Source organism: Canis lupus, chromosome 14 (assembly GCF_003254725.2).
Source record: "Canis lupus dingo isolate Sandy chromosome 14, ASM325472v2, whole genome shotgun sequence".
NCBI classification, from domain to species: domain Eukaryota; kingdom Metazoa; phylum Chordata; class Mammalia; order Carnivora; family Canidae; genus Canis; species Canis lupus.
This window is the reverse complement of record NC_064256.1, coordinates 47,270,935-47,415,113: the sequence shown is the minus strand read 5'-3', so window position 1 is coordinate 47,415,113 and position 144,179 is coordinate 47,270,935. Positions and strand designations below refer to the sequence as shown.

The 144,179-nt window shown below is 37.7% G+C and overlaps 1 protein-coding gene across 3 annotated transcripts; it reads right to left on the bottom strand.

Annotated features, from left to right (window-relative positions):
• Positions 1-27,317: 27,317 nt before the first annotated feature.
• Positions 27,318-118,089, bottom strand: SEPTIN7 (septin 7). Of its 3 annotated transcripts, none has more exons than XM_025464621.3 (13): positions 118,065-118,089; positions 116,692-116,794; positions 72,182-72,288; positions 60,330-60,430; positions 59,085-59,219; positions 54,194-54,311; positions 51,334-51,426; positions 50,041-50,137; positions 48,321-48,372; positions 43,483-43,608; positions 33,836-33,971; positions 29,862-30,001; positions 27,318-28,398 (listed from the first exon to the last, which is right to left on the bottom strand). In XM_025464621.3, exons 2-13 carry the CDS (start codon positions 116,699-116,701, stop codon positions 28,359-28,361), a joined length of 1,155 nt encoding a protein of 384 aa, XP_025320406.1. In that variant the 5' UTR covers positions 116,702-116,794; positions 118,065-118,089; the 3' UTR covers positions 27,318-28,358. The 3 variants fall into 3 exon arrangements, with proteins under 3 accessions (XP_025320406.1, XP_048949760.1, XP_048949761.1); XM_049093803.1 differs by lacking the exon at positions 118,065-118,089 and adding an exon at positions 117,508-117,552; XM_049093804.1 differs by lacking the exons at positions 116,692-116,794; positions 118,065-118,089 and adding an exon at positions 71,444-71,505 and having other exon boundaries at positions 72,182-72,294.
• Positions 118,090-144,179: the final 26,090 nt, after the last annotated feature.

The window sequence follows — 144,179 nt, the reverse complement described above, 5'->3', positions numbered from 1 at the left end:
AAAAAAAGAACATTAATGGGTAAAATCCAAATAAGATCTGTGGTTTAGTCAATAGTATGGCAACTAATGTGAATTTCTTAGTTTTGATCAATGTACCATGGTTAGGTAAGACATTAACATATGGGAAGTTGGGTGAAGTGTGTAGGTGGGAACTCTGTAATATTTTTGCAATTTTTCTAGAAATCTAAAATTACTACAAAATTAAAAACTTTTTGATGGTGGGAATGCAAAAAAAATGAATCAACAGTTAATAGATTATTATAATGTTATTGGGAGTATTTTTTCCTAATAATCAATAAAGCAGTCAGTTTGAGAAAAAAAAAAAGAGTAGATACATCTATAGCAAAGTGCCAATGGTTATTAGTATAAGGTGGTGGTAGGTTTTTTGTTTCCGGTATTTCTAAAATTCCTTCCATGAATCTGTGTGTGTGTGTGTGTGTGTGTGTGTGTGTGTGTGTGTGTGTATTGTTGTTGTTGTACTAATTGTTTTAAAAAGTAAACATTATTTTAAAAATCATATGGGAGGGGGTCCCTGACTGGCTTAGTCGGTAGAACATGTGACTCTTGATCTCAGGGTCATGAGATCTGTGTAAATGTCTCAGTCTTTCCTTGTATTTCATGACCTTGGCACTTTTGATAAGTATTGAGTTCAAGTGGGCATAGGGCTTACTCAAAATCATACGGGGTTGGGTTGAGTGGGGGAGTGACCTAGGCTCTGGTTTTAGATGGGGGAAAGCCTAGAGGCCAGAAGATACCGTTGTAATCCTGCCTGGAGCTGAAAGGAAATGAGACCAGAGCTGGAGAGAAAGCCTGGAGCTTTCCAGGAAAAGTGCAGCATTGGAATGCAAAGTGCGTTCCGGCTCAGGCTCCAACGCCACAGGGGGATACAAAGGCCTTCAGAACCTTTGGCAGTAAGTGCACTCCCTGTGTGAGCAAGAAAAGCATCTCAGCTGGGTCAGCCACCTCTCTGTGTCCTCCCTGCAGACAGCCAGGAGGCAGGACAAGTCTTCCAGGCTCAGGTGGCCTATTGCCAATCAGGGAAACAAGAACAGCAGAGCATGCTCAGTGTGAGCAGGACAAATGGGAAGGTGGGCAGTGAGTGGGGCAAGCCGGCACCCTGCCTACTGGGGACGAGGACAGGCCAGGTCCCGGAATGAAGCTTAGCATGGGGGGCACAGCAGCAAGTGTAAGAAGCAGTGAAAGGCTCAGCGGGGAGTTAAAAGCAACCCGGATGTGAAAGGCAAACTCAGTAGGCAAGATGCAGCTGGTAAGTTTCCCTCTTCCACTGTCCAATGGTCTTGATGAGGTCATAGGACCAAGGCGAAGCTCTATATGACCAGGGGATCTCCTACCTGTCATCAGCCAGAGAACACAGACATTCAATTTCCTGGCAGTCACCCAGAAACTCCCAGCAAGGGGATTTGGCGAAACACAACATTTCAGTCTTGGGGAAAGTGATGTTGAGTCATTGCTTCCGTCACTTAACACATTCATGCTTTAAAACCAGTGTTTGCTGAGCACCTTTTATGTACCTGATTACAAGTATCCCAAAGCACCCTCTCAGACAAGCTAAAAAAGGGAGGAAGCAGACTGAAGTGAGGGTCTGGAGGAAACAAAACTCTGTAGGGCAGGACGGGACCAAGTGCACCAAGCCCTCTGCTTGGAGAGGTCCCCAGGCTGATGAGCAGCTTCCTTAATATGAGATGGCCTCAGTTTTTCCGGATTGATTAACCTCATCCCTTAAAAGAAAAAAAACTATAGCGAAACAAGAGGTTGTTTCAGAGTCAAGAGGAAAATTCAGATGCTATCACTAAAGCTTTAGGAGTCTTTTCTAATTGCTATGGAACATGGCCTAAGGGCAAAGGTCAAACAACAGAAATTTTTTTTTTTTTTTTTTTTTTTTTTTTACCACACTGACTAGGACATTTCAAGGAGGATTTCAAAAGGAGTTTAGGTGTCAGAGCACCTGGAAGTTATAAGACCTGAAGTAAGCTTTCTTTCTTCCCAAAGCCCCAGTTTTCTCTTCCGTGGAACGGGGTGGCCATGGCGCCGACAGCATGGGGTTGAGGATGAAAGAGGTTATGAACAGGACTCATTCAGCATGTGCCTGCCACTTACTGGGACTCAACAGATGTTGGACATAAATTTCATACTGAAGCACTAGGACATGTTATGTTAAATTCCATCGTATAAGCTACAACTAATTTTATCAAATGAAAATAGGACCATATCCCAGGTAGGCAGCAATTCTCACCTCATTAAAAATATGGAAGTTATCACACACTTTTTTAAATTTTTAAAAATTCATCTTCACTTCGTATTTGTGTATTTATCCACCAGTTGGCAAGGAGGAGCAGTTCCCGAAGGCCTACAAAAACTTGGAGAAGGAACTGAATTTGAGCCCATTCTATCTACTGACTCATTATTTCCTTGTGACATGGGACACAGCCATCATTATTTGACAGACTTTCAGGACTCCTTCATCAGTGTCCTCTGGAAACACAGCCTGAGAGCCACTGGATTGGCCAGAGTATTTATAACCATTTTCTTGGATTTTAAGAGGATTCCTAATGAGGCCATGAAAATCTCCCCTACTTCCTGCCAACCGTTCTGAGAATACAGTAAATCTAAGAATTCCCAGAACTCAAGTAAAGCAGTGCAAATGTTCAGGCTGATGAGCTTGGCAGAGTGACACAGATTCTGCTGCTTAGAGGTCCCTTAATTTATCTTATCAAGTGATGGGACACTTCTGAGAGTGAAAGGAGCCCTATTAATAATCATTCCAGAACAGCAGATAGACACACAGCTTGTCCTGGGCAAACGGGGACACGTGGTCAGCTCCTCCACAGGCAGCTGAGCAACCCGGATTGGCAGCAGGGACGCACCTGCTCGTCCAGCTTCCTCCACGGAGTTGGTGGCCGGTGGAGGAGTGGGGGAGGCTCCGCACGCAGGGGGCAGCTCAGAGGTTGGAAACGCCGGTGCAGATGGGCACCACACCACCCGGCCCTTCGACAGAGGCCCCCGAGCCTTCAGGGGCTGTCATTTCCAAAAAAAAAAACAGAGTTTGAGGTAAAAATCGGAGGAGGCCTCCGGAGCCTTCCTCCCACAATTACCCAAATGACTGAATCCAGTTCATGAGCCCCGTCCTTAAATAGTGTTCCCACGCCAGGTGCGGTGGCCAGGGGCTGGGACCCAAAGGAAAAGAAGGTGCAACGTATCGGAGAGCTGAAGCTCTCTGCCCCTATGAGCAGGTTAGAGCGACTGTTCAGGGGCAGCAGACAAGCAACAGCACTGGGAGCACTGGGAGCACTGGGCTGGGGTGGGGGTGCCACCTGGGGAGACATGTGGCTGAGGAGGCCATCCCTGGGCTGGGCCTAGGAGGCTGGGCAGGAGGGCTGGAGGCAAAGCGGGAGCACCACTGGCAGAGGCAGGCTCTTCGCGGGGTGGACACAGGGGTGATCTGGAGAACAGCTACTGTGTTCAAGGGAGAAGCTGAGTTGACCCCAAATCAAGGGCACACCCCAGCCCTGCCCTGGCCCCGGCCCTGGCCCATCTCAACCACCCACTTACCACAAATGGCCTCAAGAGTCGTGGGTGTGTGGACGGCTGCGCCCAGGGTCTCCGCACCAGCTTGCTGGCAGCCGCACTTCGGCTGCCCCTCGGGAGCTCAGGGCACTTGGGGTGGGCGTTCCAGAATCCCAGGCGACCAGGGCATGGCTTCAAGGAGTGCACAGACTCTGGGCAAGTGGGTCCTCCCTGCTCCGGAGGACTCCTGGGCGGGGGGGTGGCCTGGAGAGGGCCAGAGCAGGGCTCCCTAAAGCACAGAGCCCAGAGCCAGGGCTGAGGCTGCCCGAGCCCCGTCCCCCCTGTTCTTCCCGGAGCCTCACCCACCCCCAAGTCCTAAGTCCCCTCCCCTCTCACTTGCAGGGACTGCGGCCCACAGGCCTTCTCAACGCCAGAAGCACAGTCCTTCCAGGCTTGCGGCCAGAGCCTCCTCGCTGGCCTTTCGAGAAGACTCCCAATTCTGGGAGCGTCCCCTCACGCATGTGATAATCCTCAGAGCCCCACCTGGAGGTTGCATCAGGCCTCTTGACTGTCACCTGGCAAGGACTCCCACCCAGGCCGCCGCCCTCAAGATTCTCATTCAATCGGCCCCGAGGAGCCCGAGAGCCTTGAGGAGGAATCGCTTGTCTCCCAGTTTCCTTAGAAGCAAGAGGCTCGGGGATCCCTGGGTGGCTCAGGGGTTTAGCGCCTGCCCCTTTGGCCCAGGGTGTGATCCTGGAGTCCAAGGATCGAGTCCCACGTCGGGCTCCCTGCATGGAGCCTGCTTCTCCCTCTGCCGTGTCTCTGCCTCTCTCTCTGTCTCTCATGAATAAATAAACAAAATCTTAAAAAAAAAAAAAAAAAAAAGCAAGAGGCTCAGGACGCCCGGGTGGCTCAGCGGTTGAGCGTCTGTCTTCGGCCCAGAGCGTGACCCTGGGGTCCCCAGATAGAGTCCCAAGTGGGGCTCCCTGCATGGGGCCTGCTTCTCCCTCGGCCTGTGTCTCTGCCTCTCTCTGTGTGTCTCTCATGAATAAATAAAATCTTTAAAAAAGCAGAAGCAAGAGGCTCTCCAGAGGCACCTACGTTTAGCTCCACCCTGAAGACAACCTTCCGAAAGAGGGTTCCTGTGGGTGCCCCCGGGATCTGTCCTGCCACTAGCAAGCCACCCCGTCCCGGATCCCCCCCGGAAGCCTGCGTGCTCTGACCCAGCGCGGGCCCTGCAGCTGTCACCTGGAGCCTCTCCTTCTCTGGGGAGCTCTCTGTCCCTGAGCCGGCTGAGGTCACGGAAAGGTGCGCCTGTGGGTGCCCAGGGGACAAGTCTCCAGAGGACGGCGGGCCCGCGGTCCAGAGGCAGGGAGCCCTGGCCACCCAATCCTGAGAGTCACAGCCGGCCGGGCCCCCTCCGGCCTGGTGACACGGGCGGCAAGGGAACGTGTTCAGAGGCTGAAGCTGCCTGATGACCACGGGGCTGAGCCGTGCCCCCCGCACGGAGCACCTTGCTTGGTTAGCCCGGGCAAGTGGGGGGCTGCGGCCCAAGGAGAGGCCCCCGCCCGCCCGGGGAAGGCCTGGGTGAGCTTGTGCTGACTCAAGGCCTCCGCGGGGCCTCCGCAGCCCTTAACCATCCCTGGGGGGGCGGGTGGGCAGCGTGGATTCAGAGCTGGATCCTTGTAAGGACCCCCGAAAGCCAGGGAGGCCTGGCCCTGTGTCACAGGCTAAGGCGCCCGCTGTGGGCCAGAGCGGGGAGCAGAACGCAGCTCTCCAGGCCTGACCACCACTCTCCCAGCCTTGACTTCCTGCCTCTGCAAAGCGGGTGAAACAGAAGGTCCGGCCTTTCTGGAGTGGGGACAGAGGGTGGCCGGGGTGCCCCATGGGGCGGGAAGACGCCCTGGCCAGGACGGGCCCGCCTGAGGGGCCCCGAGGAGGCACTGCCCCCAGGACACCGATGGGTGACCCCAGGGGCCGGAGCGCATGGTGGCACCTCACAGCTGTGGGAAGAGGGTGGCTCCCTCCAGCAGTGATGCTAGAAGGAAGGCTAGCTCTGAAGAAAGACAAGAAAAATAGCCAACCCCACCGAGGGGTTACGTCCCCCCCCACCCCACACACACACACACAGTGCGTTCTTTGCTCCACACACATCATCTTGCCGACTTCTCACCACACGCTTACATTCTGCAGTTTCTCCCATGTCAAGGAAGAGGGAACAGGGTCACTGAGAGTGTGACCTGCCGGAAATCATGGGATCGTGTCCACAATTGTCCTTAGGTTCCCAAAGCAAGGCTCTTAGTAGCTGCTGCACAGTATGGCTGGGATCTTATCTCCCCCCATCCTCCCTCCTCACAACAGCATAAATACTCATAGCAGAGGAAGGCTTAGTGGAGGAAGTCAAACCATTTACATTCCAGAGGGAAACACAGGTGAATATTTTTATAATCTTTGAGTGGGAAAGGCCTCGCAAGTATGCCACGAAAGCTAGAAACCCAAAAGAAAAGACTGATACATTGGGCTACACAGAGGTTGGAAATTTCTTGGCCAACAATAGAACACCCAAAACAAAGGCAAGGAACGAACCACAACCTGAGAAAACTTAACATCACCTATTACAAGACCTAATATCCTAAATAAGCAGAAAGTTCTTACAAATCAATGAGAAAGAAAATGAAAAACCTGAGAGTGGAAAGGACGTGTACAAGCATCTCATGGGTCAGGAAATACAGTCTACATTGTGAACACTCCGCTAAGAAGTCCCAATTAAAGCAAAGACATTAGTTGCATCTGTAAGAATTGTAAATATTTTTTAAATGATCAATACCTGATGCTGTTCAAGGTGGGGGCAAACAGGTCCACTCATGTACCACTGTTAGGCAACTTGGCAATATCCTAAAATACGCCTATTCTTGGATCTAGAAGTCTTGCTTTTTCAGACAAGTTCATTGAGATATGTGTGCAAGGATCATTTATTGAAGTGGTTTATAATAGTGAGAGTGAGGCAGTGGAAGAGCACAGGCTGGAAAGGAGGCTGATAGTGAGCACGTTGGGAATTCAGACATTCTACTGTGGGGTGAGGTGCTTGTGAGGTATTGTAAGTGAGGTAGGTAAAGGAGGAAGAGAACATGATCAGATTTGCGTTTCAGAAAGATCAGACCAGGTGAAGTTGGAAGAAAACCCAAAAGAACATACTAGGAAGTACACAGTACACCAGAAAGGTTAGCCATGAGACTACTGCAACCATCCAAGCAGAAGACAATGACTTTGTGAGTATATGAAATACCTGAATTGGACACTTTAAAAAGGTCAATCTATGGCATGTGAATTATATCTGAGGGAAAAAAAGACAATGAGAGAGGCTACACTAAGAGAATAATGATGAGGATGGAAAGAAGGGTGTAGCTGCCAGAGACATTTAAATAATGGAATTGTTTTCCAACTTTCAATTCCCAGAGCCATATTAATGAAACTAGGACTCTCCAGGAGCTACCAATTCTATTTCATAACCCAGTCTCCCCTTTGTTTTCCTTGAAGCAAAATGAAAATGTTATTATCTTCGCAGTTGTATAATGGACAGGCCTCAGGAAAAACCTCTCTGTGGGGCCTGGGACTCCCTCACGCTGCCTGCTATTTCATGCCTTCTTTCCTTGTTTGAAAAACAGCTGAGATTAATAGTCTATGTTGGCTGGAGGGGGTGACAAGTACTAATAATATTTTAATTGTTTACTACATGTTAGGAGCTATAAAATGCTTTTTTTTTTTTTTTAAGGAGAAATTCACATAGCAGACAATTAAGCATTTACAAATGTACAGTTCGGGCACCTGGGTGGCTTGGCGGTTGAGCGTCTGACTTTGACTCAGGTTGTGATCCCGGAGCCCTGGGATCAGGTCCCACATGAGGCTCCCCGTGGGGAGCCTGCTTCTCCCTCTGCCCCTGTCTCTGCCTCTCTCTCTCTGTGTCTCTCATGAATAAATACATAAAATCTTTAAAAATAAAATAAAATAGAAATACAGTTCAGTGGCATTTAGTGCATCCACAATGTTGTACAACCACCACTTTTCTCTCTAGTTTCAAAACTTTTCAATCACCCCAGAAGAACAGCTTCTTCCATTAAGCAGTTACTGCCCATTGCCCATCTCTCTGTCCCCTGGTAACCATTGATCTGTCTTGTCTCTATGTCTCTTTGTCTAGTCTCCATATGTCTTATCAAAGGTATCACATAATTTGTGGCCTTTGGGATCTGGCTTTTTTCACTTAGTGTAATGTTTTCGAGGTTATTCAAATTGTAGCAGGTATCCTTTTTTTGAGATGTGACTGATACATAACATTATAATAGTTTCAGATGTGCACATACTCATCCAACATATGTATGCATATATTGCAAAACGATCCCCACGATGTCTGGGTAACATCCATCATCACACATAGTTACCAAGTCCTTTTCTTGTGATTAGAACTTTTTAAGATCTACTTCCTTAGCAACTTCCAAACATACGATATATATATATATGTATGTATCAAGTGTTATTATCTACAGTTACCATGCCTATGTTCCTTTTTTATGCCCGAATAATATTCCAGCATATGGATGTACCACATTTGCTTATCCATTCGTCCACTGATGGCACATACATTATTAAGTCATTTACTCTTCTTTACAATCCTTTGAGGACTTTTTTACCTGTTGTTTTTTAATTGAAGTGTAGTTGGCACAATGTTACATTAGTTTTGGGCGTACAACAGAGTGATTTCCTAAGTCTATGCTTTATGCTCTATAAGGACTTTTTTGTTTTTTACAGAACAGGAAATTGAGGCACAGAGAACTAAAGTGACTTGCCCAGAACCATGTGTGTAAGGCAAGGTGGTTTAAAGGGATTCGAAAAAATAAATAAATAAAATAAAGGGATTCGAACCCAAACAATTCAGCTCCCTTGAGCTTGGTGCTTCCCCACAGAAAAACCGACCCTGTTTGGGGTTAGAAAGTGAGACTCTAAAGACACATGTAGAAAGCCTAAAGAAAAAAAGAAAAGAATGAACCTGCTGTAAATGTTGGTTATTTGTCCACAAGGCTGTGCGCTGGGGAATTACTGACATTAGCGATAAAGTAAAAACTAGCTTCATATCTAATAATAAAGGGCTGATTAAATTATACATATAGTTTATACACATATTCATATTGTAATAATTGCTAAGGTATATTGGGTTCTTACCATGTGTCATTCATCATTTTAAGGGCTTTATTTGTATTAACTTGTGTAATCCATGTGATGGATTACAGTGTGATCCTTAAAACAAGATTGCACAGGAATATTTATGACTTGAGAAAACATTCATGATCTATTGTTGAATGAAAGAACATATTACAAAATTATGTTTAAAAGCTCCATATTTATAGTAGCTTTATTCATAGTTGCTCAAACTTGGAAGCAACCAAGATTCAGTAGGATGAACGGATACATAAACAGATACAGCCAGATAATGGACTATATTCAGTGTCAAAAAGTCATGAGCTATCAAGTAATGAAAAGACAAGGAAGAAATTAATCGCATATTACTAAGTGAAAGAAGCCTGTCTGAAAAGACTTCATACTGTGTGAATCCAACTCTATGACCTTCTGGAAAAGGCAAGACTATGAAAACAGTAAAAAGAGCAGGGTCACGGGGAGGCAGAAATAGGCAGAGCCCAGAGGATTTTTAGGGCAGTGAAAATACTCTAAATGATCTCATAATGATGGCTACATGTCACGATACATTTGTCCAAACTCACAGAAGGAATGACACCAACAGGGAACTGTAATGTGAGCTATGGACTTGATAATGATGTGTCAGCTGGAACGAATGTCCGGCTCTGGGGAGGCTTGGCATGTGTGAGGCCAGGGGGCATAGGGGAAATCTGTACCTTCCCCTCAATTTTGCTGTGAACCTCCAACTGTTCTAAAAATGTAGTCTTAATAATAATAATGAATAAAATCATTTCTCACCATGAAAAAAAAATAGAAGAAACCTGGTGGGGGGATAGGGTAACTGAGTGACGGGCATTAAGGAGGGCACATGATAGGATGAGCACTGGGTATTATACTGTATGTTGGCAACTTGAATTTAAATTTTAAAAATAAAATAAAAAATAAAAATCTTTAGGGGCACCTGAGTGGAACAGTCAGTTGAGCAGCCGACTCTTGATTTCAGCTCAGGTCATGATCTTGGGGTGTGGGATCAAGCCCCCATTGTAGGCTCTGCACTCAGCAAAGAGTCTGCTTGGGATTCTCTCTCTCCCTCTCCCTCTCCCTCTGCCCGGCTGCCCCCCTCCACATGCTCTATCTCTCCCTAAAATAAATAAATAAATATTTGTAAAAAATAATAAAATAAAAGTCTTTTAAAAATAGAAAAAAAACCTATATAGATGTATAAGACAGTGATTGGGTCTAGAAAATGGAATTAGTTTTTATTTTCTTCTTTGTAATTTGAGAAATATTCCACAATCATCATCAATTAAAAAGAAAAAAACTGTTTCAAAAATAAATACACAGTCAAGGCGTCAGGCCACGTGTGAGGCTGCCCAGAGCAGCACCAGCCGTCCACAAGAGGCGGGGACACTGAGTAAACAAATAGGAGAGAGAGCCCAGCTGGCACCATGGCCAGGGAGCCAATGACCCCTGGGGCTGACCACAGGAGCCTTAATCTGAATTCAGATCCATCTGGAATTCAGAAGTTCTTTTATTCTCTAGAGTACAGTTCTGAATTCATCAGTACCCAGGAGAGGCACTGATGGAAAAGTCACCCTGCGGAGGGAATATCAGTTACCTGTGCTACGTGTGAATACATAAAACAGTTTGGTGAAAAAGCATCAGCCAATGAGCCAGGATTCAAGACAAGATTTCAAGTTAAATTGAAGGAGATAGGGATCCCCGGGTGGCTCAGTGCATTAGCGCCTGCCTTTGGCCCAGGGCATGATCCTGGAGACCTGGGATCGAGTCCCACGTCGGGCTCCCTGCATGGAGCCTGCTTCTCCCTCTGCCTGTGTCTCTGCCCCTCTCTCTCTCTCTCTCTCTGTGTCTATCATGAATGAATAAATAAATAAAAATCTTTTTAAAAAATTGAAGGAGATAGGAACAATTTGTGCTCCTTTTCCTAAAATACAAACCAACAAGCAAAACCCACTCAGGTCCTATGGGGGTACCTAGAAGTCTCCCCATGGTAATGATATGCCCTTTGACCCTTGTTATTTGGAAGCAAAGCGACATCGAGGAGGAGCCCTGTGTTCCAGAGCGGATATGCTGATAAACCAGGGAAGGGGTTTGAATGGCTTTTCCCCCCACCCTGCCGCTCGGGACCATCATACAAAGTATCTGATCCTCACTTCCTTACAAAACACTCTGGGGTCATGAATTTGTTGCGTTGGACTCCCAAGGCAGGCCTGGCCCTGTGCTTCACCTCTTCCCTACATTTCTGTACAAATATATTCGGTTCATTGTTTACTTAGACTTGGCAACTTCCAGTTAATGTCCCAGGGGAGGCATCAGGTGGCCAGTGAGTAGAACAAATGTTCAGGAAACCCTCAGGCCCGGTCCTTTGTCTGATGTCACCTGTCCCCAGGACTGGGGTCCCAGTGCACTCTCAGTGGCCCTGGGCTTAGCCCCGGTGGCTCCTCGGGGTTGGCAGAGAGGAGGTGTGCTCCCAGGGTATGGAGTCCCCTGGAGGAGCCACACTCAAGAGGTCACTAGAAATAGGTTTCTTTACACGTGTACTAACCCCTGAAATCCTTTTCCTAGAGGGCGTGGCACTCTCCTCGGAGATGGCATTTATGAAAGAATATATGACTGTGCCTTTTTTGGCCTTATTTTGTTTCCATACAGGGGAGTTGACTATTTTCAAGAATAGATACCTTTTCACAGGTGCTGTGCATACAGATGAGTGACTTGACACATGTATCCCTTGCTTCTTAGAGCAATGAAGGCCTTAAATTTGTGGGAATTAAACCATATTTTAAAATGCACCTATTAGAAATTCCGTGGTGAACTATTTTTTTAAAGACTCTTTAAAAAAGAGTCCTAAGATTTTTTGGTAACTACCTTAACGAGCTATAATTCATATTCCTTACCATTCACCCATTTAAAATGGTTTCTGTTATCTTCAGAGTTGGGCTACCATCACTACCATTAATCGTGGAACATTTCCATCACTTCACCTGTACACTCGAATTATCACCCGCCCCCATGTGTCACCGCCTGCCCCCCATTCACCTCCCAGTCCTAGGCAACCACTAACCCATCACTTTCTATCTCTATAGATTTGCCTCTTCTGGGCATTTTGTATCAACAGAACCATACAGCACGTGGTCTTTTGTGACTGGCTTCATTTAGCAAAATGTTTTCAAGGTTCATCCATGAGGTAGCACGTTGTTATCGGTACTCCGCTCCTTTTTTATAACAAATAATAATTCATTGTATGGACACAGCACATTTTGTTATCCATCAGTTGGTGGACATTTGGGTTCTTTCCACCTTTGGCTATTATGAATAATGCTGCTTTGCACATTCACGGTCAAGGTTTTGTGGGGACACATGTTTTCAGTTCTCTTTGGGGATATACCTAGGAGGGGATTTGCTGGGTCAAATGGTAATTCTATGTTGAGCTTTCGGAGGGACTGTCAGACTGTTCTTTAGCAAATGCACCATTTTACATTCCCCTTAGCAGTGTGTAGGGTTTTTACTTTTTCCATCTCCCCACCAACACTTGTTATCTGATTTTTAATAACAGTCATCCTAGTGGGTGTGAATTGGTATCTGGTTGTGGTTTTGATTTGCGTTCCCCTGATGGCCTGTGATGTTGAGCATCTCTTCCTGTGCCCTTGTATATCTTCTTTGGACACGTGTCTATTAAGATACTTTGCCCATTTTTAAAAATTGGGTTGTCTTTTTATTAATTAGTTGTAAGAGTTCTTTCCATAATCTAAGTACAAGTCCGTTACCAGATACATGATTTGCAAATAGTTTCTCCCATTCTATGGGTTGTCTTTTTCCTTTCCATATAGTGTCCTTTGAAGCAGAAAAGTTTTAAATTTTGACCAAGTCTAATTTATTCAGTCCTTCCCCTCTGAATTGTTTAATCACTCTTGAAATTCAGTGGACTGTAAAAGTGAAGGTTTATTTCTGGATTCTCAGCTCTACCTCATTGATCTATAAGGCCACCCGCATGCTGGTACCACACTGCCCACACGCACACCGCCACTTCTCTCTCTCCTTTTGACACCGCGTTCCTTTATTATTTACACAGGACACTTAGTCATGCCGGAGAATCCCCCTGGCTGAACCTCAAGGCGTTTAGAAAGCTGCTTTCTTGCACTTGGTCCATAATGGCACCAGCAACACCTCTTTCCGACTCATCTGTTTTTTGTTGTTATTTTTTTGTTGCTCATGCTTTGGCGTCAAACCAACCAGCCTCAAGCCTTCGGTGGAGAGAAGTGCAGGGGACCCCTCTGCCTGGGGAAGCCTGCAATGTCCTGGGGCCCCACGCTTCCCCATGTGCTTCTTCCCAGGTTAGCAATGGGGGTCGTAGGGGTCACCTGGATTTCTTGGGCTTTTTCAAATGTCCGAATATCCCCAAATGTCTAGTTTCCTGGAACTCATTAAGCCTTAGGCAAGGTCCTGACACCGTGCTTCGGGCATGACTTTAGGACCTGGTGTGAGGAGGTGGGAAGGCACGGCCCTTGCACACAGCATGTCCGGGACCCACCGGGTCCCCAGCCCTGAGGCCCTGACTCTGAGCCCTGACTGCAAACTCCCCGCCCCCTCAGTAGGAGTGAGCCAGGGCCTGTGGAGCCAAGCCTTTCCTGCCCTACCAGGATTCGCTGTGCTCCGGTAATTGCAAAATGTGTGATCCCAGGGCCATCGCTTCTGGCTCCCAAGGTCTGAAAAGCAGACCAATTAGCTATGGGGTGGAAACCAGCCAAAGAGTAATTTCCAGTAGATTCGGGTGTGGCCTGATTGTGCTTCTGCTCCTCTCTCATCAGCTGGTGCGTGCTGCAGAGGCACTGGTAAGGATCATTGGAATGGATATGACATTAACCTTACCACTGTCCATAAGAATGCTTCAAAAGGAGGGTTTATCATGGGTGTAAAATATCACATTGCCTGCTTCTATCATAATTGACTTAACCATTTCCTCCAGAAAGACTGGGATCCCTTCAGAGGACCCAGCACTAAGCTTCTAATGTATCTCTTTGGGTGAAGATCTGTGTCCCCAGCATCAGTGACCAGCACTATACTCACACCGGATCTGCCCAAACGACGACAGTCCACAGACAGCTCCCATCACCGAAGGGTCACGGCCAGGACACGGCCAGGATGACCCGGGGTGCGGCCTGGCCCTCAGTTCTGGTTCTTCTGTAAAATCCACAAAGCCTAATAGAAAAGGAGAGTTCTGGAGCCACAGAAAAAGGGTTTTTCCAGTGGGATGTGTTAGGATTCAACACTTCAAGTAGAACAACTTACTTGCAATGTCATTCCTGAAAGAAGCCAAAGAGGAAATCCCCCTCAGACACAAGCTGTTTGTGCTTATTTGGAAACTGAGAAATTGCCAGGTGAGATCACACGAATCCACCCAGGTGCCAGGGTCTGGACGAGTCAACACTGGATGCTCAGAATGAACGGAAGAGCAGAGTCAGCCTGGAAGGTTCTCTGTGCGGCCAGAAGACTCCCTGGAGCCTCATGCGCGGGCTGAAGGTTCGATGGCAGAAACTTCACGGTTACTGCCCATTTTTTCCCTGTCTCTCAGCTCTCTGGGCGGCCTCTGCAGGGAGCCGCTCTACTCATCCTCCCAGGCTCAGGACCCCCGCATCACTGCCAGGGCAGGTGGCCCTCTCCTGACGCGCCCTACACCTACAGATGCCCTCCTCCCCGCCCATCCCCTTCACTGGTATGAGACCGTATCCCCGTGAAAGTGTGAGTGTCCCTGTACATGGGCAGCGTGTGTTCACACGTATTTTAGTTAATATGAGTGGCATTGGGTTCTCTTCTTCCTTGCCACCACGCAGCCCGTGTTGTTCCCGGGCGGGTATGGCGCGTCGATCCTCAGGCCTCTGTCGGGTGGGAGCCGAGACAACCAAAACCACCAGACGAAGCAGACACCTGGGCAGGTTTGCCTGGCGCTGGCCTGTCGAGAGTCCGAGCAAACGTTACCCACGTTATCGTTGTTTCATTCACAAGGAGTTATTTGCCTTGAGACACAGACGATGTTAGATGTCCCCGCTCTGGTTTATTATGAACCCCGCATTAAGGCCGGGAGGTATTTAAACCCAGACATTTTAGGACTCCTCTTTGGACCCCACAACGTCTCTGGACGGGGGGGCGGGTCACACAGCCCTGGAAAGTCCATCCAAAGATCCTGGAAAGATCCAGGTGTCCAGGCCACACAGGCTCCTGCCGTCTCACCCCACAGCACACGTTCACCGGCCTCCTCCCTCTGTCTGGCAGGGCCCTGCCGAGGCCGGGGCCGTCACCCTCCCCACCGGGCCACCCAGGGCTCCCCACGCAGGCCCCATGGGTCCCGGCGGCCCTCCTCCCTCCTGCAGGTGAGCCCCTGGCTCATTCTTCCCTGGCCCTCGGGGCTAAATGGCAGGTCAGGCCGCTGTGCCCTTTCCAAGCCTCCAAAATGCGACACGCTCCTTGTGCCAGGACAGGTCATCAGCCTTAAAACTACAGAGGTTTTCCAGATGTAAAAGAGGTCAAGCTCTTAAGAACAGTAACGTCTGGTTCTGCTCCCAGAAGGAGAAAAATACCTCTCACCGTCTCCTCTCCAGCCATGAGCCCACTCTGCCCCTACCCCTCAAGGGTGAACAGAATTACTTAAATAAAACACCCACAAAACCAAAATCTTCCATCTTTCAGCCGGCATCCCACGACACTGAGAGTTAACTGAGCGCTTACCGCGTCCTAGGTGCTTTGCCAGGCACCTGATTGAAACAATCTCATTTTATCTTCACAAGGACGCTGCGAGGGACGGTAAGAGTCTCTCCGTCCTCCACGTGAGGGATGTGAGACTTCAGAAGAAGGGAATTTGCTCCGAGTCTGAGACTGCTGTCAGTCCTCTGGGCTGAATGGACTTTTATGACCCGGTGCCTTCTAGAAGACTGCATCCCGTCTGCAAAGCCTTCTTCTCTGTGGAAGCTAAGCACGACTCAGTATGCAAGCTAGGCCCTGCTGAGCTATTCTAGCACATACGGCCTGCCCCTCCCAGGGGATGTGTTCCAAACCTGGCTCCGCCAAAGCTCCAGAAATTCATCCTGTCGTGTCTTGTGCCGTGCTGGCCTCCCTGCCTTCCTGGGGATGAGCACAGCCCTGTCCTTTTGCATAAAAGGCTTACAGAAAGTTCAGCCCCGAGAAAAGCCATCTCCTGCTTCTCCTCCTCTCACTTCCTGGGAGTCCTTTCTCTCTGATGATAGAACCACTCCTTTTTTTTTTTAATATTTTATTTATTTATTCAGAGAGAGAGAGAGAGGCAGAGACACAGGCAGAGGGAGAAGCAGGCTCCATGCAGGGAGCCCGATGTGGGACTCGATCCCGGGTCTCCAGGATCAGACCCTGGGCTGAAGGCGGCGCTAAACCGCTGAGCCGCCCGGGCTGCCCAGATGGTAGAACCCCTCTTGAAGTGAAGGCCCAGCAGTGGGTATCACAAACTGCCCCCTTATGCTCACGCACACCCCCACGACAGACTCCCAGATGCCGTGAGGTCTTCCACTGGCCAGGTTCGATTTTGACTCTGGGTTCTCAGTCTTTCTTTTGAGGCCAAACTAGTTTGCAGCTCTGGCCCCCGTGGCCCCGTGGCGGGGTTAACCTGCAGAAGCCGGGAGCATCACTCACATCCATCCACAGCGAATCCGTTCCGAAGGGCGGACTCGGGGGTCGGCTTGCAGAGGCAACAGTGGCGCCTGTCCTCACCTCGGGAAGGCCACTGACTGGGGACCAACGGCCTCGACCGCAGGGAAAGCGTTTGCATCAACTGCCCCTCTTAGCACAAGAGTTCCTTACGCTGTAGGTCAGGAAGCAATTGTTCCAGCGTGACCCACGAAGAAACTGAGGCTCTTTGACTTCTTAAAATCAGAAAATGTTTTTTGTTTTTTCTGTTTTGTTTTTTTGTTTTTTGGGAAATGTTAATACAGTCGCAGGAGCTTGGTGCTGCAGCAGCCGCGGAGGCCAGGCCAGGTAACTGCAGAGGGGGCCCGGTGCGGGGGGCAGGGACTGTGCGCCCCGCTCTCCCGAGGGGGGATCCTGGCGTGGACGTGCCCCTCTCCTCTGAGCTCCTTCAGAGAAGTGGGCAGGGCCCAGGCAGGGGACTACACGCCCATTCCCACAACCAGGCCACCTGCTGGACCACGTCAACAGGGTTTTCAAGTGTCCAAAACAAAATAACCCTGTGACAAGCCCACTGGGTGCTGTCACAATTCCAGAAGGAGCACCTGAATGTTCATCAGACCTTTTTTTTTTTTTTTTTGCAAGAGGTCCCCTCATCCGTGGGGGACATGGTGAGGTCTCTGGGGACTCCTAATCCCCCCGGCCAAGCTGATCGTGCCAGGAGACCCCAGCTGGTGTCTGCCCCTCCGCAGCCATCAGGAGGCAGATGCCCTCCTGTCCTCGATCAGAGCCCCGACTGGGCACCCCTAGGGTGCCTGGCCTCCTCCGTGTGCTGGCCTCAGCCCCAGCTTCGCCCTCACCCGGTCTCCTCTCCCCTAAGCGGCTCCCCTGGGCAGCCCGACGCCCCGCACCACACGCAGACCGCAGGCTCCCAGGGGCAGGCGGAGGGCTCCCTCCACCGCCAGGTCTCCGCTCCTCCTGGGCTGGTCCCCCGCGGCTGGCGGGCAGGCCCAGGACACTGGGTGAGAAGCTGGAGGGAGGTGGCCACCTCTGGGTGGGCCGGGCGGGGCCAGTTCGGGACGCTGCCAGGAGAGAAGCCCTTAAAGCCTAGCACCTCCTACCACCCATGCCGACAGTTCAAAATAAAAACAACTGAAAACTGCAAACACGTACAACACAATCCAGGGTTCCAGCAAACCCTGTTCTCCCATAACAGGCCATTTAATGCCTTTTTTTTTTAATTTCAAATTTCAGGGGATCCCTGGGTGGCTCAGCGGTTTAACGCCTGCCTTTGGCCCAGGGCCCCGGGATCGAGTCCCACTTCAGGTTCCTGGCATGGAGCCTGCTTCTCCCTCCTCCTGAGTCTCTGCCTGCAACCCCCCCCCCCATGTCTATCATGAATAAATAAATCTTTAAAAAAATTTTTCAAATTTCAAACTTTTCCCCTCCCCAGTTGTTGGAGACATGAGCAGACGTTTGATGTGCCCGCCGGGCAACGCACACAGGCTTGGGGAGGGAGGCAGGTGAGGCCGAGTGTGGGCCCAGGGGTCCGGAGCCTGCGGGGGAAGAAAGGACTGGGCGAAGACAGCCGTGGGAGGGGAGAGGGATCCCGAGCTCGCAGAGGGGCCGGGCCTGGGGGGCTGCGGCCGGCCGGGGGGGTCCACGCAGATGAGGTGGCCGTGGTGGCCCCGGCCATACCTCAGTGGGATGGGGGCCTCCGCAAGGCCACCAGAGCCTCCTCCCCACTGTGCTGACCTGGGCTTTGAGCCAGCCACGCTGGGTTCCACAAAAGTCACTGTCACTCAGTCTCGGGGAAGCTTGGGACCAGCATACTAAAGCCCCAAGCAGGCCCAGGCCAAGGGCAGATCCCCACAGGAAAGTAGGAGAAAAAAAAAAAAAAAAAAAAAAGATGACTCACCAAGAGGCAAGTGGCAGTCCCGGGGACATGTGAGGCTAGGAGAGGCACTTCCCCGCGGCCGCTGCCGGGCCTCCAGGACCTAGTTAGGTGACTGCATTGCCCCCGGCCTCGGGGAGGAAGGGACATAAACCCAAAGTCGTGCCATTCAGTGGTATTAATTACACTCATGAATGTTGTGCAGCTGTCACCACTATTTTCAAAACATTTCAACACCCGAAATAGAAACTCTGTACCCATTAAGCAATAACTCCCCAGTGCCCCTACCCAGAACCTAGTAGCCTCCACTCTACTTTCTGTCCCCTTGAGGTTGCCTAGTCTCTTTTTTTTTTTTTAAGATTTTTATTTATTTATTTGAGAGAGGGAGAGAAAGCATAAGCTGGGGAAGGGGCAGAGGGAGAGGGAGAAGCAGGCCTCCCGCCGGGTGGAGGTCGCGCTGAGGGGCTCCATCCCTGGACCCCCAGATCATGACCCGAGCGGGAGGCCGATGCTTAAGGACTGAGCCAGCCTGCGCCCTGCGTTAGCCTATCCTAGACAGCTCGTGCAAGCGGGGTCATACGGCGTCTGTCCTTCTGTGCCTGGTGTCTGGCTTTTTTTCACGTGGCATAATGTCCTGCAAAGTTGATCCATTCAAAGTTGCAGCATGTGTCAGAAGCTCTGCTCTTCTTCCAGGCTGGCTAATATTCCACTGTAGTAGAGACCGGGCTTGGCTCAGCCGAGCAGGTGTCGGTGCACACCTGGGGTGCTTGGGGGTGCTCCACCTTTGGGTCCCCGTGGATGACGCTGCCGGGAACGTGGGTGTGCAAGTGTCTGCGGGGGACTCGCTTTCCCTCCTCTCGAGTATAGGCCCCGAAGTGGACGACCCAGACGCGCGGGATCCCACGTTCAGCTGAGGTCAGCTGAGGAACGGCTGCCCCATTAGCCGCCTCTCTGCTTGCTGGTAACCTTCTGCTTCAAGAGGCTAAGTTCCTTGGGCAAGGTTCTTCTTCTTCTTCTTTTTTTTTTTTTTTTTAAGATTTTTAAAATTATTTATTCATGACGGAGAGAGAGGAAGGGAGAGAAGCAGGCTCCACGCAGGGAGCCGGACGCGGGACCCGATCCCGGGTCTCCAGGGTCACCCCGGGCCGCAGGCGGCGCTAACCCGCTGGGCCACCGGGGGCCCCGCTCTTAGAGCTCTTCCCTAAACGAGCCCGAGGAACCGGAGGGCCTGAAGTATTCCGGAAACCAAATAAACTCAGACAGTGGAGCGGCGTGGGTCGGCGGGAGGCCCAGGAAAGGCCCGGCCCGCGTGCACGTGCTGCCACCTTCCGTCCCGAGGCCGCCGCCGCCGCCGGGAAGGCGCCCCCGGGGGGAGAGCAGGGGCTGCCCCACGGGTCCCCGCCCCGCCTGCCCCCCCGCGACAGGGGCCGCGCGGGACCCGGCCGGGTGCGCGCCCAGGCTGGAGGCTGGAGGCTGGAGGCTGGAGGCTGGAGGCTGGAGGCTCCGCGCGGGGAGCCCGGGCCTGCGCAGGCGCCCACGGCCGCCAGGGGGCGCAGGGGAGCGCCGCCACCTGCGCGGCCACCTGCGCGCCACCTGCCCGCCGCTCCTCCCCGGTCCTGCGCGCCCGCCCGAGGGGGTCCGCAAGCAGGGGTCTCGGCGCGGGGCTGGGGACACCTGGGGCGTGGGGAAGGGAGCCTGAGGGGCTCGGCCACCCCCGACCCGCAGACTGGAATGTGGACCACACCCAGTTGTCACTGTGGCCCTACGCGGAGTGTCCCCTCCTCAAACTTCGTGCCTGTTTCTCTCAGGGGCCACGGGCTCGTGGACAACGGGAGCATCAGGCACCTGTGCCCCACGCAGAGAGGGCGCACACGCTCCGTGTCCCCCAGATGCCCCACACCGAGGGCTGGGCGCTCAGAAAAGGTGGATGGAAGGAAGGAAGGAAGGGAGGGAGGGAGGGAGGGAGGATGGAAGGGAGGGAGGGAGGGAGGGAGGGAGGAAGGAAGGAAGGAAGGAAGGAAGGAAGGAAGGAAGGAAGGAAGGAAGGAAGGAAGGAAGGAAGGAAGGAAGGAAGGAAGGAAGGAAATGCATTTGCTCCCACATGGTGTGGAGAGAAATGAACTGGGAGCCTGGCCCCAAGACTCTGCTATCAACACTGCCACGGATCCATGCAGTCAACCCACAGGCTTCATTAGTTCCCAAGGAGTCCAGGCCCAGGGACGCTCCAGTGGTTGGTCCCTTTTAAATTTATTTTAAGGAAAATGCCAGCAGAACAAACGGCCAGAATTGGGGGCTTTGGGCCATAATGCAAAATGTGATGTATGTAAATATGAATACTTACATAAATAAAGATATATTGGAAGATAAGGTAGCAAAGAATATAGCTTTTAAGTTTTATTAAAAGCTTATTAAATTTCATCAAATTCTGGTTATTATACTGTTACTACAAAGGAATTTCCTTGTTTCTAGAAAGTACACACCTAAGTGTTTAATAAAAGCGGCATGGAGCTGCAGATGACTCAAATAGTTCAGAAAAAAGTAGTTTTTGCAAGAATTATATAATAGAAGAAAAAAGTTCATGGAAAAAAATCAGTACACAGATTTTTTTTTTTTGTTCTGTATCAGGACATGATACAGAAGGAAGGACTATTTGACAGTCTGTTGGGGGTTCCAGTAGGAATCTAGTCCTGGTGGTGGGAGGGATGGGGTTGGTGCTGGATGTGGGCTTCGGGTGCATCTATGACCCTGGAGGCCAGTGGAAACCTACATCCGGGACAGGCTGCCAGAGGGATGGGAGAGAGGTGCAGTCTCATGAGGGCCAAGGCTTAGGGGCTGTCTGCCTGTGGGAAAGAAGGTCGTAGGCTAGGCAAAGCCCCAAATGGCCCAGAGCTGGAGTGTGGGATGGGGGTGAATTGAACGGACTCAAAGGCTCAGGTTGGCTGCAGAATTGGCACCTCATTTACCCACAATCCCTAGGAGGAAATAAGGTTTCGAGAGAGCAGAGGTGCCATCTGGCTCAGCGGTTCTCTCAATGACCACATCTGTGCCAGTCACCATACTGGGCCTGTTCCAGTTCTTTTCTGATGTTTTTCAAACTCCAAGGCAAGGGGAGAGATCCTGCTCTCCTCTCTGGTCAAGAAGAGACTAAAGATGTAAGCCTGGACTTACTGAAGGCTGTGGGTTGGGCGTGTGGGGATACCTGGTCTGAATGAGAAGGGGGCAGAGGATAAACCATTCTACATGATACCTTCCAGAAAACTTGACAGAGGTTGGGAACCTAAAAGCCACAAATTTGCTGGTTTTATTCATGTTGATACACAAACCTGTAGAGAGTCTTGCATATTTAGGCAAGAAAATGTATCTGGAAATGTTCACTGCAGCATTATTTGTAAAAATAAAAAATCGTAGATAGAAAGGGAGTGGGCAGGGGGTAGGGGTGACTGGGTGATGGGCACTGAGGGGGGCACTTGATGGGATGAGCACTGGTGTTATGCTATATGTTGGCAAATTGAACTCCAATAAATTTTTTTTTAATAAAAAATAAAAAATAAGAAATCGTCCGTTAACCAGAAAATGGATAAAATGTGGTAGCAGCCTCCTCGTACTCTAGCTCTTGTACTGCTGCCTCTCACACTGAACAGGGCTAGGCTGCAAAAATACATTGTGGAAATGACATCGTGTGACTTCCAAAGCTAAGTGATAAAAGGCATTGTGACTTGCACCTTGCTCTCTCTTGAATCACTTGTTCTGAGAGAAAGCCAGCCGCCATGTCACAAGGACACTCCAGCAGTCCCCCCGAGACATCCATGTGGCAAGGGGCTGAGGTCTCCTGACGTCACCATGCCAGTGATTTGAGTCATCTTGGAAGCAGGCCCTCCAGCCCCAGTCAAGCCCTCAGATACTACAGCCCCACGCCAACATCTTTAATGCTATTCTCCAGCCAGAAGAGGGGCATTTGTTAACAAATACAAATGTTATATAATCATACAGTGAAATTTTAATCTATTTTTTATTTATTAAAGAGAGAAAGAGTGAGCATGGTGGGGAGGGGCAGAGGGAGGAGAGAATCTCGAGCAGCCTCCCCGCTGAGCACAGAGCCTGAAGTGGGGCTTGATCCCACGACCTGAGCCAAAACCAAGAGTCAGACACCCAACTAACTGTGCCCTGTAGATGCCCATTTTTGACTTTAAACATTTTATTTTTTATAAACAAGCTCTACACCCGATATGGAGCTCAAACACACAACACTGAGATCCAGAGCTGTACACGGAGTTGTGACTGAGCCGGCCCGGCACCCCTAGTCCGCTTCTCTTCAAAAAGGAGTTAAATAACCACATCACAGAATGCTACTGAGCTCTGAGAATCTATGTGAGCTTTATGTATTGGGTACAACGCAGGCACTCAATATGCTTACTGCTGTCTTAGATTTCGTTTCCTTTCCTTGGATTTCCGGTCAGATTTCCCTCATTTGATAAACAGGTATTTTTTCCTAGTTTGAATATTGTCACATATTCTCATCTGGTAAGACAAGTCCATCTGTTCTCACAGTATAAGCTGGGGAAAAAAAGCCCATCTCCTCTCCAGGACTGGCCCAAACCTATCTGCATGCAGGGGTCACAGGAGGTGAGCTTGCCTTAGTGACCTCTACTCCACCTTCCAAGGACCCAACTCGGAGTGATGGGGTCTACTAAGGCACTAATGAAGTAGAACTTACAAAGAAAATGCCAACCAGAGTTCCTGGCACCTCTACCCAGCAACCCTAGGGTCTCAGCAAGATTTTATTTTGGTGTCTGGGTGAAAGAACTTTTTTTTTTTTTTTTCAAGTGACCATGCTAATCCATAGATTTATATAATCATGAGCATTATCCCTAGGGATAAAATTGACCAGCTCCTCCACTCCTACCGGACAAAGTATATATTCCTTGACTTCTGAAAAGCAGGGGGGAAAAGTTCACATTAACACCAAGGACTGCTGCCAGGGCAGCCATCACTTCACCCACCACTTGCCAAGTTGCTTAAATTACTGGCTTATCCAAAATACAGGGAACTTTTCTGTGCCTGCAAGTCTAGTGGAGCATATATTTAAATATCAAAGAAACCAGTGAAATTCAAAGACACTGGAATTAAATGAGGAAAGAAAAGTTGTAAGCCCCAGCTAGACCAAGTCAGTTCAGTACCCCACATTCTGGTGAGAACCAGCCCCTTGCCCCCCACCCCGCCCCCCGGATTCTGGGGTCTGTTTCCGAGCTAATATCCAGGGTGAACTGTTGGCATTGAAACACACCTGAAAGCTAAGAAGCTAATAAGCAGGGCCAACATTGAAGAGACCGGGAACAAAACAACAAAAAAAAAAGACGACATTTGTTGGCAGTCTTATTATTTATTCCCCACATCAATTTCTCATCTCATACCACTTCTTCACAGATCTGAAGTGTCAACTACTGCCTTTCCCCATCCCAAAGGATTTCAGATTTAGGCAAGTCCGCAAATGGCTTTAGACTTAGGCAGGTCCGCAAATACTGCACCTTATACAGTGGTTCTGTGTGGCCAAGGGGGTTTCAGGCTATCCTTTGAGAGCCTGGCACAGAACAAGGTCCCCTTTCACTTGACCCTCCTTTGCTAACACAAGGCTGTTTGGCTGGGCCCAGCACCCCATGGGGCAAATGTTCAGGCCAAGAATAGTCTTCATTCTTCCTGTGAAGCTTTGAAAGACTTCTAAAGAACACAGGAAATTGTCAACCCTTATTTTCTGTTGAAAACGGCTGACACTAAACTTTGAACATTCTATGGATTATTCCAAATCATGGGAACCAATTTGCTTGAAAAGAAGCAATTTTTTCAGCCATGTCAGAGACGTGATACTCTGATAAACCATCTCAGCATTACTTGCAAAGAATGACATATTTTATAACTCCCATTACTGACACTGTAAAAAACAAAACAAAAAAACAAAACAAAAAACAAAAAAAACAAAACAAAAAAACACCCTGCTTTTCACCAAAATTGATTTCCATGGTATGGCCTATTGTTAAAACATACTTCACTTTGTAACCTCAAAAAGCTTTCCGTGTCTACAAATAAGCAGCTCTAGAGACTTACCAAAGCACCATGCAAACTTACTAAAAATGCACCATCACTTAAAGTTGGGGAAAACCAATACTTCGTCGTGGGCCTAGCATCACTGGCGCCAAGGATAAGCTCTCAAGGTCCAGATACCTTCACACATGCAGTCAGACTGTAATCTTCACTCTGAACCAACAAGGAAGACATGGGCCCTAATTTATAGCTCAGGAAGCAAATGCTCAGAAAGGAAAAGTAATGTGCCCAATTCACACAGAGATGGGATTTGAACATAGGGGATTAGCTTGTTCAGAGTTTTCCAGGACACACCAGGTGGTCACATGGCATAAGACTGAAGCACACAAACCCTGGTGTCATCACCAAGACTGGTTCAAACTCTAGCTCTGCCAGTTATTTAGGTAAGTCACTGAACACCTTCAAACCCCTTTCCAGGTCTGTAAAAGGATGATTCTGGTGTCTATTAAGGGTTAAATGAAGATAATGCACAACTAGTTAACTTACCATCTGGAACATAGTTAAGTGTTCAATACATGGATAATTATTATTATAAAGGAGTAGGGAAAATGTCCTGAATGAAACACAGGGACTTTTTTACATTTGCAAGCTTTTTATTAGAAAGGACTTCAATTTACTGGAGTGGCAGACAATAATTGTTCCTTTTGCATCAAATAGGATACCACAGCAGTCTTCACTAAGACATCTTTGGGGAGTCAACAAAAATTACTAATGATCTATATATACTACCTAGATCAATGTCTTCCAAAGTGGAATGAGCTAGATAACTTAATTCACTGGGGCTTGAGAAGAGTGCTACACTTTTTTCCTTCCACTTAAAAATTGTTTCATAATATTCACAGTAACATAGTAGTAGTACATGCATACAATTTATTATACAATTGTTAATATGGATACATGCTGAAAAATATTTAATAAGGAAACAGAATAAAGTTTGGATAGTGATCTAGATGACTTGCTAAGTCAACATTCTGCTCTTGCTACAGTATCAAGCCATCTTATACTCTTTGCTCTTTTTTCTCACCTACTATGCACTGACCTCCACATTCCTAGGTCAGCTTCTCCAAGAGGATAAAAGGCACGAGAGGTGGGGAAAGGGGATGGTGGTGCTCATGATGTGCAGATGGTGGCGTGACAGCAAACTAATGAGTCTGAGATGCAGGAACCTCTATGTATCTTCAAGCTTTCAAGAGTATGACCTAAGCTACATAGAAATAAGCCATATGTTCCATCAATTCATCTATCAACTTCCCTGATTAGTTGTGAACTTGATAAGGAGACCAGCAGATCTCATTCCACTAGGTGGCAGTAAAGCCCTATTGCTGCCGTGCCCAAACCAGTTACTGGAATTCGTCCTGACAATCCTGCACACTTAGATAGTGGTTACCAAGTTACTTCAATCACTTTATGCTTCTGGACAATGGAGACTGGGCATTGCTTGTTTTGCCATTTACAAACTGGCCTTTCCTTATGCTTTCCTGAATGTTACATGTATTATGAATGATCATATAGCAGTTCTCAGAAATCCATAGGCCATATAGCAAAAGTAGCCCTCAATATGCTTGAAAAGCCAGGAGGAGGAGGAGGAGGGAGGAGGGAGGAGGAAGAAAGAAGAAGAAGAAAAGAAAGAAGAAAGAAGAAAGAAAAGAAGAAAGAAAGAAGAAAGAAGAAAGAAGAAAGAAGGAGAAGGAGAAGGAGGAGAAGAAGAAGGAGAAGAAGAAAAGAGAAGAGAAAAGAGAAAAGAGAAGAAAAAAGCCTGGAGTCAACAGTCATGAGACCCAGGAAGTTTGCATAGGTCCCCGTCAGATTCAAGTAAAACCTTAGGTATGACATGGATGAGGATCTGTGCAAGTTTTTATTAGGGTAGTAGAATAAAGGTGATTTACAAACTTACCACAATATACAGGATTTTTAAATGGTTAACTATGAGGATCTATTTCTAGGAGTAATACTTCACTAATTAGGTAATCTCTATAAAGTTTTCCATTTTGCATTCTCCATATTCAATTGGTTAACTCCCTAAAACCAAAACTTGCTGGTTACAGGTGTGTTAACCCAACCTCTCTCTTAACATAAGAACCAAAGCAAAACAACAACAACAACAACAACAACAACAACAAAAACACCCTGCATATTTTACCTAGTTATTCTGGAACACCTGCTTCTAGTCTTGGACTAACAGGCAATTTATTTTTAAAAAGCCATTCCTATCATGTTATGTTCTCCATACTATTAGAAGGCATTTTAGGATTAACAAAACTTTTCCAAGACAATTTTTAGTGATGGCCATCAAATAAGAGTAAATGTTTACTATGGTATTACCAAATCATGTTTTTAATGCCTTATGAGATCTACTTTAAATATAGCAACCTGGAGTGAACTTACATATAAAGTCAAGATACTGGAACATGAATAATCTAGGTTTTACATTTTAGATCTGTATATCTTTGAAAAGCAATAAGGATCTTTCAAGCATACGAACTTATTTAAATCCTTCAGCCTATGAAGCCAACAAAAATAAGAATTAGCAGTTACTTCCTTCTGCTTGGGATCATTAATTTTAAAAAGTAACAAACATGGTGAAGCTAAGGTAATGAATTGGGTTGCATTAATTACACTTAAAATGCCATAAAGCATTATGTTAAAATGTACATCATTTGACCTAGTGAAATTATACTTCTGTAAGATGATTCAGTTTCCAGGGACTTGAGAGTTTACCTAATATGAATGAGTTGGGATTTTTCTCAGAGGAATAACAAATTAACGAGATAGTACGCGTAGAGATACTGTATATCTCATAAATTAGAAACCAATACATAACCATTTCAAATGAAATAAACATGCAAAAGATGAGTTACAATTGTGGAGGATGCAAATTCATGATAAAAAGTTTCTTCCCATATTCTAGCCTTGTATATTAGCCGTAGAATATTTAAGAGCCCACACTCTATTACATCACAACATTGTTTATTATGTGAATTTTTTACAATACAAACAAAAAAAATACAGAAATGCAATATATGAATACAGCTAAATGCAGAATGGTGACTTTTTTTTCTTTTCAAGAGGCCATGATTCCCATTTCTAGTAAAATAAAGAGACGGCACATAGGTAGAAATAGGTTGGTCGTTAGCTTCACAATTTTGCCTAGAAATGATCTATAAATGCATTTTTCCCCCTGCTACTTACCATAAAGTGTAAAAAGGGAATTAAAGGAAAGTTTCCTTTTTGGTTCCTACCATATGAAAGATGCTATATTCTATTTTAGCAGGGCCAATATATGGAAAATACCTAAATAAAATGTTATTACAAAAATGAAGCAGTAATGAGATTCTGGCTAAAGAGGGCACTAAATGAGAATAACATATATTTAAAGAATCCAAAACAAACAAATAAACAAAAAAAGGTTGTTATAAAAAAGCTCTAGGTGCATTGTAAGCATATAGGATTTTTTTTCCATGTGTATTTTTAAACAATGGAAGTGTCAAAAAATAGGGTCAACTGTGTTAGACTAAATTACATTATTGTATACGCTGCACTGAATGGAACCTTTGTATTATAATTATCATAGAGAAGCATAGTTTGCATCATATTATGGCAATTTATCCTCAATGAAAACCTTCCAGAGTCCTTTTATTTTTGGAATATCCTGTAAACAATCCAACCACCAGAACATGATTGTACAACAGTAAAATGTTTTCTTGCATTAAATTGAAGACATCTGTTTAATAAAAAAAAAAAAAAAAGAAAGAAAGAAAGAAAATGTAGGAAAGGTACTTAGAGCTGTTAGTTTCTAAGTACATAACACCCTAGACAATTCAAGGCATCTTAATCTCCATCAAGAACAAAAAAATAATAATAATTTTTGTCATGCTGTTAAATCCATCATTAAGGATAAAACTGGTGCAAATTGGTCAAACGGATCCAACAAACACTGATGTCCAAGCTGGCATATTGGCAACTAATACGTAACTGGTGGTCAATAGAGGATTTAAAAGATCTTCCCTTTCTTCTTGTTCTTTTCCAAGGTTCTAAATAGTTAAAGGAAAATAATCAAAATGAGTAGCCATGTTATAAATATAAACATTACAGACAACATATGATAGCAATGGCTAATCCAACTACAACTATGTTTTAGCTCTTCAAACACTACTATTTTTATTTAAAATATTAAAAGGGGCACCTGAGTGGCTCAGCTGGTTAAAGCGTCAGACTCTTGATTTCGGCTCAGGTCATGCATGATCTCAGGGTCTTGAGATCAAGTCCCCGCATCTGGCTCCGGGCAGGGTGTGGAGCATGGTTAAGATTCTCTTTCTCCTTCTGCCCCCCTCCCCCTCCACCCGACTCTCTTTCTCAAAAATAAATAAATACATACATACATAAAATTTAAAGAAATAAAAAAATTGTATGATTTAGATGAATAATGAGGACAATGCAAATCTGTATTAAGACAATCAAATACTTGACCAAATTTCAGGATAAACCGTAAAAATGACAAAAACCCATTTTTAACATATGAGAACAATTCTTCCCAAATGAAACAGTACAAATTAAAAAAAGATCAACTGACATCAGTATCCTTTTCTTTTACTACCATTTGCATTCTGAATTATGTTTGCTTTAATCAATGCATTTTCCTCTTTGCTGGGGAAAAGTTTAATAGGACGAGTCTTATAGAACAAATATCTGGGCAGCCCCAGGTGGCTCAGCGGTTTGGTGCCGCCTTCGGCCCAGGGCGTGATCCTGGAAATCCAGGATCGAGTTCCATGTCAGGCTCCCTACAGGGAGCCTGCTTCTCCCTCTGCCTGTGTCTGTGCCCCCTCTCTGTGTCTGTCATGAATACATAGATAAAATCTTTTAAAAATATATTAAAAAACAAACAAACAAATATCTAACCCTGGAAATATTTAACAGTGAGGGTAAACTGTAGCATTCTTACAAAGATACAACTTTTCGGTTTTCCATGGGACTAACAAGGAAAAGAACAAAGGCAAGGTACAAATATTATTGACTTTGTGTAAATTAACAAGTAACTGATCAGTTGTATTTGGAATCAGATATCCAAAATTTTATCTTAAGGGTTTTATCCTAAAGAATGAATTCAACATCTAATAATACCCCTAAAATGTATAAAAGATCTTTGTAGCAGTGTTTTCTATGCTTGCCAATGATCAAACACAATTGTTAAGTCCAACAACTGAGGGAAGGAGATAAGCAATTGATTATAGTGAGTCAACTGGGGAGAATGCCATGAAGCTATGAAATTATAATTGTGAAGACTGTTAACTCATGGAAAATGTTAGTAATGAAAAGAAATACTGTTAAAGTAGATAGACTGCATCCATCTATATAAAAATATTCATCCATGAAATTAATTGTGCTTGTGTGATAATGAGTAAAGTTTTCTAAAATGTTAATGTTTTTAAAATAAATAAGACAATAATTCCTTAAAACATTTAATACATACATTTCATAGGAATCTGATATTAATTACCTGGAAGAGTTCTGTTGTTCTAAAATACGTTGTTGGGCTTCCCAGTTTGCTTTCTCATCTTCAAACTGACGACGTTTTTCCTCTAATTCTTTGTGCTGTGCTTCCAAATTCTTTTTCATTTGCTCATGGCGCCTTTGGAGCTAAATCACAGCACAATATATAAAATAAAACCGTTTGAGAAACCAGGAGCAGAAGTTTGTTTCACCCACACATCCTAATGTTAAAAGTATAAGCACTGAGTTCTTGTACCACCTAGAATGCACTGTCTAGGATTTCTCCTCTAGGACTTGCCACCCAAAAGGCCAGTGACCAAGAGAATAATCTTGGGAAATGGGAGGAAAACATGCAATAAGTTTATAGTTGTATTGCACTTTACAATGGACACATCCTATCTTATTTATCATTTCATTTTTCATTACTCATAAGCATGCAGAAACAAGGCAAGGAAGGCATCACTGTCCTCACTGTATAGATACACAGTTTATTACATCACTTGCTCAAGATCATCAGCCAGAAAATTGAAGAACCAGGATTTGAACCAGTCTCCTAATTTCAAGTTTAGAAAGCTAAGACAAGTAGAAAAGAAAGCAGGTAGATGAAGACTTAAAGAGCTCCAAGACCACAGTAAGCTTCCCTGATTTGTATGAAGCAGTGGTTTCTCAAATGCTAAGTCTTCATATAAATCACCAGGAGTGTTTGTTCAAAATATACAGAACCCTGGACCTCATCCAGACATACTGAATTAGAACCTTTGACTGTTAAGACTAGAAATCTGCATTTTCAACAAGCCCCAGTGATTCCAATGCAGGTGTTTTTCCTACATTGAGAATTAATGCTGTAAAGAATGCTGGTTGAGAAGTAGAAACACTCATGCAAAGTAACTGCAGAAACAAAGAGCTTATCTAATGGTTCATTAAATAGTTTCATTTAGGCACTAGTCAATCTGTTTCTAAAGAAAATAATCACACGAGTAAAAAAAAAATCAGATTGAATCTAAATACACTTAATATCTAAAAACTATTCAAAACCTTCAGATTCCCAGGAATAGTGTAATGATCATAATACTGATTCAGTGAGTTAACATCTTAAATTTGGATTATAATAAAATTTTGCACATAATTTGTTTTCTCAATTATTTTGTAAACCAAAGAGTGACTTCATATTTATTCCTACTGCAAATATTACATGCAATTCCTACAAAACTAAACCATCTAAGATAAATTTAAGCAAATATGAGTCAAATCTGAGATATCATCTTCCTGACTATAGCAATTAAGTTACAAAAAAAATCAGAAAATAGGAACACAGAAAAATGTGCCTCGTTATTTAAAAAAAATGCAAGGGAATCATAAACATACAATTCATAATAGCTACCTCGGAGAAAGAAAAAGAGAAGTACCATAGGAAAGAGGCACACAGGGGCTTACATAAACTAATGAGGTCTTATTTTTTAAGCTGAGTAGTAAGTTCACAGGTGTTCATCATTCTTCATCTGTATATTTATAAGTATCTTTTGTGCTAACTGCATGTAGGTAAAGGTACAAGTCACAAGCTTTCTCAAGGAACCCTTGGGGTTAGACGTCTCCCAAAATTCAGACTTTTTCAGATTTTAGAAAGGCAGCATTACTTAGAAAGGTGTATATACTACATTTACAAAACACCTCCTGGGCTGTCTAGAGTAGCATTGACCTTAGCATCAAACACATCACTACTTTTTACGGCAAATTTTATAAATAGTCATATTAAGTGGAATAAAACTATTAGCTCAATGTCCGGTTTTGCTGTTTTCGAGCTTGTTAGGATTTAGGATTTGAAACTGTGGATACATGATTTTGCACTTGTCCAGTGATTAACAGTGAACTTTAAAAGAGTTAAGTGGATGCAACTTACAACTATATGCAGCACTGACCAAATTAATTTATCCTTCCTCCCATGTAAAAAAAAAGGGAGATGGACAGTAATATCTACCTCATGAGGTTATAGTGTAGATTTAATGACACAATACATTAAAGATGCTTATTAGTACAATACTGTGCTGCTGGTTATTTAGCAGCTGTGCCCTACCTTAACAACCATTTCTAGAACTAATGAACTTGAGAAAAAACTGTATTAAGCAAGGTTAAATAGGTTTTTTCCCCTATATATTTATATACTTATATGGCGACAGTATTAGGAGAAACTTGGCCAGATCTCTTTAAAGGTTCTTTCAATGCTAAGATTTCATCCTTCAAAGAATAAAGTTCCTCAAAACTCTGTTTTCACCACATTCAGAGAAATCATAAAAACCCTGGAAAGGTTTTTCAGCTACTGTTTCATAATTATTTGTTTATAATATTTACTCTTAAGAACAGGTTATAAAATACATCTAAAGCAAATGCAAATTCAACTACTTTTAGATTTTCAACAAAATCTAAGTGTGGAGGTAATAATACGGGCTCGTTTCTGTTTTTTATTCCCCTTCTGTTACGGATTTTTCGGATTATTTACTAGTTCTTGAAAGAACAGAAACTCAAATAGAGTTAATAATAAAAGGTTGGTAAATAAAAAGACTAAGCTTAATCTCCAAAATGTCATCTTATAACAGATGCTAAAGATGCTATTCCTGGCAGTGCTTTGCAGTCTCAAACTAGAAGGAACTATTCCATATCTCTGCTGAATTAAGCTTATGACAAATGTAATAACAAAGTGGTTGTTTTATTTCTTTTTTAGTAAGAGATCACATGTAATGTCTAATAATTTAAGAGTAATCTAATGTGGAATATAAACATTTCTTCAAAATTACTCAATATTTTACTCTCTTCATGCATGCCATTTAGCGGATTTAGTCAAAGAGGGTTTCAGTCTTTTATGCAGTAATTATAAAAGCAATGAGATTAACCATAGGGTGTAAAGAAAATAAATCTGAATCCCTTTTTAATATATTTAGATACACGTATTAGTGGAGCCTCATATACAGAAGGGTCTCACTGAATTTTAAGGTTGTCATTTTAAAAATATTTCATATTAGTATCTATCAAACCAACTATTACTTGATAGATTCTCATGTTAGGGTTTTCCTCTACCTTTCACTTCTTGAAGGAAGTGTAAGGAAATGTCTTCAAGGTCTTTTTTTTCCTTTTTTTTTTTTTTTTAATTTATCTATTCATTATAGACAGAGAGAGAGAGAGAGAGAGAGAGAGAGAGAGAGGCAAGCAGAGACACAGGAGGAGGGAGAAGCAGGCTCCACGCTGGGAGCCCGACGCGGGACTCGATCCTGGGACTCCAGGATCGCACCCTGGGCCAAAGGCAGGTGCCAAACTGCTAAGCCACCCAGGGATCCCCTTCAAGGTCTTTTTGATTAATAGAAACTAAATATATACCTCAACATCTACAGGGATTCCAAGGTAGTAGATAAGCTTGCTGGGATGTTTTGTCACTATTCTACCCATTTTCTAACACTGGCAATTACTCTGACACTTTATTACAAATAAGCCCAACTCATTTAGAAGAATATCACATTTCTTCATTTTCTCCCCTTTGGCTGTGTATAATTATCCTGACAAGCCATTAGTTCAGTTAAAGTTCTTTCTTTCATTCTCTCATTCATACGCAAGTAACTCTGGGTTATTATTATTATACTAGTACTAGTTGTTATTCTTCTATTCACTCAAAACTCTGATCTTTACTTTTCTCACACTGAATATATGGAGTAGCTTAGAATTTCATTTCTCACAGTTTGCACATTAAAACTGATAATTCATTATAAGTATTTGGTCTTCCTTCCAAGTAGATATATGTCTAAACATTTACATATTGAAGTATATATGATTATAAAACAAAGCACTTCCTTTTATTTCTCCATTTTACTACATTAGGGTATTATATTAAACTTGAAAAAAAATATGTGTAAAAAGGTTTTTTATCTATACTATTAAACATATTATTTTAAAATGAAATAACGTGTCTGTAAGATGTGAAAATGGTAGGCTAATTACCTCAGCTTCTGAATCCTTCAGTTTCTGAACTTTTTCTTTGACCTTCATCTCAAACACCTGTTCCATCTCCATCTCCATCTTCTTCATCTTAGCTACATGCTCCCTTCTTTCTTCTTCCATTTGTGCAAGAGGACTCCTGTTGTGAACATTAATAAATAATCATCAATCTAAAAATGAACATATACTACAAAACTCTGAAAAAGTTATAAAAACAAAGATCTATATGTCATTACTAAATTCTTACACCATCTTAAATGACAGAGCACAGAGTTGAAGTTTTATGTAATGCATTAAAAATTCTTTAGAAGCTTCACATTTACAAAATATTTATAATCTAGAATTTCCTTCCATGAAGTTTTGTATTTAAACTTGAATCTCAAAATAAATAAATAAATAAAATAAACTTGAATCTCTAATGAATAATTATTATGAAACTAGATTAAAAAACAGCAGGATGTTTCTCTTATCCTAGTGCCTATCAAATCATTTTTTTTAAATTTTAATTTATTTATGATAGTCACACACAGAGAGAGAGAGGCAGAGACACAGGCAGAGGGAGAAGCAGGCTCCATGCACCGGGAGCCCGACGTGGGACTTGATCCCGGGTCTCCAGGATTGCGCCCTGGGCCAAAGGCAGGAGCTAAACCGCTGCGCCACCCAGGGATCCCGTGCCTATCAAATCTAAAGATGACACATAAACTAGAAGGAAAATGAAAAAGGAAACATCCCCAAATTATAGTCACAAAATGGAAAATGAGAAGAAAATTATTTAATTTTATAGTTTAAAATTTTAATGTCAAAAAAGGAACTGAGCTAATGATGTTAATATATGTAGAATATTTTCAGTTCTATAAATTTCTAAGTGTTATAATCTCTTCTATGACAACTACTGACATCACAATTATAAGTTAATTAACACTAATTCAAACTTATTTTAGTAACTGAATTACCATATTGGAAATGACTGCCAGTCAATTTCTAGAACATTTTTCTCTTTTTTTGTTTGTTTGTTTGTTTTTAATTTTAATTTTTATTTATTTATGATAGTCACACAGAGAGAAAGAGAGAGGCAGAGACACAGGCAGAGGGAGAAGCAGGCTCCATGCACCGGGAGCCCGACGTGGGATTCGATCCTGGGTCTCCAGGATCGCGCCCTGGGCCAAAGGCAAGCGCCAAACCACTGCACCACCCAGGGATCCCTAGAACATTTTTCACTTAGGTATGTAGAGTATTTCTAGGGCACTTATGGTAAATTCACTGATCATGAAAATTCATTCCATTTAATTAAAATATTTCACTGTCTTAATTTTTTGTCTTATTTTAAAAAGATGTTTGGTGATAAAACATATACAAAGATGATACATATGAGAGAGAATTAGAAGCAAAATACCTTGGTAATTATTTTTGAAATGCCAGGAAACAGACGCAACCATAGTTAAATGGAAGTATTTCATTCTACTGACATTAAAGCCCACAGGCTCAAATCTCTGCACAATTCTGATGAAAATTTTCATGTTGGAAAATACTGTAAATGAGTTTTATCTTAAGGCTAGTATTTTTATAGATACAAGTGAATGCAAAATATCAATAACTCACTACAGTCCCAGAGAGGAAAGAAACGTGTACTGTGTGACTTTGAGACTCTCTGAAAACTATTTAACACACAGGACAACTTAAGAGAGACAGGCTCTCTTCTTACTTGATAAAACATGTTTACTTGCCTCCACATAACCAGGCTTTTAACCACTGAATTTCACTTTTTAAATTGGTGAATTTTATCTCAGTAAAGCACTTCAAGAAATTAAATCATGGCTTACAAAAACAAGTTCAAGATCAGGCCTTGGATTTCACCTATAACGTTAGGGTTAGTCAGTTTAATCATGATATGACACACTTTGACTATAGCAGTCGTCTTCTTTCTGAAGGAGGCTGAGTACTTTTACAGCAATCTTCTTCCCTCTCAAGGAGGACAAAAGAGTCAGATGGAATATATTAAAAAGAGCAATAGGATAGAACATTGGCTACTGATTTTTCTTAGGAAAAAGGGAGGAAGAAGACATAAAGTACTGCTGTGATCAAGATGTTTTTGCAATAAGTATAAATTCAAATAAAATGTTAACTAAAGGATATTTCTTCACCAAAAGTAAACTTACAAACCTGCAGTATATTTTAACCATCAGAAGTTCTGATACTAAACCAAATATTCACTTAGAACAAAAACCTGCATTCAAAAAGTGAAGTCAATTGAAATAAAATTTTAAGTGTAAATATCATTATTTCATTAAAAGTTAGGGCCCTTCCTGATAATATAGTTCTCATCTCTATGGCAGGTGTTTTTAACATAGGGGCCTCTGATCTCTTTGGGCAGGGTGCCAATGAATCCAGTGAAATGGCAAACCAAACGCGTGTGTCCATGCAAACATTTTTGGTGCGAGGCTCCAAAGCTTTTGTTAGATTTTCAGAGTCTGTAAACCTCACTTCTCCCACCCAAAACATTTTAGATTCTAGAAAAGAAACAATATTTTTTAGTTGACAGTCTTAACTGAATATGTATGTTTAAGCAAGAGAGATTAGCCTACAGTATTGCTGCAGTTTGAAAACATACCTTGAAACTATAAATATATTAAATAAATTAGAAACTGAGTGATTTTAAAGTGACATATATATTCTTACTTATAATAACCCAACTATAAAATGCTCAATTTTATCCTTAGAAGGAAGAGGGCAATTCACGTAAATTTAAAGAATTTATCATATAATCTGTACATGAAAAGGCTACCAACTAACCAAAAGCAAACAGCGTCATCTCTGATTTTTTTTTAAAGATTTTATTTATTTATTCATGAGAGACAGAGAGAGAGAGACAGAGAGAGAGACAGAGAGAGAGAGACAGGCAGAGGGAGAAGCAGGCTCCATGCAGGGAGCCCAACGCAGGACTTGATCCCAGGTCCCCAGGATCACACCCTGGGTCGAAGGCGGCGCTAAATCACTGAGCCACCCGGGCTGCCTGTCATCTCTGACTTTTATTTAAATAACTCGAGGAGGAAAATAGAAGATTCCAGACAAACATGCCATGCTTTGAAATTTGCTTTTAAATTCAAAATTTAAATATTAAAAATCTCTACATCCTAAAGCTGCTTATGTCTTTGGAAAAACAAATACCACTTACATGCTTTCAACTGTGTAATGTCTAAAAGAACAAAAGATAGAAACTTAGAACACTTACAGTAAACCACACTAAAAGCAACAAAGGCAAATTCAGAGGTTTCACCATAAGTAAGTACCCTGAAACTTAAGTTCATGACAAAATCTGTTAAAGCTAATTTCTTTCCCAAAATTCTTTTAGTAATTACTATACCAAATCATTATGAAAATAAACATGCTGTGCAATTATGTTCTGACAGTCTGCTTGAATTTCTAGACCTATTTAAATATGTGTACTTTCAAAAAATTTTTGCAATACTTCTATTGAGATACTTTAAAGTTTTCCAGCCTTGTAAAAATACTTGACTTCTGACCAAATGAAATGATATTTAGTGTTATTTAAAAAGTTCATATATATATCTAACATGGATTTTTGAAGCACCTCATCAGTAAAAATGATCTTTCAAATCTCTTTAATTTTTAAATTAGCACCTCATTTCTAGTCATCTTTATTAACGTGATATTTAGAAAACTGTAATACAAAATTGTGCTTACAATGTAGAAAACACAAGAAGGAGGATCACTTTTTCATCACATTAAGAATTTTTTTTCCAAATAAAACCTTTTTTAGATGGCTGGAAAAGCGATTTAAATTATATTATAGCCTAGCTGCTTTTTAATGGAAACTCTTCTTTACATACATAGATATGCTAAAGCTTATACCCTTAAACTTGTCAGAGAAATTTAAAGTAACTTGGCCAAAGAAATGAAAAGGCCTGGTAAAAGATTAAAAAGAAAAAAAATGGTGTAACATAACCTGCATGTCTTGCTACATACACAAAGATTTAATGTAACTCCTTCTAGGGATCTCTTTAAAGGGTTATACCTCCTGAAAGTCACCAGTTGACTCACCCTTTCATGTGACAAACAGCAAAATCACAGCAAGGACCACACAAGCCTGACCAGTAAGGTCTAGTGTGGTTGTGTTACACAACCCACATTTTGAGTATAACAGAAGACCACCACATTTCATTTATATTATTTGTGGTCTTTCCTGAAAAATATATTAAATAAATACATTCATATACTTTTGTTCCAATGGTTAGTAGGCCATTATGTACACAGACATGTAGCAATTTCATACTAAAATTTTCAAAGGAATTTCATTTAAATTGATTTCAAAGAGCAATAAAAATTTCCAAAAATTTTGGGAAACAATTACGAACACATCATTTTGCCAAGTGGGAGCATTATACTCAAACATAAAACAATACTATCATTATATTTTAGTGAAAGGACAGTTGAATAAACAGTAAAAGATACAACTTGAATAAATGTAATTTTTTTTAAAAAAACTTTAGAAAACTTCAGAAAATTGTCTTTATTTCTCTTCCAATGAAAACTGTCGTGTACAAAAAGAGTTCTAAGATTCAGCCTTTGGAAACTTGTATTTTTAATAATTTCTAGGAGTTTGGTTGTCCATAAAGTTTTCCCAAGCTTACAGATGGAGATGGCTACAGAAAACAGAAAAATAACTATGGGAAATGGGTAACAGGGTATGCCCAACTTGGAACAAGATATCAACAGTCATAACTGGTGCCTATGATAGACAACGGTTCATAAAAGAGTCACTTATCAAGAGTCATCAGTTATTTTAAGTAAAACATACAAAAGAAGACCAAGGAAGGAGGAACTTGAAAAAGCAGATTTATCAAAAATAATAATAATCATAAAATAATGAAAGAAAGAAGTTAACCTTCCCCTTATTGGGGGATCACCTTTCTTAAAGAGATCTGCCATCTGGATGTGGCTAATTCTTCCTTTTCCTTTACTACTCCTTGATGAATTTTCTTTCATCTGGAACTTGACCTCCCTTTCTGTTACTTCCAATTGCCTACAACCTTCCACTCTCCAGTCAGGGGTGAACAAGATACACTCTCCCTGAGGATTTAAAAAGTACTTAAAATAGATGACTTGATATTTTCTTTGCCAGATACAGGCAATACCTGAATAGTTGCTAGGGATAATGCCAATTTTTCCTGACTTTGGCCTTGAAGCAAATTACTATTTCATGAGATAAGCTCCGCTACTTTTCAGATTTTAGCCACATAATCTAAATCTTGGTTTTGTCCCAGCTTTACGGAGATAAAACTGACATGTAATATTGTATAAATTTAAGATGTACAATGTGATGTCTAAATCTGGTTTTAGGTCATTCCAAAATATAATCATTCTAGGGTGACTAATCTAACAGAAAGGCACGTTTTCAGATATACAACCTAAATATTTTTAACCACTGGTCAGTACATTCTACAGTCCATCCAAAACTGCCTCAGAGGGATGGCTGGGTGGCTCAGTGGTTAAGCATCTGCCTTTGGCTCCGGGTGTGATGCTGGTCCCGGAATCGAATCCCACGTCAGGCTTCCTGCAAGGAATCTGCTTCTCCCTGTCTATGTATCTCTGCCTCTCTCTCTCTTCTCTCATGAATAAATAAATAAAATCTTAAAAAAAAAAAAACTGCCTCAGAAAATTAAATATAAGATTAATTAACCCACTTTACTACCTAATGCTTAATGAAATAGCTTATATTCTAAAACTAAATTGTAATTAGCACTTTGTGGAGTATACACTGCCATATAAAGGTTAATATAACTGTAAATTTTAACAGATTTATATATGTATAAATATTGTATGAAGGCAATGAAAAAAACATAGGTCCAGTAGCAATCAGCAGATAAATGACCTTACTATCAATTTTATTTCTTCCTCATATTGCCCACTACTGATGCTACTAAAATGCTATTTAGAGACAATCCAAAGTGATAAAGTGATAAAATGACCACTTTTCTTAAGAACCAAAGAGATTATCCAGTTCCATGATCTTCAAACTGGGCTCTCTATATGAAGTCTTCCAAGAGTTACTTAAGCCTATGCAGTATTAAGAGAATCAATTCCTAGATCTTCAACTTCCATACGAAGTCTAGCCTAAAATGATCTGCCTGAAAATTTCCAAGTTACAGATAGCTCATCTCTTACTATACAGAAGACCTACTCCCTCTTAACCAGCCCTTATGCGAGGTACACTATGAAACATGCAGGTAACAAGAGAGTAATCTCTTTCAATGATTAATCAAAGTGCTATAACATAATGCCACAGGGTATCTGTATCTCCCAGTATTAAAACATGCTTCTATTAAGAACTAACTGTGATGTTCAGTGTTAGAATTGCAGTATTTGGATCTATGCTGGGATGCTCTGAGTTCAGATACACAGTAGAAGGAGGTGGCTAGAGAAGTGGCAATTTTTGTTTAATGACTTTGCCTCTTCCATTCCAAAGCCTCAACCTCTCCCTGACAATATTATCAAAGGATACAAATGCCATGGAGGGAGGGTCCCTTGAAAGCAATACAACCAGAATATCACTAAGAAGCCTAAATTCACATTTGCTTATTACATCACATAATCGCCATTCTTTTCAGTTACTCATGGATGAGTCCTTAGCTTATAGCACTTTAACATCAGCTAGAACACCAGAAGTTGTTGATACTGATTTAAACAACAAAAAATTCTGCTGGAATGCTTTCTGAAATTGCTAACATTTTCAAGATAATATAAGATATAACCAATGGATTAAACTTCCAAGTGACTTTTTTGATTCAGCATATTATTCAATAAAGTAGTAAAAGTCTAATGTAATAAATCCCATCAATATTCGAATCATGCCATTCTCCGTTTGGTTCAATCTTTAAAGCTATTTTTCTACTTACTCTTAACATAAAATAATATACTACCTCCAGGGGAAAATTTGCTTTTTAGCAGTACAAACGTTTTTATCATTTTCATAGACAAAGTCTGGACATGAGTCATCTCATTATGAAACATATTTTCAGTAGTATTCTACTTTTTATGTTTTTACCTGGGTTTAGAGTTCAACTCAAGTAATCCACACTAAAATTCTATTTATACAAAAGAATTTTTAACATTGTAAGATTTACTATTTTTCTCTGGATTGCCTTACCAGAATCCAACAACAGAAATATTGCAATAGCACTATTTTAAAAGCCTTATATTTGAAATATGGGAACAAATCTTTATTTCTAGGACATGAACAAATGTGTAGAAGGAAAAATTCAAACGTTAACTGTATACATTTAATGAATAATAGGTACAGGCAGTACATTTCCTTTTCACATATAAAATTATGGCTTTAATTACTCATGTTTTTCTTTTAAACAGTTAAAAAAGTCCATAAGCTAGTGAAAGGCATTTAAAATGGATTAGGACTTTATGAACAGTATTTACTATGATGGATCCTTATGTTTTTGTGCTAAATAAAGTTCTCTGATAAAAAATGTTTGCTAAAAATAAAGCTTTTTCCTCACTAAAGCTTACCTCAAATAGAATCTTGTACTTTACATATAAACATTGTTAAGTACTAACCAAATCAATTTTTTAAAAAGCAGTAATCAATTCCTAGAAGTCAGGGTTTTGCAAAGCATACACTTGACTAATGACTTGTACCAGAACCACACAGGGCACTTATTAAAATTACAAACTCTGAAAAAAAAAATTACAAACTCTGAGGTCTATATCCCACATCAACTAAGAATATCTTGTCAATGATTAAACCTAGAAATTTACCTTTTTAACAATCACTGTCGAGATCCTTGAAACCAGAAAACTTAGGAACTGATCAGCAAAGTTCCTCAAATGTAATAAGCATGTTAGTAGCATAAGAAGAAATTCAAAGTAACATAAGAAATCTAGTTCAAAGGGTTATGACCCCAACATCATTAGAAAAATATAGAAGATAAACACAGAGTTAGACCTAAGATCAGTTTTAAGAGAGAACTGCTTGTGACTGCCAGTGACTGTTAATCCTCTTTGCTTTCTTCTGGAATTTAGGGCCACTGTGGAGACATAACTAAAAAGGAAAAAAGGAACACTCTTCCATTATAAGGAATGTTGACCACTGTAAAATACAGTACTGTACTGCTACTTTGCAAACTTGCCTTTTTCATTATTTGTACAGATGATCCTTCAGGATTATTCTCTAATAGTAGATAACATCTGGCTACAAATATACTCACGTTGTTAACATGGTTTTCATAATACTTATGATCTTCAACAGTCCCAAATAAGGGAAAATGGGGCACATAAACTGTTACCAAGAATTATACCAGCTAACTCACAGGCCTCTTCACACATCTTCCTACTCCATCATAAACAACCACAGGTTGAGATACGAAGTAGCTTAGTAGTGTGAAGCTACACACTTGTCATTCACACTACTCTAAAAAACCGAGAGAAAAAAAATTCAAACTCAATCTAATTTACTCCCTGGAAATACAAAATAGGAATGAAGGTGGTAACTAAATTAATTAATTTTTTTTTTTTTAAAAAAGAAGGTAACCAAGACTACATTTCCCTAAATATTCGTTTTGCTTGGTCCTGTACCTTGTTTTTATACAATGTTAGGGAAAACTCTGCTACCAAAATGGTTTATTTAAAACAGACATAATAAAAGGTAGAAGCTTTGTATTTAGTCTCCTTAAAGACACTGTATGATGTTTTCTTAAAAGTAAAATGGGTTAAGAGATCTTGGTAGTAACTGTTTTTTAAAGAGAAGACCTCTTTAAAATACATAATTGCAGTTACATGTACCCCTATTAGTTTATACCAGAATTATTTACAATAGCCAAGATATGGAAGCAGCCGAAGTGTCCATCCATAGATGAATGGATAAACAAGATATGCATGCGCATGTGTGTGTACAATGGAATACTATTCACCCATAAAAAGAATGAAATTTTGCCATTTGCAACAATACACATGGAGCTAGAGAGTATAACGCTAAGTGAAATAAGTTAGAGAAAAACAAGTACTATATGATGTCAGTTATATGTGGAATTCAAGAAACAAGTGAGCAAAGGGAAAAAGAGAAAGAGATTGAGAGAGAGACAAACTAAGAAACTCTTAATTATAGAGAATAAATTGATGGGTTACCAGAGGGGAAGTGAGTGGGGGGACGGGTGAAATAAGTGATGGGGATTAAAGAGCGCACTTGTCATGATAAGCACCGGGTGATGTATGTTATTGCTGAACCACTATATCGTACACCTGACAAAAATATAACACTGTATGTTAACTAATTAGAAATAAAATAAAACTCTTAAAAAATGTATTTGTAGGAGTCATGTCTAACTGGGGATCTATTAAATGTGTGGTATATGGACTATAAATATGATGGCAAATGACCAGAAGAGAATGAATGCATGGCTCTTTCACTTAAGGAACAAGGTAATAAAACACTTCCTGTGACAAACAGTAAAATATAAAACTGCCAAAACAAAGCTTAACAATAATAAATTTCTGCTATTGTACATAAAGAATATTATCTCAATTTTCTATTGAGTAGCCAAGAAGAATTTGATGAAGATGAAACAGTATGACTATTTACTACATAAATGATACCTTTTCTGGAGAAAACAATGTATACTTACTTGGTAAGCTGCCCTTTGTTCTTGTTATTATCAACTCCATTATAAGTCACAGCTGCCAGTTTTCTGCTTCGGTAGTTCTCATAGTGTACATTATTAGTGACATCTTTCAAGTCCTGCATGTGTGTTCTGTCATAAATAAATAACATAACAATAGTTTGTTTCCATGAAGAAAAGTTTGATGGAAATTCAAAATTTTACCAAAACAAAATTTCTAGACTTAAAACAGGCAAAAGACTATTCTTAAGGAAGAGAATTCCTCTGTCTTCATTTACACTCAAGGCAGAACAATGAGAAACATGTTGTTACATGTTAAACTTGAAACCAACGGATATTTAGGTTCCAAATGAGAGTTTAAGAGCTCTAAATTTCCTCAAAGCAGTTACTAAAGGATGACATTTCCTCAGAAGAATATTTACCTCTAGTATATATTTTATTTTACTACAGAAAGGAGATTAGCTCTTGATGAAACTCATAAAACTAAAAAAACCTGGGGCACCTGGGTAGCTCATTCAGTTAATCATCTGCCTTCTGTTCCAATTGTGATCCTGGTGGGGTCGAGCCCCACACTGGGCTCCCCACTCAGTGAGGAATCTGCTTCTCCCTTTGCCCTTCAACAGGCTCATGCTCTCTCTCTCCCAAGTAAATAAAATCTTAAAAAAAAAAAAAAAAAGCTAAAAGAAACTGATTTTGTTTTAGTAATATTAGTATTTGAGTTTTTACTAAGGTAATACATACGAATACTTTAGATCACATATCAAGTTGGATTCAAACAGGAAAATAATTTAGAGTCAATCTCTGTTTTATCAAACTGTTCAGTGAATGTGGTATTTTTGGTTAAATGAATTTTGTTCATAGCATTTATATACATATATATATATGTCAATACATATATGAAATAAACTATACATGAGACAATTTCATCATTACTTAATGATTCCAGAAGCAAAAGACATTATGAGCTGTTCTATGACGTCTTTTACCAAATCAGGGAAAGGACACACCTGGTGTGGAAGTACTTCATATCATCTGATTCTTCCTTTTCTCATATCATCCATACCTGCCTCTGCCATCCTCCACCTCTCTTACAGGGAAACAAACATAAAACTGTACTGTTTTTTGTTTCTCAGTGTGGAGCCCAACTCAGAGCTTGAACCCACAACCCTGAGATCAAGACCTGACCTGAGATCGAGCTGGACACTTAACGGAGCCACCCAGGCAACCCAAGGTGTATTGTGTTTTTACTCTTCCTGATATCCAGAAAATGTTTACTATTACTTTCCCTTTGTGAACAGACTGTGATTTTCAATTACTCGGATTTATCTTCTACTAACAACATTTCTATATAGTTCTCTGACAGTCTGTTTACTCATCCTAAGGAGTACTTCTAAATCTGGGTTTTCTACAAGTCTCATGTTCCTTTACAGTCATCCTTGATGAACCAATCCTCTTCATAGCCACTACTTTCTACTTCAGTCAAGTCAGGCAGGTCCTTATTCCTAGCATATCCCCTGGTTAAGATCGAATAGCTCATGCTAATTTGTCACTGACTCTTCAAACTTAAGAGTCTGTTTTGAAAGCTTTCTTTCCAGCCTTGAAATCAAGTCACCCTATCCCATGACAATTTTCTCCTGGGTTGTCATTCATTTATTGGTATCAGTATGTGTTATATTATGGGTAACATATAACCTCTTCAATTTTACTATAAGCTCTCCTTTATAAGAAACATTTTTGCCATCACTTCTTGTACTCTTGATACAGATAGCACATAATAGGCCCCTTTAAAAAAATCAGAAGTATTAAAGCTGAGATAAGGTATACACTTGATTTTCTGGAATAAATTACTGTTGCCAGATTACCAGTTTCTCTAAGTACAGAATAAAAAGAAATAACTGTGCCAATATAAAATGTTTTATAATTTTACATATAGATTATTTCATCACTGAACTGCTGAAAAATCACTACAGAACCTGAGGTATAGTACTTAATAGTTGAAATACAAGATGCATGAAATAAAAAATAAGACAGACTTTCTCATTGTTTAAGCAATTTTTGTTAATGCCATCTAACATTTTTGACAAGGAATATGTTTCCCTTTCACTAAAATAACCTTTACAATTACCTACTTCTGATCCCCACCCCACCCCAGGATATAAAAGTCTCTATTTCCACTTATTTAAACATATTCACTTTTTTTTTTTTTTTTTTTAAGATTCAACTCAGTCCTCCACTCTTAAAATCAATAATTAGTGGTAGAGTTTTCTCCAGTCTCAGGAAATTATTCATCTTTTCCATTTCTCCCTGCTGATATTAGAGCCCTCTCTTCTATTCTTTTGTTTTCTTTCTCTATTTGATTTCTGCACTGTCCATCATCACACCTTTAAAATGCTATATATCAAGTTTTCTTCATTTCCATTGTCTCCCTTGGTTTGTCTCCAACAGCCAGTTCTTTTAATGAACAAAATGACACTTCTTTGAACTTGGGTCTTTCATAGAAGTAACCAATATTCCTAACATTAGTCTGCAAGATTTCAATTACTTGGAATGTATAGATGTCTATAATACTGGTGTTGCTATTTTCTTCCTGTAAGTATTTATTAAATATCTACTAAGTGCATTTAAAGATATGAGCTAGATTAAATATATATCTTCCTTACTTCTACTCCAAACTCACAAGGAAAAGTAATAAAATATTCTTAACCTTTTCTTTTTCTTTTTTTTTTTTTTTTTTTTAAGATTTTACTTATTTATCTGAGGGGGGATGGCTTATGGGGGGGGGGGGGAGAGGGAGAAGCAGGTGCCCCACTAAGCAGAGGCCCAACATGGGGCTTGATCTAGGGATCATGACCTGAAGCCAACCAACTGAGCCAGCCAGGCGCCCCAAGCTTTTCATTTTTAAGCTATAATACTCTTTAAAGATGTTTTACACACTTAAATGTAAAAATTGTAAATGAAAAACTGAGTTAAGAAGCAAAGTAAAACCATCTAGCATAAGTGAACATTCATGCTTTAGGAAAGAAAAACAAAAAACAAATGCGTTGCAGCAAACTGAACAACTAAATTTTTCCTTAAGTAAAATCACATAACCATCTACCTCAAGGAGCTGAAACCAAGGTCTTTATCATACTCACTGATGAAAATATTAAACAGGACCACTCCTAATCTCACAAACATCAGTGAATAACTATATTTATCCTAATCTACATTAAAATATGTACTTCTACAAATCCTTTCTTATCTGGCCAACTCCATGAAATATACCACTTACTATGAATTCCTTTAATACATCTAGGTATTCATTTTATGGCACATCTGCTTTATATTATATAACTTCAGAATTTTTATATTTTCATATATATATGACTCTCTTATAGATTTCTTATGTTCAATCTTCCTGCAGGAATGGTCCATTTGCTTTGTAATCCTTTTATACTACTGAGTCCCACTCACCAGCGGCCAGGCTATGCACCTCCAAATGTTCAAAGTCTAGTTTACCGTTCAGTATTTTAGCTATGCAGGCAATTACTGACAGCATATTTTAAAAATACACACGACAAAGTTATAGAATATTACTGTGTCAAGAATTGGGCAAACTACGTAGGATATTTAAAATTAAGGAAAAGAATAAAATCAGAGAATGCACTGACAATATTTATGAAACATTCCCTACATATACACTGTCATACACAATTATATTTATTATTAGCTCTTTTGAAGTCACATCTTAAAAATGGAAGAGAAAGAGAACAGTTCATAATAGAAAACGAAATGTTATATATTCTAAAGGAGACAGATGACCTCCCTCTCATATGTATTTGTTCTTCTCTGTGAGGCCTGGCAACCCTAACTGCTGAAATCAACCCTATCACTTACTTTCTACCAAAATTCCCTGGTTAAAAGCTCCTTTATTAAATAGCAATCTCTTTGATTTCAAATTTTACTCTGATATTTAGTGTTCTTCTTGAGGTAGCAGCTTGACTCACTTATATTTCCCCCTTACTCATAAGAATAACCTTATTGTTCAAGTTATTGATTGTTCAATAACTTATAACCTTATTATTCAATAACTTCCAATTATCATCAATATGTATGTTAATACTTCCACATAGATAAAGATATTCCTGTGTATTGGGAAACTGGAAGTTGAAGAGAATATGTGGTAAGGGCCTGGAGAAGCAAGCAAGATGGGGATGGAGCAAAGTGGGGAAGGGGTGTGAGGTGGATAGAGAAAGGAGTTTATCTAAACATGAAAACACTGAGGTTCATTTCCTTGCCCTTTGTTTCTTGCCCACTATTGTCTCTGGTTTCCTCTTTGATGTTTCTATTCCAATTCAAGTACTGGTCCTCTAATTAGGATTAGCACAATGTCCTACACTCTCATAGGCTTACCTTCTCTTTCATCAGCTGCACAAGGAACAATTTAGGAGTAACGTTTTCTTGCATAGGAGGAAGATCATGTTCCAGTACCAAAAACACCCTAGTCACCAGCTTGGTAAAGCTGTGCACCTTTTAACATTCAAAGTCTAGCTTTTGACTCAAAACCTACCCTTCCCTTCCAGTTTTTCCAAGTTTTTGACAAGAAAGAGCAAAAGCCTCTTCATTTCCTCTTTTAGTATTAACAATAAAGAGATTCATTCTCCCATACATCTCTAGCAACACAGCTTATTTTGTATTTTTGCTAACAACTTTAAAACCTTGGCAAAATAATCCAAGTTGTCTCCAAGCAGTATTTGAGTGCTAGAATGAAAATACCAATTTAAATTAGATATATTTATAGAAGGCAAAAAATAAAAATATTTTGAGAAAGAAAAAAACTTATTTTCATCATTGCTCAAACTTACCTTATCAACATATTTCTTAGAATTGTAAAATCACAATGTTCACCATTTTCAACTATTAAAAAAAAACACAAACATACATTATTTCTACTAAGCCAAGTCTTTTCAAAGAAAATTTCACAGAATATTGGAGGGTAACAATGAGAGAATATGCAAAATTTCATTAACTTTTCATTAGATCAACTTTTCATTGCAGTTTAAACACTGTAACACAGTAGTTAATTTAAGGGCATGCCAGACAAGTGTACTGTAATATTATTTGCTGTAGTTTAATCTTCAATGATAAAATATATAAACCCAGTAAGTGAGCTCTACAAAAACAAACAATTCTGAAATTTTGAAAGAGGAGATCATGTATTCATTTGCAAGATCATCTATTTATTTCATAATAAAATGTATCTTAAAAGTTTAGTGTTGGGCAGCCCCGGTGGTACAGCGGTTTGGCACCGCCTGCAGCCTGGGGTGCGATCCTGGAGACCTGGGATAGAGCCCCACATCGGGTTCACTGCGTGGAGCCTGCTTCTCCCTCTGCCTGTGTCTCTGCCTCTCTCTCTGTGTCTATGAATAAATAAATAAAATCTTAAAAAAAAAAAAAGTTTAGTGTTAAAAAAATAAAATAAATTTTTTTTAAAAGTTTAGTGTTGGTGTGCAGGGGAAGCACTTTAGAAAAACCACCTAAAGGTAGCCAAAATAAAAACAGGAGCCAAAAACTTTAAAGTTCTTTATTTTTAAAAAAAATGTACCGCTAATAAGAACATTCTGGTGAGGGTGGACTAAAACTACAGAAACAGCAATTTCATCAGCACAGATTTCCAAGGAAGGTGTAAGTTCTAAAGCCTCAGCTCAGCAACTGAAGGTTACCGGGATAACCGAGAGCTAGGAACAAGTACAGTCTCTCAATAATAGGGAAAACTGTTGATAAGGACAATAACTTGGAACAATATCCTAAAAATTACAGAATTTTTCAAACTAATACCAACAAGTAGATAAAACACAATCATGACTCAATCTTGATTCCAAGTTGCCATAACAGAAGATTAAACAATAGGTCAAACCAATATCATAAATACAAATTTGGGGAAACAAGTCTATTGCCAAGAAGACTTCTGAGGTTTAATGCTATAAACTAAATTTTACTGGTATTTAAAACTCCTTACAAAATTAGTAGAATATCTCTTAATACTTAAAATTTGTTTGTTTGTTTACTCAAAAGATGCAATGCCAAAAAAAGATGACTTCTATGCCAATTTAAGGATATTATGAATGTTTTCATTTGGCTTAAAACGGAAGTTGTTCTCATTTTTGAGGGTCCTCAACCCATCTGAGACTCAGATAAAAATGAGAGTCCTTTTCTCTGAAATTATTTTCAATTTCAGAAGATTTATCACATCCCTTGGAAGAAACCTTTGGGCCCCAGGTAAAAAACTCTTGCACTAAGTATGTTTTCAAAGAAAACAGGAGTAGATTTAATGATAGAACGGAGATGGGAGAGTGGGGTATTGACAAGTGACGTGGAAAGTATTACAATTAGGATTTAACACATACTTTCCAGATTTGGTAGAACACAAGGTCTGAAAAATCAGAATGAACTTATGAGCAAATGAACCTAAATGAAACTGAATTCAGAACTATCTGAAAATGTAGAATATATCAATGCGAAATACAAAATTTTTATCACATTTGTGAGATCTTATAGAAAGGCATTCAATGAGGAAAACCTTACCTTCAGCAACACCCCAAGGATACTGCCTTCCTCTGACCCTTTTGCCATTAACTTCAATGATCGTATTACTACCTACCACAGCAAGAGGTAAACGGTCCTACAAAACAAAGTATTCTTGTTCAAATATATTTCTGTAGTCCTCACAAATTCAAGAATAATTCAACACATTATTCAACACATTAAAAAAAAACAAACTACCATGACAGTTTCTTTATTTACTTTTATAGGCCATTCGACTACTATTTATTATTAACATTGTCATTACATGGTATTCTCACCAATGTAAATAATAAATAAAATTATAGTTTCTCTGAAAACTTAACAAAATTAAGGTATCTATACACCACTCATCAAATTATCTGTTAAAAAATCATCCCCAAAAGAAGCTGTCCCATATTGAAAAAATTAGAAAGGGTAAAAAATACACAAAGCGGTTAGAGGAAAAAAATGAGGCTTGTGACTAGCCTGCCTATCTGATCATAAACCAATCCTAATAGCCCTGGAGGCAGGGAATATTATACATGCTAAACTCTATCTGTGGCTCCAGATCTGGGGGACTGGATTTGTATTTATCCAACTAACTCAGAGTACAATCTTTCAAAATTCTTGTAGCTTCCAGAAATATTTAAGAATATATAAAATCTTATATATTAAATATATCTTATATTATTAAAAATCTTGTATATTAAATCTTATATATTAAATGGTCATATACATAAAATATATATATGACCATTTTATAAAACTGCAGAAATTCTTCATTGGTCAGGTACATGCATTTCATTATTCCAAGATAATTATTTGCTTAGATAAGGCCATTAATGAATACATCATCTTTAGGTTCAGGGTACTTAGGAAATGACCATAAATTAAAAATATAGAAAATTACGCTGGCATAGGTTTTGGTTGTTTTTTGTAGAAAGACAAAAGAAAATATATTTTTGTCTGGCTCTTAAACACAGACTATGCATAGCAGTACTTAGGAACAAATCCTCTCCCTTCTCATTACCTATTTTTTAAGGAGGAAAATGACATAAAATCAGTTAAACGAAAATTGAAGACAAAGATTATACACAACTGAGATTATGCTATTCATCTATTCCACACAATGTCTTGTTACATATTAACAGCCAATCAACATAGTTAGCAAAGTTGAATTCAACGCTGAATCCATATCTCCCTATTTTGTAAGCCAACTACTTAAGGACACTGATATTTTTTACCTTTTCAGTGGATAGTTGAGTGGTTTTAAGGCCCTAGAACATTTTAGTATATGTATGGGAATAAATTTACCTTTATCTTTTTAACAAGCTTATTTTCTTCTTCATCATCTGTCTCTGGAAATTCATATATTTTAATTTTATGTTCTTGGATTTCTTTCATTATCTAAAATGAAAGAGGATGTTAGCAATAGAGCACCATATATAATTAGTACATTTATTTGTTATATTCTTAAATTCCTGATTCCTCAGCTCCAATTCCTTCACTATTTTTGAGTAATGCAAAACTGTAATCTAAAAGCAAAGTACTACACTGATTTTTTTTAAGTATAAAGTTGATATATAAATACCATTCCCAAAAATCCAATTACTTCAGAAGTAATAAACTTACATGGTTATTATACCAAAAGAGATGTAAAATTGAATGCAACATTACAGAAAGGGCTTTCTCTAGTTGATTTCTACTATAATGGTTTTACATCATTTATTTACAATGACTGAGGTTCTTTCTCTACCTATAACTCTCACCAACTGTTTTATTCAGCTGAATCAACATAACTTCAACTCACCTAAATTTTAATAAAATTTGACTAAGTACAGCACACTGGTTACAGGAGAAAAATTTGTACTTTGATTAGAAAATGTCCTTGCATATACATTTGTGTATAATGTTCAACTACCTACCCTATTCAAACTCACAAGAAACCAATGGCCAATACAGCTAGACTAAGTCCTTGCCTATACTGGCACTTTAACACAACCATCACTGTAGGGGTTCAGCAGCATAAAGGGGTCGCTAAGCAAAATGTGCTACATTGTTACTATAGTAGGTAGGGCTAACACTTCCACAGAGAAAAACAGGACCACACATTTTTTACAATTGGGATATGTATCTATATAGAGAAAAACATGAGAATAAATGATGAAGTGTCAAATACATGACTAGAAGGAAAAAAAAGGAACACTAGTGGCTGCTCTAAGAGCAGTGGTTCAAAAGCCCCACCATAACCTATAAAACCAATTGGTAAGGATACAGACCAAACTCACTTTCTCTCTTCTTTTTTTAATTTTTTTTCACAGAGTGAGCTAACAAGTAAATAGGGGTGGGGGTGGGGGAGTACCTTAAGGATGCTCCAAGCCCAGGGAGAGCCCAATGCAGAACTCCATCTCATAACCCTGTGATCATGGCCTGAGCCGAAATCAAGAGTTGGGTGCTCAACCAACTGAGCCAACCCATGTGCCCCCAGCAACTCATTCTAAAAGTTCTCCAGATGATTTTGATAGGCATCCCACATAATTAAGAACAACTTTTTAAGCATATAAAAAAATATTGTACAATCACTACAATATGACCAATTTGAAAGTAGAAATACTAATTACTCATCTTTTTGATCTCTAAGTTCTTAGTACAATTCCATATCAAGGTACACACAAACCAAGACAGAAGGGGAGTTATGTTGGTATAGGTTTTGGCTATTTTTTATAAAAAGATAAAGAAAACACATTTTTGTCTGGGTCTTAAAGATTATACATAGCAGTACTTAGAACAAACGCTCTCCCATCTCATTACCTGAAGTAATTGATTCGGAGAACAATTGGTATTTGAACTTAGAAAAAAGCACATTACAAAATAAAAATGAGAGTGAATAAACATATTCTCCTAGTAGAAATAATACAGTAAAAAATGTGCTAAAATATTTCCAAAATATACAGATTTAGCACAATTTGAAAGCAAATCTCAACAGATTTTGGGTTTGTTTTTTTGTTTTTTGTTTTTTGTTTTAGATTTATTTATTTAAGAGAGAGTGCACACACACAACTGAGCAGAGGGCAAGGGTGAGGGAATCTTCAAGCAGACTCCTTGCCAAGCACAGAGCCCGATGTGAGGCTCAATCCCAGGACCATAAGATCATGACCTGAGCCAAAATCAAGAATTGGCCACTTAACCAACTAAACCTCCCCCAGCCCTCACCCCCCATATTTCTGTTTTTGTAGTAGGTTTCAAGGTATTCTAAAATTCATGATGAAAAGAATGAAAAAACAAAGTATCTTGTTACAAAGGGGACTACAAAGACAGTAAGAGATAATGACTAACTCTAAGATTTATTTTTAAGTATTATACAAAGAATCTACAGTACAGAGCACCTGGGTGGCTCAGTTGCTCATTGGTCTCTTAATGTCAGGATCATGAATTCAAGCCCCGCATTGGGCTCCATGCTGGGTATGGAGTCTACTTAAATAGCTGCTGTTTAAAAAATATAACATTGGCTTAAAATTAAAAATAGGCTATTGGTATAGAAGTATAGTTCCAGAAATTCATGCTACATACATTTCATAAAATATTATACATAACAAACCAAACACAATAAGGAAAAAGTAAACCCGTTTTAAAAAAGTATTCAGTCTTTCTGGAAAATGAAAAAGTTAAGGAAATAATTAAGCGTCACTTAATTCCAAAAAAAGAAGTTTTAAAAATAAAATGACAATGTTGGCAAGGCATTGAAAAAATATACCCATTACCAAAAAATCTGTTTTATTGGAAAAGTACCATGACAAAGTGGGGGAAAAAAAACTATAAAATAATCCTACACTTTTAAAAAGTAATCCTCTTCCTGGGAATTCAGTCTAAAAAAACAATTCTAAACGTTGTGGAGAGGAGTAGTGGTGGACGCTGTTAACAGAAACTTCTAAAAGAGTCTTATTTTAAACTGACAAAGGATAAGGGTACTATGATAATGGTAATGGATAAGAGCTCTGAGAAAACTAAAGCAGATGATTTTCAAGGGTTTTTTTTTCCAAGAGTTATTTTTAATACAGTATAAATGACCACACAGTAAAGTAGCAAGAGAAATACATTGTAACACAGTAAACTGAAAAAACTGCAAAATACACAAGTGGTATAAGAAACCTGAGTTCAAGCTCCTTTTGCTCACCTGTTTTTTAAACTGTTGGCACTCCTCTGGAGTGAGTGTGTCTGCTTTGGCAATAAGTGGAATGATATTCACTTTTTCATGCAAACGCTTCATAAACTCAATATCCAATGGTTTAAGTCTGAAATACACAACATTTAATATGACTGAATTGATCAATTTGGGAGAATATATCACTTATATCCCCAGTGCTAAATTAAAGATACTGGAACTACTTTACTTACTTATTAGGAATACTCTCTGAAGATTTATTGGGCCAGCAACAGTTAGGTAGAACAGGACCTCAATAAGCAGTGGAGTGGCTAAGAAGGCTTTGACTCTTGCCCTTGAACACCCTGGTCATAGGGTTTTGGCCCTAAAGAAGAATTAGAAAAACCAGAAAAGCTCCTAATAGGCTTTCCTAGAATAGCCTCTATACCTACTACTCAAAATTTGGAAATCTGTTTTTAAATAAAATGATAGTCCTCTTTGAACCCCACATTCCATTCTTGCTGCCAACTTTATGTCTCAGATAAAAGGCTCAAAAGAGAATCTTCCTCACCATCCCTTTTACCCATTACAATCTGACTGCTGCTGCTGCCTTCATTCTGCTGTTACACTTTTAAGAAGGTCATCAAATACTGCCGTGCTGCTAATACAATATATAAAAATAGTGTGTTGTTTATCATTACTTTTTAAATTTACCCATTAAGCAGCATTTGACATTACTCTCATAAGCTGTTCCCTTAGGGTACTTCTTAAGATCTCTGTAAGCTAGTCCCTTAAAAGTTACATTCCTGAGTCCTCTACTAGGCCCTCTTCTCTCTTTACATTCGGTATGTTTATCTTCAACCATAGTGACTTCTATCATCCTCTAAAGGTTCAAATCGTCGCATCCAGCCCAGATCTCATTCTTACATTCCAGACTGTGTTCACCCGGTGGAAATACTACTTGGATATTCCATTTTAGCTTCTCAAAAATCAAAAGCTCATCTGAACCCCCAAGTCTTCCCTTCTCTTCTGTGGTATTTTTGAGGATGGTACTACAATCCATTCAATTACTTAAGGCTGAAATCCAAGGTTCCTCTTTCCTCTAATTCTCACTCCCCAAGATTTCCCAAGATCTGCTGAACAAATAAATATATTACTTTGGTTCAGGCCACTAGGACCTTTGGTATGGACAATTACTAGAATTCGTTTACCTCCAAACTATGCACACAATAGTCAGAAACGTCTCTCTAAAATTCAAGTTTGAATGAGTCATTTCTCTAACTGAAAACCTTATTGATTCTTGGCTAGTATGGCCGATAAGGCCTGTGAAGACATAGCCTTTCTGGCTGTCGTCTATAGCATCCCTTAGCTTCTTCTGCCATCTCGATTGTAATGGATCAGTCTTTTTGAACTTCTCATGATGCCTTGAAAGCACCATACTTTTTTTTTTTTAAAGATTTCTTCTATTTATTTATTAATGAGAGACACAGATAGAGAGGGAGAGGAAGAGACACAGGCAGAGGGAGAAGCAGGCTCCATGCAGGAAGCCTGATGTGGGACTCGATCCCAGGACCCTAGGATCATGCCCTGGGCCAAAGGCAGGCACCGAACTGCTAAAAATTAATATTCCACAAAAGTAAATGAAGATGATGGGAATATTTTACATAGAAATAACATTCTCAATTGATATTCCTTAACTTACAAATCATGAGAAAAATGGAATAAAGATCTAGTCTCATTATGAATTTTACTAGTATTATAAAATAAAGAGAAAGCCCTTGTTAGAGCTCTCTTAGAGTACTATAGTTAAACATATATATATACACACACACGTGTGTGTGTATGTAAGTGGTTGGGAGGTCAAGGGCCCAGAGACTAAAGGGGTAATACTTTCGACTAACAAATAATAAATAATACTATACCTCTTAGTTATAGTGACACTGACTGACAGAAAATCAGGGATATGGAGTAGGAAGGCAGGTGTGGAAAAGACATCTACATCCTATTCTAATTCTCCTTATCCTGAATCCATTGAAATGTAATATTGACATTCAGAAAATAGGGAACACTACAGAAAAGAGATTGTTGCTAGAATAACACTATTATCTGTAAATAGCATCCTTACTTCACAAGTGCTAACTGAAAAAACATACTCAACTTTGAAAAAAATTTAAGTTTTGCTTTTTTCATCAGTCATTACATACAACACTAAATATAACAGCCATGGCCCAATCTCAGATTTGTACATTTTTATGGTTCACTTTCCAGATTATCCTCATGACAAATTTATCACGAATACCATGTCATTAAACCAGTAACAGAATTCAGTTGATCTACAATTTTAATACATTTTAAAAGCATTTAATATATTAAAATAAAAACCCAAGTTAGACAAAGTTTTACACTTAAAAGTAAAACAGCACTTGCTGAATATTTATTATCTCAACTTTTCAAGGGAAAGACACTAAAAACAACCATGACAAGGAAATTGGTAAAGTCAACTTCTTAAATATAACACAAGGCCAAAGAACATTTAAATCAGTTTAAAATTAAACTTTAGAAAAAATAGGTAAAACCTTTGTAAAAGCCCTGATAAAACCCTTCTGCCCTTTTAAATTAGAATATAAATTTCAGAAGCTTACAAAATGTCAACAGCAGAAAACATTTAGTTCACATGTAGATTACATTCTGGTTGAAATTTTTCCTTTGTCCATTTAGTTTTATTTCAGGTCATCTTTTTCAAGAAATTTAGTTTTTAAATGTTGTTTTTAAACAATGGAAAATTCTTTATAGAATTTCTAGAAGATAAACCCACATTAGAGGGAAAAGACTATTTAACCTCAAAGCCTACAGCAAAATAAAATGACTATAGGGCAAATGACAAATATTTATAATATATACACATACATGTATTTCTAAAAGGAAAAACCTATATATAACTCACTGAATGACAGTGATATTTTTAAATGTCAATCAATATTTAAAAGGGTAAAAATACCATTTTAAAATTTAAGTTCCAAGTGAGTTTTTAATTTTAATAGCTATTACCAATCACTGAACAGAAAATGAAGCAACAATTCTTGAAGTCACAAATCAGTCCTTTGTTTAGCGATGACATGAGCTGGGGGTGAGGTAAGGGACATTGAAAATACAATGTTGGGCCAATTTATAATTACTCCAAAACAGAACCCCTCAAAAAAAGGGAATCTAGGGACTACACAGAAAAGATAAAAAGGCCCTGATTCATCTATTTGCCTAGAATTTCAGTTTGCAGGAAAGGAAATCAGAACTCTATAAAAAATTCAGTGTTTTATTCTTTCACTTAATCCACAGTAACACATCAATGGGCAAAACTTTGTTCCATGCCTAAAAGTAGTTAAGATTCTCTGAGAAACTATTCAAAAGCACATTTTTATACCTAGAAAATAAAAATTTTGAACTCCTATTCCTCGTGACAAATAAGAAATGCCCCCAAAGCAACTATACATCATTTGAATAATTTTTTAATGTTTTTTAATCTTATTTCCCATGCAATTTTAAGAAATATACTTTCCCCCAGGGATAGAAAGAATGTGATTTCATGAGAATTACTAAATCTTGGAGAGAGTCCAAAAGATCTAAAATAATAAAACTCGACATAAACTGACAAATTTCTATTGACTAAAGTGCAGATTAAGATTTTATTCTGTTGGCTTTCAGGAAAAAGCCTTAATAAGTTAACTCAGAATGATTTAAAACAAAACAAAACAAAACAAAACAAAGAAACAACAACACATAAATTCAGGAAGAAGCCAGCAGGTATTCATAATAGGCTATATAGTGTGTTGTGTATTTGAGATTACTTTTTTTGAGCCTTTTAAGTAGAGGAGTCAATTTTGCACATTAAAAATATATAAACTTTTAAGAACACTATAGAAGACTACTACAAATAAAAGAAACATCTTCCCCACTATAATCTGACAGTGCAAAAATGGTAAACTAAAATGAAGACTTTTTGCTCAACCACAGTAACGATAACGATAGGCATTAGCCTATCTAAGAAAATGGTAGAAAAAGAAACAGAAAATAAAAGAGAAAGGTACTGTTATGAAGGAACTGGTTTAGACTACTGTAATCTGGGTGTGAGATGGTGTAATGGTATTTAAGTCTGATGCTATATAATATTCCAATTCCTTTGAGTAGATAGTGGCTCTAATCATCAAGTGGCTTAGCTATGTGGAGTCATCTACCCAAAGAAAGACTGAAGAAGAGAAAATACATTTGCATGTGACAGTGACACATACCTACTCAAATGACAGAGGAAGTACAAACAATAAAAAAAAAAAAGGGGGAATAAGCCATACAAAATCAGATGAATGTCTAGATACTTACATCTGAACTCCTAATAAGTAAAGATTAGTATGGATGATATGAAACTTAAATGACTGTGGTAACTAAGGTAAAAAAAGAGCCAAAGAAATAGTAAAGAAAGATATTGCACATAGGTACTTAAGAACTTAGGTACTTAACTTTTTTGGTAACCTTTTCCATTAGATCCATAGTAAAAACATCTTTAGAGTTTCTTAGAATATGTCTAAGCTAATTGTTACAGCTGTTTCTCCTTATTTGGTAGTTCAATTTGTGGCAGAGAGGTCAAAAGGAAGCTAAAACTAGACACACTTGAGACATTAAACCATGATTGGAAACACTGTTCCTTACAATGAAGCAGGTAAAAAGCCTTATGTGTGAACTAAAGTAAAATTACAGTTAGCTTACCTCGGACCTAAAGAGTGTTTGTTATAAGCCATTTTATATAGAATTTGGAATTTTATAACTGGTGTAGTTAAATGTACTCCACAAAGATATATATGGATTACTAAAATATGCACTCAAAGTTCAGTAATAATAAGCAACAGCAGGTTATCAGAAGTATCAAGGTACTGACCCATGTCCTGAAGGAGCAATGAAGTATAAACAACACTGCACCCTGTTATCAGGCATCTGACGTCTGTTCACTCGAGATTCTGCATTTAGGTAGTCCTCAAATTTACTATCAATGTAGTCAATAACAGGCTGCCAGCTATAGAAAGCAGATAAATAAAATAATTAAGTTGCAATTCTACATATGAATGTACAACTGATGACTATTAAAGTGGAGTAATTAGTATTTTTAAATAGGTAAAACTAATCAAACCAGTGGAAGAGAACTCAAGTTATTCTATATATACTGATTTAAGCATTAGTTACACTGAATAAATCTCAATTATTTCTAAATTTTCCAAATGAAAGAAAATCCTATAGAGTCAAAGTACAACCAAATTATCATATTATTTGCATTGATAAGTATAGTTTTATATTTCAAATAAAACGATTAAATACAAAAAACCTCACAATGAACTTACTTAGCTCTTTTAAAAGCTGACACAGAAATGTACTTCAAAAATAATGTGAAAAGAAAATTTAAATATTTTTTATAAGACACTAAGATAAACTTAAATATTTTTTATAAGATACTAAGGTATTATTTCCAAATAGGATGTCATGGCTGTTTTCTTAAATTTTATGACTTACAAAAAAACTGAATATTCAAAATTAGGTTTAAATCAGGATGTGGTAGAAGATAATATACACAATAAGTGGAGAAAATTATAGTAGAAAATGAAAAGTTTTAACTTCCTTATGAGAATTCTTATATCTGTGTTGTTTTAGAATTTGTCTTAAAAAAAAAAAAAAGAATTTGTCTTCAAAATAATTCTGTAATAGTAGTAATATCTCCATTTTATGGAAAAGGAACTCAGTTCAGAAAAGTTCAACAACATTGTCAAATAAGTGGCAAAACTGGTATAAAAACTCAAATCAGGGATCCCTGGGTGGTGCAGAGGTTTGGCGCCTGCCTTTGGCCCAGGGCACGATCCTGGGGACCCGGGATCAAATCCCATGTCGGGCTCCCAGTGCATGGAGCCTGCTTCTCCCTCTGCCTATGTCTCTGCCTCTCTCTCTCACTGTGTGCCTATCATAAATAAAAAAATTTTTTAAATTAATAAAATAAAATAAAATAAAATCTCAAATCATATCACTTAAAAGTTCAGTGACTTTTGCTAAAATGAAAAGTTTAAAAATCTTAAGCAGAAAAAGTCTAACGACCAATACCCCAAATGCAATGTAAAGCAGTGATGACAACCCTTCTTACCAATTACTATTATCCACTGCATCTCCAAATCCCGGGGTATCAACTATTGTGAGCAGCAACTGAACACCACCTTCTTTGATTAAAACCTTGGATTGTTCCACCTATAAGAGTCATTGGTACAGATATTAATACCATACATTACATCTGTGGTTTCCTACAAGGTAAGAGACAGGGAGATGAGCATTGAATCCAACTGGGAAAGTTTTTGCAAACAAAATACCCACCCCTACATTTTCTTTAGAATCAATTATTGTGGATATCAGCAGTCCTGGTCACTTGAAAGAAAGGCACATATATAAATAGTGAGTTTATGGCTTATAGTTGACATAAAGAAGGAAAACAGGAACTAATAAAATAATAACAGTGACTAAAGCCATATAATACCCATATGATCTAAATGCGTATCTAATAATACAAATAAACAATGTGCTTGAATGATTTGGTAATTCATAGAAATCAAATTCAATTAACCAGATGAGTATATCTAATGTACCATTTACAGTAAATGTCTTCCTGGACTATCTCCAACGAGTATGGTCCAAATCAATTACTCAAGTTAACTTATTATCATTCCCAAACCTTTTTCAGCATGGCCATAATTATTTACACTTGTGTTTGTATATGACTAAGATCCAATTCTCTTCTCAAATATTATGCTGCACATTTAGAACAAAGCAATCAGCAAAGGTACTGGCACTGAAAAAAAAAGAAAAAAACGAAACAAAAAAAAATCCTAGAACTCTGATTAAAATCTCTCTACAATTTGTAAAAATATTCTTTTTGAGAAAGGGTATTTGGACATAAACAATGCCAACAGGTCCTCCTACAATCTAAGATTTTTTGTAACCCCAAGTTCTGTATCAGAACAGATAACTCATTCATCTTGGGCATATGCTGCTGCTAAATAAACAGATTCAAACATAAAAGGGAAATAATTGTCCCCCAGAAAAACACAGGCTTTCACTCAATGTAGATTTATATCAAGGGCTTCCTAAGACTAGAACTAGAAGCTCTAGGTACATGGACAGGCTAACTTAAGAGAGAAGAATTAGACTCAAATTTTGAGTGTTAATTGCTGTAAGATGTTATGAATTAAGTAATACAAGACTTAAGGGGAAAATGTAATCATCAACATGTGAAAAGGAACTTCCAACTATTTATGTTTTGGAAAGGAAAAGTGACTAGTTTCTAGGTAGAAAAAGTTGGGTGTTATAGAAATTATGTCTTTCCACTTTCCTATGGCATTTTTTTTTTAAACAATAGCTAGCTCACATGAAGACACTAACGCACTGAGACTAAGACTGTTGAGCAAGAAAGTCTGTAGCAGCGTAGTTCAAAAGAACCTTTTGAGATGATGCAAATGGTCTGTATCTGCACTGTCCAATATGGTAGATGCTTGCCCACGTGGCTACTTAGCCCTTGAAACGTGACTAAAGCAACTGAAGAACTGAATATTTATTTACTTTGAATTAACTTATATTTAAATAGCCACAGGTGGTTTGGTGACACTGGACAATGCAGATCTATGGCAATCAAAAGTTATTTTGTTTAAAAAATGATATTAAAAAATCTTGCTAAAATTGAAAACACTACCTAAGATTTGGACATGTATGTCCATGGAGGGACTTCTAAACTTTCAGACAAATAAGAGGCAAAGGTCTTATCTCTTAGACCAATGGTTTTCACGGCTTTAATCCTGGTGTAAACTATCAGTGGAAATTTTGAATGTCCCAAATATATTTATTTGTATCTACCAAATATATACAATTGGAAATTTGTTAAAAGTATTAATACTATTAATTCTATATAGATTTAAAAAGTAAGTATCAATAAATAGGGTTCTTAATATTTTCTGGCCATTTTCAGTATCAACATGATGTGCATTGCTTAGAAGACGACTGTTTCACACCACATAGCTAGCTATGATACCATGTTTCTCTCATAATATGAGGAAGGCAAAATGAAGACATAATCAGACTTATCAGTGTTAGATTTTCAAAACCTAAAAAAAAAAAAAAACGGTATTATGTCATGTGTCTTACAAAGTTCATATTTTATATATCTGGTTGTCCTCTAGTCAAAGGACAATCTAGTTATTTCCCATTATATATCTTTTTTTTTAATGGACAATCTCCAACATCTCAACAGATCTTTAATTTGCTTCCATCTCCTTCATAAAGACAGGTTATTCATTTATGATAACTGTCACTGAAGCAGTTACTAATAATGAGCAGTTACTAATTAGCAGTTACTAATAATTCTTTTAAATGACATAGTACTCTATATTAGAAACTGATGCAAAACATAATTGTTCCTCATAAATCCTCTCCCAATTTTATTCCAAACCATTTCTGGTTCCCTTATTACTAAGCAAAGCCCATGTCTATCTTCAATAACAGGCTGTATACTAATCACACACCATACCAGCTTAAATTTTAAGATCCTTGTTTGTTTTGTGTTTATAATCAGTTTAACAACTTAACTGTTTGCTGACATAAGAAAAATTAAGATCTGTATTTTAAATACTTTAAGAGTCTGTTTATAAAAGGTCTTTTCTGGCCTATGAAATTCTATGTATCCATACATGGTCAAATAGAAAGAAGAAGGCAACATATGGAAGAGATCCAGAAAACTTAACTGTAAACTAGTGCCATTCACAGTATCCAACTGTATCCTATCATCTGGTTTTGCATGTATCCTCATGGGATCCATGGAAAACAAATTAGTTCAAGTCCAGGAATTTCAAACTTTTCTTAAGAAATCTATTCCAAATGGCCACTTTCCCATGCACTCTACTTAAGCAGGTCACATCAGCATATTTTATGGCATCACTCAAAGCTCTCTAAGATTAAATGCATAATTTAATACTGAAGGAATGAATCAAGGGAATTTTCAATTATGTTTCTCTCTGAAAAATAAAACTAAAGCCCATTATATTGTTTATGTATAATTAATTTACTGAAGCCTCTTTTGGACTCCTAGTCTAAGGCACTCTTTTTTCTAATACTGTTTCATTTTCCAATCTGAGAAAAAAGTCAAACCTTCAGTTTTTCCACAGCTTCATTTCTTTCATTTTCAAAAGACTGTTAAATAGAAGTTTTATAACCTAATGTTTAAGAGCTATTTTTTAAGGTAAGTAGCAAGTGTTACTTAATTAGCCGTATTACATTTCCAGGAGAGGGTTAAAATTTTCCATTAGGAGCTTACCTCTCTACTCAAACTTGTTCAGGAGGTGGCATTACAGCCAAAGCTCTGCAGGGACTTGGAACAACAGACTTGAGATATTCCACTTAGCTCAAACACAAAAACTATCTGATTTAATGCCTGAAAAGATATTATCTTATATACTTCATTATGTTCCACAAGAAACTAAGAGGTAATGACCAATAGTAAAATAGTTATAGCTTAAGATTATTTCCTTCTCATCAAGACTCTAACCTAGTTAAGTAAGAAAGTTGATCCAAAGATTTGAATTCTGCCTTCTACTCTGAATCACTGCACCTCTGGGCACCTGGGTGGTTCAGTTAGTTAAGCATCCAACTCTTGATTTCAAGCTCAAGTCATAATCTCAAGGTCCTGAGACTGAGCCCCGCATTGGGCTCCATGCTCAATTTGGAGTCCACTTGAGATTCTCTCCCTCCTCCCCTGCCCCCTGCTCCTGCTCTCAAACAAAGAAATCTTTAAAAGAGGGAAGGGAGGAGCAAAAAAATCACATTCATTTCCTTTGCCTCCTCATACTAAGATCCTAAGTTCCTTGTCCCTTTCATTTTTTTTATTAGCAACCCTCCTCCTAAACCCTTTATCTTTTTTTTCCAGCTCAGATATTTCTGTTCCACAACATGCACAAACTTCAATTTGAAAGGAATTTCCCTGCTATCCAATAATCCCTCTTATGTGCTCAATAGTCTCATGCCTCTCTCATTTCCCAGTATGGCTCTTCTCTAGTTCTACTCTATTATCTCTGTCACCATGCTCAGCAAAAAATCTCATCTTTACTTGAAGACAAGAACATCCTCAATGTTTTTGAAGCAACAGTCTTTCCTTCTGTTCAGATCCCGTTCCTTCTAAGGCTAATTTCTCCGTCTACACCAGGAATCTGATTATTCCATTTTAGAATTGTCTTGACAACTGCTTAGACTACTTCCTCTTTATTTTCAACCTCTCATCTTTTAGGGATTGAATCCGCATAGGATATAAACGTTCTCAGGTCTTTTTTAGAAATAAAACCCAAAGGACTCTCTGAGTACCCTACACTAAACGTCTAGGTATTCACACTTGTCCTTTCCTCCATAGTCATGCTTACCATCAGTGCCTCATTTACTATTCAATTCTCACACTACTACTTCTCATCTTGCTCTCCATTCCTACTACTTCACCAGAATCTACTCTGCTAAGCTAATCTATAGCAGCTTAGAGCAGTATATTCTCTCATTACATCCTATTTGCTATATCCTTCACATGATTGGTTTAAGAACTTTGATTGTGTCTATCATCACTGTAGCCCCAAAACCTGGCATAAGATAAGAATTCAAATGTCTGTTCTATAAATGGTTCAAAAAACTATCAATATTGGACCAACATCAACAAGAAAGTTTCCCTTTTTTCAAAAAAATATTTATTTATTCATGAGAGACACAGAAAGGCAGAGATATAGGCAGAGGGAGAAGCAGGCTCCCTGCAGGGAGCCTTATGCGAGACTCGATTCCAGGACCCAGGGGTGTCGACCTGAGCTAAAGGCAGACGCTCAACCATTCAACTAACTACCCAGGTGCCCCAAAGGAGAGTTTCCTAACTGGGCTTTATAAAAAGGTCTCAAGGAGTCTATAAAATATTATCCTAGGGATAGGATTCGTTGCTTTCACCATGTCTCACTTCCAAAATGTCTGTACCTACTTAATCTGCAATAGTGAGTTGTAGGACTTCATAAATCAAGAGAAAAAGTTTTTGAAGGGACCAATATAAGGTTGCCAACTAAGAACTTAAAAAAACACTCTTGGGATGCTTCAGTCAGTTGAGCATCTGACTCTTGATTTTGGCTCAAGTCATATTCTTGGGATCATGAGATGGAGCTCGACATCAGACTCCACACTCAGCATGGAGTCTGCTGGAGATTTTCTCTTTCCCTCTTCCCCTGCCTATTCCCCAACTCTTACTCTCAAATGAATACATAAATCTGTAAAAAAAAAAAAAAAAAAAAAAAAAAATCTAACATTCTTATTTCACAAAGAAATTGAAATGATTTGGTCTCAGAATAAAGGACAATCTTTCCTTGGAGACAGATGGCAACCTTTCACTGACTTGAAATAGGATTCAAAAATTTTCAAGTCTAACAAAATTATAAAAATTTGCTACTATACATACACACTGTATATAATATTTTCCTTAAACTTTGTTAATCTAAGGATCTACATTTGAGAATGGAACATGAAGTGGAACCAGTGTTCAATTTTTTTCTATCACTTCATTTTAGTCTATTAACAACAAAAAATACAAAAAAAATTTACAGGTACTATTTCACTCAATATGAAGTATTCTGAAAGAATGAAGGACCCTCTCTAACTTCTTCCCAGAAAGACAGGATGAAACCAATTTGTATCTGGCTAGAAACACTACAGAGCAGTGGTTCTCAAAGTGTAGTATCCTGACTGGCAAATGCATTGCCTGGGAACTTAGAAATGTGAATTCTTTGGGCCCTGCCTCAAACCTACTAAATAACAAACTCCGAGGGGAGGGAGACTCAGCAATCTGTTTTGGCAAGCCTTCCATGTGACTGTGATATAGACTCAAGTTTGAGAACCACTGGTATAAAGAACTCCAGGGCTAGAGTATTGGCTCACATTTGGAGCTGCAGGGCCCAGAGTCCTGAGGCCCAAGATGGGATACTGGGAATTAATCTCAAAGGACTTCTATTTAATACTAAAAATTCATTCAAATCAGAACCACTGAAATATAGGAAACTCAGAATCATCTCTCTATTCAATGTAGACAGCTTCTCCTTCATTCCAAGACTGCAAATGTGAAGGAATTTCTTATGACACGAGTCTCTTATAAATAAATAATGCTCAGGGAAGAGATTATGAGATCACAGTCTTTATTAAAATCTCACTCCTGGGCAGCCCAGGTGGCTCAGCGGTTTAGCGCTGCCTTCAGCCCAGGGTGTAATAATACTGGAGACCCAGGATCGAGTCCCACGTCGGGCTCCCTGCATGGAGCCCTTTTCTCCCTCTGCCTGCGTCTCTGCCTCTTTCTCTCTCCAGGTCTTTCATGAATGAATAAGTAAAATTTAAAAAAATAAAATCTCACTCCCTACTTCACTACATCACAGAATTTTTCTTCTTGTCGGCCTTTTTATTTATTTATTTTTGGGGGGGGGGGGGGGGGGGGACAGTTGAAAGTGTTCCAGAAAGCCTTCAGGTCAGGGAAATTGCAGGCATTTGCCTTTTGAAATTCAGGATTTTATGTTTTTTCCTGGTCTAATATGTCTGGGCAAAGATGTAATACTTCTGACTACCCTCCACTGAAACAATTTATGAGCCTCCAAGAGGAGATTATCTGCAAGATTACTGGGTTTGGTGAAGAGCCAGTTAACTATAAAAGAAAACTATCTTCCATTCTCTAAATACATGGAATGACTCAGAACATTTTATGTTCTCTCCTGGGTGAGTGAGAAAAGAGTTTACAGGATCTTCGACTTGTTTCCAGTATATCAAGGAATATCTCCGTGGGGCACTCAGGAAAGAGTACTTCTCTGGGATTATAGTCAGAATCCAGTTCTCAGATGTTATAGCTCTTAACTTTTGGTAAAAAGAGGAGATGTAACAGTTATACACAGGTCTTTGTCCTAAAAATCTTACTAAAGATACTCTCAAGCCCTAATTATTCCTTTGTTTTCAAAAAAAGGGAGAGTTGGGAAGATATTCACAATAGAAGAAGAGAGCACTTTTGAAATGCCACCTTAAAAGAAAGTTTACACAGGATTATTTTGGAGCCAAGCAAATGTAAAAAGAATTCTAACAAATTGAGGGCCTTTTCCATTGTCTTTAATACATGCTAGCCTAAGAAAAATTATTGTGTCTGAAATATAAGGATAATTATCTAGATAAGGAACTCCTCCAGATCCAGTAGAAAAAGATAGGAAATACTAAGATGGTCAAAGTACTTCAATGAAATCTGAATACTTAATGAGGATAAAAGACATGTTCAACCTCATAAGAAATCAAAGAAAATTAACTGAAAAAAAACACATAGACATATGCACACAGACATACAACATATATGCACTGACATACAACAGAAATGAGTGTCTAGATCCACTAAAAGAATATACAAAAATATTCATACTGGTAAAAAAATGAAAACCCAAATGCTTATCTACAATAGAATACAATTTATGATATATTCATAAAAAAAGTATTATACAACAATGAAAAAGAACTACAGCTACACAATGTGGACAATACCACAGACCTAATCTTCAGTAAAAGAAATCAGACAAAAAAGAGTATATATCTAAATGAGGTTCAAGAATAGGTAAAATTAATCAATGGAGATAGAAGTCAAAAAGCTATTTATATTTGGAATTGAGTGAAACTGAGAGGAGGCACAAGGAAGCCTTCCAAGGTGCTAAAAATGTACTTACAGTATCTTAATCTGCAGGGTAACTACCTGGATATATGAATATATATACAAAAATTCATCAAGCTTTATGCTAAAATTTGTGCCCTTTTAGTATAAACCTATATATTAACTTAAGAATTAAAAAAAAATTGTTTTTAAGACTTTATTTATTCATGAGAGACACAGAAAGAGAGGCAGAGGTACAGGCAGAGGGAGGAAAACCAGGTCCCATGCAAGGAGCCTAATGTGGGACTTGATCCTGGAAATCGGGATCAGGCCCTGGGCCAAAGGCAGATGCCCAACTGTTGAGCCACCCAAGCGTCCCTTAAAAATTAAATTTAAAAATTCTGTTTAAGAAAAAAAAATGAAAATAATCAAAACTTTTTTTAAAACCTATCAAAGTAAAAACTAAAAAAATGTTCAAATTAAAATTATTTCACTTATTCTAGTAATTTACAAAATTTCACAGATGAAGAAAAAAATATTAACAAAACTTCAAAGATCACCAAATTTGAAAATATTCCAACTAAACACTAAGTCATATATTTTTAAAACTGTTTGTTCAATCATTCAATACTGGATGTTAATACATAACACATTAACCGCTAAGAATTGAGCTTACAGGAGTGAATAAAGTTCCTACCTTCACAGAGCTTACAAATTTAGAGCCAGAGTAGGGACTGAGGCAAGGCCTCACTGAGAAATCAAATTTTAGGCAGAGAAATGATTAATAATGGAGTAAGCCATGAGGAAATCTCCGGGAAGAACACTGCAGGTAGAAAAACAAGAAGAGGGAGAGCTCTGAAGTAGGACTGGCCTGATCAGAGAACAGCAAAAATATTGGTTTAGCCAGAGCAGAATAAGCCAAAAGTGGAAAAGTATAGGAAATAGGTTACAGAGGGGGTGAGGGCAAATCTTGTTGGGTTTCCTAGATATTGTAAGGACTTTGGCCTTGCTCTGAAATTGTAAAAGAAGATTCTCACTGCTTTGCTAAAAATATTGGGGTGGTGACCAAGGATCAGGTCGGAGAGGTGAATTAGGAGGTAACTATAATAAACTGAGCAAATACTTGGCTACAGAGTATGACAATTTAGATTTCTATGTGTTGAATTCATGAGACTGCAAGTGCTGATACTTTCATGTGTTCAGACACTGGCAAAAATCACTGAATGGATAAATCAAGAAAGCTAGAATATTGCTCCTTTGTCTTTATTAAGCAAAGTAAAATAAAACATGGTAGGATACAAAATTTTCATGAGTTAAAATGACTTCCATCATCCACTCAGCTGTTTACTGGAATTTCAAGACTTTTTTTTTTTTTTAAGATTTTATTTATTTACTCATGAGAGACACAGGCAGAGGGAGAAGCAGGCTCCATGCAGGGAGCCTGATGGGGGACTCGATCCTGGGGCCTCAGGATCACGCCCTGGGCTGAAGGCAGACGTTCAGCTGCTGAGCCACCCAGGCATTCAATACTTAAAGAGAAGTCCTTATCCACTGGAGTCAAGACTTCAAATTCAAACTTAACAAGCAACAGCAAACATAATGTGTATACCATATGTGATTTAAAAAGTAAAACAAAAAAAATCCTTTCCTGTAAGTATCCCTACTAGCTAGTATCAGATGAATCAGCCTTATTGCTTACAGAGGCATTTTCTACATTATTTTAACTATTTTCACATATTTTTAATCATGATGAAGAGAAGACTTTGTGGATCAAATCACTTTGTCTTCATTTAATCTAAATTGTCTAACTGGGAAAATATCTCCCCAATGTAAAATTTTTAAAGGAAAATGTAAAAAGAAACTAAAAGAAAACCAAAGTTGTTGGATGAAACATTATTAAAAAGAGAGATGTAGGGCACCCCGGTTGCTCAGCAGCTTAGCGCCACCTTCAGCCCAGGGCCTGATCCTGGACACCTGGGATCGAGTCCCACATCAGGCTCCCTGCTTCTCCCTCTGCCTGTGTCTCTGCCACGCTCTCGCTTTCTTTCTCATTAATAAATAAATAAAATCTTTTATTAAAAAAAGAGATGTAATAAAGGAAAGCTAATCCACCTATTAAGAACTAGTTAACCTATGAAATAGCAACAGTATAGAGACAGCCTAACTTGACCGAATACGCACGAAAGCAGACTGCTTAGATTTGCTTAGTTCTGTCACTCTAACTATATTATCTCAGGGAAATGGCCATCTTCGTACCTCAATTTCCACATTCGTAAAACGGGAGTAATACTACTACTTACTGCATAAACTTTTTTTTTTTTTAAGATTTTATTTCTTTATTCATGAGAGACCCAGAGAGGCAGAGACACAGGCAGAGGCAGAAGCAAGCTCCATGCAGGGAGCCTGATGTGGGACTCGATCCCAGGAATCCGGGACCAGGCCCTGAGCCAAAGGCAGACGCTCAACTGCTGAGCTACCCAGGCATTCCTTACCTCATAAACTTATTGTAAGAATTAAATAAGTTAATGCATCTAAATTGCTTAGAATAGTACATGGAAGATGCTAATGATATACTAATGCAAGCCTGGTATTACATTATATGCCAAAACTACAAAGAGGACTCTGAAAATTCCCCCACCAGTAGTAATTATCAAGAACACTACTGGCAAGTACACGACCATTAAGATCTAATATATTTTAGACTAAATATTCTTCAACTTAGGAATCTACACTGTGGGGTTTCTTGAACATTTCTACGTACAGAGTTTATTTATCTTGAATTTAAATATCTAAATTAAGAAGTTTAAAGTTCCTCTTCTTGCTTAGGGTTAAACTATCCAATAGTGATCACCAAATAAATAAGCAATGTAGTGTCAAATTTTTAGAATACATTTTTTAAAGTAATTTGAAATTTCAAGCTCTATGAAGGAAACAAAAAAAAATTCCTAAAACCAAGAAAAACTTTAAAAAAACAAAATATTCACTGTGCAGAATTATTTCTTAGGGATATAATTACTAAACTACATGTTGCAGTTTGATATGCATGAATTTCTGCCCAGTATTTCCGGACTGTCCTTCTACCTTGTGCATCAGGATAATCCCTACCAATCTTTCAAATCTACCTCCAGCCTTAATAAAGCCCGCTCCTGCCAAAACTGTTCACTCCTTCTCTGTGTATGTGCTATGTATTACTACTGCATTAATCCTCCAACAATTTCTTCAATTAACAGTTTAGATTAATTTAGTTTTAATTAAAGGAGTGCTGTGTAACAAAAATGTAAGTCACATAAGTAATTTAGAACTTTTCAGGAGCCACTTTAAAAAGTAATCAACAGGTGAAACTAACGTATTTTATTTAATTCAATATGACCAAAATATTATCATTGCAAAATGTAATCAATATAAAAATTAGTAATAAGATCCTTTGTATTCTATATATTAAATTGTCAAAATCTGGGATGTATTTTATACTTGCATCCCATCTCCATTTGGACTATCCACATTTTAAGAGCTCAAGAGGCACACTTAGCTACCAAACAGTAAGTACAGACCTGGAGCCTAGAGCATTCTGTCATATGCAGTGTGGTCTATGGGTCAGCAGCAGCAGCAGCATCTATGATTTTTCAGAAATGCAAAATCTCAGCCCATCTCAGACCTACTAAAACTGAACTAAATTTAACAAGCTCCCAAAGGTGATCTGAACACACACTGAAGACTGAGAAGTTCTAAACTAGACTATACCTAACTTGGGAGCCTTAACGAATTACAATTACCATTCATCTATCATAAGGTATTATCACTGAAAATACAGAGCCCTGTATTTAAATAACAATGGATTTTCTACAAATCATGTTTTCTCTACCTTGTCCATCAGAACATTCTGCAACAATGGAAATACATCTAGACACATATGTCTACTGAGCACCTAAAATGTGACTGGTGTAACTGAGATACTAAATTTTAAATTTTATTTACTTTTATCTTATTCAAAATTAATAGCTAAATACAGCCAGTGCTACCATGTTAAACAGCATAACTCTAGGTTACTACATCACAGTATAATCTCTAGGAGGTTCCTAGGGACAAATTTAGAAGGTTTTAATCAAGATAATTCCTCTAACTACCTGTGCTCGCTCTCTTTTTAATCATCAATCAGGTTTGCCACTTTACATTGGCTGAGGCTAAATATAAAAGCTATCTCTAGGGAAGCATAATAAAAGGTATAGCATGTGTTTTTTGTGTTAACATTACTCCAGCTTATCATCAATTAACAATACTAACGTACATACCTGTACAGTCTTTTTTATTCTATGCGATGGACCTGGATACTCTGGAGAATACAAATCTGTGAGGAATAATGAGTTGATTAATGTTGACTTCCCCAGTCCAGATTCACCTAAAAGAAATGAGGGGATGGAGGGAAATGCGTTAAACTCAGCCATTTTATCAACCTCAAATATTCGACCAATACTACAATCAAACTTGCCTTATACAAGTAATTCCTGGTAGAACAAAGAAGTGACATTAGAACATACTGTAAAGATTCTATATTAGAATAAGTTCTTTTTGAAAAAAAAAAAAAAGAATAAGTTCTTTTTTCTCTTTCTTATCAAATTAGACTCATGCTTCCAAGGAATCATTTTAGCTTTGTGATTCTACGATCTGTGCTCTTTAACAGTAATGTATCTAATACAATAGTCTCCATTTTTAACAGTAATGTATTCCTAAAGACCAAAGTTAGTTATGAAAGAAACACTCAAGTTGGATTACATATTGCTGCCTCAGTGAAATAAAGCACAAAAGAAGTTAGGTATAAGCATTTATTATAGTCAATAATTAATGAATGACCAAAAGAAATCATGCAACTATAAAAAGTAGCGATCTGCTGATAAAAAAAGAAAAATTAATCACAATGCATCTCAGTATAAAAGTGAACCACAATTTACTCATCCATGTATCAATCAGCTTAAGTATAAAGGGTATCTTTCCATAAACCAAATTCCAAAAAAATCATAGGTAATTACTTTTTATAGTGCTTCTGATTGAGGTAAGAGGTAGGAATGCAAGAAGGTAGAACACAATTTCCACTTAGAGTCACATACTCTTTGACCTACCATGTCTAGTTTAGTACAACATATCAAATATGCAGTCAAGTTTTATCAAAATATAAACAGCTTAAAGATATACGTTATACAAGGCTAAATAAATTAAAAATCATACTGTAATTACCAATTAATACAATGCAGAATTAAAGAATCTAGTTATTGTTAACAGTTCAGTTAGTTTAATAGGCACCTTTAGCCTAAATAACTGATGTCACAAATATTAATAATACTATTTCTGTCTAGGTTGAGTTCTTTCTTTTTATATTGGCTCTCAAGAAAGTTAAGATCCATACAAGGTTGTCACATTTTACCCCTCTGAATGAGGGGATGTCACTTTTTTCTAGATGTAAAAACTCCAGAAATTTCTAAGATAAATAAATAAATTATAGATTCATCATACTTGCTTTTTACTTAAATCTTACTGAATAAAGGAGTAAAGACTAGAATAAAACCCAAGTCTCTGGGGAATAATAATCTAGTCTAATAACCTAGAAATATCTAGGTCTTGCAGATGCTGCTATCCCAGAACCACCCACACTAGCCATGGTCGATCCCACTGTGTTCTCAACATTGCTATGACAGTGAGCCCTTGGGATGCATCTCCTTCAGGCTGTTTGCAGACAAAGTTCCAAAGATGGCAGAGAACTTTCATGGTCTGAGCAGTATGGAGAAAGGATAAAGGTCCCTGCTTTTATAGGATTATGTCAAGATTCATGTGCCAGGGTGATGACTTCACACGCCATATGGCACTGGCAGGAAGTCCATCTATGGGGAGAAATCTGATGATGAGAATTTCATCCTGAAGCACATGGGTCCTGGCATCTCATCCATGGCAAATACTGGACCCAACACAAACGCTTCCCAGTTTTTCAAATGCACTGCCAACAATGAGTGGTTGGATGGGAAGCATGTGGTCTTTGGCAAGGAAAAAGAGGGCATGAATACTGTGTAAACCATGGAGCACTCTGGTTCCAGGAATGGCAAGACCAGCAAGAAGATCACCATTGCTAACTATGGACAAATCTAGCAAATTTGACTTGTGTTTTGTAAGAAAGACAGAAAGACAGACAAAGACAGACAAAGACAGGGAAGAAAGAGAAGAGAAGAGAAGAGAAGAGAAGAGAAGAGAAGAGAAGAGAAGAGAAGAGAAGAGAAGAGAAAAGAGAAGAGAAGAGAAGAGAAAGAAAAAGTATCTACAATATTTTCATTTGGGATCCCTGGGTGGCGCAGCGGTTTAGCGCCTGCCTTTGGCCCAGGGCGCGATCCTGGAGACCCGGGATCGAATCCCACGTCGGGCTCCAGGTGCATGGAGCCTGCTTCTCCCCCTGCCTGTGTCTCTGCCTCTCTCTCTCTCTCTCTGTGACTATCATAAATAAATAAAAATTAAAAAAAAAAAAGAAACATAAATGAAAAATTTGAGTACTTGTAAAACTATTTTTGGAATGTCCAATGTAAAAGTACACTATATTCAAAAATTAACACTGTAGTGACTAAAAGTATGTTTAGATCTTTGGTTTTTTGGTGGTACAGGGTAGAAGAACAAGAAAAAGTACGACAAAATGAAAGGCATGATGTAGCGGGGGAAAAAAGTTTGAAAGGTAACACATCAAAATGTTAATAGCAGTTACTACAAAGTAGAATTGTAGGTAAGATACATTTTTTGGGAGGCAAACCCAGGTGGCTCAATGGTTTAGCGCTGCCTTCAGCGTAGGGCCTGATCCTGGAGACCCAGGATTGAGTCCCACATCAGGTTCCCTGCATGGAAGCCTGCTTCTCCCTCTGCCTGTGTCTCTGCTCCTCTTTCTTTCTCTATGTGTCTCTCATGAATAAATAAATAAAATCTTAAAAAAAAAAAGATATTTTTTTCTTAGCTTTCTACATTTCTGCATGCTCTAAATTTCCTTCACTAACTGTATTTTTATAATTAAAAAAGCACTCTTGAGTGTCAACTTCAGCAAAATGACAGACTAAGAAGTTCCAAGCTTTCACAGAAAAATCAAAATCAACTAGAAACTGGCTGAATTAACCTTATAGAAGCTTTGGGAAAAGTCAAAGATTTACAACAACCAAATAAATGCCTAGTCAAGAAAATGTCATGAACAACAAAGTTTAGGTCATTTTCATTTGTTCTTGCCCTATTCTCCATATGGTAGGCCTGGGACTGAAGGAGATAGCAGCCCAGTTCCACATTTTCCCCTCAAACCAAACGGAATAGGGCTGACTTAAAACATTCTAACCTCTCTAGGGTCTGCCAGAAGGAACTGATCTGTCTTGTCTAACTGGAATTTTAAGTAGAAGCAGCACTGGACACTAATGGTGGAAGCTAAGAGGGACTATAAACCCATAGATGCCTGGCACAGAAAAGCAGGGGGGAATAGATACAATAGACACCTAAGGCCCTAAGAAGAAGCTAGAGTGAGATCCCTTGGAGAATAAAGACATTCAAAAGTAGCCATGAACACAGAGAGAACTAAGAAATTCATACACAGGCCCAGGCCAAACTTTCACTGCAGGCTGATCTATAGGCTCAGGAACATGCTCAGCCAATCATCAGATAACTGCCCTGATATCTTGGCAGTCTGCAAAGATGGGGAAAGGTGACTGTTGTTCCAAATGCACATTTTTCAACAACAAGAACAAAAATCACAAGGCATGCAAAGAAACAGAAAAACAAAGTCGACAGAAAGGAACAAAACAAATTCCTGGAAACCATTTCTGAAGCAGCACAAATATTGGATTTACTGAGATGAAGACTTTAAAATACCGGTGTTAAATATATTCAAAGAGCTAAAGGATAAAAGGACAAAGAAGTACTAGGAATCAGGAAAACAATACAATACAATCAAAATATCAAGAATGGTAAAAAGGAACCAAACAAAAATTCCAAAGCTGAAAAATACAAAAAGTGAATTGAGAAATTCGCTAAAGAGGTTCAACAGCAGAACTGAACAGGCTGAAGAAAGGTTCTGCAAACTTGAGGGCAGGACATTTAAAATTATGGAGTCTAAGGAAAAGAAAGAAAAAAGAATGAAGAAAAGTAAACAAGGCCTAAGGGATTTGTAGGACATCAGCAACTGGACCTATCAGTGGAGATTCTGCTTCTCCCTCTGCCTCTCCCCCTGCTCATCATGTTCACACTCTCTCTTACTCAAATAAAAAAATAAAATAATAAAATAAAATATAAAAAAAACAGAACTGCTGATGGAATCACTTCAGGTAGAAAGGAAATGACCCTACACATTAACTCAAAACCATGTGAAGATATAAAGCTCTCCAGTAAAGGTAAATACATGAACAAATATATAAACCAGTATTAGTGTATTTTGGTTTGTACCTCCATTCTATGTTTTCTGTTAAGATTTTAAAGACAATGAATAAAAAATAACTATAAAAAATAACTATAAAACTATCTTAATGAGTCCAAAATGTTTATTTTTTTTTCCAAAATGTTTAAAGACAGTTTGTGGCATCAATAATAAAAGGGAGGGGGGGCTACCTGTGAGTAGTTTATGTATGTCATTAACGTTAGGTTGGTATGAATTCAAATTAGATTATTATAATTTAGGATGTTATATGTAATCTCTATAAGCACAAAGAAAATATCTAAAGAATATACAAGAAAAGGGAATGAAAAAAGGAATCAAAATGTGACACTGCAAAAAATCAACTGAATACAAAAGAAGATAGTAAAGGAAGAAATGAGTATACAAAAGCTTAAAACATATAGAAAACAACAAAATGACAAAAGCTTTTCATTATCAGTAATTACACATAGATGGTTCAACTCCCCAAAGGCAGATTGCCAGAACTACTAAAAAGAACATGACCAAACTATATGCTACCTGGAAGATACACACACAGGTTGAACATAAAAGGACAGAAAATGTATTCCATGCAAGTAGTAACCAAAAAAAGGTGAGGTGGCTATACTATTATCAGACAAAACAGACTTAAGTCAAAAACTGTTACAAGGAAAAAAAAGAAGGATATTATATATTCATAAAAGGGTAAATTCATGAAGTGGACATTAGAATTATAAACATACACACCAAACATCAAAGCTCCAAAATATGTTGCTAAGTATACTGACAGAATTGAGGGGAAACAGTTTACAATTACGGAGACTTCAATACTCCACTTTCATAATGGATAGAAGAACTATACAGAAGGTAACAAGATGACTTGAATAACACTATAAAACAAATGTACCTGAAAAACAGACAAAACACTATGTTCAACATCAGAACACATTTTTTTCAAGTACACATGAAGCACATTCCAACACTGACCACAAAACAAACAAGTCTTCATAAATTTAAAAATGCTGCAATCATAAAAAGTATCTTTGCCCATTGCAATGGAATGAAACTTGAACTCCAAAACAGAAGGAAAATGGAAAAATTAACAATTACATGAAAACTAACACTCTTAAACAACTAATGGATCAAAATAGAAATCTCAAGGAAAATTTTTAAAATACTATGAAATAACAATTAAAAAAATAACTAAATTTATAGGATACAGAAAAATCAGTCCTATGAGAGAAATTTATAACTTAGACACATAAATATGAAGATCTGAAATCAAATAAATTAGAAAAAAAGAGAAAAATCAACACACTCAAGTTATTTCTTAGATTAAGAAAAAATTAACAAAGCTTTAGCTAGACTGATTAAAAATAAAAGAAGACTCAAGTTACCAAAATCAGAAAAGGAAATGTGGCCGTTACTCCTGATGTTACAAAAATGAGAAGGATTATAGGAGTACTATAAATAACTGCATGCCAATAAATTAGGTAACAAAATGGACAAACTCCTAGAAATATACAGCCTACTAAGACTGAATCATAAAGAAATAGAAAATCTGAACAGACCTATAATCAGTAAAGACTGAATCAGTAATTTAAAACCTAAATAAATAAATAAATAAATACCTCCTCAAAAAAGAAAAGCCCTTAGGCCAAATGACATCATCAATGAACCATACAGAATTAACACCAATCATCCTTAAATTCTTCCAAGAAACTGAAGAGAAAATATTTACAAATTCTTTCTATTAGGTCAGCATTACACGGACACCAAAGTCAGATGAGAATTTTAATCTGATATCCCTGATGAATACAGATGCAGATATCCTCAACAAAGCATTAAACATAAATTCAATGGCAAACACTAGAATAATTATACACTGTGACAAAGTGGGACTTGTTCCTGGAATGCAAGGATGGTTCAACATTCAAAAATCAATCAATATAATATACCACATTAACCTAATTGGGGGGGGGGGGGACGACACATGATCATCTCAAGTGATGCAGAAAATGCTTCTGACAAAATTCAGCACCCTATCATAATAACAAAAAAATTCTATAAACTACAGAAGAAAGGGAAACTACCTCACTATAATAAAGGCCATATATAAAGAGCCCACAGCTAACATAGTCAATAGTAAAAGACTGAAGGCTTTTCCTCTAAGATCAAAAGACTGGACAAAAGACATCCACCTTCACTTCTTCCATTCGACACAGTAATCAAAGCAATTTGGCAAGGAAAAGAAATACAAAACACCCATATTGGAAAGGAAGAAGTAAAATTATTTCTGTTCACAGATGATACAATCTTATAGGCAGAAAATCCTAAAGATTCTACAAAAATATTGTTAGAGCTAATGAACAAATTCAGCAAAGTTGCAGGATACAAAAATCAACACACAAAAATCATTTGCATTTCTATATATTAACAATGAATATTCCCAAAAGGAAATTAAGGAAACAATTCTATTAACAACAATATGAAAAAGAATAAAGTACTTAGTAATAAACCTAAGCAAGGAGGTTAATGACTTGTACATTGAAAACTACAAAACACCACTGAAAGAAATTTTAAGCAACCTAAATAAATGGAAAATCACTCAGCTTTCATTGGGTGGAGAGTTTAATACTGCTATGTCAATACTACCTAAAGCAATCTACAGATTCAACTCACTCCCTACTAAAATCCCAACAACTTTCTCTTTGCAGTAATAGAAAAAGCTATTCTAAAGGTCATATAGAATCTTAAAGGCCCCCAAATGGCTAAAATAATCTTAAAGAAAGTTGGAGGACTCATTTGCTGATTTCAAAACTTCCATTATATATATATATATATATATATATATATATATATATATATACACACACACACACACACAGTAACCCAAACAGTGTGGTAGTAGTATAAAGACATACATATAAAGCAGAGTAGTCCAGAAATAAACTCTTATATAAATGCTAAAATGATTTTTGACAAGGGTGCCAAAACCATTCAATGGGGAAAGGACAGTCTTTGCAATAAATGATGCTGGGAAAATTGAATATCCACATGTAGAAGAATGAAACTGGATCCATCCCTTACATCCTAACAAAAATTAACTCAAACTAGATCGAAAGTAAAACTATAAAATTCTGAAAAGAAAATACAAGGGAAAAGCTTAATGATGTTGGTTTTGGCAAGGATTTCTTGAACCTTTCCTTGAATCAAGATATTAACAAAAGAAAATAAAACAAACTGACCATCAAAATTAAAATCTCGGGGGGGGGAGGAGCAAGATGGCGGAAGAGTAGGGTCTCCAAATCACCTGTCTCCACCAAACTACCTAGAAAACCTTCAAATTATCCTGAAAATCTATGAATTCGGCCTGAGATTTAAAGAGAGACCAACTGGAATGCTACAGTGAGAAGAGTTCGCGCTTCTATCAAGGTAGGAAGACGGGGAAAAAGAAATAAAGGAACAAAGGCCTCCAAGGGGGAGGGGCCCCGCGAGGAGCCGGGCTGAGGCCGGGGCGAGTGTCCCCAGGACAGGAGAGCCCCGTCCCGGAGGAGCAGGAGCTGCACCGACCTTCCCGGCGGAAAGGGGCTCGCGGGGAGTTGGAGCAGGACCCAGGAGGGCGGGGATGCCCTCGGGCTCCCGGGGACAGTAACAGCAACTGCGCACCCAGGAGAGTGCGCCGAGCTCCCTAAGGGCTGCAGCGCGCACGGCGGGACCCGGAGCAGCTCGGGGGGGCTCGGGGGCGGCTCCGTGGAGGGGGCTGCGCGGCCCCGGGAGCAGCTCGGAGGGGCTCGGGCAGAGGAAGAGGCTCCGTGCAGAGGGGGCTGCGCGGTTCCAGGAGCAGCTCGGAGGGGCTCGGGCGGCGGCTCCACGGAGGGGGCTGCGCGGCCCGGGAGCGCGAATCCAACAGCGCAGGCTGCGGAGCACAGGGCGCCGGGACACAGCCCAGGATCCCGCCTCCCCCGGGACAGGCAGAGGCCGGGAGGGCCCAGGACAGCAAGGACGCTCCTGCCCCAGCTGAGCACATCAGCGGCCCCGCCCCGGAGCCTCCAGGCCCTGCAGACGGAGTTCCTGCCGGAGCTGAATCCAGGTTTCCAGAGCTGCCCCTACACTGGGGCTGTTCCTCCTGCGGCCTCACGGGGTAAACAACCCCCACCGAGCCCTGCACCAGGCAGGGGCACAGCAGCTCCCCCAACTGCTAACACCTGAAAATCAGCACAACAGGCCCCTCCCCCAGAACACCGGCTAGACGGACAACTTCCAGGAGAAGCCAAGGGACTTAAAGTACACAGAATCAGAAGATACTCCCCGGTGGTTCTTTTTTTGTTTGTTTGTTTTTGTTTTTGTTTTTGTTTTGTTTTGCTTTTTGATTTGTTTCCTTCCCCCACCCCCTTTTTTTTCTCCATCTTTTTCTTTCTCTTTTCTTCTTCTTTTTTTTTTTTCGTTTTTTTTTTTCTTTTTCTTCCCTTTTTTTTTCTCTTTCTCTTTTCTTTCCTTCTTTCTCTCCTCTCTTTTTCTCTTTTTCCCAATACAACTTGCTTTTGGCCACTCTGCACTGAGCAAAATGACTAGAAGGAAAACCTCACCTCAAAAGAAAGAATCAGAAACAGTCCTCTCTCCCACAGAGTTACAAAATCTGGATTACAATTCAATGTCAGAAAGCCAATTCAGAAGCACTATTATACAGCTACTGGTGGCTCTAGAAAAAAGTATAAAGGACTCAAGAGACTTCATGACTGCAGAATTTAGAGCTAATCAGGCAGAAATTAAAAATCAATTGAATGAGATGCAATCCAAACTAGAAGTCCTAACGACGAGGGTTAACGAGGTGGAAGAACGAGTGAGTGACCTAGAAGACAAGTTGATAGCAAAGAGGGAAACTGAGGAAAAAAGAGACAAACAATTAAAAGACCATGAAGATAGATTAAGGGAAATAAACGACAGCCTGAGGAAGAAAAACCTACGTTTAATTGGGGTTCCCGAGGGCGCCGAAAGGGACAGAGGGCCAGAATATGTATTTGAACAAATTCTAGCTGAAAACTTTCCTAATCTGGGAAAGGAAACAGGCATTCAGATCCAGGAAATAGAGAGATCCCCCCCTAAAATCAATAAAAACCGTTCAACACCTCGACATTTAATTGTGAAGCTTGCAAATTCCAAAGATAAGGAGAAGATCCTTAAAGCAGCAAGAGACAAGAAATCCCTGACTTTTATGGGGAGGAGTATTAGGGTAACAGCAGACCTCTCCACAGAGACCTGGCAGGCCAGAAAGGGCTGGCAGGATATATTCAGGGTCCTAAATGAGAAGAACATGCAACCAAGAATACTTTATCCAGCAAGGCTCTCATTCAAAATGGAAGGAGAGATAAAGAGCTTCCAAGACAGGCAGCAACTAAAAGAATATGTGACCTCCAAACCAGCTCTGCAAGAAATTTTAAGGGGGCCTCTTAAAATTCCCCTTTAAGAAGAAGTTCAGTGGAACAGTCCACAAAAACAAAGACTGAATAGATATCATGATGACACTAAACTCATATCTCTCAATAGTAACTCTGAATGTGAACGGGCTTAATGACCCCATCAAAAGGCGCAGGGTTTCAGACTGGATAAAAAAGCAGGACCCATCTATTTGCTGTCTACAAGAGACTCATTTTAGACAGAAGGACACCTACAGCCTGAAAATAAAAGGTTGGAGAACCATTTACCATTCGAATGGTCCTCAAAAGAAAGCAGGGGTAGCCATCCTTATATCAGATAAACTAAAATTTACCCCAAAGACTGTAGTGAGAGATGAAGAGGGACACTATATCATACTTAAAGGATCTATTCAACAAGAGGACTTAACAATCCTCAATATATATGCTCCGAATGTGGGAGCTGCCAAATATATAAATCAATTATTAACCAAAGTGAAGAAATACTTAGATAATAATACACTTATACTTGGTGACTTCAATCTAGCTCTTTCTATACTCGATAGGTCTTCTAAGCACAACATCTCCAAAGAAACGAGAGCTTTAAATGATACTCTGGACCAGATGGATTTCACAGATATCTACAGAACTTTACATCCAAACTCAACTGAATACACATTCTTCTCAAGCGCACATGGAACTTTCTCCAGAATAGACCACATATTGGGTCACAAATCGGGTCTGAACCGATACCAAAAGATTGGGATTGTCCCCTGCATATTCTCGGACCATAATGCCTTGAAATTAGAACTAAATCACAACAAGAAGTTTGGAAGGACCTCAAACACATGGAGGTTAAGGACCATCCTGCTAAAAGATAAAAGGGTCAACCAGGAAATTAAGGAAGAATTAAAAAGATTCATGGAAACTAATGAGAATGAAGATACAACCGTTCAAAATCTTTGGGATGCAGCAAAAGCAGTCCTGAGGGGGAAATACATCGCAATACAAGCATCCATTCAAAAACTGGAAAGAACTCAAATACAAAAGCTAACCTTACACATAAAGGAGCTAGAGAAAAAACAGCAAATAGATCCTACACCCAAGAGAAGAAGGGAGTTAATAAAGATTCGAGCAGAACTCAACGAAATCGAGACCAGAAGAACTGTGGAACAGATCAACAGAACCAGGAGTTGGTTCTTTGAAAGAATTAATAAGATAGATAAACCATTAGCCAGCCTTATTAAAAAGAAGAGAGAGAAGACTCAAATTAATAAAATCATGAATGAGAAAGGAGAGATCACTACCAACACCAAGGAAATACAAACGATTTTAAAAACATATTATGAACAGCTATACGCCAATAAATTAGGCAATCTAGAAGAAATGGACGCATTCCTGGAAAGCCACAAACTACCAAAACTGGAACAGGAAGAAATAGAAAACCTGAACAGGCCAATAACCAGGGAGGAAATTGAAGCAGTCATCAAAAACCTCCCAAGACACAAGAGTCCAGGGCCAGATGGCTTCCCAGGAGAATTTTATCAAACGTTTAAAGAAGAAATCATACCTATTCTCCTAAAGCTGTTTGGAAAGATAGAAAGAGATGGAGTACTTCCAAATTCGTTCTATGAAGCCAGCATCACCTTAATTCCAAAGCCAGACAAAGACCCCGCCAAAAAGGAGAATTACAGACCAATATCCCTGATGAACATGGATGCAAAAATTCTCAACAAGATACTGGCCAATAGGATCCAACAATACATTAAGAAAATTATTCACCATGACCAAGTAGGATTTATCCCTGGGACACAAGGCTGGTTCAACACCCGTAAAACAATCAATGTGATTCATCATATCAGCAAGAGAAAAACCAAGAACCATATGATCCTCTCATTGGATGCAGAGAAAGCATTTGACAAAATACAGCATCCATTCCTGATCAAAACTCTTCAGAGTGTAGGGATAGAGGGAACATTCCTCGACATCTTAAAAGCCATCTATGAAAAGCCCACAGCAAATATCATTCTCAATGGGGAAGCACTGGGAGCCTTTCCCCTAAGATCAGGAACAAGACAGGGATGTCCACTCTCACCACTGCTATTCAACATAGTACTGGAAGTCCTAGCCTCAGCAATCAGACAACAAAAAGACATTAAAGGCATTCAAATTGGCAAAGAAGAAGTCAAACTCTCCCTCTTCGCCGATGACATGATACTCTACATAGAAAACCCAAAAGTCTCCACCCCAAGATTGCTAGAACTCATACAGCAATTCGGTAGCGTGGCAGGATACAAAATCAATGCCCAGAAGTCAGTGGCATTTCTATACACTAACAATGAGACTGAAGAAAGAGAAATTAAGGAGTCAATCCCATTTACAATTGCACCCAAAAGCATAAGATACCTAGGAATAAACCTCACCAAAGATGTAAAGGATCTATACCCTCAAAACTATAGAACACTTCTGAAAGAAATTGAGGAAGACACAAAGAGATGGAAAAATATTCCATGCTCATGGATTGGCAGAATTAATATTGTGAAAATGTCAATGTTACCCAGGGCAATATACACGTTTAATGCAATCCCTATCAAAATACCATGGACTTTCTTCAGAGAGTTAGAACAAATTATTTTAAGATTTGTGTGGAATCAGAAAAGACCCCGAATAGCCAGGGGAATTTTAAAAAAGAAAACCATATCTGGGGGCATCACAATGCCAGATTTCAGGTTGTACTACAAAGCTGTGGTCATCAAGACAGTGTGGTACTGGCACAAAAACAGACACATAGATCAGTGGAACAGAATAGAGAATCCAGAAGTGGACCCTGAACTTTATGGGCAACTAATATTCGATAAAGGAGGAAAGACTATCCATTGGAAGAAAGACAGTCTCTTCAATAAATGGTGCTGGGAAAATTGGACATCCACATGCAGAAGAATGAAACTAGACCACTCTCTTTCACCATACACAAAGATAAACTCAAAATGGATGAAAGATCTAAATGTGAGACAAGATTCCATCAAAATCCTAGAGAAGAACACAGGCAACACCCTTTTTGAACTCGGCCATAGTAACTTCTTGCAAGATACATCCACAAAGGCAAAAGAAACAAAAGCAAAAATGAACTATTGGGACTTCATCAAGATAAGAAGCTTTTGCACAGCAAAGGATACAGTCAACAAAACTCAAAGACAACCTACAGAATGGGAGAAGATATTTGCAAATGACATATCAGATAAAGGGCTAGTTTCCAAGATCTATAAAGAACTTATTAAACTCAACAGCAAAGAAACAAACAATCCAATCATGAAATGGGCAAAAGACATGAACAGAAATCTCACAGAGGAAGACATAGACATGGCCAACATGCATATGAGAAAATGCTCTGCATCACTTGCCATCAGGGAAATACAAATCAAAACCACAATGAGATACCACCTCACACCAGTGAGAATGGGGAAAATTAACAAGGCAGGAAACAACAAATGTTGGAGAGGATGCGGAGAAAAGGGAACCCTCTTACACTGTTGGTGGGAATGTGAACTGGTGCAGCCACTCTGGAAAACTGTGTGGAGGTTCCTCAAACAGTTAAAAATATACCTGCCCTACGACCCAGCAATTGCACTGTTGGGGATTTACCCCAAAGATACAAATGCAATGAAACGCCGGGACACCTGCACCCCGATGTTTCTAGCAGCAATGGCCACTATAGCCAAACTGTGGAAGGAGCCTCGGTGTCCAACGGAAGATGAATGGATAAAGAAGATGTGGTTTATGTATACAATGGAATATTACTCAGCTATTAGAAATGACAAATACCCACCATTTGCTTCAACGTGGATGGAACTGGAGGGTATTATGCTGAGTGAAGTAAGTCAGTCGGAGAAGGACAAACATTATATGTTCTCATTCATTTGGGGAATATAAATAATAGTGAAAGGGAAAATAAGGGAAGGGAGAAGAAATGTGTGGGAAATATCAGAAAGGGAGACAGAACGTAAAGACTGCTAACTCTGGGAAACGAACTAGGGGTGGAAGAAGGGGAGGAGGGCGGGGGGTGGGAGTGAATGGGTGACGGGCACTGGGTATTATTCTGTATGTTAGTAAATTGAACACCAATTAAAAAAAAAAACATAAAAAAAAAAAAAAAAAAATTAAAATCTCTGTACATCAAAGGATACTGTCAAATAAACTACAGGAGATATCTGTATATCATAAATATGACAGTGGATTAATATTCACGTATGTAAAAGACAACAATTCAAAAACAAAACTCAATTTAAAAATGGGCAAAGGACTTCACTACACATTTCTCCAAAGACAATACACTAATGGCCAACAGACACATTAAAAGATTTGTTCAACATCACTAGTCACCAGGAAAATACAAATCAAAACCACAATGGTATTACTTCACATCCATTAGTGTGGCTATTAGCAAAAAACAAAACAAAATAAAATAAAAAAAAAAACACAAAAGAAAATATCGGTGAAGATGTACAAGTTGAAACCCAACAGCATTCTGGTGGGAATGTTAAATGGCACAGCCAATATGGAAAATGGTATGAAAATACCTCAAAAATTTAAACACAGGATTACTATATGATATAATAATTCTACTTCCAGTATATATCCAGGAGAACTGAAAGCAGATAACTAAAAAGACATTTGTATACCAATTTGCACAGGATTATTCACAATAATCAAAAGGTGGAAACAACCCAAATGCCCATCAATAGACAACCGAATAAACAAAGTATGCTATATACATACATTGAAATATTATTTGCCCTTAAAAAAGAATGAAATTCTGATATATACTACAGCAATGATGAATCTTGAACACATTACTGCAAGTGAACTTAATGAGACACAAAAGGATAACTATTGTATGACTCCACTTAAATGAGGTACCTAGACTAATCAAATTCATAGAGACAGAAAGTAGAATAGTGGTTACCAGGGACTAAGGGGAATGGAGAGTTATTATTTAATGGGTATAGATTTTCAGTTTGGCCTAATGAAAAAGTTCTAGACATCAATAGTGGTGACAGCTACACAACAGTGTGAAATAACTTAGTGCCATTAACAGTAGCAGGAATTGGGTAAATGGCATGAGTTAATAATTGCTGAAGCTCTACTTCCATGTCTAAAGTTTTTAATATCAAAAATAATACATATGTATATATATATTCTTTTTAATCTATTTTATAGTTCAACTATTAAATTTTATAAGCTCCTGTTGTTTGTATAATTCAACAATAAAAAGTAAAAGTAATTTTTCCTTAAATATCTTCTAAATAATTCCTTCAGTTCTCAAAATAATTTATCAGTTCAATGTGTATATTTCCATGCTTTCTCTTTCACAAATAAAATATAAATATATACATGAATGGATTAAATACCTACAGAAATAAAAATTGACTCATTACATGCATTTTATACTCTAACTTCCTTTCTAAAAAATGTGGGCAGCCCCAGTGGCGCAGCGGTTTAGCGCCACCTGCAGCCCAGGGTGTGATCCTGGAGACCCAGGATCGAGTCCCACATCAGGCTCCTTGCATGGAGCCTGCTTCTCCCTCTGCCTGTGTCTCTGCCTCTCTCTCTCTTGCTCTCTCTTTGTGTGTGTTTCTCATGAATAAATAAATAAACAAATCTTTTAAAAAATAAAATAAAATAAAATATTTTTTAAAAAAGTAACATACCATGGCCATCCTTTTCAATCAAAACATATTGAGCTAACTTACTCTTAATAGGTGTCAAATACTCCATACTAGAGACATAATTTATTCATCCCCTCCTTTTAATGCACATGCAAGACATTTTCTATTTTTTGCTCCTACAAATAATGTCATTAAAAAACCAAGAATGTATATATCTTTATATACTGTTAACTTGCATATTATATCTTATATACTGTACTTCTATCTGCCACATAAACTCCCAGAAATTAGATTCTGGATTCAAAGAATATGTATACTTTCAATTTTGATAAACAGATACTTTCTCAGGGCAGCCCTGGTGGCCCAGCGGTTTAGCACCACCTTCAGCCCAGGGTGTGATCCTGGAGACCCAGGACCGAGTCCCACCCACGTCAGGCTCCCTGCATGGAGGCTGCTTCTCCCACTGCCTGTGTCTCTGTCTCTCTCTGTGTGTCTATCATGAATAAATAAATAAATAATCTTTAAAAAAACAAAAAACAAAAAACAAAAAAAAAACATACTTTATCTAAAAAGTCATAGCAATTAACTCAAGCAAAATCTATGTATGAGAAACTCATATTTGCGATTCATGAATAATTGTATGATGCTGTATATGAGATCCTTTGGGGGCACTTAATTTGTCTTTTTTTTTTTTTAAGATTTTTATTTATTTGAGAGAGAGAGAAGAGTGAGAGAGAGCGTGAGCTGGGGAGTGGCAGAGGGAGGAGAGGGAGAAGCAGGCTACCCACACAGCAAGGAGCCCAACAAGGGGCTCTATTCCAGAACCCCTGGATCATGACCTGAGTAGAAGGCAGACACTTAACTGACTAAGCAACCCAGGTGCCCAGTTGCACTTAATTTAAATTATGAACACAAGAGGGAATAAATTATAAAGAGGATTGAAAAAATATTTTTTTTAAATGTGGAGGTGGTGTAGGACATGTTTTGGAAAAAGAGAAAGAATGTAGGATGAACAACGAAGAATAGCACTCACAAATGCAAGGCTTCAAGGATGCTGCCAATATCCTTGTGTCTAGTACCTAGGAGTGTAAAGGATACAAAAGCCTAATAAAGTGAATAATGAGTTCTCTGACCTTCAGAGAAAAAAGGGGTGTGTTTTTCTAAATGTGTAGTAAATGACTTTACATCTCAATTTCCCCCCATTCAGTTTACATTATTTTTCCTTAGGTACTCTTTGTCATCGAAACTGCCAACCTTTTGAGATAGTTATTTACCATTGAGGAAAAAGACCTCAGGGATGTTAAGTGACTTGCCAAAGATAATGTAGCATTTTAGTGTTATAACTCAGACTAAAGTCCACCCAATCTTCTTTCTTCCAAATTCAAAAATTCCGACTCCCAGGTAATAATGCTGGCCTAAGTATTTGGGAAAGAAATTTACAAACAGACATTCACAGAAAACTGGTATTAAATTCCAAACATTTCTATCTACCAATTAAGGTTCAGAGAGCTCCCTATAGTTTAAATTAGGATAAAGGTTAAAAATCTTTAGAAATGCACAAGTTAAAACATCTTAACTTTTCCACTTAATGGATGTGCAACCTTTACCATTATATGCAATCTCTTGGCTCAGTATGCTTATCACCAAAATGAAAAAAACACTACTTACTGAGAAGTGAGCAATAAAGAAATAAAATTAACATCTAGTATACTTTTTTTTTCATATGGTAATACCCAGGTTTTAAATTCAGAAAACTTCCTGTCCAATTAGTCCAAATCAAGGTTTTACTTACCCCTCTTCCTCACAAACATGATTTGTCAAGAAAACTAATTTCCTCAAAAAATGGCTATCTTTAAAATATGATCACTCACCAAAAAAATCAAATTTCAAACTGTTTTATAAATACTAACTAAAGCCAGCTTTTAAGTTTCCATACTTGTTAGCATTTCTATTTTAGGGTCTTTACTTCCCACCTTGATTTTTATGATCATAATTACTTTGGAAAGAAATCTGATCAATTTCTTCCCCTAAGTTTTAAAGGAGGTGGGCGTAAATTTCATATTTGGGAATTATATTGTCATAGCTGATTTAATACCTATGTTTTTTCCTCCATCATAAAAAAATTGAATAATATAGTAATTATACGTACATATGTTTATAGACTTGCCTTCGACCCTTAAACAAACGCTCACAGAAAGTTATTTTACGGTTGGTAAATAAAATATGTAATGAAAATACATAATAAAGAAGTATATATATGACTAGAGAACTTAGGCTCATGATTTTCCTATTAAAGGACAAGACTATTTGCTTTTTGTTTTTGAGCAGTTCTTGTTTTGGGAACAATGATCAAGACTGCTCCCTTAACTCTAAATACCATGTATCTTATGATATTCTAAAACTTCAAAATACTGTCTGCTTTTTTATACTCACTAAAAAAATCAGAAAACATCGAAGTATACTTTCACTTATGATTTTTTTTCCTCTAGTAAATTTTTTTCTCTATCTTCACTGAAACTCCTGCTATTTATTATATGAAGTAGTAGCTTGTATACTCTGAACTAAAAGTTAGCTTTGGTCAATTTTTGACATGTTGGGCAGGAGGTATCTAAATATCCTAAGTATATCTAATATATTAATATATCTAATAATATCTAAACATAACTTTCATCCATTCTTAGACACTCACATTGAAATTAAAGCTTTAAGATTCAAATCTTATGTGATGTCCCTGAAGGTTGGTTATAACAACAAAATATAGCTATCTTGCTTAAAATCAAGACAAACATTTCAGGAAACTTTACCATTACGGAGGTTTAAAAAATATCAGAGTAAATTATTAGTGAGCATATAGACAGAAGTAGCGGTAGCTAACCTTCAATTTAAAAGGAAATAAGTTTCCTATTGAACAGCTCATTCTGTATATTTTATATTCTTTTAGACTGATTTACAATGTAAACCATAATTATGGTAACTAGGTGATCTGTCAAAATAAACACAAGTAATACAGAGTATCATTTGGCCAAGGAAAAGAATTTCAGAATCCAATTTAATATTGTTCACATATAACTGGTTTCCTCTAGCTCTCCTCTCCACATTATGCTTATAGTTGCTTCTAAATTATTTAGACTTATTTCCAAGTTGTTCTAGGCAAAGTAAAATTTTTTTCACAAACTGCTCAATTTCTTTAATTTGGAGATATACATTTCCCCCATCAATGTTTCTAAAAATGAGCATCTCTCATAGTCAAAATGTGTATTTGTTGTGCTATTTTTCTCACCACCTTTTTGGGGTTTTTTTTAATTATTTTATTTTTTCATGATGTAAGTGTACTCTTTAATCCTCATCTCTTATTTCCTCCATCCCCCCACTCTACCTCCCCTCTGGCATCATGAGTTTGTTCTCTATAGTTAATGGTCTAATTCTTGATTTGTCTTTTTCCCTTTGCTCATTTGTTGTTTCTTAAATTCCACATGCGAGTGAGATCACATGATATTTGTCTTTCTCTGATTTCACTTAGCATTATACTTTCTAGCTCTAGCTCTTGCCATTTTGCAAATGGCAGAGTTTCATTTTTTATGGCTGAATAATATTCCATTATATATAAATTATAATTGTATAATATATAATGGAATATTAGAATATAAAGTATATATGTATACTGTATGTATATTTATAATACATATACTATATATAATATATATAATATATACTTTATCTATATATAATATACATATAATATATACTTTATCTGATCTTCTTTATCCATTCATCTACTGATGAATACTTGGGCCCATGGTTAGTAATGCTGTTATAAACTTAGGAGTGCATATATCTCTTTGAACTAGTGGTTTTGTATTTTTGGGGTAAACACCCGATGTGCTATTATTGGATCGTAGTGTAGTTCTATTTTTAACTTTTTGAGGAACCTCCATACTGTTTTTCCATAGTGGCAGCACCAGGTTGCATTCCTACAACTGAGGATTCATTTTTTTCCACAATAATTGTTGTTTCTTGTGTTTTTGATTTTAGCCATTCTGACAAGTGGGAGATGGTATCTCATCGTGGTTCTGACTTGTATTTCCCTGAAGATGAGTAATGAGCATATTCTCATGCCTTTTGGCCATTTGGATGTCTTCTTTGGAGTAATGTCTGTTCACGTCTTCTGCCCACTTTTGAATTAGATTGTTTTTTGGGTATTGAGCTCTATCAGTTTTTTATATATTTTAGATAATAACCTTTTATCGAAAATGTCATTTGCAAATATCTTCTCCCATTCAGCAAGTTTGACTTTTAGGCTTTTTTTTCTTAAGATTTCATTTATTTAATCGAGAGAGAGAGAGAGAGAGAACGTGAGTGGCAGAGACAGAGGCAGAGGGAGAAGCAGGCTCCATGCAGGGAGCCCAATGCAGGACTCGATCCTGGGACTCTGGGAACAGAGCTGAAGGCAGACTCTCAACTGCTGAGCCATCCAGGTGTCCCACCTTTTAGTTTTATTGACAGTTTCCTTCAACTGTGCAGAAACTTTTTGTTTTGATGGTCCCAACATTTTTTTTGCTTTTGTTTCCCTTGATTCAAGAGACGTAACTAGAAAAATGTTGCTATGACCAATGTCAGAGATTACTGCCTATGCTATCTGCAAGGATTTTTATGGTTTCAGGTCTCACACGTAGGTCTTTAAGCCATTTTGAGTTTATTTTTGTGTATGGAGAAAGAAAGTGATTCAGTTTCATTCTCTTGGATCTAGCTGTCCAGTTTTCCCAGTATCATTTGTTGAACAAATTTTTCCCCATTGTATATATTCATTCCTCCTTTGTTGAAGATTAACTGACCACATAATTGTGGGTTTCTTTCTGGGTTTTCTATTCTATTCCATTATCTATGTGTCTATTTTTATGTCGATACAATACAGTTTTAATTATTACCACGTTTTCATATAAGTTGAAATCTAGAATTGTGATACCTCCAGTTTTTTCTTTTTAAAGACAGCTTTCACTAACCTCCGGTTTTTTTCGTTTCCAAGACTGCTTTCACTATTCAAGGTCTTTTGCAAGTTCCATACAAATTTTAGGATTTTTTTGTTCTAGTTATATGAAAAATGCTGTTGGTATTTTGATAGGATTGTATTAAATCTACAGATTGCTTTGGGCAGTGAAGACATTTTAACCATATTTGTTCTTCCAACCCACAAGCATGAAATGTCTTCCCATTTCTTTCTGTTGTCTTGAATTTCTTTCAGCAGTGTTTTATAGTTTCTAGAGTACAGGACTTTTACCTCTTTGGTTAAGTTTATTCTCAGATATTTTATTATTTTTGCTATTATAAATGGGATTGTTTCCTTAATTTCACTTTCTGCTGCTTCATTATTAGTATATACTAATTATATGTAATAATTAGTATATATCCACACATTGATTTTGTATCCTGCAACTATACTGAATTCATTTATCAGTTCTAACAGTTTTTTGGGGTTTACTATACTTATCTCCCCCAAATCAAATCTGATTATATGCTTCATAAACTATATCTTGGAATCAAGGAATAAGATCAAAACACTTCTTCCCTCAAACTCAAACTTAATTAGAAGAGCCAAATCTAAGGAAGAAGACCTTAATTATTTTTTCCTAAACTTCAGAATTTGACATTTAATTTTTAGAATGAGTTACTCTGTCCTAAAATGATTTCTGTTTTTTTTTCTAATTTGTGGGACTACAATGGAACAGGAGATTTTAACCATAAAGAAGGTAACTAAGACCATCTCCCTCCCGTCCTAACTCATGAGGTGAAGGAACAAAGCTCCCCCAGAGAAAGTTACAAACTGTAGGAGAAAAGGTCCTTCAAGATCCAAGTTTCATTCAGGACAAGGACACTGAAGGAATGTACTAAGCTGCAGTTAAGAATTCAGTATAAACTACGGTGTTGAATGTACAATGAGAGATCCAGATGAAGGACTAGAAAGGTTGGGGAGATAGCTGAAAAAGGGATGAGAACCTTAAAGGGGAATATAGGAGAGAACCCAACACAGTGACAAAGACTAAATGTTAGGTATGGAGGCTTTAATACCTTCTTAAAGAAAGGAGGAGATGTTCTCATTGATGACCTAGAATGGAAACTCAGAGCTCTGTTTTGGACCCAAGCTTTCTTTCCCTTATAATAATATTTTCTAGTTTCAAATCTTTCTAAAACAAACATGTATTTTCCTCATTATGAATAATCAAAAAGCATATTGCAAAATAGGTAACATTACAGAGAACTAAAATTCTAACAAGTTAATTTTTAATTATCTAAAAACTAAAACTTTTAGTTTGCTCTCCATCATGCATCCCCATCATGCATAAGATCACAATCAATAATTCACAAATACAATCCCAGGTGGACAAGAAATCCATGACCATTTGACTAATGATATCCTCTCATAATAATTTTTCTTTTACTTGCCCTGATAAAGACTCTAAGATCATACTGAAAAGTGAAAAGTATCAATCTTTTTTTTTAATTTATTTATTTGAGAGAGAGAGCATGCAAGAGGGAAAGAGTGAGAGTGAAAGAACAGGAGCAGGGGGAGGGAGGAACAGAAGGAAAGGGAGAAGCCAACTCCCTGCTGAGCAAGGAGTTAGATATCATGGGGCTTAATCCCAGGGTCCTGAGATCAGGACCTGAGCTGAAGGTGGATGCTTAACTGACTGAGCCACCCAGGTGCCCCAATAGTGTCAAATTCTGATTGTAAAATATCCTTAGAAAGCAATGTGAAATATTACATAATGCTTTGAATGAAATACAATTCTGTAAATATCTATTAATCACCTACTACGTAGCAGGCACGAGGAGTTAAAAGGGCAAAATAAGACATAACTCCAATTCTCACTGAACTTACAAACTAGTAGAAGAGACAAACAAATAAGTAAAGGCTATGAACTCTATATTTAGATATGTTTAGATGGTAGAAATCACAGAAGAATAACTTCTAAATCAGATGAGAGTTAAAGGAAGTTTCCAGAAAGAGGTAACAACAAAGTTGGACTTTGAAGGACAAATAAAAACTTGCAAAATAAAGAAATGTACAGAAAAGGAAGAACTCACAGACAGAAAACAGAAGTCTGAATCAATGCAATTTATTTGGTAAAATATCTATGTTTGGGTTTTAGCTTAATAGCTACAGAATCAGTCTCCAGGGCCAAGGCTTGGGAACCAAAAGTGATTTTGCTTTGCAGCTAAAGGTAGGTGAACCACTGGCCTGCACACTGAGAGGGGAAGGCTTTAGAAGAAGAAAAGAAAAAAGAAGAAGAATTTAAAACATACCTGGAGCTAAAATGGGGGGGGGGGGGGGGTAAAAGTAGGAGGGAAAACTCTTACAACTTAAAAGATTTTTGTTTTAAACAACTAGCAGAAGCAATATTATAGTGGTTATTAGCATAGCATTTAATTTCAGGCTTTCTGGATGAGAATTTTAACTTTATAGCGTGATTACAGCAAGTGAGATACTTGAATTTTTATGTTTCTTTGCATACCAAATTAAACATAATACATGAATTATGAGAAATAAACTAGATAATACATATGAAACCTAAGCATGTGCCTAGTACACAGTAAGCACTCAGTAAGAAGTACTTTTGGGGGGCACCTGGGTGGTTCAGTGGTTGAACATGTCTACACCGTTGGCTTGGGTCATGATACTGGGGTCCTGGGATCAAGTCCCACATACGGCTCCCTGCATGGAGCCTCCTTCTCCCTCTGCCTGTATCTCTGCCTCTCTCTGTGTGAATGAGTAAATAAAATCTTAAAAAAAAAAAAGGCACTTTTTCTGTGATATCTTTTTATGTAATGTTTTTGTCTCTTTATTAGTCTCTTTTTTTTAAATTTAAATTCAATTTGCCAACAAGAACTCCCAGTGCTCATGACATTACATGTCCCCCTTAATGCCCGTCACCCAGTTACCTTATCCCCCATGTGTCTCCCCTTCTACAGCCCTTTTGTTTGTTTCCCAGAGATAGGAATCTCTCATGGTTTGTCTTCCTCTAATTTTTCCCCACTCAGTTTTCCCCCACTTCCCTTATGGTCCCTTTCACTAATTTCTTATATTCCACATACGAGTGAAACAATGATAGTGGTCTTTCTCCAACTGACTTATTTCACTCATCATAATACCCTCAGAGCTCCATCCAGATTGATGTGAATGGCAGATATTCATCCTTTCTGATGACTGAGTAATATTCCATTATGTATATATATACTACATCTTCTGTATCCACTCATCTGTTAAAGGATATCTCAGCTCCTTCCACATTTTGGCTATTGTGGACATTGCTGCTAAGAACATTGGGGTGCAGGTGTCCTGTTGTTTCAATACATCTGTTATCTTTAGGGTAAATACCCAGTAGGGCAATTGCTGGGTCATAGGGTAGCTCTATTTTTAATTTTCTGAGGAACCTCAACACTATTTTCCAGAGTGGCTACACCAGCATGCATTCCCACCAACAATGTAAGAGGGTTCCCCTTTCTCCACATCCTCACCAACATTTGTTGTTTCCTGTCTTGTTAATTTTAGCCATTCTCACTGGTGTAAAGTGGTATCTCGTTGTGGTTTTGATTTGTATTTTTCTGATGACAAGTGATGTGGACCAGTTTTTCATGTGCTTGTTTGCCAGGTGTAGATCTTCACTAGAGAAGTGAAGTGGGTGTTAAGTTTGATTGGTTCTTTATAGATCTTGGATAGCATTTATCTGATATATCATTTGCAAATATCTTCTCCCATTCTGTAGGTTGCCTTTTAGTTTTATTGACTGTTTCCTTTGCTGTGCAGAAGCTTTTTATCTTGACTAAGTCCCAATAGTTTATTACTGCTTTTGTTTCCTGTGCCTTTATAGACGTATCTTAGAAGAAACTGTTGTGGCCAAGGTCAAAAAGGTTGCTGCCTGTTTTCTCCTCCAGGATTTTGATGGATTTGTCTCTTGTTTAGATCTTCATCCATTTTGAGTTTATCTTTGTGTATGATGTAAGACAATGGTCCAGTTTCATTCTTCTGCACGTAGCTGTCCGATGTTCCCAACACCATTTATTGAAGAGACTGTCTTTTTTTTCCAGTGGATAGTCTTTCCTGCTTTGTCAAAAATGAGTTGACCATAGAGTTGAGGGCCCATTTCTGGGTTCTCTATTCTATTGACCCATGTGTCTGTTTTTGTTCCAGTACCATGCTGTATTGATGATCACAGCTTTGTAATACAGCCTGACGTCAAGCATTGTGATGCCCCCAGCTTTGGTTTTCCTTTTCAACACTCCTCTGGCTATTTGGGATCTTTTCTGGTTCCATACATATCTTAGGATTATTTGTTCCAACTCTGTGAAGAAAGTCCATGGTATTTTTTTTTTTTAAGATTTATTTATTCATTCAGAAAGAGCAAGAGAGAGGCAGAGACACAGGCAGAGGAAAAGCAGGCTCCATGCAGGAAGCCCGATGTGGGACTCGATCCCAGGTCTCCAAGATCACACCCCGGACTGCAGACGGCGCTAAATCACTGCGTCACGGGGGCTGCCCAAGTCCATGGTATTTTGATTAGGATTGGATTAAATGTGTAAATTGCTGTGGGTAGCATAGGCGTTTTCACAATATTTATTCTTCCTGTTCAAGAACATGGAATGTTTCCTCAATTTCTTTTAGAAGTGTTCTGGGGCAGCCCCGGTGGCTCAGCAGTTTAGCGCCCCCTTCTGCCCAGGGCGTGATCCTGACGACCCGGGATCAAGTTGGGCTCCCTGCATGGAGCCTGCTTCTCCCTCTGCCTGTGTCTGTGTCTCTACCTCTCTCTTTCTCTCTCTCTTTCTCTCTCTCTCTGTCTCTCATGAATAAGTAAATAAAATCTTAAAAAACAAAAAGGAAGTGTTCTGTAGTTATTAGAGGTCTGTGATATCATTTAATGAGATTAAAAATACAGGAAAATGTGAGAAGAAACAGGATGAATTAAGATAAGGACATTTAGGGATCCCTGGGTGGTCTAGCGGTTTGGTGCCTGCCTTTGGCCCAGGGCGCGATCCTGGAGACCTGGGATCGAATCCCACGTTGGGCTCCTGGTGCATGGAGCCTGCTTCTCCCTCTGCCTATGTCTCTGCCTCTCTCTCTCTGTGTGACTATCATAAATAAATAAAAAATTTTTTAAAAAAAGATAAGGTCATTTAATTTAAGACCCCTTTCAAATTAAAAGTCAGAGATTTTGACATCAATACAGACTTAGATAAATTAAAAATCACTTAACAACTTCAATCTAGACCTTGTAGATTTTAAAAGCCAACCTTTAAAAGATGGGTATAGGGATCCCTGGGTGGCGCAGCAGAGTTTGGCGCCTGCCTTTGGCCCAGGGCACGATCCGGGAGACCCTGGATCGAATCCCACATTGGGCTCCCGGTGCATGGAGCCTGCTTCTCCCTCTGCCTGTGTCTCTGCCTCTCTCTCTCTCTCTCTGTGACTATCATAAATAAATAAAAATAAAAAAAATAAAACTAAAAAAAAATAAAAGATGGGTATAGGGCAGCCTGGGTGGCTCAGCAGTTTAGCACCACCTTTGGCCCAGGGCGTGATCCAGAGACCTGGGATCAAGTCCCACGTCAGGCTCCCTGCATGGAGCCAGCTTCTCCCTCTACTGTGTCTCTGCCTTTCTCTCTCTCTCTCTGTGTCTCATGAATAAATAAAATCTTTAAAATATATATATTTAAAAAAATAAAGATGGGTATAAATCTTAAAACAGGCATGGATGAATTAGCAAAAATAGATGCAAAAATTAGCAAATTTATATACAAGTGTACACCATTTGTTCCTATGTACAATGCACTGTAGTAAAGGGTTAGGACACAAAGATTTAAAAAGAAGTATTCATTCTTATCCCTCTCTACCTTACACACCCTCATACAAATCTATACACATATCCAAACACATACTCTCTATCTGGGTGGGAGAAAATTACAATTTACCATTTCATTCAAACATGGTATAATGAAGATATGTACAAGGCACTAGAGCACATAGGAGTGGCAAGAAACCTAAGACCAATATGGATCAAGGAAAAGTTTCCCAGGGAAGTAAAACCTAAATTTTGAAAGGTGAGTAGGATTTACGCAGTACTCCCAATATTCCCAAAATGGAACAAAATTTGACCTAAAAACCTAGACAACTTCAACTTTCTTAAATATGGCACCTTGTTTCAACTACCCAACATAGGGGGATCCCTGGGTGGCGCAGCGGTTTGGCGCCTGCCTTTGGCCCAGGGCGCGATCCTGGAGACCCGGGATCGAATCCCACATCGGGCTCCCTGCATGGAGCCCGCTTCTCCCTCTGCCTGTGTCTCTGCCTCTCTCTTTCTCTCTCTGTGACTATCATGAATAAATAAATAAAATCTTTAAAAAAAAAAAAAAAAAAAAAAACTACCCAACATAGGTTCTTAGGGGCACAACACCGTATCAACTGTCTGTTGTGAATGGTTGCTGCCACAAGGGTCCTGAGGAGAATACCCAAATAGGCAAGGTTGGTATCTAGACCTGTTGTAACTGCTACTCATGCTAACCTAGTTGCTCAAAGATACCAGAATAATATTTTCCCTAAAGCGAGGAGGATTTGAATTTAAGACCATTCTAAACATGGCTTCAGAGTCTGAGTCACGTGGTAGCTTCTTATATGTCTCTCTAAGGGTAGTGACTCTTGTTCTTTCCTTGTTCCTGCTGATTGAAATTTAATCATGATGCTAAGAGTGGGCTCAACCATCGGACACTCTGAAATATCTCGGGAGGAAAGAACATGCCCAATGAAGCAACAAACAAGGAAATATCTGTTACACTAAGAACTTAAAGCAGAGCTATCACTTCAATCCAGAACTATACAACTCTGGATTTTGAAACAGAGGAAAAATAAATTTCTTTTTCATACACTTTATTTTAAGGTTCCATTATTTATAGTCAAATTTAAACCAAATAATAAGACAAGCAAATGTAACAACAAAACCCTCAAAGTCTCATTTCAGAAAGAGAAAAAATTAAAGACACAAACTACACAAGATTTTTTTTAAAAATACATTTTTTTAAAGATTTTATTTATATATTCGAGAGAGAGAGACACAGGCAGAAGGAGAATCAGGCTCCATGCAGGGCTGCCCTAAAAAATACATTTTTAAGAATATTAATGCAATAAACAACATATCAACAAAATACATACTATTATGTATGAATTAATGCAAGAAGAGCCAGAAATTCAGTGTTAAGTTGTTGCTGTTTCCTTAGATTCTACTAATTCTCTCATTTACAAACTTTATATTGATTTGAAAGTTTCAAATGATAAAGGCAAGAATAAAAATAGCAACAAAATTTTTAAAAATGTACAAGGCATAAACTTAGAAACGATGAGTTAACAATATCCACAGTGAAAGACTGATAGGCCTCTTAGGTACCGATAAACCAGGTGGTGAAAAAATGGAAATGCTCTGAATAATTAACATGCTTGTCAAAAGTAAATTCAAAATTCCTACCCAGAGAATGAACATATTTTCTAATCACCTACAGATTACTGATAGAATGTAATCATATATCTGACTACAAAGAAAATCATGTAATACTGAAAAATACGGAAATCTATGCATCATATTCTCTGACTACAACACAGTTCAAAAAAAAAAAAAAAAAACACAGTTCAACTAGAAATTAACAACAAGGGCACCTGGGTAGCTCAGGCGGTTAAGCACCAGCCTTCAGCTCAGGTCACAATCCCAGAGTCCTGGGACCGAGCCCCATGTCAGCCACATATTGAGCTCCCTAATCAGCGGAGAGTGTGCTTCTTCCTCTCCCTTTTTCTTCTCCTTCCCTCTGCTCATTCTCTCTCTCAAATAAATAAAATCTTTTTTAAAAAAAGAAGAAATTAACAACCAAAGAGTAACACAATCTACCTGCCCATACAGACATAAAACAGTATTTCCCTTTAACTTATCTGAAAAACTATGCAAACAAAATGAGCCCTATATTTAAAAACCTAAGAGCTATGACTAAAGTGCTATTCAGAGAAAAACTTGTGCTTAAATAAGACTAAAGAAAATAGACTAAGTTTTAGAGTGGCTGTTGGTGAAACTGCAAACTTGTATAGTTTCTGACAAATATATACTATGGAACACCACAATTCCAAAGAATGAGGCAGCTCCATATGTGCGGATACAGATGTATGCACAATATATTAAGTGATGGGGGGGTACCTTTGCAGAACAGTATTTATGGTATGGTACCATTTATATATATAAAAAAGAAATCTACAAGGGAATGACTGACAAACATAAAATCACAGGAAAATGCCAGAAAATTTGTAACAACTTAATGATGCCACAAGGGAATGATACTGAAAGAAAAAAAAAAAGGAACTTCATTTTTTTGCTAAATGTCTTTAGACTTTACATTTTTTAGAAAACTAAAATGTTTATTTTTATAAACTTTTCTTTTTTGAGGAGGAATAAATACGTGAGACATAGCAGAATGTAGAAGGTTGGCAACACGATGACTCTAAAAGGTTCTAGCCTCAAAATAAATAAAAAGGAATGCTGAATGTAGTGAAGCAGTATCTGATTCTGGACATTAAATTATTAATTCTTACTTATATTTAGTAGAGTAAAATTTACTTCCATACCAAGATATCAAATATCCTACAATCATAAGACAAAATGTAACAGCCTTGTCCTAATACTCTCAAGGTGACTTAAAACTACAATCAATTCTTAGGGCACCTGGTTGAGTCAGTCAGTGGAGCATGTGACTCTTGATCTCCAAAGTTGTGGGTTTAAGCCAAGTTAGGTATAGAAATTACTTAAAAATAAAATCTTAAAAAAACTAAAATCAATTTTTGTTCATTGTGCTTTACTAAAGGGAAAGTAGTAGTGCCATGAATGCAAAATAAAAGAGATATAAAATTAGTCCCATCAACTCAAACTCTAACACAGAATTTGTGTAAACAACCTCAATCAAGTATTTAGGAAACATTTTAGAAGAGCACAATTCAGAATTCTACATCCTAGCTTAAGAAAACAAAATTATTCAATAAAACACAAAGAGAATGCCTGTGACATTTTATATTATTTCTTTATATGTATGAAAGATGTAATATTTTCTATTTCTTATAACTAATATTTTAAGATTTATTAAATGATCCAAATTAACAACTATTTTACATTTGACTTTGAAATGCATTATATATGTTCGGGAACAAAGTCATTATCTTTCCCTCATTTTACTGGACTTTAAGAAATAATTCAATTTAAAATTTTTTCTGTTCTTGGGACACCTGGGCGGCTCATCAGTTGTACATCTGCCATCAGCTCAGGACTCTATCCTGGAACTCCCTACATGGAGCCTGCTTCTCCCTCTGCCTATGTCTCTGCCTCTCTGTGTCTCTCATGAATAAATAAATAAATCTTTAAAAAATAAATAAATAGAAAACTTTTTGTTCCTGTTAAAACAAAATATTGTAATATTTATAATTAAATATGTTGAACACTTTAAGAAAATTCTAAAGCAAGAGTAACTGAGTTTATAATATTTCACCAATACTTAAACCTTAAAAGCAAGTTAAAATAATTCAGGTCCTCTTTGAAACCCAGCCCATGAAAGTCATGCATATTCCATCATTCAAGAACATTAAATTTTAAGCCAAACATTCATGAAATGTTTGTTCACAAGGTTTTGAAAAAAGTCACATCAATAATTACAACAGTTAGGGTCAGGTTCTGTTAGGTCCTTGGGATTATAAAGGCTCTCAGAAGTCTTATAATTAAAGAAACTGTTTATCTTTGTTATACCCAGCAGCTCCTCAACTTTGCAGCCCTAGAATGTTTCCCCCAACACCTTAAAATATCTAATAACATCTAACATATGAAACATATGTTGAGACATTATACTGTGTTCTTATAAATTATTTTTCCTTAATCATATATAGTTATAGGACCTAATAAAATAATAGTATTGTCTTAGTTGTAGTTAAGTAAAGCATACATAGACAGCTTAAACCTTGAGGATTTTTCATTTGATTATAGCACAAAAACACTGAAGCACCGATGCTCCTCAGTTTTATCAATTAGTGGCTTAGAAAAACTCACTTCATTACACAAGCTATGTAATGAACACACATAATGTGGTTTTATTATCAACATCAATTTGCTAATTACGTAGAGTCTTAGAACATTAGAACTGGAATAGTCCTTAGAGATACAAATCAAACCATTTAAACATTAGAAAATTAAGCCAAATAGAAGTTAACTAATGCCAAGAGCACAGCTAGGTGCGAGAACCAAAACATCCCTGTTCCAATCTCCAAGTGCTGGGATTCATGTTAATCTTCTAAAGGAAGTCTCTTGAGATTCTCCATGGACTCTCCCAATGGATAGCTGTTTTCAAACTTATTTTACCACAGTTGACAGAAAATAGAGAAGCCTCTCCTACACGTATTCTGCATCAAAACCCAATTTACACATACAAGTATATTTATCTGTATTATATAAATGTACGTGCATACAAATTTTAAAGTTCCATGAAATAATATTCATGTTAAGCAAAATACATTCTATTTTCAAATCATTTCTATTTTTCATTTTTTTAAATGACTCACTAAGCTGATATAATGATCCAGTTTGAAAACACCTGCCAAGGAGGATCCAAAGGTCCGTTCAAATAAATCATCTCACTCCCAACATCCTACAACTTCTCCATCCCAGCAGCTATTCTCTGATGAACTATTACAATCAACAGAAAACAAAGAATATAAATAATGTCATTGTATGATTATTATTAACAGCTGCTAAATGTCAGAATTGGGAATATTTTTGCCCTCAAAAATTTAATGTTGAGAAACAAGTAATAGTTAAACAAAAAGTACAGGAGTTATACCTAAGGAACACTTCAGTACAGCTTGAAGAATCAAGGAATATTTCACAAAGCAAGCAACGCTTCACTAAGACATGCATAGGAACTAACAAAGCAAACCAGTGAACATCTAAAAAATGCTTAGTGTGGAATGGCTTTTTAGAAAGGTGGAATCTCCATCCGCTGGTTTAGCATTTGGAAGAGAAAAGAAAGCATAGGAAGACAAATAAGTTTAGGAGTAAGGAGGATAAAAATTACTTTTAGAGAAATAAAAGGCATCTATTAAGAGTAAAAAGGCAACTGAATACAATTTTAATTAGAGACAAAACTAATAAAATAAAAATCAAGGGGCATACACAAAGTTTCACAAGTATCAAGGGTTTTTGCTTTTCTTTAAAAACTGCAACTGGAAGTCACAGGCAATAAATTATAGGTAAAGCTTTATTAAAGAGTAATAAGGACATGGAATGCCACTGAGCAAACACAATCAAAGAAAAGGCCTTACATTAAAGGACTGGCTAATGCTTTGTTAAAATAAAACGGTTATGGTATTATTTTTGATTCCCTGCTCTGATAGGTTTCATTAACTGAACAAGTACGCTTGCTGTCAGATAAGCATATCCTGCATTATGCTGTAATAAACAAACCTGGATCCTAATTTCTTATCTGTCACCAGGAGCTTAATGACATGGAACGGGTTTTATCCGTCTCTAGATTTTCAGGTACTAGAATAGCATCTGGCACTTTGTAGGTGGTCATTAAATTGTACTAAAAAAAAAAAAAATGAATGGAGAATGCAAAGAGAAAACGTTGCCCTATGAGGTAGAATTTGATCAAAACCGTGAATGAGACATCCAACAGTAACAGAATTTCAGAGAACTGAGAATTTCAACAGCCTAGAAAAGACGTCATATTTCAATGAGGCTTTGAGGGTTGGAGGAGCATTTCAACTATCTGGAATATGTGTAGGTATAAGAGACCACTTTTAACCATCCTGCAGCAACAGTGTGGGAAAGTAAGCAAAGGATTTATTACAAACAGGATCTTTTACTCCTTTCAGGAGGTCTAACCATGTTGGAATTTAAACAAGAGGAAAGCCTGGTGCTTGAGAGATGCTGTAGACCACCTTGTAGAATTTTTCTATCTTGTTCATTGCTTGCCTACTCTTGTTTATCCTGGGGTTTAAAATCTGTTTTATACAACTTCAAATACTAAACTGACCACAATACAGTATGTGACCTTAATCAAAATAAGGAAACAATCTTATTTTAATAAAATTTATTTATTAGCACAGGAAGTAACATTTAAAAAGATCTCAAATGTTACATATTATTAAGATACAGGTATTCATTTCAGCTGAGGTAGAGATGAGACAGTGTCAAACTACATTCAGTTCTTAACCAAAATGCACCAATGTCATTTAAGCAGCTATTTCAAAATAGAAGACTATACTCCACCCCAGAACTAAAGCCCAGAATATCCAGGCAAGTATTTCCATAGGCAGATGCTTCCCAAAATTTGAAAGGTAGATGAAATTTTAAAACTCTAGTAAGTATATGATTAACAGAGAAAATGCCAGAGTCACTAACATTTAAAGATGGCCAGTGAAAGGGATGTTAAAAAAAAAAAAAAAAAAAAACAGATAAACCAGGAGGCAGCATCACAAAAAAAGAGAGAAAGAATTGCAAGGAAAAAATAATCAACAATTCAAAGAGGTTAAAGTGGCCCAGGGACAATGAGAAGTCCTCTTTTTTTTTTTTTTTTGAGAAGTCCTTTACTGACCTTTAGTAAAAGCAGTTCTGTGTTAAGAGAAACCAAATGGTGAGGAATTACAAAATGGATGGGAAATTAAAAAGTACAGATTTATTCTTTCTTTACATCTGGCTGAGAAACAAAGAGAAGATGCCACTCATAAGAAAAATTAAAATGTTATAAAATATGTTATAAATTTGTTGTACCTTTTACTATGCTTATCTATGAAGATTTAATCTATCAAGAACAGTCTAGACTACACTAAATACTGATTATTTCTTGCAAGGTATTCCATTAACATGTGATTTGGGATTTGCTATAAGACTATTTCACCTCTTCAAAATGTATTAGGACTGATGTACAGACTAATACTAAAATGCAAGCTGAACAGGTCCCCTATGACCTGGTTCTGCAATTATCTAAACAAGGTTTACTTATTTTAATTGCAGTAACTGACCACAAGCACTAAGAGCTAAATAATAATTCTGCTGTGTAGCCAGTAGCAAACATTCCAACCAGCCACTCAATAATTACCTCATCCACTGAGTCAAAAAACTCACTTGCCATTTGTCTAAAGCTGGGAGGTCTTAAGGAGGATGTTTATGAAATTTCTTGCTATACTTAGATAAAAGTACTCTTTATACAGCTCAGTTTAAGCAGCTAACTACCTTTTTTTTTTTCCTTATCCTCCTGTTACAAAAAATTTTTTTCTTGATCATTTCAAAAATGAATTACCACATTTTAGTTAAAATGTACTGCCTTTACTTAGGCTAGGGTCTGCAATTTTTCCTAGATTGTACATCAAGCTTCTGTTAAGTTCTTCTGCTAAACTGAAAAAGAGCTGAAATTGACAGATACTCTTTACAAGCTCTCCTCACATACTCCTCCAAATTCTTCAAATTATTTATTGCCTAAGTTCTAATGATCAGTAAACATTCCATCTTAAAAAATCAAGTACTCTTGTGAATACTAGTAGTCCTTTGTATCTTGGTGGGGGGAAAAAATCAGGCTTCTCCTCTAATTTCTAGTCATGACCAGCGTTCACTGAGGAAATAAGTGCTTTAATTTGGAGGAAAACTGGGACAGTTTGAAATGTGTTCATCAGAGAAGGTAAGGATTTTGTGGGAATATCAGAGTGGAGGGCTTTATGAAACTAGAGGGCAGCTTAAAGCCAATGGCCACACTAGACAGTAAGTAAAAGGAAAATATCAGCAAAGGAAATAGAAACATACTAAAGAAGGATTTTACTTGGAGATCTAGTGGACAGAAGAGGTGAAGCAATGAACTGATTTATTCTTGAGCTGGGAGCGGATTCTATAAAGTGGTTCTGAAGAAGTGGCCTTCATAGCCAAAGTGGGTAATCTTTAGTCATTTGAACTACATGCCTGACTTACTCTTTCAAGTTCTATAAATCTTATATACCAAAATTTATACACTAAGGACCAGTGGTGGGTTGTAAGAATTATATTGGTGATTGTGTTAATCTGTCTCACCAGTATTTCTTAAAACAAACCAAAACAAAAATCATGACTATACATACAAAGAAATTGTCATTAGTGGTGTAAATATGTTTAATAAAAAGCTAGACAAAAAATTTCACATCAATAATTAAGGGCCTACAAGTTAAAGCACAGAATCTCTGTATAATACTAATTTAGCAACATCATTTTCCTTTATTTGGCATTTTTTTTTAATTTATTTATTCATGAGAGACAGAGAGAGAGAGGGACAGGCAGAGGGAGAAGCAGGCTCCATGCCGAGAGCCCGATGTGGGACTCGATCCCGGGACCCCAGGATGACGCCCTGGGCCGAAGACAGGCGCCAAACCACAGAGCCACCCAGGGATCCCCCTATTTGGCATTTTAAAAAGATTTCTACTCAATTCTGCCAAGAATAAGATGAAATAAGCATTAGCACATCTGTGATAACTCTAAGTTGGTATAACATTTTTAGTTTGCATTCTTTACCATGTCATCTACTTTCAGAAATCAAACACACAAGGGAAATACACTGCAATAATAGTTGGGGGAAGACGGGGGATCTTTTAGGTACTACAATGGACACAGGCTAAGTATACTATGATACACTCATAAAAATAAAGTTAATCAGCCATTGAGAATTAGTTTTTATTTTTTATTTTATCTTACCAAAATCTTTTTTATCTCTCAAGTTTTATTTAAATCCTAGGTAACATATAGTACAGAGTATAATTTACTGATTTGTTACTTACATATAATATTCAGTGCTCATCACAACTGTTTTAAGTATTAAAGAGGGTGCTTGTGATGAGAATTAGTTTTTAAAAACCTGTTTGACATGGAAAAATGGTTGCCTTAGTATTAGATGAAGGAAGAATATATAATGAATATAGCACTACAGCTATGCATAAGAAACACAAAAAATACACTAAAATTAGTAATAATGATTTCTTCTTTCTTTTTTTTATTTTTTTTTATTTTTTTTATTTATTTATGATAGTCACACAGAGAGAAAGAGAGGCAGAGACACAGGCAGAGGGAGAAGCAGGCTCCAAGCACTGGGAGCCCGACGTGGGATTCGATCCCGGGTCTCCAGGATCGCGCCCTGGGCCAAAGGCAGGCGCTAAACCGCTGCGCCACCCAGGGATCCCTCTTCTTTCTTCTTAAAACATTCCATCTGCTCCTCTGTATTACATTCCTAATGGAAAACTATTTTTTAACAATAATTTTCTATAGGAAAAATATTTTAAAACCGCATCTTAATATGTTATATCAAAAAATATGAGTTATCAAAAAATACAACTACATTTCAAAGAAATATATAATTTATTTCCTTTCTCTGGACATTAAAGTAGACTTAATTAAAGTCATTAAAGCAGGGCTCTTTAAACTTCAGAACTGGGAGTAAGGGCCATTCTTGTCAAAATGCAGACTTCCACATGATTTTTTTTTAAAGATTTTATTTATTCATTTGAGAGAGAGAAAGCACACACAAGAGCAGGGAGAGAACCAGAGAGAGAAAGAATCTCAAGCAGACTCCCCAGGCTATGGAGCTCAACTCGGGACCCAATCCCAGCACTCTGAGATCAGGACCTGAGCCAAAATCAAGAGCTGGATGCTCAACTGACTGAGCCACCCAGGTGCCCCAGGAAGCCTAGATGATTTTGATTAAAGAAGTCAGGGTAATAGGGATCCCTGGGTGGCGCAGCGGTTTGGCGCCTGCCTTTGGCCCAGGGCGCGATCCTGGAGACCCGGGATCGAATCCCACGTCGGGCTCCTGGTGCATGGAGCCTGCTTCTCCCTCTGCCTATGTCTCCGCCTTTCTCTCTCTCTGTGTGTGTGACTATCATAAATAAATAAATAAAAAAAATTAAAAAAAAAAAAAGAAGTCAGGGTAATAGACTGAAAACAATCAAAATGTAGTTCATTTAATTTCTTCATTTATTTGCCCTTTTAGATGACTAAAATTTTATGTTTCTTCCTTAATCAAAATTATCTATAATGATGGCATGAGCCAAAAATACTGTTAACTACTGAATGACACTAAATCTGATTAAAACATGATTCAGTAACAAAAGCAAACACCAACCTATATGAGAAAATTTAATTTTAAGACTCAAAATTAATATCTTTTTTGAAAGCGGGGGGGGGGGGTCAGGGCAGAGGGAGAAAGAGAATCTTAAGCAGACTCCATGCCCAGCAATGGAGTCCAATACAAGGCTCGATCTCAGGACCCTGAGATCATGACATAAGCCAAAATCAAGAGTCAGACACTCAAGCAACTGAGCCACCCAAGTGCCCCTCAAAATTAAAATCTCAATGTCAACCTAAAAACAATCCCTAAAATTCTTTATATCACCGACATTAAGTACCTGACACACTCAAAGGAAAATAAGATACTCAAAAGGTTTGCAAAGGACAGAATTAATGCTGCAGCAACTATAAAGTGTACCCTTAATTAGTAGTGTCACATAAGTAACTTGAGCAAAACACTAAACTTCGTATCTTTACTGAAATGCACAGAACAGGCATGTGCAAAAATCATATTTTGTTAACAAGAATGCAAGCTACCTCAAAACGGGAAATAACAAATTCTCAACTATCTTTCAAATTAGCGAAGTCTGACTTTCACTAGAAAAGAGCTTTGCTGCTATACTGAATTGCAAAGTAAAAGGATAACATATGTGCCATGAATGTTTATAATCAAAGGAATTCAACCAATGCAAAAGTCCAAAGTAAAAATTAATCAAGTATTTAACCTCTTAGGTGCTATATGTTCGGAACCACCCCTGATCTTTCTTTTCTCTTCATCACAGATATTTGATCTTAAAACTAAAGTCTTAAAGAATGCACTGATAAGTATATGCTTAAAATTAATATTTTAAGTAAAAATATTTTAAGTAAAAATTTGATTTTAATATTTACAGGTTTATTAGATACATTATATATACAAAAATATGTATATATTCATATACACAATTATCTCAAGCTGTCTGTGAGACAGGAGCAGTTAGTTACACATAGCACACAGCATTACTCTCCAACTGTTTCCATTCTACCACCATCCCAAATACTCAGATTCTTAGGGGATATGTCTCTCTCTTTTTTAATCTTAGCCCTATGCCTGACTTAGAAAAACTAGGTAAATTGTTTGCTGTGATAAGAAACTAAGATTCAAAGGATCTACTCAAGGTCATTAAGCTCATGTGTGGCAGAAATTAGAGTATATAAACAGTATATACTGTTTTAGTGTAATAGCTGCTGTACTAAGTATTATAAGGTAGATTTCCATTAAATATAAAACCTGATTTTCACTGTATGCTAAAAACATAAAAAGCGTAACTGTAACTTGCTTCTAAAAAGTTGCCAAAATAAATTATATATTTGAAATTTAAGCACAACAGGGAGTTACTGGTTTCAGAACTCTATCCCATCAGGTAAATAAAATATTATCCCCATTAAGCCCAAATAAATCCCCCGACTCTTTACATGGCACTCTAAATGTATACTACACCAAAGCATTTATTAAATTAAATTGTTATTAGTAGCATGCATTTCCCTGAGAATTCCTTTGAGGATTGAAGTGGTCATTTTCCTTTTTATATTATAAACTTAATCCATAATTCCTAGTACTTTATTGCTGATCAGCTATGTCCGGTAAATTACTGATCATTCAGTTAAAATCTATTCTAAGGACCATGACAACATACTATGAAAATCTCACCATTATGCTTTCCTGTAATTATTGCCACTTGCAACATAATAAGCAATTCACAGTCTATTATAAGCACTTTAGTTAAGAATGAACCACAAATCATGATCCACATTTGATTCCTTGACATGTACTATCTATCATCTGCTTGAGGGTCCTAAGTGCAAGAACAGAACTCCCAAGATCTAAAGTTTTCTTCCTTCTAAATATTAATCTATTTGTCACGATTGTTAATAAATCTGCAGGTCATCCAAAAGTTCTACAAGCTCAGTTTGCCAAAATGTATGTAAATATAGCCAATGGTACCTCTACAACACTACACACACCTGCAAATAATTTTCATTTATTTCCAAGCTAAATTTTCCAGAGTTTTATCCTCGTTAGTCATTTTTTTCTCTAGCAGCCACAAATTATACTTTTACTACTTTTTTTTTTAAGATTTTATTTATTTATTCATAGACACAGAGAGAGAGGCAGAGACACAGGCAGAGGGAGAAGCAGGCTCCATGCAGGGAGCCCGACATGGGACTCCATCCCGGGCCTCCAGGTCACACCCCAGGCTGCAGGCGGTGCCAAACCGCTGCGCCACTGGGACTGCCCCATTTTACTACTTTTTTAAGCATCAAAAAAAAATCAAATTATTTCTTCTACTCATATGCCAGTTAATTCTGTAATTAGGGGCAGCCGGGTTGGCTCAGTGGTTTAGCGCCACCTTCGGCCCCCCAGGGCCTGATCCTGGAGACCCCGGATTGAGTCCCATGTCGGGCTCCCTGTGTGGAGCCTGCTTCTCCCTCTGACTGTGTCTCTCTCTGTCTCTCTCTCTCTCTCTCTCTCTGTCTCTCATGAATAAATAAATTATTTAAAATAAAATAAATTTTTTTTAAAAAATCTGTAATTAGTTTTTAAACCCTTCAAAGTTATTTCACCTATTTCTCTTCTACTTTCCTCCCTGAAAATTCAGTCCAAAAATTATTATCTAGGTCAAAGAAAGGAAGGTGACCATGTTGGATGGAGAGCTATGGTGGCCCAAGAGCAGTGTGTCAGAGACAGCAAAATGAAAATAGCTTCCAAAGGGGTCCTGGGGAAAGGCCTAAACCTAAACAGAATGAGGAGGTCATCTCTATGAGAAGACCAGTGTGGCATGGGGTGTCATAGCACTTGAGAAGGGTGAGGAGGACCACTGAATCAGAGCAAAGAGAGGAGGAACCTGGGGAATATAGCTGATAAGTTAAATAAAGGGGGAACTGATCAAGTAAGTAAACATATTAGGATAGTGGTTTCTTACCTCAGAAGCACAACTAAAGAAAAGATGAAAAGTAGAAGAACCTCTGTGGTAAAAAAACTGAAATTGGAAATATCAGTATGAACTTAACAGTTTTCAATACATATAGAGAATGAGAAATACAGATTAATATAAATGTATATGTACCTGCATGTAAGCATGTATGTATACAAACATATATTTGTTATTTTCTGGTTTTGATAGTGTATGATGGTTATGTAAAAGAATATGCCGAGGTTGGAAAATACACAAGTATCATGCATTAAGGGGAAGGAGAAGAAAGCTGTATACTATACTTGTAACTTCTGTGCTTACAACTATTTCAAAATTAATAAAAACATTATTTTAGCACAAGAATCACTATAAATCAATGCCACGTGCTTCTAATTACAGAAAATATTTTGCACCTATCGTTCTTACTTTTTTAGATGAATAACAACCCCTCTGGAGAACCTAAATATGCAAACTATCCCCAGAAAAAAAATACATGATAAAAATGTGTTATGTTTCAGGGAACTCATTTTGTGCCCTCTTTTCCCTAAAAAAACTGTGGTCCAGAATCTTTCATAAATGCTACAAAGATTCAAATGTAAATGCAGGAAAATTATATACTTAAATATGTTTCTGTTCATTCAAAAAGAAAATGGAAATAAAATTAACAATGTTAATTTTACCAACTTTAACCATCTTTGGAAGGTCTTTCCTGGTAGACAGGTTATATATACCTTCCAAACCTTTAAAATAATTCTGAGGTTCTGAAGTTCAATGGTGAAACACGTATGATTTACTGGCATAAAACTATCTTCCCAACAAAATCTACCTGCTGTGTACCAAAGCATAAAATGACAGAGAACTTCCTACTTTGGGACAGAGTAAACTTGGTTCCTAATACAAAAATCATTTAATCTATAAATGCTCTGAAGAGAAAAATGTACTAAGAGTAAAAAGGGGCAATTCTGACCTCCTGAGCTATCTGTGGTCATAGCTAGAAAGAAGAGACATTAATACTATTTCATATTTAAAATGATTTCAGAGACATAAATACAATTACCTAAGAAAAGGATGGATCCATCTGACAATGAATAGTACTTGACCTCCATGCCCCAGATTATGGATGATTTCAGAATTGCCCCTTAAGGATCAAGAAATAGTAGTCTGCCTTGCCAAGAGAATTCTGTAAATAAGTTGCACTGACAAGTGCTTCCTTCATTACCTTGTCTTTAAAGTCCTAAGCACCTTTCGATGCATATAGTACTTGGTCTTTTTAAAATTTAATATTCAGGGGATCCCTGGGTGGCTCAGCGGTCTGGCGCCTGCCTTTGGCCCAAGATGCAATCCTGGAGTCCTGGGATCGAGTCCCATGTCGGGCTCCCGGCATGGAGCCTGCTTCTCCCTCCTCCTGTGTCTCTGCCTCTCTCTCACTCTATGTCTATCATGAATAAATAAATAAATCTTTTTAAAAAATTAATATTCAGGGACACCAGGGTAACTCAGCGGTTGAGCATCTGCCTTTGGCTCAGAGTGTGATCCCAGGATCCAGGATCGAGTCCCACATTGGGCTCTCTGCATGGAGCCTGCTTCTCCCTCTGCCTGTGTCTCTGCCTCTCTCTCCCTCTCTCTGTCTCTCATAAGTAAAGAAATACAATCTTTAAAATAAATAAATAGGGACACCTGGGTAGCTCAGCAGTCGAGCGTCTGCCTTTGACTCAGGACCTGATACCAGGGTCCAGGATCAAGTCCCACTTTGGGCTCCTGCAGAGAGCCTGCTTCTCCCTCTGCCTATGTCTCTGCCTCTCTCTCTCTCTCTCTCTCATGAATAAATAAATAAAAATCTTTTTTAAAAAATAAAATAATAATAATAATAAATAAATAAATCTCAAAAATGAGGATTTACAGAATGGCTAAAATCAACAATACAAGAAACAACAGGTGCCGACCAGGATGCAAAGAAAGGGGGGCCCCCTTGCACTGTTGGTGGGAATGCAAACTGGTACAGCCACTCTGTAGAACAGTTTGGAGGTTCCTCAAAAAGTTAAAAATAGAACTATCCTATGATCCAGCAATTGCACTATTAGGTATTTACCTAAAAGATACAAAAATACAGATTCAAAGGGCTACATCTACCTTAATGTTTATGGCAGCATCATCAACAATAGCCAAACTATGGAGAACTCAAATATCCATTGACTGATGAATGGATAAAAAGAATATATGGTATATACATACAATGGAATATTCCTCAGCCATCAAAAGGAATGAAATCTTGCCATTTGCAATGACATGAATAGAGCTAGAATATATTATGCTAAGTAAAATAAGTCAGTAAAAGAAATAAATACCGTATGATCTCACCCATATGTGGAATTTAAGAAAACAGATGAACATATGGGAAGGAGGGGGAGAGAAAAAAGGAGAGAGAAGCCATGAAAGACTCTTAATGACAGAGAACAAACTGAAGATTGATGGAAAATGGGCTAGATGGGTGACTGGTATGAAGGAGGGCACTTGTGATGAGCAATGGGTGTTGTATGTTAGTGATGAGTCACTGAATTCTCTAGAAACCATGATTGCACTACATATTAACTAAGTAAAATTTAAATTAAAAAAAAAAGAGGACTTAGCTTGTAAGGAAGAGCTTGCAGTCTCTAAATTAAGAATATTAAAGCAAGGTTAGGTTTAGCTTTCTGTGATTTGCAAACTACGCAGTTAGATTTGGCCTAAAGTCAGAAAAACCAACCATGTATTAGACACTTAAAAGGTGACTATGTATAAGACACTGCAACTATGTATATGAAAAGATTTAGTCCTTGCACTCAACAAGTCTATACAGAAACAGGTAATTAAACAAGAACATTCAAGGTGAAGTGAGGAAAAAAGGGTGGCTCTTGGGTGGCTCAGTGGTTGAGCATCTGACTTCAGCTCAGGGCCTGATCCTGGATCCAGGGATCGAGTTCCACATCGGGCTCCCCACAATGTGGGGAGAGAGGAGTCTGCTTCTCCCTCTATGTCTCTACCTCTCTCTCTGTGTCTCTCATGAATAAATAAAACTTTTAAAAAACACCCATTCTTCTTTAACATCAGCTGAAGTTGTATCAATGAAGAAAAAAACCCAAAAGCTTAGTTCACAAAAGGACTGACAGGAAAAACTAATAGATGAGATACTTCCAGAATTGCATATTTCCTCTAAAAATTATTTCAGATTACTTAAATTTTTTTTTCACCCGGAAAACCATCAGAGATTTTAAACCAAGTATCTGGCCTTTATCCCCAGATATTATTCTACTAAATATATGTTTAAAAAGTTATTCTTTGGGGATCCCTGGGTGGCTCAGTGGTTTAGCACCTGCCTTCAGCCCAGGGCGTGATTCTGGAGTCCTGGGATCGATTCCCACATCAGGTCCCCACATGGAGCCTGCTTACCCCTCTGCCTGTGTCTTTGCCTCTGTCTGTGTCTCTAATGAATAAATTAATAAATAATCTTTTTAAAAAAGTTATTCTTCAAACTAAAATTTTAATATCAAATTTTTTAATTGTTACACTTCTCGGGATACCCAAGTGGCTTAGCGCTTGAGGATCTGCCTTCGGCTCAGGGCGTGATCTCCAGGTCCTGGGATCAAGTCCCACATCGGGCCTCCCTGCAGGGGAGAGTCTTTGCCTCTCTCTCTGTCTCTCTCATGAATAAATAAATAAAATCTTCTAAAAAATAAAATAAAGTAGTTACAGTTCTCCTAATAGACCTAAAAACTTTCCTTACAAATTACAAAATGATTTTATATTTGTTTATACTTTGTCATTTAAGATGACAAATGTTATATAGGTAAAGATAACATTTAATATTTCTTCACACGCAATGATCATGTTAACTACCCTACAAAAGAAAAAGTATCTGCTGCCATCTATCCATCTATCTAGACTCACTCCTGCTTCATAGCAGTAATATGCTCCTACTCAACCAGAAAAAGGCAAGTTAACCAACTCTACCAAACATCAAGTTTGCACACTTTGTATCATGTTTTAAGTATTCAAATTATTACAACACAGTTATTTCCAAACAGCCACAAAGTGACCATCAGGTAAAATATTCTGGCCAATAAACTGTTCTTCCTTTAAATGATGGAGTATTTCAGAGCTAATTCAATTTATCAAATTCAACACCCAAATAAAAACACCAGGAGTTGAATATAATTAGTAAAAATTAATGAACACTACAAAAGACCTAGCAGCAACTCAATTTTCTTTGTCAAGGATAGTGAATCCATTAATCCACCTTTCAACCTCTTAAAACATACAGAGAAATACAAGTTTCACCATCCTTAGGATTTACGTTCTAAAGGCAGCCTATGAGGTGAAAATATTATACAATTAATATTACTAATCATATATACACTCTGTCTTCAAACATAACAATGATGGTACCAATATACAGTCAAAATAACCCTTGACAATCTCTTAAAACAGACTTCAGACAGGGTATAGTATTCATAGCATCAAACACTAAGAAAAATGAGACTGAATTAGAGAAAAATGAGAACCATATTTCACTCACTACAGAGCTTATATTCATTAAATGAACTTCCAGGGTAATCACTTGCATGATTATGAACCTCTATTTCACCCTTCTTTTTCAAATTCAGAACATACATGTTTAAGTTAAATCTTCATGTGATGTAACTCCACTACAGTATATGAGCCAGAGAATAAAATTATCCTGGAGTATTAAGTAACCACCAGATATTATTTTCTTTTCTAGCATTACCAATTGAAGAGAAATTCTTTATAGTGTTCTATTCCTGCACTATCCCCACCGTTTTTCACCTTTTACTTAGTTTCTAAAATTATGCCACCTTTAAAAAAGAGGCAAGAAAATACATAAATCCTATCATGCCACCAAGTTAAATTTTAAAATGTATTCACATAAGGGGCACCTGGGTGGCTTAGTCAATTAAGCATCTGACTTCAGCTCAGATAATGATCTCAGCATCAAGCTCTGCATAGGGCTCCCCACTCTGTGGAGAGTCTGCTTATCCCTCCCCCCTCCCCCTGATCGTGCACACATGCACACTCTCTCTCTCTCTCTCAAATAAATAAATAAAATCTTTTAAAAAATGTATCCACATCATAACACAATTCGTATAGTCATTTATGCTGTCTTTTAAATTCATTCAGTTGATTAATAACTTAAAGCTCAGGTTAAAATCCAATTTTATAAGAAAATATATCTTACCCACAACCATAAGTGTGAATTCAAACCCTCTCTTCACTGATTTTCTGTATACTTGATTTGGGAGATTTGCAAATCCCACATAGCCTTCAAGGTTCTTCTGTTGCTGAGAAAACCAAAAAGGGCCAAGTTATTATGTATCAACAAAACTCAATTTTGTCACACGTTTCAAATTTCTGTCAATAACCTATTTCAGTAAACTATATCAACTATTATTCATGGCAAATCAGACTAATTTTATAGTATTATCAGTAAAGGTATTAATTGCAGCAAGAGACAAAATAAATTGGGAGTATGAGTTGATTTGACAAAATAATGGTCAATTTTAAAAATCCAAGAGCATAAAATAACCGAAGACACTACCTCAGAGCAAAGATTTCATTTAAAAAACAACATAGATTTTCACAATAAAAAAATTCAAATCCCCTTAATATCAAGAACTCTTTCAATTATCCCTTTTGCTCATATGATTTTACCACAGGTATGAGTTTCTTGATATTTGTCTTCTTATTCATGAAATGAAATCAAATCTTGAGTTTAAAACAATTTTCTCATAAATTCTTACAAGCTCTCACAATCTCCATCAGTAAGCAATATCTTTCAAGCTATTAATATCAAGCCCAATTATGCCACATCAGCATTTAAATGATCCTGCTGTCTCCCTCATCAGGGACATCAGATTTATCCAGATTTTAAAGAAAATTAGAATTCAGTTTTCTGCATGGTTTTTGATTCTTTGATGACCTCAACAATAGCTTCGTAAGTCAAAGAAACCTATTTTTAAATTGAAGTAGTAAGTAAGTCTGACTTATAACTTACCCAACGGTGAGAAAAACTGCCCATAGTTCAGACCATCTGAGTGAGTGGTCTTACCAGTTAATTTTACTTAGAGGTAGGTCTTAGTCATCATTAAAATACAATAGTAAAGTATTCCTAAGAGGTACCTATTTCTCTTAAAAGTTTTTGACACACTTAATTTCTCATTAAAAATGAAAAAAAAAAAAAACTCATGAGATCAAAGCATTAATTCAACACACCTGGATTTAACAAATAGCAATCTGCATTCTCACTAGTATCACATGTAACAAAATATTCCCTCTATCACCTCTTAGCCTTTTTATTGCATTCATATAAACTAATCTTTAAGTCAAATGTTGAGAGAATAACCAAGCCAATTAAATGGAGATGCTAATTTTAAATATACTAACTAGGAATATTAATCAGAGTATAGTATTTTAAAATCAAATATTTGAAAGCCTACTAAGTGTAAAGCTAAAAATATGTATCAAATTTAAGGCTTCCTTGGCTCATATTTCATTCAACTGTAAGTTAATTTAGACTGAAAACATCTCTGTATAAATTTCTCAGATACTCACAGCTACTTTGTAAAGAACACATTTCCATCATTCCAGTGTTCCAGATTCCAACAGAACAGATCCACAGAGGAACAGTAAATGAGGCATTCCAAGAATTGTATATGACGTATTCGGTCCAAACAGGAAAGGCAAATCCATTGGAACATAGCAAAAAATAGAGGAAAAAATAAAGTTACTTACATGTAACGCAACAAATTAGAAGTAAATTATGAACAAAGTGAGGACAGACTTAAGTATTTAAAATAATACTTTTTTAATGGGATATAAGGCCCAGTAGTTTTAACCCATGTTCAGCAGCATTCCTGATGAAATATGGAACAAAAGACCTCTTATCTTTTTATAAAAGCCAATTACTATGTCCTGCACCTGAAGTTTTCAAAGAAATGGTAGAAAAGCTGTCAAGTATGAAGTTTCAGCAAGGTATATAGGGACCGAGTTTAAATTCCAAGAAAAAAAAAAAAAACAATTTTCATACAATTTTGCTCATATCAGATAAATGCAAATGTTTTCAGCTAAAAATCTTTATACAGTGCTATATCTTCAGTTCTATTGATTAAAGTTCAGAATTGGAAGAAAAAAGACTTGTGGACACAGAAAAGGCAAAGAAGTTAAAGACAGCAAGCAACAAATAGGAAGATGAAGTTAATGTGAGCTGTGAAAACTGAAAGGCAACTAATGAAGCATAGAGAAAAAAGTTAACTAACTATGGACAAAATGTCTGTGAAAAGTGTACATTATATTGTATATTGACACAAATCTATTAGTTATATCACAATCTGGAATAGATGATGATGATATTCAAATGTCAACTTCAGGGATGCCTGGGTGCCTCAGCGGTTTAGCGCCTTCCTTTGGCCCAGGGTGTGATCCTGGAGACCCGGGATCGAGTCCCATGTCAGGCTCCCTGCATGGAGCCTGCTTCTCCCTCTGCCTATGTCTCTGCCTCTCTCTTTAATGAATAAACAAATAAAATCTTAAAAAAAAAAAAAAAAAAAGTCAACTTCACAGAGAGGCCTGCCCTAACCACCCTATCCAAAATTACAGCTCCATTCTCATCACTTTGCTGCAGCTTAATGTTTTTCTCCTTAGCATTTTTTTACCACCTAACAATGTTTTACTCATCTTGTTTATTGCAATCTCCACCTCCAATTACAATTTAAGTTCCATCAAGGTAGAGATTACATAAATCACTTAAAAATTATGGCATCAAAAAAGAAGAAGCCATCTGGGAAAGCTGAAAAAGTTTCAGAGAGCATTTTAGGTTGCTTATCCAAGGAATCCTCCAGACAAAAAGCATAAGAAAAATGTCGGAAAGTCTGTCCCTGTGTCTTACTCACTACTTTATCCTCAAATCCTAGAACAGTCTATGGCATTTAGTACAATATTGGGAGTGAATTAAGAAACAGGAGAAAAGATTTCTAGGCAAAGGGGTGGGCCCTAAAGTAGAGATGAACTTAGTACTTTCAGTCCAAAAAAAAAAAAAAAATTACATGAACTACAATGATGTGAGGTGGTGGATCAGGCAGGTAAAATGAGGTCAGGGAGGCAGGCAGAGGCCAGATCATAGGGGACCCAGCCAAAGTAAGAAATCTAGATGTTATTTTAGGCATGATGGGAAGCCACTGGAGGGTTGTACACACGCAAGTGACCTGACCTGATTTGTATTTTAAAGATAGCTCTCACAGGTAAGAGAAGAAGTAGAAACAAGAAAACTAATAAGGAGCCTACTGTAATAAATAGTCCAAGAAAGAAAGGGTATACCGAATTTAGATGGTGTGGATGCAAAAAGAGATAAGAAGGATTCAGAATACATTTTGACGCTAAAACTGCCAGGATGTTCTGATGCACTAGATGTGACTGGTGAAGGAAAAATCGACCAAGATAACTCCCACACTTTTGGCTTAAACAACTCAATGGAGCGATATCTCTAAGAATAGGAATAATAAGGGGAAGAAAAGACTGGGCAGGCCAGGTGAGGGCCAAAATCGTCTTTATCAAAAACAGTTTTGAACATGTTAAGTCTGATGTGTCTATTATACATTCAAGAAGAAATGTCCAATAGGCAGGTGAAAACATAAGTCCAGAAACTGCAGGGTTGGGTGGTGCTGAGAACATAGGTTTAGGAATCATAAGTATACAGGCAGTTTAGCAGAGAGGGATGGATTCTCAAGGGAAACTATACATTTAGGGGGTCTAGCTAGAGTCCTGGAGCATTTGAGATGTTAGGCAGAGAAAGAGTGAGAAAGATCAATTAGTGAAAAGGAACACCAGGAATGACTTAAGGTCACTTAACTTTATTAAATGCCACTGAAATATCAAATGAAATACCAAAGACATAAGCATAAAAATAGGAAGGTTACTGGTAACAGTGGACAAGAGCAGTAACATAATGAGGAAGAAAAAAAAAAATGAGGAAGAAGATTGAGTAGGCTGAAGGTAAACAATTCTTTCCACAACAGTATTATAACATCTTAAGTAGTTTTACACTTTAAATTATTTCAAAATCGGGGAGCCTAGGTGGCTCAGTTAGTTGGGCGTCGGCTTTCTGCTCAGGTCAGGATCCTGGAGTCCCAGGACTGAGCCCCACATTCTCTGCTAAGCAGGGAGTCTGCTTCTCCCTCTGCTTTCTCCACCCACCCCCCCCACTCTGTTCTCTCTCACTCTCTCATAAATAAATGAATGCATAAATAAATAAATAAATAAATAAATAAATAAATAAATAAATAAATAAAATCTTTAAATTATCTTACAATTAAACACATTACTTATCAGTCCCCTAGAATTACTTCACAGCAGGAGAAAACCATGTCAGACTCCTCTATATTCCTAGCGAAGTACTGACATATGGGAGATATTTTTAAAAGCTAAATGGCTAAAATATATACTTTTAGGAAAATTCCTACTGAGGAAAAAAACTGTCCAAAGACCAAAAAAAAAAAAGAAAAAAAAAGACTTTGGGAATATACTAATAATATAACATTGGTTGACTAAAACTGACTTTTCAGATTTCATAAGAATCATTCCTTACCCCAAATTCTAAAATCAACCACAGTCTGTAATTCAGAAGACTTAAAACACCCACTGATTCTTTTCCTGGGCAAATAAAATGTTCACAGTACCAGTGTGAAATATAATCTCTGGATAAGAAACATTATTTATAGATGTAAGTGATATAACTGTGACACTTATAAGCATGTGAATATAGATAAAAGTATATTCTCACGCAGGCTTCTACCAAAATACCTTAAGGTCTGAAAAGTATTCCTTGATTTGAAACATCAGTTACATAAGAAGAAACAGTTATCAAATCATCTTTTCTAGACGCATATATTTACAAAGATCTTTTAGTTACTATGCCAAATCTCTATGTCAAAATTCTTATTTAAGAAAATCAAACTGGGGATCCCTGGGTGGTGCAGCGGTTTGGCGCCTGCCTTTGGCCCAGGGCGACATCCTGGAGACCCGGGATCGAATCCCACATCAGGCTTCCGGTGCATGGAGCCTGCTTCTCCCTCTGCCTATGTTTCTGCCTCTCTCTCTCTCTCTCTCTCTGTGTGATTATCATAAATAAATAAAAATTAAAAAAAAAAAAAGAAAATCAAACTGAACAATACACTGCCTGTGGAAAAATCAACCTAAACACGATATCCAGTAATCTCAGTGTTTAACTTATTTAACCTTATTTCTAGAAATCAATTATATTTAAAGAACAAGAAACTTCAAACAGGCTCCAACTGATAGATTATTGCAACCTTCAAGAATGCTTCACATTCTCTTGCCATTTGTTCTGATTCCACAAAATAAAGTCATGAAAATCTTGGCATCTGAAATCCATTATCGTTTTTTTTTTCCATTATCGTTTTTAAAGGTCTGAATATTAATATGTTTTAATAAATTTTCCAAAAGAGAAAAGAAACAATTTATTTTGAAAACTGCCAAATATACATTTCTACAATAACAAAATTGAGCAGAGAACTATAACAGAAAGAAAGCCTGACAAAAACCAGAATTTGAGAAAAATTAAAACATACCCATGCTAAAATACACTACAAACCTTCAACTTCCTTCATCTTTACAAAACGAGATATTCAGTCCCAAATTACCTTAATATCACCAGAATTCTATTTCTCCCTTTAAAAGCTGCAATTAAAAAAAATATATATATAGGCTACAAAAATTCAAGGTTTTTAATCCAGAACTTTAAATTTCAAAGATAAACACTTGGTCTTTCCCTAATGAACTTCAAGTTCAATTTGTGCCCTTTGGAATTTAAAACCTAAGTATATTGTACATTATTTTACACAGGGACAAACATATTTTTCTTCTAAAAAGTTAAGCAATTCTGGGCAGCCCCAGTGGCTCAGCGCTTTAGCGCCACCTTCAGCCCAGGGTGTGATCCTGAAGAGATCCCGATGAGTCCCACATCAGGCTCCCAGCATGGAGCCTGCTTCTCCCTCTGTTTCTCTCTCTTTCTCTCTCTCTCAAATAAATAAAAAATCTTTAAAAAAAGAATAAAAAGTTAATTATAAATACAAAAAACTATGCACTACAAAAGGAAAAGATATTGATTCAAAATTTTACTTGTAAAAAAAAAAAAAAATTTTACTTGTCTAACTCCTTGGGATTCTTAACCAAAGCCCTATATCGTATACTATATACATACATGTAACTGTCCAGCACTTAGTCTTTCAAAATCCAATGGAAAAATTAATGTTACCATTTAAATGTTTTGAATATAACTGGTATAAAAATACCTAGATTTCAGATTTAATATAACACCAACACTAAAATGTTACAAGATTGCATGGGCATGCCCTAAATGTTGACTTTAATGTTCCCTTCCCCCAACTTTTTTGAAAAGTTCATGTCTTAGTTCACCTGCTCCCAGTTCCTCCCTTTTCACTAAGATGAGCAATTATGTAACTGATGAAACCAACTTTTATCTTCTGTATTCTGGATTCCTAGTTAACTTGCTTGCAATATTTTAATATTTAATTCTATAAATATACATAAGAATAAGATAATATAAAATTTAAAACCATTCTTTTTCTTACTCTGAACTTGGAATTTAGATCTCTACTTAGAGAACTACTGACCACACTCTCATTCAATTAACATATTTACAAGGATTTCACAATATATGTACTAGCAATTAGGTACGAAAAAGTTACTTAAAACAAGGCCCCTGTTTATGAAACTCAGAACCTAAGATCAGGTAAGTTAGAAGGCAATTATAATAACAAAGTGATTAAATACTATCTAGGCAAACATGAAGCATGGCTATGAGAACAAAAAAGGAGGAGGATGCCTGGTCCTAAAGTCAGATCCTTCAGATCCTGAAGGACTAGTAGGCCTTAGTCCAATAAGATGTAGACGGGTGCTGGGAAACATGGGTCTCAAGGATAGCACAATTCTCTATGGGAACTACAAACAATTTAATACATCTCATTTTCAGGGTCTGGGAGCTATAGCATAGGAAACTTGAGCAAAAGCCAGATCATGAAGGATTTTGTTAGCCATGCTAAAGAACTCAGATTAGACTTCATCTTGAAAGCTTATGGAAAGTATTAAAGGACTTGAAGCATAAGAATGCACAATCACATTAATTCACATGCAGAATCACATTCTTATTTTAGAAAATTACCACTAACAAGAATATTGAAGATGAACCTGGAAGAGTTCTCTGAATGCTAGCAATCCCAAATGCTGGTGCAGTAACCTAGGGGAAAAAAACATCAGGATTTGGGCCAAGAAAGAAGCAGTGAAGATGAAGAGGAAATAGAAGCTAAAATTCTGTCTATTAAGGTAACCATTAGCTACACATGGCTATCAAAAACTTGAAATTTAGCTAGTCTTAATTGAGACATGCTGTAAGTGCAAAATGCACACCAAGATTTTGAAGACTTAGTATGAAAAAAATTATGAAAAATATCTTAATTTTTATAGTGACTACATGCTGAAATAAAATTTTAGACATACGGGGTGACCTAAAATATGAACTATAGTTAACTGCATCTGTTTCGTTTTACTTTTTAAATGTGGATACTAGAAAAGCTTAAATTACATATTTGGTTTACATTAACTTCTACTGGACAGTGCTGATTAGACATTAATGAGATGAATTTATAGGTCTCTATATAACTAACCTGGGCAGGGGTAAAATTCGGATTTCTGAATTTAGGTTTGAACAACTAGATTAATGGTGGTACCAATCATTAAAAGCAGGAATCATCTGAGTTTAAGGTGTTAACTGAACTTTAGGAAGACAAATGTCTAACACAGCTTGCATATATAAAAGCTAGAAGTTCTAGAAATGTCTAAGAGACAGATACTAACATTTTAAGCAACCAACATTTAAAAGGTATGAAGACCATGGGTATGAATCCAAATGCACTACACAAAGTAGAAAGGTGGCCAGAACCAACACTAACATCCCACCACCTATACAAACCTAGAACAAGATGAGAGAAAAGAAGAATGAAGAAAAAAGTGGATTCTAGAAGTAGTTCAAGGAGGTCAACTGTAGTGGTCTTCTTCAAGAAGTGGTTAACCGTACCAAATGCTCTGGAGTGGTCAATATAAAGATATAGAACAATCTACTTATCCTTATCAGGGACTTTTGTCAAATCACAGGAAAGATAGGAGAAAAATACATATTAGAAGTAAATAAAGTAAGTGCAGAGAATGAGTATAAACTTTTTTTTTTTAACTAAGCAATTCTTTCTGAATGCTATCTTTGAAGAGCAATAAGGTAGAACCTAAAGAATAATAGAGTCAAGTGAGGGCTTTAAGAAAAAAAAAGAGATATAATTGCACCTATTTAAATAGAATAGATAGAAAAGATCAAACAGGGGCACCTGGGTGGCTCAGTAGGTTAAGCATCTGCCTCCAGCTAGGGTCAGAGGGATGGAGCCCCATTTCAGGCTCTCTACTCAGATCCTGAGTCTCCCTCTCCCTCTGCCTGCCACTCTGCCTGTGTGCATGCACACACACACTCTCTCTCTCTCTCTCTCTCTCTCTCTCTGTCAAATAAAGCCTAGAAAGAAAGAAAAAAGAAAAGAAAAGAGAAAAGAAAGAAAAAAGATCAAGCAGACAAGTGGCTGAAAAAAGGCAAATTAGAATACAAAGAATGTTCTGGAGGGAGGGGTGAGATTTTCTCTAAGGGCCAGAGATAAAATCATGCATTAATTCTAACTGAGGAGAGGAAGGCCAGCAATATTATGAAGTAAAACATTTGAATGAAAAACCACAAGAACAGCAATAAAGACCAAGAGTCCACAGAGACAGTCAAGCAATCCTACACATATGTTAAAGCTGAAGACCACAAATCTGCATGAATGTAGGATCTTTTTGTCCAGTAGTGATCTGCAACCCAAGTATAAACCAATAGGCTACAGGAGTCATCTGCAACTATTAGGTTGCAGAAAGTGTGCACAAAAGTACAAGGGATCAAGGGAGCGGACAAGTGTAGCTGAAGTGATTCAGTGAACAAAAATGAAGAGGATCAAGAATGGAAGGTAAGAAACAACGAAATGAAATAGCTAAAAGAATGTGAACTTGTGGTTAGAATGGGCCATACATTAAGATTTTAGAGGTGGAACAAAGTTCCAGATGATAACCACATGGGGCCATTAAAATGATGGCCCAAACACAACCCAGAAATCGTAAGGCTAAATTCCTGAACTACTTGTACACACGGGCACTAAAAATGCCCCAGAATGATGACAGAGCTTGGGGAGGAAAGAAAACTGAGTGTTTGGTGACATCTTGAATGAATAAATAGAAAATGGCAAATTTAAAAAGGGTGAGAACATGCTGCTGCTGTTAAATAGCATAAGCTTTAAAGAAGCAGGGCTTTTTTTAAAAAAGAAGAATGGTCTAGATCAGCACTGCCTAATAAAAACATAAAGTAAATCACAAATGCAGTTTGAACTATTTTACTAAACACAGTAAGGAACCAAGAGTAAAAAATGAACTTAAGTCTAAAAATATTTCTGTTTAATCAATGTATATACAACACTATTTCAACATGCAACCAACAGTAAAATTATTACGATTTCACATATTCATTGCTCTGCATTCTTTTCTTTTGTAATAACCTTTGAAGTACAGCATGCTTCATTTAGGACTAGTCACATTTCAAGTGGTTAGTGGCTACCATACTAGATAAAGATATAGAACGTCTCATGGATATAAAACATTTTCAACATACCAAAAGATCTCCTGGAGCACAAAATGAAATGTATAGTAGTACCCAGTACTGGGTGAGGATGCTGGCAAATAAGCACTCTCCCACATGACAGGTGGAATATAAATTTAAACCATTTCCCTCAAGAGCAATCAGGCCTTGCAGACCAGAAGCTTAAGTTTTCATGCTCTCAGACTCAACACAATCCACTTCCACACGTCTGTAATTTTGAGAATATGTTTAAGATTTAGCTAAAAGAGCATCCAACAGAAAAGCTAATAGTGAAAGATTATAAAAACCAAGATCCAAAAACAAGTGAAAAACACAACATACCAATACCATACCAACTCCCAAATACAGAGTATTTACTCCCATATGTAAAAATACCATGGATTTTTAAGTTTTAAAAAAATAAGCATGATACATTAACATTATATTGAATAGAAGATAGTTCAGACAATATTATGTACCTTTAATCATTCTTCTGTGTGCCCACTGAAAAACAACTAAAAGAACATAGAATGGATAAAGATCTCTGCAAGTCCTCTCCTTTAAAAGCAACGAGAAAACTGTCAAAATCAAGTTCTTCAGAACACTAGAAATTAACAAAAAGGCTTGCAGCAATTCACAGAGTGCTTATTCAAACTAAGGGGGCTGAATCTAAGTAACTTGCCCATTCTCATCTCCCATCCAAGCTCCGCAGTAGCCTTGAAAACCAACAGAACACAATCATGGCAAAAATCAGCAGGTAGAACAGGCTCTTTTAAAGCCCCATTCCCAGGGAACTGTCATTATTTGACCTGTGTGGTATTTCCCCTAGAAGACTCCATAAATAACCACAAAGAAACCAGAGATTTCAGTGACTACACATGGCAAAGAAAACAGAACTTACAGAAAGTCACTAAACAAACAGCAATAAGAAACCCTGGAAGGGGATCTGACCAGAGTTGTCATGTTGTAATATTTTTTTTTAAGATTTTATTTATTTATTCATGAGAGACACAGAGAGAGAGAGAGGCAGAGACACAGGCAGAGGAAGAAACAGGCTCCATGCAGGGAGCCCGATGTGGGACTCCAGGATCACACCCTGGGCTGAAGGCGGTGCTAAACCGCTGAGCCACCCAGGCTGCCCTGTTGTATTTTAAATGTCCGGTTTTCAAAAAAAAAAACAAAAACAAAAACAAAGAAACAAAGACTGTCCCATATGGGGAAGGGGACCATCAATAGAGATTATTTCCTAAGAAAACTCAGATATTAGGCAAAGACTTCAAATCTACTATTTTAAATATGTTCAAAGAACTAAGAGAAACCATGTGTAAAAAAAAAAAAAAAAGTATGTTCACCAAATAGAGAATATCAATTAAAAAAAAACATAAAGTATTAAAAAGAACTAAACGAAAGTCTCAAGTTAGAAAGTACAATAACTAAAATGAAACTTCAGTAGAGAGGCTCAACAACATATCTGAGCTAGCTGAATAATCAGCAAATCTGAAGACATATCAAAAATAACACTAACTGCTCTCAAGAAAAGATACAAAAAAAAGAATAAAGAAAAAAAACAGAGATTGTGAAACATACTCAAGCATACTAACATATACATAAAAGGAGACCCTCAAGCTGAAGAAAAGAGGCAGGGAGAAAAAGGAAAAAAAAAGGAAAAGCAAGGAATGAAGGGGCAAAAATTATGTCTGAAGAAATAATAGAAAAAAACTTACCAAATTTGAAGAAAAACATTTGTCTACACATCAAAAGCTCGGCAAAGTGACAAATCTGAGAACTTGACATCTGTGAAAGTTAAACACTACATTCTGACCAATGGGTTAAAGAAGAAATCACAAAGGAAACTAAAAAATTTGAGATTAATAATAATTTTTAAAAACACAACATACCAAAACTTATTGAATGCAGCTAATTCAAGGCTTAGAGTAAAAAGTTATAGCTGCAAATGCCTATGCTTAAGAGAAGATCTCAAATCAATTACCTAACACTCACCTCAAGAAACTAAAAAAAAGAGCTAACTAGATGCAAAGCCAACAGAAATGAAGACTAGAGAAGAAATAAAAATATATTACAACCATAATACAGAAAATCAATAAAACCATAAGTTGGTTCATTGAAAAGATGAAAACTGGACAAACCTTAGCAAGACTAACCAAGAAAAAAAAAAAAAGAACACTCACTAAATTTGGAATGAAAGAGTGCAAATCACTACTAACCTTACAGAAACAAAAAAAGATTATAAAGAAACCTATGAACAAGTGCACACCAGCAAACTGGATAACCTAGAGAAATCATGAAGTTTACAGAAAGTTACAAACTACCCTAAACTGGCTCAAGAAGAAACAGAAAATCCCAAGTCCTATAAAAAAATAAAGAGATTACACTGGTAATCAAAAACCTTCCCATAAAGAAAAGCCTAAGTCCAAATGGTTCCAATAGTGAATTCTACCAAATGTTTAATGACGGCGAATCCTTCACAAATTAATCCAAGAAACAGAAGAGGACAGAACACTGCCCTGTTTTACCCTAATACCATATCACACAAACTGCTGAAAGACAATAGACCAATGTCCTTTATATACATGCAAAAACCATCTACAAAATAATGGCAAACCAAATCCAGCAATATGAGTATACATCACGACCAGTGGAATTTACCCAGATTCGTTCTACAAATGAAAATTAACCAATGTAATACACTATATTAACTAAAGTAAAAAAAAAAAAAAAACAGTAACAAAATAACACATGATCATCTCCAATAGACACAGAAAAAACACTTGACAAAAAATCCAACACTCTTTCAAACTAAACATACTTTTAACAAAGCAGGCGTTAATAGGGAACTTCCTCAACCTCGTAAGGCACATCTAAGGAAAAGTCATAGCTAACATCACAGACTAAATGCTTTCACTCTTCAAGAACAAGACAGTGGTGTCTAGTGCCACTTCTACTCAACACTGTTCTAGAGGCTGAGGCCAAGGTACTTGGCAAGAAATAGAAATAAAAGATGACTAAATTGGAAAAGTAGTAGTAAAACTATCTCTATACACAGATGACATGATCTTATAAATAAAATAACTCAGAGAATCGACAAAAACACACATGCACACATGCGAACACAGTGAGGAAACAAACAAAAACACACAAAAACCAATTACATTTCTATACGCTAGCAAAAAACAACCCAAAATGAAACTCAAAAAAAAAAAAAATCCACTTGTTATACCATCAAAAAATAAAATGCTTAGAAATAAATCTAACAAAAGAGCAAATATTACACACTTTATGAAACACTGTTCAAAAAACTGAAGATGTAAGTAAATGAAAGCAATTCCGCATTCGTAGATTAGTTAGAAGACAATTTTGTTCAGAAGGCAATACTCCCCAAATTGATCTACGAATTCAAGGCCATGTGTATCAAAGTTCCTAGTTGACTTCTTTGCAGAAACTGACAAACTAACCATCTTATTCATGTGGAAATTCAAGAGACACAGAATAGCCAAACAATCTTGAAACAAAAAAATACCAGAAGAGTCACACTTCCTAGTTATTTACAAAGTTATAGTCACCAAAACAAAGTGGTACAACCTTAAGGACAAATATACAAATCAATGGTGGAAATACACCCTTACATTTTATGGTCAACTGTTCTACAAGTTTGCCAAGACAACTTAAGGAAAGAAAAGGTTTTTTTCAACAAAAGATGCTAGGACTACTGGATATTCACATACAAAAGAAAGAAAATGGATACCCACCTCACACCATGTACAAAAATTAATTCAAAATGGATCAAAGACCTAAATATTTTTAAGACCTAGAGCTATAAAACTCTTAGAAGAAAATACCGTCATAAATCTTCATGACCTTGGATTAGGAATGGTTTCTTAAATATGACACCAAAAATACACCAATAAAAAAAAGATAAACTGGACTTCATCAAAATTAAAAATGTTGGTGCCTCACAGAATACTGTCAAGAAAGTGAAGATAATGTTTGTGCCTCACAGAATACCGTCAAGAAAGTGAAGATAACCCATGAAATGACAGAAAATTATTTGCAAATCATCTATAGTCTATTCTACTTATATCCAGAATATGTAAAGAATTCTTACAATTTAATACAAAGGCAAATAACCTGATTAAAAATTGAGTAAAGCACTCAAATAGACATTCTTCCAAAGACACAGAAGTTGCCAAAAGCACACAGAAAGATGCCTATCATTAGTCATTAGAGAAATACAAAATAAAACCACAATGACAGCACCTCACAGCTACTAAGATAATTAAAAAGGCAAAGATTATGTCAAGTGTAGACAGAGATGTGCAGAAACTGAAACCCTCATACACTGCTGGTGGGAATGTAAAATACAACAACTGCTTTGGTAAAGAGTCTGAAAATTCCTCAGAAGTTAAACATGGGCTTACCCTTTGATCCAGCAATCCCATTCCTAGATATATATATCCAAGAGCACCAAAAATTGAAGTCTACACAAAAATTTGTCCTTAAGTGTGCATGGCAGCATTATTCACAACAGCCAAAAAGTAGAAACAACATAAATATCCACAAATAGGAGAATGGATAAACAAAATGTTGTATTATCTATATAAAGAAAGATCATTCAATAATTAAAAAGAACAAAGGACCAATACATGCTACAACATGGATATATCTTGAAAACCCAGGCTAGGGACGCCTGGGTGGCTCAGCAGTTTAGCGCCTGCCTTTGGCCTGGGGCGTGACCCTAGGGTCCTGGATGAATGAAGAGAAGAGAAGAGAGAAGAGAAAAGAGAAGAGAAGAGGAGAAGATCATGCTAAGTGAAAGATGCTAGTCACAAAACACCAAATGCTGTATGATTTCATTTATATGAAATGCTCACAACAGGCAAATCTACAGAAATGGAAAACAGATTAGTGGTTGCCAAAACCTGGAAAGCAGAGGGAATGTAGCAGTATTAATTACTAACAGGTACAGGGTTTCTTTCTGGCCTGATGAAAATGTCCTATAAATAAACAGTGGGATGGCTGCACACTCTATGAATACACCAGAAACAACAACTGTAAACTTAAAGGGGTGAATTTTATGGCACATGTGAATTACATCTCAATAAAGCTGTTATAGAACCAGGTATGTCTACAAGACACTACTTTTTACATATAACTTGTATATCTTCTTTCTTAAATGTATCTCATTTGTGCAAAAAGATAGGAAGAAACTAAACCAGAAACTATTGACACTGGTTACCCATATTAATGGGTGGAAAAGTGATAGAAAGGGGAAATGAGAATAAGGTAAACGAGATGAGAGGTGGGACAAATACTTCTGGACATATGATTTTATAAGCTAATTGTTTTTTTCTTTTTTTTAGATTTTATTTATTCACGAGAGACACAGAGAGAGAGCGAGAGAGGCCGAGACACAGGCAGAGGGAGAAGCAGGCTCCATGCAGGGAGCCCAATGTGGGACTCCATCCCGGGTCTCCAGGAGCAGGCCCTGGGCTGAAGGCGGCGCTAAACCACTGAGCCACCCAGGCTACCCCTATAAGCTGATTGTTAACACCGTACTAATGTTTCAATTATCCCAGTAAAAAATAACCCAAATGAGCCAAGATGTGAGAAGAGCTCAAAATGGACTAGAAGGTAACAAATGAAACAAACCATATTTCAAATGAATAACATAATTCCACTGAACATGGTAAGGAAAAAAAGAACACAAATAACTTTGGAAAACAGTATTTTGACTGCATAGGTTAAGACTAAAGATAAAAGGGGATCCCTAAGTGGCTCAGCAGTTTAGTGCCTGCCTTCCGCCCAGGGCATGATCCTGGAGTCCCGGGATTGAGTCCCGCATCCGGCTCCCTGCATGGAGTCTGCTTCTCCCTCTGCCTGTGTCTTTGCCGCCCACCCCCACCTCCACCTCCACCCCCGTGTCTCTCATGAATAAATAAATAAAATGTTTTTAAAAAAAAAGACTAAAGACAGAAAGAATTATACACAAATACTATGGCCTACTGAATAAATATATCTGTAACAGCAATTCTGAAACTACAGTTATGTATATATCAGAACTAAACAAATATGTAATAAATTGTGGATGAGAGCCAGGTTGTCCACTGTTTGAGAAAGGAGTCACAAATACAGAGGGAAAAAAGGCTAAACTGAACCTTGTGTTAGTGCAAGGTTTCCAAAGGCTCAGACTAGTTTAGAACTATAAAAGAACTGGTTTATCAGTATGAATTCATGGCTTTGAAATATATACATATACATTTACACACAGATATGTATACATATAGATGTGTGAATGTATATAAATAATACAATTTCCTAGATCTGCTCTAAACACCTAGAAGACAATGACACCCTATTAGAAATGAACACTCCCAGTGCTCAGATCTTGGTTTCTCAATACTGTTCTCAAGTAAAAGGAACTTGGGACTCTTAGGAGATCAATTCCAGGACTTAGGCAGGAAAAATATAAGATGAACCAGAAAGTAAGGAAGTGCTCCCAAAAACTGATACGGCATGTTGAAAGGATGAATAGGGGATCCCTGGGTGGTGCAGCGGTTTGGCGCCTGCCTTTGGCCCAGGGCGTGATCCTGGAGACCCGGGATCGAGTCCCACATCAGGCTCCCGGTGCATGGAGCCTGCTTCTCCCTCTGCCTATGTCTCTGCCTCTCTCTCTCTCTCTCTCTCATAAGTAAATAAAAATTAAAAAAAAAAAAAAAAAAAAAAAAAAAAAAAAAAAAGAAAGGATGAATAGGAGACAACTTGAAAGAGCTCCCAATGGTCAAATTCAGGACAATTTGAACAGCAAAACGGATATAATTAATTTCATATGTCTATACAAATATAAATAACTGAATAAATGAACATGAGACACAATAGCTCTTTCTTACAAAAGAATTCCAGTTAAAAAAGGTAGCATACTGGAAACAGAAAATCATATGAAGACTAACAGCACAGTAATAACTAACAGGCAAAAATTATTGACAGTGGATAAAAAGTATGAGATGTTCATTTGCATAGTTCAACAAAGGACTAGTATCTAAAATACACAACTCAGTAAGATAAATAACCCAACTTAAAAATGGACCAAAGGGGGATCTCTGGGTGGCTCAGCAGTTTAGCACCTGCCTTTGGCCCAGGGTGTGATCCTGGAGTCCCAGGATCGAGTCCCACGTCAGGCTCCCTGCATGGAGCCTGTTTCTCCCTTTCTGCCTGTGTCTCTGCCTCTCTCTGTGTTTTTCATAAACAAATAAAAATCTTAAAAAAAAAAAAAAAAAAAAAAAGGACCAAAGATTTCAACAGACCTCCAAAGACTTATGAATGGAAAATAAGCACATAAGACTCTCAAAATCATGTGTTATTAGAAAAATGCAAATTAAAATCACAATGAGGTATTTCTACAATTCTACTAGAATAGCTAGGATTAATAAGAGTAACCACCCCAAGTGGTGCTGAGTTATGTGAAGCAACTATTCTTATACACTGTTGATGGGAAATGTAAAATGTTACAACTAGCTGTGAAACAGTTTGGGAATTTCTTTAAAAGTTAAGCACCAAAAAAAAAGGGGGGGGGGGGTAAACACAGATATACCAATTACAAAGCCTAAGTATCTACCCAAGAAAAATGTTATATATCCAAATTTTAACATAGGTTGTATTTTGTTCATTGGACTTGGAGGTAATTTGACTTTATACTATCTTCTATTTTCCATGTTATTACTAGAGAACTTGAAGCATTTCCACTAAAACAAAAAACAAAAGGATCACATAGAAAGAAAATGAAGTAATGTTAACCACAAATCAGTACAGATTTTTCTTTTTTATTAAGTAACTCAGATGTTTTTTATTCTCCATTTCTGACAAGTTCATTAGACTGCAAAGAATGAAATTATAGGAGATAATTCTCACAAGGTTTCAATCACGATGTGAACATGAGCAAGGCAGAAAACAAAGGCTGGAATACTAATAAAATAAGGTGTATTAATAGCTGACTAGATGTATGTCAACTTCAGCATAATTATATACCACACAGATCCATCCTTAATTGAGCCCAGATAACATTATTCTATCCCTTGATAAAAACAGAACGCTAACACTTGTTAAACCTGTGTAAGATAAAAACTGAGAAGTTAATATTCAAAATAAATCATAATGAAATTTAATATGGAAATATGTAGATACAAACCATGTCCTTTTCACCACCCTTGAATGGAATCTGAAGAAAAGTCTCAGATTAGTTCAGAACTATAAAATGAGACTGCAAAAATAAGGAATAGGTGGTGGAATACATTTCACCTATCAATCAACAGGCTCCTCCTAAAAAATAAAAATAAAAAAAAAAGTGAAGCAGCAAGAGAAAACAGCAGTACAAGAGGAAAAGGTAGAAAAACCTTAGCTGACTTGCTCCATAGGTCAATAAGAAATTAAAAGTCACCCTAAAAAGTTTCACTTTTGCCTCACTAACAGACTAATACAGCATGTACAACAAGATAAAAGATATTTACTCTGATCTGTAACTTTAAGATCAAAAGATATTCAGTTCCTGGTGTCAGCGGGGCTATGTACCAAATGAACAAAGTTCAGAGGGGAATAACAATAATGGTTGGAGGGATATAACCCCCTGTCATAGAAACGTAGTTAAAGAAAATTTAAAGACTAAAAGTCTCTATGAAAGATTCGAGAAAGTTGTATTCAGGTTATAAAACAATAAATAATACTAAGAGAAATAAGACCTACTTTTTTTAGTCTCAAAGAGTAAATGAGAACATCTGAATACAAATGTCAAAGACAGACTTCAGATATACACAAAAACAGGAAGAAAAAATTTAATGATGACAGCTATTCACAGATGAAATGTGCTTCCTCAAAAAGTAGTGAGTTTCTAACACAGGCTAGACCATCTCTATCCATTAGAAATACAACACAAGTCACATATGCAATTTTAGGTTTTCCAGTAGCCACATTTAAAAAAGCAAAAAGAAGCCAGTAAAATTAATTATAATAATATAATTTAACTCAATATACTCAAAACACTATTTTAACATTTAATCAATATAAAAACATCTAATATTCTTTTTTTTTTTCAAAGTAAGTCTTTTCAAAATCCTCTGTGTATTTTTACACTTATACCAAATCTCATTTCAGACTAGACACATTTCTTTTTTTTTTTTTTTTTTTTTTTTTTTTAATTTTTTTTTTATTTATTTATGATAGTCACACAGAGAGAAAGAGAGAGAGGCAGAGACATAGGCAGAGGGAGAAGCAGGCTCCATGCACCGGAAGCCCGATGTGGGATTCGATCCCAGGTCTCCAGGATCGCGCCCTGGGCCAAAGGCAGGCGCCAAACCGCTGCGCCACCCAGGGATCCCCCAGACTAGACACATTTCAAGTGCACAACAGCCATGAATTTTCATGGTTACAGTATTGGACAGAGGAGGGCTAGGCTACACAGCCACTTGACAAGTACGGTGCAGGGGAAACTAGAGCACTTTCTGCATAATTAGATTAAATGACTTGATACATCACCCAATCCTGAGATCTTGTAAAAATATCAAAATAGTTAACAAAAGAAGTATCACGAACATACTCAAAATTTCCAAAGGACTGACTTTATTCTATTTTAATAAGTCACTATTCTGCTTTGTAGACTCATGACAGACACAGACATATATATATACACACACAAACTCTGTATTTCACTGTAGAATTCATTCTGAACACAACATAGCAATTTCATCAAAGAATTAAAATTATTTCTAGTATGCATCCTCCCAAACTAGCTTCTTAAAAGACATCAAAGCCATTTCTTGTCAGAATATCGAATCCCATGGCTTATAAAATGTTTGGTACTCATCCTAGCATTGCTTACCTAATAAAAAGAAATCAATAAAAATATTGTTTTCTTAAAAATTTTTCTATAGTTTACCTACAACACTACATAGAAAAATAGAAATTCAATTCCTGTTACAGACTGAATTGTGTTTATATGTTGAAGCTCTAACTACAATATAACTATATTTGAAGACAGGGCATTTAAAGAGGTAATCGAGGAACACCTACCTGGGTGGCTCAGTGGTTGAGCATCTGCCTTCAGCTCAGGTCGTGATCCCAGAGTCCTGGGATCAAGTCCTGTATCAGGCTCCCCAAAGGGAGCCTTCTTCTCCCTCTGTCTATATCTGTCTCTGCCTCTCTGTGTGTGTCTCTCATGAATAAATAAAATCTTTAACATACATACATACATAAATTAATAGGTAATCGAGGTTAAAGGAGATCCTAAGAGTAGAGCCCCAATTACGTAAGACTGATGTCCTTATAAAAAAAGGAAGAAACATGCAAGATTATCTCACTCTCTCCACACAGAGGAAAGAAAGGCCATGTGAGGACACACTGAGAAGGCAGCTGTCTGCAAGCCCAGAAGAACCATCACAAGAAACCAACCCTGATCACACTGTGTGACCTTGGACATCCAGCCTCCAGAACTGTGAGAAGATAAAAGTCTGGTGTTTAAACCACCCAATCTGTAGTATTCATCCAATCTGTAGTATGGTAGCCCTAGCAGAGTAGCACAATTCCAAGAAAGTACTTTTAAAAAATTGTATTGCAGAGGTGCCTAGGTGGCTCAGTTGGTTGAACATCGGACTCTTGATTTCGACTCAGGACATGATCTCAGGCATGATCTCAGGGTTGTGGGATGGAGCCCTGCATCTGCCACCTCCATGCTCAATGGGAACCTGCTTGAGATTCTGTCCCTCTCCCTCTGCCCTTCCCCCATCACACACACGCACTCTAAGTAAATCTTTTAAAAATTTGTATTGCAAAAAAACAAAAAAAAATAAAAAAATAAAATAAAAAATAAAAATAAAAATTTGTATTGCAAACCAAATTATATTACTGTTGAGATTACTGATAAATCAGAAGTATATCTGTATGTTTATAAACTTACAACCAAAGATTTTAAAAGCCTTCCTTATTGAGCTACTGAAGTAACCAAAATAATTTGATCTCAAAATTACTAATTTTAACCCATAATCAAGGTCTTCAACTTACATTTCATTATTTAAAAAAATTCTACTCAAGATTAGTACTATATACACAATGAAGCTACAGAGCAGTAGGGGGCTCAAAAAAAGCACACCACACATTGCAATATTGCAACTACTACTCCACCATCAATATATGTAACATCAACATTAACTAGAACAGATATACATAACATACATAACTGATAATGCATGAAAAGATGTGCTGTTACCTACTAAAAGAGAAGTCTTCTAGGAGTTCAAGGAAAAGGAAGGATCATCAAAGACTCAGATAACTGGGAAAAATTTCCCTGGATGAGTAGTTTTGAGCTGGGCCTTTCTTAAAGCATGGATAGGACTTCAAGTTAGGTAAGAACATCATAAGCAGAGGCAAAAATACAAAGAATATGACTCAATCTGAGTAAAAGAAAAAAGTCCAACCAAAAAATCCCTAAAATGACTGCCTAAGTTTTTAACGACAGAACACATAAAAGAATAATAAGGCAGGGATCCCTGGGTGGCTCAGCGGTTTTGCACCTGCCTTTGGCCCAGGGTGTGATCCTGGAGTCGGGATCGAGTCCCACATCAGGCTCCCAGCATGAAGCCTGCTTCTCCCTCTGCCTCTGTCTCTCTCTCTCTCTATCATAAATAAATAAAAATAAATCTTAAAAAAAAAGAATAATAAGGCAATATAAATATAACTAGAAATCTGAATTCCAATACCTGCCGTAACTTAGAACTACACTCTGGTGGGTAAATTACATAATCTTTCTAAGCCTTAGACCAGGATAACATCTTTATAAGGTTATTGTAAGGTATACATGAACTATTTGGCACTTCACATATAGTAAGTATAATATATGATGGTCATTGCAGTGGTTGTGCAATAGATGACAGCTATCATTTTCTCTGGACTCTTATCATGCAGACAGGTGATTCCCAATCTTGGCTGTAATCTGAAACACCTGGGGAGCTTGATAAAAACAGATACCTAGGCCTCAGCTTAGAAGTAGTGAATAAGAATCTTGCTGATAATTTGTTAAATGGAATCCACTAATGACTATACTTAGAATACCCAATTAACACTTCAATTAAAAAACAATGGAATCTCCCAGTCCTACCCAAAAACTTTCAACAAAGATTCCAATCAAGAATGTTTCCATCAAGCACAGAACTCCTCTCTTACTCCCTGACCAGCACTAATATTGATGATGCATTTACCTCATATAACATTCTGCATTTGCATGTTTGTGGTACTATTTCTGCATTTCCTCCACACTGGCCAAATATTTAACTTTCAAGAAGTTAGGGGCTGCAACTTTTCAGCAAGTCTAAAATTATCCCTGAATTTAAAAAAAAAAAAAGAAAAATATTACATCTGTGTAATTATCATTTTAACAGCACAGCACCATGGTAAAACAGAAACTTAAGTATTTTTGGTGGGTTGGCTTGCCAGCTAAGTCAGTCATTTCAGTTATCTTTCTGGCTCACAGCTGAATTATCCATCTCATAAAGTAACTCTTAGTTGTACTGTATTAGGCTGACTTTAATATTCTAACACGAATCCCAAGATAGGACTGACTACAGTTCTAGCTGGGATCACTAATTTCATCCCTTCATGCCAAGTTCTCATGTCTCCAAACTTACACTAGAGAAATGTTTACCCAATTCACCCTTCTCAGCAATGAGAAAACTAAAACAGACTACAAGCCCTCCTCTGAGCAACTATGGTCTTTGCAAATTATACAGTGTCTATATAAAGAATTTTTGTAGCTCTTTTCTACTTGCACACTATTTTATACATCCATTGAACAGGAATCATTTCCACTTAAACTTCTTTCTTTTTCACTCAGCATATCCATTCTACAGAACATAGCTGGGAACCAGAAATGGAAATCTTTTTTTTTTTTTTTTTTTTTTTTTTTTTTAAAATCTTTTTTTTTTTAAATTTTTTTTTATTTATTTATGATAGTCACAGAGAGAGAGAGAGAGGCAGAGACACAGGCAGAGGGAGAAGCAGGCTCCATGCACCGGGAGCCCGACGTGGGATTCGATCCCGGGTCTCCAGGATCGCGCCCTGGGCCAAAGGCAGGCGCCAAACCGCTGCGCCACCCAGGGATCCCCAGAAATGGAAATCTAACTCAATGCTTAATTAACAGATAGCAGGCCTTCAATAAAGAAATGAGCCAAGAAATAAAAACTGAGCAACTAAAACACAGATTTGTAACAGAAAACTAGATAGCAACAAATTTCAAGGACAAAAGAAGGTAGGTACATCCATACGATCAGAAATATTTGAAAAGCTACATATATTGTTAAAAAATAAAAACCACTCTATTGCATTTTCCTAATGGCTCCATGACTCATAACATAAAACCAAATGTTCCTGATGGTTATTTTAACAAGTTCAGGGATCCCTGGGTGGCGCAGCGGTTTGGCGCCTGCCTTTGGCCCAGGGCGCGATCCTGGAGACCCGGGATCGAATCCCACGTCGGGCTCCCAGTGCATGGAGCCTGCTTCTCCCTCTGCCTGTGTCTCTGCCTCTCTCTCTCTCTCTGTGACTATCATAAATAAATAAAAATTAAAAAAAAAAAAAAAAGTTCACTATACCCCACTGAAAGTAGGGAAGCTAATTAGTTTATACATAACAAATATCTCCCTACAGTAATATAAGAAATATAAATTAAAACAAGCTTAAGGTACTAACAAATCCCCCAGGAAAATAACAGGGGAAGGCAGAAGAGGTTTGTTTAAAAATATTGTTTCAAATATTTACAACACTAAACTATGAAACTAAACAAACTGTCTCAAAATAATAAAATGGTGGGCAGCCTGGGTGGCTCAGCGGTTTAGGCGCTGCCTTTGGCCCAGGGCATGATCCTGGAGTCCCAGGATCAAGTCCCATGTCAGGCTCCCTGCATGGAGCCTGCTTCTCCCTCTGCCTGTGTCTCTGCCTCTGTCTTTCTCTCTGTGTCTCTCATGAATAAATAAATAAAATCTAAAAATAAATAAGTAAATAAATAAAATAAAATGGCTACACCAGTTAGAATATCAACATTGGAATACCATATACTTATTAAAATAACCTGCACGTAGATTAATATATCAAAAATTGTATTAAACATTAGATGAGTAATACCCTGGTTTTGCATAAAACTTAAGAGTTTACAGAGTACTTTTAGTTATATTACCTCAGAATACATAATCCATGCAAGAGGTTATAAACTCTGACTGTTCATCAAAATTACCTAAAATACTTAAAATGCAAATTTCTGAGCCCCACCTCACACCTAGTGAACTAATAAGCTTCCAAGTATGTTAAGCACCGGAAGGGTTTTCACCAATGTCTGACCAGGGTTAAGAACCACTAACCACTAATATACCACTAATTACAACCATGAAAAAAAATATGTAATTAAGAAAGAACACAAATTAACCTTCAGTGATTGAAATAATTTAATGGCTTTTTCCCCCCTCTTGGTTAATTTGTTTAAATTCATCATAAAAGCAACTAAGTAGATCTATTAAAACTTCTTAAAATTAAAAATGGTTTGAAATGTCGACATTTTAAGGTATATTTATCACTGAAAAAAGATTTTCTTGTTTAGACCATGTCACATCCCAGAATGCTACATGTAACAAATCAGGTATTACCCTGGTTACTTTAGTAATAGCATAAACAAAAGCACTAAGATAAAATTACCATGAAGATTCCACCTCCTCTTACACAAATGATACTCAAGGCATTTACAGTATTCTCTAAAATTAACAACACATACCAAAATCTTCCTCAAAAAGAAAAGAACTCCAATTACATTCTGTATGGACAATCTGAACATATAAGGATACAAAATGTTATTCATATAAAGAAACATTAGCATTATCTGTAGTGTGAAAGAGCTACAGCTATGAAATGTATCAGTAGACATTTTAAATAAGTAAACATCTTAGTATTACTTAAGATATTGGTGACCTCAGTCTGTTTAACTTTGAAGGACACTGAAGTTTCACACAAACCATTTTATTCCAAATTGTTTCAACTCTGTTCCCCAAGGCACAAATGCCAAGTCTTAAAAAATAATACCTACAGGAGCACCTGAGTGATTCAGTCAATTTAACATCCAACTTTCGATTTCAGCTCAGGTCATGATCTCTGGATTGTGAAGCAGAGCCCTGTCAGGGTTCTGTGCCGGCCAAGGAGCCTGCTTAAGATTCTCCCTCTCCCTCTCCCTGTGCCCCTCCCCTTTACTCTTAAAAAAAAAAAAAAAAAAAAAGTACCAACAAATTTACTAACCAAACTACAGTACAGGTTTTGTTCAATATGATAGCTTGAGTTAGTAAATGTAAAAATTCAAAGCACAAATGAATAAATTCACAATAATTTTAATTTTTTTATTTTCCATCCTAAAGATCTCTCCTAGTATTAAGACTACCAGACATGCATACTTAAATGGTCTCCAGGCCTCTCAATTTCATGTTTTAAATAATCTATTTCGATATATGATACTGACTAATCACCCATTTACTCAGGTTCAGACACTCTGGATTCATTACTCCCCACCGACATCCCCTCACATACCACATACCTTACAATCATCCCCTATACTTCATACCCTTTGCCACGACCCTAGTTCTGTCCCTCATCTTTTAGTCCTAGGACTGCTATGTTAACCTCCCTCAATCAGTTGGCCCCACCTTGCTGTTCTATCTATACCTAATGGATTTATCATCATGATGTTCATGGTTACCATTCTTCTTCTTTTAAAATTCTTCAATAGAGATTTTTTTTTTTTAATTCTGAGCACACGACACCAGATCTTTGCTTCCTGTCTAGCCTCATAAACTACCATGAGTTCTCAGCCTAGAATAAGTATCCTTCCTCCTCCTCTGCCTAATCACTCCTATCTACCTTTAACGATTTACCTTTTCTAACTTAGAAATGGTATCCTGCTCTGTACTTTCACTGTATACTCTATATACCTTTAAAGCATATCACAAATTATTTACAAAGTAAATGCCAGGTGGAGAAAAGTGAACAAAATATAGTCCTTGACTTTAAGAAATTTAAAAATGAAGGCAGGAAAATAGTCAATTGCCATATAGTCTGATAACTTTTTTTTAAGATTTATTCATTTCTTCTAGAGAGAGAGAGCATCAGAGGGAGGGGCAGGGAGAGGCAGAGAGAATCTCAAGTCAACTCAGGGCTCAGCACAAAGCCCAACTCAGGGTCCAATCGCACTACCCTGAGACCATGAACCGAACAGAAACCAAGAATTGGACACTCAACTGACTACTCCACCCACGAGTCCCAGAACTTTTTTTTTTTTTTAAAGCTAACATCTGCTCAGTATGCCAGGCTAAGAACTTGCCACGTTATCATCTTATTTAATTCTCACTTAATTATCCAGTAACTTTATGACTCCCACTTACAGAGAAGGAAACAAAATTCTATTATTTGCCCAAGATTCAATTAAGATTTAGAAATGTGAATCCAGTTCTGACTCCAGAACATAAGCTCTTAAGCACCATGACTTTTATTTTGACTGTCACACCATTTAACTCAGTATCCCCCGTGTCCACCACACAGCACAAGACACAAGACACATATTTGTTAAATGAATGAACTTGAGCGCTGAAGTCCTAAGCTAGTAATGACTTAACTTCCAAACTACCACTTTAGCTGATAATGTCTTGTGTCAAAAGGGTTCAACAGCTCTGAGATACTAACACATGTGAAATAATCAATGTCCCAAGTTACTCACCATGTTATGGTTATTATAACAGCAAAATACTGAAAATGAATGTCTTACCAGAAAAGACATGTTAGTTAAATCAATGGCCCACTTGTAATGGAATTATACAGCTGTATATAAGAATGTTCTTCGTGTACTGATATGGAATAATCCAAGATACACTGGGAAAAATTAAAAAGTGAGGAAGAATGTATATCTGATGCTACTATGCGTGGGGACGGGAGGAATATCTTTTTTGCTTGTGTATGTAAAAACCACCTTTAAAAGAAACATAAAAGAAACTGTTAAATAGGTTGCCTGAAAAGTAGGAAACTGGGTTACTTGGGAATAGGAGAAGAAAGATTTCACTGCATATCTCTTCTTAACATTTTGAATTTTGAGTCAAGTGATTTTATTGCCTATTTGACAAATATAAACTCCTCCATAGAATAAAAGGCATTTTCAGAAATTAAATCACAAATACTATGTAACATCCATAGGCTGCAGGCCATAGCTTTCTTGATTGCTACTATTTTGCAGTGTCTGACACTTTGTTGGCAGTTAAGTATTTATTACATTAACAAAAATTTCAAATTGCCACTACAGGAATATTTCAAATATATTTTACAAAGTAAAACTGGAAAAAAAAATAGTTTTAATTTTTCCGAAAAACAAACAGGGCCTTATCCCAAGTCTACAGTTTATGAAATTCTGGAAGACTACTACAATCTGTATGCTTTTAAAAGTACCAAGATGATCATTTTACTATCGTTTCATGTTTCCTTCACATTTCAAATCCTTCACAATTAAAGAATTAGGAGGAAAAGTCTTTAAAAACTTCCAGGGCAGCCTGGGTGGCTCAATGGTTTAGCACCGCCTTCTGCCCAGGGCCTAATCCTGGAGACCTGGGATCGAGCCCCACGTCAGGCTCCCGGCATGGAGCCTGCTTCTCCCTCTGCCTGTGTCTCTGCCTCTCTCTCTTTCTCTGTGTCTCATGAATAAATAAATAAAATCTAAAAAATAAAAACCTATCCAGAAAAAAACACTTTAAATGAGTTGACTATATGTAAATTATACCTCAATGAAGAGGTTCTCTCTTAAAAAAAATTTTTTTTTAGGGATGCCCAGGTGGCTCAGCGGTTAAGCATCTGCCTTTGGCTCTGGGTGTGAT

Coding starts and splice junctions, on each gene's coding strand:
- SEPTIN7 (XM_049093803.1), bottom strand. CDS start 117,531: ATGGGCAGTTTTTCTCACCGTTGG. Junction 59,220..60,329: donor GCAGTGGATAATAGTAATTG/GTAAGAAGGGTT, acceptor TGCTTTCTATAG/CTGGCAGCCTGTTATTGACT. Junction 48,373..50,040: donor TCCTTGGGGTGTTGCTGAAG/GTAAGGTTTTCC, acceptor TTTTTTTAATAG/TTGAAAATGGTGAACATTGT.